At 35.6% G+C, this 144,179-nt stretch overlaps 2 protein-coding genes and 1 non-coding gene across 5 annotated transcripts; 2 read left to right on the top strand and 1 right to left on the bottom strand.

Moving 5' to 3' along the window:
• Positions 1-11,824: 11,824 nt before the first annotated feature.
• LOC131155443 (pentatricopeptide repeat-containing protein At1g06143) lies at positions 11,825-15,131 on the top strand. The gene is made up of 2 exons (XM_058108576.1): positions 11,825-13,934; positions 14,682-15,131. Exon 1 carries the CDS (start codon positions 12,048-12,050, stop codon positions 13,755-13,757), a length of 1,710 nt encoding a protein of 569 aa, XP_057964559.1. The 5' UTR covers positions 11,825-12,047; the 3' UTR covers positions 13,758-13,934; positions 14,682-15,131.
• A 20,101-nt stretch (positions 15,132-35,232) lies between these two features.
• Positions 35,233-74,864, top strand: LOC131156374 (uncharacterized). 3 transcript variants are annotated; one of them, XM_058110007.1, is made up of 8 exons: positions 35,233-35,347; positions 45,710-45,913; positions 46,854-47,053; positions 47,180-47,530; positions 47,645-47,845; positions 47,966-48,036; positions 74,020-74,159; positions 74,394-74,864. In XM_058110007.1, exons 1-8 carry the CDS (start codon positions 35,308-35,310, stop codon positions 74,759-74,761), a joined length of 1,575 nt encoding a protein of 524 aa, XP_057965990.1. In that variant the 5' UTR covers positions 35,233-35,307; the 3' UTR covers positions 74,762-74,864. The 3 variants fall into 3 exon arrangements, with proteins under 3 accessions (XP_057965990.1, XP_057965988.1, XP_057965989.1); XM_058110005.1 differs by having other exon boundaries at positions 35,245-35,347; positions 45,608-45,913; XM_058110006.1 differs by lacking the exon at positions 35,233-35,347 and adding an exon at positions 36,450-36,573 and having other exon boundaries at positions 45,608-45,913.
• An 18,297-nt stretch (positions 74,865-93,161) lies between these two features.
• LOC131156830 (small nucleolar RNA R71) lies at positions 93,162-93,267 on the bottom strand. The gene has a single exon (XR_009137100.1). It is a non-coding gene; the product is annotated as a small nucleolar RNA R71 (small nucleolar RNA).
• Between the last annotated feature and the right edge of the window lie 50,912 nt (positions 93,268-144,179).

Genomic DNA, 144,179 nt, shown 5'->3' on the forward strand with positions numbered 1-144,179 from the left:
CCCTTTTGAAAAACTCCCCCCCCCTTTTTTGTCATTTAAGCTCATACACATTGTAGACTATGCAATTTTTTTAAAAAAAAAATATCTCTCCCCCTTTTTATCTTAAAAAAAAAAATTCTCCCCCCCTTTAGATCTAAATAATTTTGCTCTAGTACATTCTGAAAAGAAATATCAAAAAGAAATATAACTAGAAAGATTAACCATATAGACTTTAATTATATCAATGCATTTTAAAACAAGATCATATGGTTAACTCAAGAAACTTGTGGTAAAGCAATATATTTTTCATTTAAAGTATTCAATAGGATCATCATAATTGAGCACATGCCACAGAAAGTTTAATGCACATCTAAGCATAAATATTGGTGAGCATAATAAGATAGAAAATAATTTTCAAAAAGCTCTCCCTATGAGTTTGAATACTTGTTTAGATGAAATGAAATGCTTATATTTATCAATGATTAATTTCACTTATCATACCAAGCAATATAAGCAATTATTCCTAATCTTTAGAACAACTATACTGGATATAAACTAATTCATTTCTCACAAGCAGTCAATATAGTTATCCCTTTTTTACCAAAAAGTCATAAACAATTCTTCTTCAAGGTCATAAGCCTATATCGCTAATTTTCTTATAGATCTCAATGCGTAGATTTCATAGTCATTTGCATTTTCATATAGATTGAAAACTATTACAAATGACTTAGCCATTCGACAAATTCAAAAAAAACTTCTAATAGATTTGATTTGAGGTTTAAGAGCTTGTGTAGTGAGATTGAATGAATACTCTTAATAATTAAATTATTATTAAGTTTAGAAGAATATTCATTATGTTTGAACAATATTCAAAATATTTCGTGGAAGCGAATATATATAACTACTTAGGTAAAGAGCAATTTGGGAGAATATTAATTTTTGAATACTGCTCTTTGGGTATTTCTAATTATCTTACCATTGGATGGTATCCCACAAGTATGATCTCAATTTTAAGTAAGGGAATGAGCCAAGGATAGATGAATCTTTACCGGATATGATCATGGTATGGTAAAGATTTCTTGTGGAGGAAATGACTTAATTATAAATCAAAATTAGGGAATTTTACATTTTAAGTACAAAGGGAATATTTATTAAAAATGTCTTGATAAATAATTTGATTCCCTTTGAGAATGCCATTGATTTAATTATAACAGAATGTCTTTTAATAAGCACTTGATAGATATGGAATTTATGATTATTAGTGCTTGTGGCTAGAGTGATAACTGATTTAGGCATTTAAGGCTCCAAGGATGAGTTTAGGATTAGATGATGCTTAGTATATGACTTATTTCCTGAGGCTCAATCTTATGGAATGGACATGATCTGTTTAACTTAAGATTTTAATATTTAAGCATGGGTTAAGTAATCAGAATTATTCACTAAACAACGATACTTTAATCCATTTGGAAGTGGATTTATTCTTCAATATTATGATTTATGTTACTCATTGCAAATATATAAGGTTCCTGATATTTTAGCTAGTTAAGCCTTCAACCTTTTACTTTGAACAAATCGAAGTTAGCATGCTTTAACCAATATTTTTTTATCTTACTTGATCATTATGATATATATATATATATATATATATATATATATATATATTCATTAAGTGTAGATTGAATAAATTACTTATAAGAAATCATATTGGCTTGCTTTTCCAAGATTCTTAGTATTTAAAATTTTATATAGTAAGTGCATATACTAATTTTTGACTTTTTAGACACTAACTATTTCTAAGCTTTTAGTCATCACCTACCCTATAACTAGTCCTAAGAACAAAGAAAGAATTAAATGATCATGTAATTCCAATTGGAACCTTTCTTGATTACCCATGTCATTTTCTTGTCTTTCTCTCAGACACCTCTAAATGGACACTTATATCAGGTATGCCCTTTTATTTTACAAAATAAGCAAGTTTTGTATATTCGTGGGAAAGTATGCTTATTTTTTTTATTCTTGCTTAATGGGGCATAGCTATGGAATTTTTGAGATACATCTAAACCCTTTTGGAAATATAATTTCTTTTAATTTCTAAGGGTTTATTTAAACTATCTTCACTTGTAACCGTGGAAATTGTTTCAGGATGTTCATCTATTTTTCTATCTAAACAGGTGATATTCAAAATCTTCATGATTTTCTTCTTTTCTAGAATAATATGATAATCTTTTAATTCCTCTAATTGTTTAACTATTCTTTCATTTTCATTTTTCAAACACATCTTCTTAGATATCCTAGTTAAAAGCTTATGCATTTTAACTAAGGCTTTTTCTAGATCTCCATATGAAGGCATGCTTTCATTATACAATTCAACATGTGATTCAACATAAAATTTATTACAGCAAACATCATGTGAATCATTGCACGTATTATTACGGAATTATCAACAGATGATTCCACACATGATTCATAACAAGAATTGTCATAATATCCATCATTTGAATTATTACATCCATCAATAGTAATATTGTCACAAGGGACACTGCATGAATCATTATTAGAATTATCAACAAATGATTTAACACATGATTCATTACATAATATAATGCAGGATTCATCACATGATTTTTCATAAGATTTATCGCAAGATTTATCACAAAAATCATCACATGAATCAATAAATGAATCATTATATGAAATAGGCTAAGATACATATACCTCCTCCTCGACCAACTCATTTTGTTTACAATTAGCCACCTCTTAATCATTTGAACCTGACATTTCCGAAGTGGTGGTTTCTTTCTCCTGGGTTTCTCCATACTTCCTATCAAGTTCTTCCCAAATATCTCTTGCACATGTACATGCCATAAATTTATGAAAAATATTAGAATCTAAAGCACAATAAAGCATATCTATATCATTTGAATTTGCATGTATTAAACTAATATCATTTTCATTTGTAGACACACAAATTCCTTTAACTATTACCTATCAAGCCTTCCAGTCCATTGATTTTATAAAAAGCACTCATTTTTAGTTTCCAAGTAGAAAAATTTTCACCGTAAAATATTGGAGGACTAAGATAAGATCGTCCCTCACCGAATGGGGTTACACCGATGTAAGCCATTGTGATCTTTTACAAAAATGTTTTAGTCTAGTGCAATGAGACCTTGATACCAATTGTTAATTTAGCTATAATCCCAAGAGAGGGGTGAATTGGGTATTTAAAAATATTTTGGTACTTCAATCCTTATTTGAAAACCTAAACATACAATCACAAACTTGAATATACACTGATTTCAGTATTATACAACTTAATTGATTTAATCAGTGGATATCTCAATTAATTCAGTATTACCCAATTATTCTCACGTATTTTAGATATTCATATATACCAATATTTAAAGTATGCACAGCAGGTATAATATGAATATAAGTGTAGAAATATAAAGAATGAGAGAGAGAGAGAGAGAGAGAGAGAGAGAGAGAGAGAGAGAGAGAGCGCAGACACCAAATTTTTAACGAGGTTCGACCAAACCCGGCCTACGTCCTCGCCTTGAGAAAAACACCCAAGGATTCCACTAATCTGCTCCTTAAACCTGGATGGAGCTTCCTGTTACAAACCGCTGCTTACAAAAGGCGTAGTTTCCTTCAACTCTGCTGCTTAGAAGAGGCACAACTTTCTCCTACTCCGCTTCTTATAAGAAGCATAGCTTCCTCCTCCCCGGTTCACAATCCGGGCCGTTAATACAATAGATTGATAAAATTCCCTAACACTCAGATGCTTTTGAACAGGTTAATAAGTACAATAAAATTCATAAAACACATTCATAGAATATAACTTGAAGTTCAATGAATGTATGTGATGATTTCAATAATAATCAAATATATGATCTTTGTATATAAAAATATGTATAAGTTTTCTCAAAGATCTACACCAAATGCAAATATCTCCAAAAATTTATTTTTAGGGTTTTCTCAAATAAATTTTGACACGAATAAAAGATTATTAAATCTTTGAACAAAAATAATATCAAGTATGCTTCAAATATTTTAAAGTCCTAGAATGAACTTTTCCCACAAGAATTTTCAAACAAAAATATGAAACTTAAGGTTCTTGCTCTCTCAATAAAATATTAAATAAAAATATGAGAGAAGAAAAACTTTTACAATGAAGATTAAATGCCCAAATATAAAACATTGTATACCAAACCTCAATATCAAGCGTGCTCGCAAGATGTATGCATGAATGCCCTTTGTGAAGCTAAGAGAATGCCCAAAAGATGTTTGAACTTGATAGAGTGTAGGCAAAGTATGCAAAAGTTTGGTAATCTGTTCAAAACTTTCAAGAGGTAGGCAAAAAACTCATGATCTAGGGTTTAGAGATCATATTTAAAGGTGTTCTTGGTCTTAGGTTAAGTTCTGGCCATTAGATCAATTTAATCAAGAAAATTTCGCACGTATCCGCGCTAAACCTAACGTTTTGCACAAGCGACCTTCACTGTTTTGGACATAACATTGACTATAGAACTCCAAATTGGACATTCTTAGTGTCAACAGAAAGCTAAGAGAAAACCCCACAACTTTTATGTTGAATACATTTTAAGATAAGAAGTTATGGATTAGAAAAAATGCCCATCAATGTGACGTAAGAAACATGAAGGAAATTTTTCTACTACACACACCTTTCAGTGTTTTAGCCATAATTTTTTCTATTTGATTCCAAATTAGACATTCCTAGTATTAACAAAAATCTAAGAGAAAATCTCACAACTTTCATGTCGAACACTTGTTAGGATAAGAAGTTATGGATTGAGAAAAATGCTGATTTATACTATTTGATCAACTGACCGGTCAACTAACCCCTTTGTAAAAATTAGTTTTTGCCTTCTTTTAACTTAAAAACCCTTTTAAAATATTTGTATAAGTTAGGAATTTTATGAAAAATATTTTTCATGTTATTTGGAGGTCTTATGGTAAATCTAAGGTCATAGTTGAGCTCCTCCCAAATATATCTTATGAAATATGTAAATACAGGTGAGACTAAACACACATTACAACTGAAAATCTGATATATCTTCATCATTTTGCTCTTTTAATTTCATAAAATATGTCAGGTCGTATGCGTTTCAAGTTTCTCATGGCTTCCATAACATTCTTATCATTTGTGCGCGCTAAATAATGATCCTGCTAAAAAGGTTCAATGCACAGATGAGATAATTGTGTTTTGTCATTATCAAAATGGGTTCAAACTCAAAAAGTCAACATATTATATATGTATGTATAATAGAATAATATTCATACCAATAATACTACTACGAATTATAATAATCATCATTTTCACCAGCACACTCATAATAATGGAAAGATTCATTATTGACATGATAATTTAATATTATAATATTCTGATAAGTGAATATAATAATATGAAGAGATATGTGAACGACATACGGTGACGACAGACGTAGGTCTACGAGATTGCAAGTTTGGTTTTTATTTTTATTTATTATTTTTATTTACTTTTTGGTGGTCAATATGGAAAACAGGTAATTTTTAGACATGACTGAGTCATCTTCGATAGCTATTATCGGAGGGTTGAGGGGAGATGCCAATGCTAGTATAAGGGAGACAGGGAGTGGTTCAAGGGATGTTAAGGTCGAAAAGGGGAAGGTTTCACTGGGGGAAAATCGTTTGCGGAAGCCTTGAAGAGGCCAATTCCATCTTCAAAATTCAAAATCCCATTAAGAAAATCGGAACTAATTAATGGGGAACTAGGTTTTGTTTTCTCGGATGTGGAGATGGAAAAGGCTGTGGAAGATCTGAAATTTGCTTTGGTGCTTAAATTTCTTTCTGCAAGGCCGTCTATTGATGTCCTTCAGAGGCATATTATCCAATCCTGGGGCCTCTCTGAAGTTCCCATGATAAGTTTTATGGATAACTACCATGTTCTGTTGCATTTGGTAAACGAAAAGGATTACATTCATGCATGGGCATGAGAAGGAAGATGGGTGGTAGGGTGCCAATTTCGACTTTTTAATTGGTCCGTAAATTTTGATGTCAACAAGGAGCCATCAATCGCATCTCAGTAGATTTTCTTACCAGGTCTGCCTTTACATTTATATAGAATGGACTGTTTACAGAGTTTGGCCACTAGATTTGATAGATTCTTGGGAATAGATAATACCACGTTATATAGAACACGAGCTACGGGTGCGAGATTATGTGTTGAAATGGATTCGCAGAAGGATCCTGTGGAGGGTTTTCCATTGGTGGTAGGACAAAAATAGAATTGGCAAAGGGTAATATATGAGAATAGGGGTTTCTATTGTAACAAATGTTGTAGGCAAGGTCACACTGAAGTTGTATGCTAGTTTGGAGTTAAGCCTAAGGATAAAAGGAAGGTTGGTATGAGGAAGGAGGTAGACGGGATGGTTTGGAAAGAAGTGGGTAGAAAAGAAAATATGATAGTTGAAGAGGAAGGTCCTGTTTTGAAGAGTCGGGAACAATGGGTGAAGGAGAAGATGGATGAAAACATGAATGGTCCGTCAAAGGTGATGGAGAAAAATAAAGAAATTGTGAATGAGGTTAATAATGTGGGGACTAAAAAAGTGGTGGAAGTTAATTTGGTAAAGAAGAATAGTGGAGAGAAAGCCAATTATTGTAAAGGCCAGAAGTCAGGGATGGTAGGGGTGCAGGTAGAACTGAGAAATTGTTCTAGGTCTGTTCAGGAAATTGGAGTTATTTATGAAGGGGGGAAGGGAGAAGTTGAAAAGGATAAGGATGGAGAGTTGATTTTAGTGGAGGAGGTGGATGAGAGAGAGGGGGAAGTGGAGGGTGACTGTGGAGGGGTAATTATGATGTGTTATCTGAGGGAGATTTGGAGGTTTGCATTGATACTTAAAAAGAATATTATTCTGATCTAAGTAATGTGACAATGCATGAATCGGAAGGAAGAAAGAAAGATGATGGACAAGTGAGAAAGTCTAAGAGGTCTAAGGCAGTACCTCAAAAGGAACCTATGATTGACAAAATTATGTTTTGTAATATAAGAGGGTTGGGCACGTCGAAGAGAAGATTAAAACAAAATGTGAAGGATCAGAAAGTTTCGATTTTGGCAGTCTCAGAACCTTTTCAAGATATAGAAAAGATACGAAGGTGGGTGATGTATTTGCAATTTACTAACTTTTGCTCTAATGTTGAGAAAGGTGGGAAGATTTGTTTGTTCTGGAATGATGATGTTCAAGTGGATTGGGTGGGTACCTTAAATCAATGTGTGACAGTTTTGTTAACTGAGGATAGAGGCTCCCTGCTTCTTACTTTTGTTTATGCTAAATGTTATCATATTGAGAGAAGAGATTTATGTGAACAGTTTTAGGGGATGTCGAGTGTGGATGTGGTTTGGGTTGTTATAGGAGATTTTAATGTAATTCGGTCAGATGAGGAAAGGGTGGGAGGTAGACCTCGCTTGGGTTCGTCTATGGCTGAATTCAATGGTTGTATTAATAGTTGTGGGTTATTGGACCTCAAATTCGAAGGAAGTCAATTTTCATGGTGTAATGGCCAACAAGGTTTGAGAAGAAGTTGGGCGAAACTAGACAAGGTGTTGATTAATATGTTTTTCTATAAAATATGGTGAAGTTAAGACTTCTTTGTTGAAAAGAAATACTTCAAATCACTCTCCTATCTTATTACAGTTGTGTGCAAGTAAGGAGAGGTATGGGCCAGCGCCTTTTAGGTTTCAGAACATGTGGACATCTCATGGGTATTTTTTGGAAATGGTTGAATCATCTTGGAGAGAACACATTGTGGCGGATTCAGGATTGTGTAAATTGGCGGGTAAATTAAAAAGACTAAAACAAAGGCTTAGGGTGTGGAATAAACAGACCTCCGGGCGTGTTGGTAGTTTTATTCGAGAGTTGGAGGAAAGGGTGGATAATTATGAGAATTTACTGCAAACAGAATACTCGGAATCAGTTGAGGAAGAGTTCCTTGTTTCTAAGGCTAAATTGGAGGTTTGGTATAAAAGGGAAGAGGCTAGATTGGCGCAACAAGTAAAGATGAAATGGTTGATAGATGAGGATCAGAATTCAAAGTTTTTTCATGCTGTGATTACACAAAAAAGGTGAAATTCTTGTGTAAATTCAATGATGCTTCCTGATGGTTCGGTGTTGGAAAATATGCAAATGGTCCATGATGAGGCTGTAAAGTATTTTGAGCAATTCTGAGGGCAAAATAGTTCAGTGCAAAGGTCAAACCTGGAAGATATCATCTATTCGGTAGTTTCTGAGGAGTCTATAGGTTAGTTGAGGGAAGAACCGACTGAGGAGGAGGTTTATGAAGTTGTTTCGTCTATTTCTGTGAATAGTAGCCCGAGACCGGATGGGTTTGGGTCTTCTTTTTATATTACCTGTTGGAAGATTATTAAAAATGATGTGATGGATGCGGTAAGAGAATTCTTCAGAGGTGATATGTTGCCTCGGTATTTTTGTTCCTCTTACATAGTGCTTATCCCTAAGGTAAAGGATCCTCAGTCTTTTGATAAATTTCGATCGATAAGCCTTTGTAACGTAATCTCTAAAATTTTATCCAAAATCCTTGTTGGTAAGCTTTCATTGGTGATGGGTGATTTAATATCTTTAGAACAAGGTGCTTTTGTGAAAGGGAGGAGTATTTTTGAAAATATAACACTTACTCAAGAAATGACAAAATTATTACATAGGTCGGTGAGAGGAGGTAATATAATGCTAAAGCTTGATATAAGCAAAGCGTATGATCGAGTGGAGTGGCAGGTGGTAGATCAGATTTTTCAGGCTCTTGGTTTTTCAGATTGGTTTTGTAAGTTGATTCAGAATTGTATTTCCACTACATGGTTTTCTGTCATGATGCATGGCACTTATAGAGGTTTCTTCAAGTTTAAAAGGGGCTTAAGGCAAGGGGATCCATTGTCGCCGTATATTTTCATCATCATGGAAGAAATTCTTTCTAAATTAATTCAAAAAAAGTTGTCTGAGAAGCGGATTTTACCTTTTGCATACCTGTGTGGTGCACCTATTATACCACATTTAATGTACGCGGATGATGTTGTTATTTTTGCTAATGCTGCAAAAAAATCTGTTAGTCTGTTAATGGGGGTGATTAAAGAGTATGAAAACTGGACTGGCCAAAGGGTAAATAAAGATAAATCAGCTATTTTTTTCTCAAACAAGTTAGGTGTTCAGAGGAAAGGAGAAATTCTTCAAGAGACTGGTTTTATTGAGGGTAAATTTCATTTTATGCATTTGGGTGTGCCAATAGTGGATGGTAAATTGAAAGGCTGTCATTTTGACCCTTTAGTCCAAAAAATCAGTAAGAGAGTTGAGGGCTAGAAAAGTAAACTGTTGTCTCAAGAAGGTCGTCTTGTTTTGTTGAGACATGTGCTTTCAAGTATGTCATTGCATCTGTTAGCTGTTCTAAATGTACCAAAACTAGTGATTAAAAAGATTCAAGGTATGTTTGCTTCTTTTTTCCAGGGATTTAAGGATGGAAAAGAAAAAATGAAATGGAGGGCTTGGAAGAAATTGTGTGTTCCTGTGGAGGAGGGGGGCATAGGAGTAACGGACATTTCAGAAGTGTAACGGTATTTATTCATGAAGTTTTGTTGGCATTTATTAATGCAAAATTCTTTATGAGCTAGATTTTTTAAAGCTAAATATGTGAAAGGAGGACATATTGCTCTTTGCAGATCGCATGGATCAGATTCTTCCTTTTGGAGGAAAGTTCTGCAGGGTATGCGTGAATTGTTAAGTAAATCTAAGTGGAAGGTTAGAGAAGGAGATGTAAATATGTGGTATGATAAGTTTCTAGATTCGGGACCTTTGTTTGCAGATTGTCCAAATGGTGCACAATCTCATATCAAATTAAAAGATTTAGTTATTAATAATGCGTGGGATGTGGAAAATTTGCAGAGGATTCTGGGGTTTAGTAAAGCGGATGAAGTGATGGAAAAGGTGGGAAATCTTAGAAATTCTTCGGACATTCTGTTATGGCTCCCGGAAAAGAATAGTTGTTTTAATACAAAATCCGCATGGGATGTTATTAGAGTTAGAGTTCCAAAATTTGATTGGGCTAAGTGGGTTTGGAACAAATGGTTACCGAAAAAAATTTCTATCTATATGTGGAAGGCTGCTTTTAAGTGCCTAAGTGTTGATGAAAAGGTGAGAAGGGTGGGGATTTCACTTGTTTCGGCATGTAATTGTTGTGAGATGAGGCAATCAGAAGATTTGGAGCATGTGTTAAATAAGGGAGACCTTGCTTCTGAGGTTTGGAGGAAGGTTTCGGTGGAGGTAGGTTTTCTTTTCCTTAGGCAACAAAGTTGGAAAGAAAGAGTCCAAATGTGGTTTAATATGGCTTCCAAGTTCTCTCAACTAGGTTCTTTGATGGGTTTTATTCTTTGTTTAATAGTTTGGAGGCTGTGGAGAAGGAGATGTGTGGCTAGAATGGGAGGAAAATTAGAGAGTAATAGTGATGTGTGGCTCTCCATTAAGTATTGGGTGGGGGTTTTGAGTAAAAACATGATAGAAATGGTTTAGTTAAAGGATGCGGATTTTCGGATATTGCAGAATCTGGAAGTGCAAATTGTGAATAAAAGAATTAAAACTATGCAAAGTGTGAGATGGTTAAAACCAAGGCAAGGGAAGTTGAAACTAAATTTGGATGGGAGCAGCCTAGGGAACCCAGGGCTAGCGAGTGGTGGTGGCATCCTGAGAGACCATACAAGTTCTCTTGTGATTGGTTTTTCAAAATATTTTTGTATTTGTTCAAAGAATGAAACTGAATTGAGAGCTATGTTGGAGGGAATAAAGATTTGCAAAAATTTGGGACATACTTGTATCGATATTGAATGTGATTCGAATATTGTAGTTAATTGGATAAGAGAAAGGAAATGCTCCTTGTGGTATTTTTGGGATTTTTGGGAGCAGCTTATTGGTTTATTGGAGGGAGTAGATTTTTCGATAAATCATTGGTATAGAGAAGGGAACAAAGTGGCAGATGCCTTAACTCGACAAGGTGCTATGGGGAGGAATAGTTTGTTTACAAATAGTAGTCAACTCCCTAGAGTTAGCAATGGTTTGTATAAATTGGAAAAGATGGATACGACTTATATGAGGTATGTTTAGTTGTTTTCCTTTTGATTTTATCTTATGCTCTATGTTGTTTATCTTTTGTTTTGTTTTGTTGCGTAAGGCTTGTTTTGTAGGTCATGTTTTGTTTTGTTTTGTTTTGTTTTATTTGATCTTGTATCTCGGTTTTTGGCTGGATGTTAATGTTGTTCTTTAGAAGATTTTTAACGTGTTGTCTTTTGTTATCTCCCATTGATTGTCTTGTAACCACAGTATTCCTCCGTCAAAAGTAAGGGGTTATCAATAAATAAATGGAGGTGCCGCCTTTCTTTTAAAAAAAATTAAAAAAAAAAAAAAACTATGTTATTATATTTTTATATAATAATGTGACATAATTAATAATATTTTTATCTATTTTTAATATTATTATAATTTTTAGAATAGCGTGCAATAATATTTTTTATAGCAAAATGCATTAGATATTATTTTATAGAGATAATGGCATATAATAGATTATAACATAATAATATTATATATATATATATATATATATATACATATATATTACAAATGTATTATAACCCATTGTAGAGGTCTAATGTTGGCCTATAATTAATGAATTTTTTTTAAATAAAAAATAAAAATACTTGAGCTATAAATATTTGAATACAAAAGTCAAATAGTATTTATTTAGTATAATTATTTCTTAAAAATAAAAATATATAGATATAAATAAATTGAGTGAAACTATCCGAAAACAATTTTGAAGGCTATCACAGACTATGCATCCTTACCTCTACTTTGAAATTGACTTATTTCTGGGTATTGCATGGGACATGCTTTGCCCTAGACGTGAACAACGGAAAAGAAGAGGAAGAACCAGCACTTGAATGGAGTGAGCGGTGATAATATATCAATGCACATGTTGCTGATGAATCTCTTCTCTGTTATTAGTTCTTGGTTAGTACACCAATGTTTAAAGCTTTAACCAACTTTAGCTGTTCTCCTCTTTCAAAACCCCAAAAGCTTACCGTAGCCGCCCAGTTAAAAAATTGTTCTGGGCTTGAGGAACTGAGGTCTGTGTATGCCACCATCATCAAGAGCAATGAACACAAAGATAGTTTCTTGATAAACCAATTCATTACGGCCTGTTCGGCTTCCCGTCGACTAGATTATGCAATCCTAGCCTTTAGACAGATGGAAAATCCGAATGTTTTTGTGTACAATGCAATGATCAGAAGCTTTGTCCAGTGTTCTTCTCCATTTCAAGCAATAGAATTGTACCTAGATATGTTGAGAGCTCGTGTTCTGCCGTCGAGTTTCACATTTTCATCTGTAGTTAAGGCATGTGCATTAGTTTCTGCTCTGGGGTTTGGAAAATCCATTCATGGTCAGATTTGGAAAATTGGGTTCGCGTCTCATGTATTCGTTCAGACTGCTTTGATTGATTATTACTCGAATTTGGGTAAAATTCTTGAATCACGAAGGGTGTTCGGTGAAATGCCTGAAAGAGATGTTTTTGCCTGGACAACGATGGTTTCTGCTAATGTCCGGGTTGGCGATTTGTGTTCTGCAAGAATACTGTTTGATGAAATGCCGGAAAGGAACACTGCTTCATGGAATACTATGATAGACGGCTATGCAAGGTTGGGGAATGTGGAGTCTGCAGAAGAGTTGTTTAATCAAATGCCTGTGAGGGATATAATTTCATGGACAGCCATGATTTCTTGCTATTCCCAGAACAAGAAATTTATAGAAGCAATAGCATTATTCAATGAAATGAAAAAAAATGGTATCAACCCAGATGAGGTAACCATGACAACTATTATTTCAGCTTGTGCCCACCTTGGCGCACTTGAATTAGGAACTGGTATACATCTGTACATAATGCAAAATTGGTTTGATCTAGATGCTTATATTGGGTCAGCATTGATTGATATGTATGCAAAGTGTGGGTGCTTAGACAGGTCTCTTGTTATGTTCTTCAAATTGCGGGATAAAAATCTGTTTTGTTGGAATGCAGTAATTGAAGGACTTGCAGCTCATGGCTATGCAAATGAAGCATTAGAAATGTTTAGCAAGATGGAGAAAGAGAACATCAAACCAAATGGAGTTACCTTTGTTAGTGTTCTAGGTGCATGCACTCATGCAGGACTTGTTGAAGAAGGTCGCCGGAGGTTTTTAAGTATGAACCACAATTTCTCCATCTCTCCTGGAATTGAACACTACGGATGCATGGTTGATCTACTGGCCAAAGCTGGTTTGCTTGAGGATGCCTTGCAATTGATACGAACAATGAAAACCGAACCGAATTCTGTCATTTGGGGTGCCTTGTTGAGTGGGTGTAAGCTTCACAGGAACTTAGAAATTGCTCAAGTTGCAGTCAATAAATTGATACTTTTGGAGCCACATAATAGTGGATACTACATCCTCTTAGTTAATATGTATGCTGAGGCAAATCGTTGGAGTGAGGTTGCTAAGATCAGAACAATCATGAAACAACTTGGAGCGGAGAAATTATGCCCTGGATCCAGTTGGATTGAATTGGAAAGGAAGATGCATCAGTTTGCTGCTTCTGATAAATCTCATATGGCTTCTGATGAGATTCATCTGTTGCTGGCTGAATTAGATGGTCAGCTTAAGCTTGCTAACTGCATATCCGATCTAGGGGTTCTTGTCTAATGGTTTGTTCTCCTTGATCAGGAAGTGATATCTAATGGTTACTGGGTTTTTGAAGTACTCACAGTTTTGTTTTGTTGGGTGAATATAACATTAAGGTGACGTGCAGTCAAAGAAAGAAACCCCGAATAGAGTGCAACTGCAGCAGGCAGCTTCACTTGTGCATGCTTATACTAATTGGTAATCAAATAACCTGAACACTTGAATGTATCAGTTACTCTCTTTTTTTTAATTTTTTTTTAGCATGTTGATTTGCATCTTATGATTTGAAACTTGTTCAATACTAGTTAAAAAATGTGATGGTATTTGATATACTGATTTGGATACGAGAATGATTGAATGGCAATAGCAGGTCTTGTCGTAATAAGTAACTGAATGATGGAAGAACCTGAACTTCTTCTTCTTCATTTTTTTTTGGTGATACGAGAATGATGGAACAGCAATGGCAGGTCTTATTCATTTATTTGTTTATTGGATAAGAATAATTTATGTCTAGTATAATGGATCCAAGTTGAAACTAAAGATACATTGACAGCGCTATGCTGCAACTGATGCCTTGGCATATGGAAAGATAGGGGCCATATAGGAGCAGGCGACAGGATTATTTAATCTATTTTGGTTATTTTTTATGTTTTTCTCCTGAAGTTGTGGAAGGGTCACACTGCGAATTGATAATCCTCATCTTTATACCCTTCAAAGTTAATGAAAGCAGTATTCAATCCCACATACAGGAGAAAAGTACATTTTAAACTCCCAATGCCTTTATAGGCAGCTGCTTGCCTGTGCTTTTCCTTATTTGACAATTCTGTGTACCTTTCTTAATTAGTATATAATAGCTGCTTTCTCCATCTCTCTTTCTCCTAAAAAAAAAAATCATATTATAACTGGTTTTGGTTTTAACTCCCTCTTCATCTCATTGCTTTGTAGATTGTTGTACAGAGCCAGGGAAGCAGCATAAAGGTGTGTCTCTGTACCAAGCCACGGAAACACCATAAGGTTTTTGCGCATACCATTCTTCCAGAGTCATGCCCCTAGTGATCAAAAGCGAGGCAGAAACAATGTGCTGACAGAGAAGAAAGATTATTTCTGGAGAAACTTTGAGACCCATGATGAATAAAAGGCTGAACTTATGATTCATGGCTCAGCAATAAGGTGTAGATGCTGAATTGGTATTATTGTTGTATACAATGGCTATATAGAAATTGGTGGTGTAGTCTTTAGAATCATGCATTTTACGTGATCTAAACTTTGAGACCCATGATGAATAAAAAGCTGAGCATATGATTCATGGCTCAGTAATAAGATGTAGAATTGGTATTATTGTTGTATACAATGGCTATATAGAAATTGGTGGTGTAGTTTTAGAATCATGCATTTTACGTGATCTTTTAATTCCATTTTGTATGTTTAAGAACTTGTTGATATGATTGGCATGGTTGAATACAAAAAATATATAGAGCTTCTGAAGTAGCTGTAAATAGAAATTTTATAAAATGTAAATATTTTATCATGTATGACTTGATTAACAGGTGCAAGTTTGCATCCTTTCTGCATAACATCAACTTGGAAAGCATTGCACGGTACATATGATTTGCCAATACCTGCTGGTATGAGTTGCTGTATAATTTTAGATGCAAGAATTGTGTTTTAACGTCTAAGGTGATTATAACTAGTGCTCAGTAGTCTTCTGTCACCGAGAATTGCCTTGCAATTGGAGGATGAGGGTGCTGATCTCATAGTATTCAAGAATTGGAATCTCGTCTCTACTACTGAATAATATCAACAAAAAGTAGTCCTAGGCCAAGTGCCAATGTACAAACAATCATGAAAAGAAAGTGCTTAAATTGCTCTATGCTAATGGTACCAACGCAGTAACATTCAAAGGGCGCAATAATGTAGGACAACATTTCCGAGTTGCCAAAAAAAAACCAGCTTTTATTATATGCTAAGATATCAAGTTGACTTTGTGCATTAGGGTAGCATATGTCGCTATAGAATGCAAGGAGAATGGCAATTAAAATGGGAATGAAAATTAGAGAAGACTGTCCAACATTCATCCATTATATTATGCAGACCAGAAATATAGTTGTCATGTGTGTACATTAAGAAAACAATGGATGTAAGATAAATATGAGAATATAGAAAAACCCGAAAGGGCTAAGAAATCAAGAAAAAAAAAAAATCGCAGTTTATTTTGTCCAAAGAAGATGATCATTGGCTCTCCTGTTGTCACCCATCCCAAAAGACGATTGTTAATTACTATGGTGTTTATTTTAGGAATATGAAAACGTGATTTTTTTTTTCTTTAAGATGATTTTAAGTTGTCATAAGAAATTGAAAAGATATTTGACATTTAATTTTGCAATTGATATATCCCTAAGGCTTATGCAGTAACATTTAGGAATATGCATTTTCAAAAACCAATAAGGTACATTTTTAAACAATTTGTTCTACATTTGAGGGAGATATAATACTACTTTGTGTAATAACTAAAAATTAAGAAAAAGAACAAAAGATGTAAGAACATTCTTAATATCTTAATTAACTCAATGGAAGATTCATCAGCACTAAACAATCCAATGTACATGGTATGAAATGTCGCATAGTACTCAAAGAGAGGAAAGTGGATCCTATCTAATTTTTCCATAATCAATTGAATATGATATCAAGACATTGTTTAAGGATAAAAGAAAATAAGAGGAATAGAAAAGTCACACTCCTTTGACATCCTAATTCTTCGTGACAGAAATCGCATCGCACCTCAATATTTAGTGTATAGGTGGTAAACTTTCTCGTCTAACCTAAAGGTAAAGGAAAGGACCCTATCTATGATTCATCTTCTAACCATCCCATCATCAATTAGATTAGGATAACAAAATAAAGTAATGACCATTGTTACAATTATTTTTGGTTGGTTTATTCTTCATGTTTTTATACAAGCTTTTCTCATGCAACAACTTCTCAAAAAAATAGAACGAAGGGTGACTAGAGCTAGAATTCAATCTTTGATGCTTAAGTCAATAAAGAATGCAAGAAGAAGGATTATAGAACTCCAAAAGTATACGCTACATTGCTTACCTCTTTTCTTCTCTCCTACTCCTTATTTTGTATCTCTCGAGTCCCCTTGCGGTTATTCAGAAGTTTTACTATACCTTCACTTCTTATATTAGGGTGTTTGTTTAAATATAAGTTATTGCCTCTACAACTATATTCGTTGTTGTCTTAGTGGGTCCTCTAGTATCTCTAGGGGTTAGCATGCCCCTAAATGTTACCCATTATCAATTTCTTGGCCAAGGCTGCTCTGGACTAACAAGTTCTGATTATGGTCTTTTGACAATGGAAAGGGAATTTCAGTCCCTTAGTTGTCCACCTTGGGTGGTAGCTGATCTTTTGTTCCACACCCTTATTATATTGGTGTTTGTTGGTTTTTTGGGCCCAATCCCTGTTTGGATTCTGACAAACTACAGCATCCCATATTTGTGCTTAGTGAATGAATAGGTTAAACTTTAGATAGCACAAGTGATGATGAAGTGTGGAAGTCAAGACAGAACTTAAAAATCACATTATCTTGAGCATTCCATGGACTTACAGCGAGCAAGGATCAAAGACTTTATTATGTATAAGTTGTAATAGTAAAATAGGTTTATTTGTGCATGCATTACATTTTATTTACATTGAAACTCTACTAAGACCATAGATTGACCATAGGAACCCTAAACTGGATAAAAATATTTTATATTAAAATATAACATTTTTGCGAAAGGTTTAAACTAATTTTGGAATCAAGAACTTAGCCAACAATTCATTTTTGCTAAGGTCAATCGACTGGCCAGACAAGCTCAACCGACCGACGTGTCAAAAAAGACATTTTATATATGGACAATCAATCGACCTCCCCACAGTTAAATTTGGGTCAGTCGACCGACCAAGGATTAAGGCCAAATTGGTAAAATTCCTTTAGCTCAGCAAACCAACCACTTTTAAAGCGTGAATGTCTTAGTCAATTGGCAGTGTTCACTTAGTTGGCTTGCGGTCTTGCACAGCCGACCGTCCATCGCTAATTTTGAAATTGCCTTATGGTCAGTCGACCGAACCTCGCGGAAGTTCAAAATTCTAAAGCAATAACGGTTAGAAAAATTCAAGTTAAAATATTATTTTAATGAGCAACGGTCACCTAACAGCCACTTTTGAAAATTGGCTATAAATACAAGCCCAAATCACTTTGCAAAAGTTAGAGACTCATATTGAAAATTTTATTATTCTTTGATTGTTTGTTTTGATTTATACTCTATTTGCAAAGATCAAACTTATTTTCCCATACTCCTTCTTTTGAAAAATCCTTTTGGGAAATCTTGGGGTTTATACAAGTTAGCTTTGAGCATTTATTCAAATCATATATCTTGCTTTGAAAGCCTCTTGTTCTTAAGATTTTTAAAAAGCAAATCTTTTCTCCAACTATCCTTGTTTTGAAAAATACTTTCTTTTAGAAAATTATTTTGGGTTCTTTAGAGAGACTTGAGCTTGTATTCACCTCTATATATTTAGCTCAAAAGTCTTTATTGATTTTTATGGTTGATCTCAAAGATCTTAATCTCCTATACGCTTCATCAATTGAATATTGTTTGTGGAGAATTTCTTTGAGTACATCAAGAGTGCTTTGAGCAATATAGTCATTTATATATCCTTTACTTGAAAAGCCTCTTGTAATTTGATTTTACCTAAGGCCAGTCCTGAAGAAAAAAGTATTTTTTCCAAAACTCTCAATCTTAATTTGAAAACATTTTTGAGGGAAAATTGTATACTCTACAGAGCTTCATTTGTAAATCATCCAAGAGTGCATTATGCTTATTGTTGTACATCATCTGCTTATTGTAGAAGCATTGTACTTGTACACAAATATTTAATTATTGTTGTATTCCCGGTGTGTGGTCGGAAGAGGATGGCAATGTCCGATAAAGTGCACCGGAGTAGCTCAGGCCCGAATTGGAGAGTTATGAGCACCGTCTTATAAAGTATGGTTGTAGGTTGTGGTTCAGCACCGAAATTTGAGTTGGGGTTTACCTCGCCTCGTAAGGAGAGGTTGTAATGGTGTCGCTCCACCCGGTAAGTGAGCAAAGGTAGTGGAATCCTCTAAGCAGATTTGGCTTGAGGCAAGGACGTAGGCACTATTGGCCGAACCTCAATAACATATCATGTGTCACTTTTTCCCTACACTATTTTCATTTCAATATTTGTATGATTATATTTATCTACTGATATTATTGTTAGTTCATTTTAAATATTAATTTATGATTTATTGGTAAATACTGGAACTGTAGTACTTGTGCAAATTATTTAATTGTGATGTACTGTTGTAGAACATTTGACCTAGAATTTTTAAAATATCCAATTCCCCCCCTCTTGGGATTATACCAAAAATCAACATTTGGTATTAGAGCCCGGTTGCAATCAGCTTAACTGCATTTGCATAAAGATTGCAATAGCTCAGTTTGGTGTATCTCAATTTTGTGAGGGTTGTTCCTTCTCAATACCTCCATTGTTTTGCAATGTTGATTACATTGCCTAGAAATAACGAATGACTATCTATATTCAATCTATAGGTTGGAAGGCTTGGAATGTAATCAAACAAGGGGACTTTGTCCCAATGAAATTTATTCAAAATATTGGGCTTCCCAAATCTTTTGATGAAATGAATGAGCTTGAGTTAAACATAATGCAAATTAACTAAAGTGCTATGAATATGCTATATTGTGATTTAGATGCAAATATTTTTTATGAAATTATGACATGTGAAAATGCAAATGAGATTTGGGAAACACTTGATAGGAGATATGGAGAGACCGAGAAAAAGGAGGAATCTACTACGCTAAAAGCATCAAGCTCAAATGCTCAATGAATAGACAAGTGCTTCATTGCTTTAACCAACGAATAGGTAAATTCCTTTCCCTCTTCTTCATATTGTGCTGATTCATGTAATGATTCATTTGCAAAATCTTGGGATATATCTGATACTGAATCATATGATAGTTCTGATAGTGAAAGCATGCCTACTTATGAGGAACTATAAAAAGAATATGTTAAAACTCATAAGTGTAATAACCCAGGAAATTAATCAGGGCCTCGATGACGAACACATGGGATTCGTCGACGAGAATACATGAGGGTCTCGTCGATGAGGACCCGTCTCGTCAACGAGAAGATACTGAGGGGCAGTTTTACCAGACTGAGAGATTGAGTTTACTGTAAATCTTTTATTGGGGTCAGCATCGGTATCTAAAGCACCATATCGTATAGCTCTAGTGGAATTGAAAGAATTGAAAGATCAGTTATAGGAATTATTGGACAAGGGATTTATCAGGCCCAGCGTGTCACCCTGGGGTGCACCAGTTATATTTTTGAAGAAGAAAGATGGGATCATGAGGTTATGTATCGATTATAAGGAGATAAACAAACTGACAGTCAAGAATAAATACCCTCTTCCTAGGATCGATGATTTTTTTGATTAGCTTAAGGGGACCCACGTTTATTCTAAATTTGACCTGCGATCGGGTTATCATCAGGTAAAAGTTAGAGCAAACGATATTTCAAAAACCGCATTACGAACCAGATATAGGTATTACGAGTTCCTAGTGATGCCATTTGGGTTTACTAACGCACCAACAGTATTTACGGATTTAATGAACCGGGTGTTCCATCAGTATTTGGACTAGTTTGTGGTTGTATTCATTAATGATATACTGGTCTACTCGAGAAGTTTTGAGGAGCACGAGCATCATTTGAGGCTGGTGTTGCAGATAATGAGAGAAAGAAAGTTGTACGCAAAATTCAGGAAATGTGAGTTTTGGTTAAGGCAGGTTTCTTTTCTCGGCCATGTAATCTCTGAGGCAAGTGTATCGGTTGATCCAAGTAAGATAGAGGCAGTGGTAAGTTGGGAAAGACCAAGTAATACCCAAGAGGTTAGGAGTTTTTTAGGATTGGCAGGCTATTATTGACGCTTTGTAGATGGTTTCTCCAGTTTATCAGGTCCATTAAGACGACTTACGAGAAAAAATGTGAAATTTGATTGGACTGATGATTGTGAGCAGAGTTTTCAAGAATTAAAGCAGCGATTGGTTTTAGCTCCAATACTAGCTATTCCATTAGGGGAGGACAGGTTTGTGATATATAATGATGCGTCGTTGAAGGGTCTTGGATGTGTGTTGATGCAACATGGCAGGGTTATTGCATACGCTTCTAGGTAGCTTAAAGAATATGAGAAGAACTATCTGGTGCATGATTTGGAGTTAGCTGCAGTGGTGTATGATCTCAAGATCTTGAGGCATTATTTATATGGTGGGAAGTGCAAAATCTTCACAGATCACAAAAGTTTAAAATATTTCTTTACCCAAAAAGAACTAAATATAAGGCATAGAAGGTGGTTGGAATTCATTAAAACTATGACTGCACTATTAGTTACCACCCAGGGAAAGCAAATATGGTAGCAAATGCGCTGAGCAGGAAATCAGTGGGATCTGCACTAGCAGTTGTGAAGGTTCAGTATCCGATCCTGATGGATCTGGAGAGACTTGGCATAGAGTTGGTAGAGGATAATCCTCAGGCATTGATCACCAGCCTGGTTGTGCAGCCGACGCTATATGAAAAGATTAAGGCCGCTCAGGATGATGACGCAGAATTAGTAGAGGTTATAGCTAGAGTACGGGAAGGTGAGGGAGAGGAGTTCAGTATCTCTAATGATGGAGCTCTGAGATTTCGCACCAGGTTATGTGTGCCTGCTGGTGATGATATTAAAAGAACAATTTTAGAAGAGACTTATAGATCACTATACACTATCCATCCTGGCAGTACTAAAATGTATTTGGATTTGCGAGAGTATTTTTGGTGGAGTGAAATGAAAAAGGAAATTGTTGAATTTATACAACAGTGTTTTGACATGCCAGTAGGTTAAAGCTGAGCACTAGAGACCAGCAAGGCAATTCCAGCCACTGTTCATTCCAGAGTGGAAATGGGATCACGTCTTTATGGATTTCATTACTGGGTTACCACCAGTGCGACAGGGATTGAATGCAATTTGGGTGATTGTTGATCGTTTGACGAAGGCTGCTTATTTCATCCCTATTAAGGTCGGTTATTCCATGGACATATTGGTAGAAATATATGTTCAGGAAATAGTTCACGTCCATGGGGTACCGGTATCCATAGTCTCAGACCGAGATCCCCGATTTATCTCACGATTTTGAAAAAGTTTTCAGGAGGCTATGGGTACATAGTTAGCTTTCAGAATTGCTTTTCACCCCTAGAATGATGGTCAGACTAAGAGGATGATCCAGACATTAGAAGATATGCTTTGCGCGTGCGTGCTAGATTTTGGGGGTAGTTGGACTCAGTTTATGCTATTAGTTGAGTTTGCTTACAATAATAGCTATCAAGCTAGCTTCGGCATGGAACCTTACGAAGCACTGTTTGGTAGAAGATGTCGTTCTCCTCTTTTCTGTAATGAAGTAGGCGAGAGGGGCGAGTTTTGGGTCCAGAGATAGTACAACAGGCGTATGATAAGGTCCGACTAATTAAAGAGAGAATCAAAACCGCACGGAGTCAGCAAAAAAGCTACACAGACACTCGCAGCCGAGAGTTAGAATTTGATGTGGGAGATCAGGTATTCTTGAAGGTAGCTCCTCTGAGAGGGGTTATGAGGTTCGGAAAGAAGGGCAAGTTGAGCCCTAGGTATATTGGCCCTTTTGAGATACTAGATAGATTAGGATCAATTGCCTATAGACTAGCTTTGCCGCTAGCTCTGTCTAGAATTCATGACTTGTTTCATATTGTTATGTTAAGAAAATACGTCCTAGACCCATCCCACATAATTAGTTATGCAGAGATGGAGCTTAAAGATTCACTAGCCTATAAGGAAGCACCAGTATAGATCTTGGACTGAAAGACATAGGAACTGCGCACCAAGGAAATTCAGCTAGTGAAAGTTTTGTGAAGAAAACATGCTATAGAAGAAGTTTCATGGGAGCTTGAAGAAGAAATTAAATAGAATTACCCACATTTGCTTAATGGGATATAGTAGTGATTTGTAAAGTTCAAAAATGATATTTCTATATTGTTTAGTATAGGATAGGTAGTATTTTGGTTTTGGGGGAATTTTATTTTATAGTTGTAATCTCCCAAGACCTTGAATGCAACCATGGTATTCCTCCGCCATAAGTGAGGGTAAGCAATAAAATAAGTAGACCATTTATCTTTATAGGATGATAGATTGTATAAATGGTGTTCAACACAAATAGCAAACTTTGAGAACAAAATTTTATAAGGAGGGGAGAATGTAATAACCCAGGAAATTAATCAGGGCCTCGTCGATGAACACAGGGGATTCATCAACGAGAATACATGAAGGTCTCGTCGACGAGGACCCATCTCGTAGACGAGAAGATACTAAGGGGGTGTTTTAGCAGTCTGAAATTCGTCGACGAGGGGTTTATGTTTGTCGACGAACTTTCTTTAGGGACTCGTTGACAAGATAACGTGTCTCATCAACGAATCTAGGTCTATAAGTACTCTTAAAACTAGATTTTTCACAGAATTCTGGCACAGGAAAAACCCTTCTCTCTCTTTAAAACGCCCCTCTCTTCCGGCCCCGTTTCTCTCCGGATCGACGATCTGAGGTCACCACGACGTTCCTAGGAAAGTTCTCTACAAATCTGCTAGAGTGGATCGTTGGTAGAAGTGATTTGAACTCCATCCCAATTTCAGGGTAAGGCATTTTATTCAGTTTTTGCCTTTCCCATAGTTACATAAAATGTAGTACATGGAGAAATAATGATATTTTATTCTGTGAGATGTTATTTTCTGGGTGTTGAGTGGGGAACCCTACAGGTATAGGACCGGACACAGTAGGGGGCTTTTGTAGAAATCAAGTAAGGGAAATATGCTATGCTAAGAGTTTTAGCAAAGTTATTAGAAATTCTATGCATATATATATATTATAGTGTTATGGTTATTTTGGAAACATAATGAAAATAGTAAGGTAATTATAGTAGTATATATATATAGCATCAGATCCCTGAGAAAATATTACATACAGATAAAGTTATCAGAGCACAGTACCGTTGCTATTTACAGAACAGAGTGCAACCACATATCTCAGATAGTGTATGGGTACCGTCAACCGCGCTGGGAGTGGATGCAGCTCCCTAGTTTCTGGGTTGAGGGGGCCCGATTTGACGAGGTAGCAGTCCAGTTCCATGCTTAGGTAGCACGATGGCAAAGCGGTATTTTCCTTACTGTGAACCACCAGGAAGCTCTTGATTTCCTCTTCTCTTAAGTTATTCATGAAGGGTGGTTAAGGTACCATCACCGGCGTAGACGAAGCTGGGACAGCGAACCTGCGATGGCGACGATGACAACAAAGCTGCGACGGTGATAATGATGTAGCGCGAGTCCAACGGCGGCTCTGTTACTGTGAACTGTCGGGAAGCTCTCCACTTCCTCTTCTCTTAATCGCAAAGGAGGGTTAGGGTACTAGCGTCGGTGACGACGAAGTTGTGACAGCGAACCTGTAACAGTGACGACGATGACAAAGCTGCGACAGCAAACCTACGACATCGACATAGATTCACGGTGATGACAATGATGTAGTCCAACGAAGTCTTTGTTACTGTGAACTACCAAGAGAATCTTGGGGGACGCCACACGCCAAGGAGTTTGCAGTCACCATCGCAACTCTCGTTTCCATTTACTCTCTCCACAAAAGGTTGGTTTTTTATTTTTAGGTTTTCAATATGGAAAATAGGTAACTGCTAGCCATGGTCGCGCCGCCTCCGGTAGTTGTTACCAGAGGATTGAGGGGAGGTTCCAACGGTGGTTCACGGGTTGCAGGAAGTGGTTCGAGGAATGATATGGTTGGAAAGAGGGAAGGTTTTGCTGGTGGAAAATCATTTGCAGAAGCATTGAAGAGGTGAATTCCATCTTCAAAATTTAAAATTCCTTTGAGGAAGCCAGAACTGATTAATGGGGAATTAGGTTTTGTTTTCTCGGATGTGGAGATGGAAAGGGCTGCGAAGGATCTAAAGTTTGCGTTGGTGCTTAAATTTCTTTCTGCAATGCCGTCTATCGATGTCCTTCAGAGGCATATTATCAAATCATAAGGTCTTTCTAAAGTTCCAATGATAAGTTTTATGGACAACTATCATGTTTTGTTACATTTGGTAAATGAAAAAGACTACATGCATGCATGGGCACGAGAAGGAAGATGGGTGGCAGGGAGCCAATTTCGACTATTTAATTGGTCCGTGAATTTTGATGTCAATAAGGAACCATCGATCACACCACAATGGATTTTCTTACCAGGTTTGCCTTTACATTTATATAGATTGGACTGTTTAGAGAATTTTACCACTAGATTTGGTAGATTTTTGGGTACAGATGATGCCACATTATATAGAACATGAGCTGGTATCAGAGAGTCAAAGTAGTTCAAAAAGATTTTCCTCAATGAAATATACACAATACAAGTTTGAAAATGTTTTGCTTGTTTGAAAAATATTTGCACAACAAAAAACCAAGCTATTGGACACTTGCAATAAAGATGCAAATATCCTAAGCTTACTAGGTTATCCCAACACAAGATTTATAGTATGAAAATCTGTGGGATAAACCTAAATTAAACTCCCCAAAAATAATATCTCAATCACACATGCACATTGGGAGTATTAGCAATACGAGCACAACCAATATACTGTCACAATATTAGAATGTGTCAAGGGAATATTAATTTGAGAGTATTTGGGCAAGAATAGGATTTTGAAGTAGAGAGGATTTTGTAAATGATTGTCTGCTAATCTCTCACTAATCCTCACAAATGAATCCATATTTATAGGCAGGGGTAAAATTATAACCGTTAGGGACCTATTAGGTATTATTAGAAATGTTCAAAAATACTTAAGCACATTTAACCCCAATTAACTTAGTTTTACCACAGTTAAATAATTTTTAACCCACCGAGGTTCGGGTGGCTGAACCTTGGTTCGGTTGCCCAAACAGACTCATTTAGAAAAGACTTTAAAAAAAGTTCAGCAGCCCGAATGAAGGTTTAGTAGCTCGAATCAAAGTCAGAAAGTTTGCTTCATAAGTTCGGGTGCCCGGTCCTTTGTTAGATCGCCTGAACTCTTGTGTTCGGTCGCCCGAGGCTCATTTTGAACTATATAGTTCGGTCGCCCGGGTTGGTGAAAAGCATTCTGACATGAGTTCGGTCGCCTAGGGACGATAAGGTCAATACAGGTTCGGTCACCCGAAGCCTGGGCAAACTGCTGACTTCCTAGAAGTTCGGGCGCCTACGGAGTTTTGAACTCTAGGGGTTCGGTTGTCCGACCTCTCACATATTTGCCTATTAAGTCTAATTTTTAATTCAATTCTTTCCCCTAATAATGTAAGTGATTATAGGGACATTGTGCACAATGTGTAAGAACCTAAAGTCTTTTCAAGTACGCCCAAAAACCTGGCATCGGTCGACCTTCCCTAAGGTCATTCGGTCTCTATGGTCAATCTATGGCATTTCTAAGTTTACAGAAACCTACATGCATGACATGCAGAGATTATTACAGACCATATACCTAGTTATTATTACAAACCTATATTACAATCATTGATTTGACAATACAAATTAAAGTATTCAGGGTCTTCACGCTTTACTTTCATATTCCATCAATTTGATCTTCCTAATATGGTCTTGCACACAAACTTTGCAAACATTAAATACCAAGAGTATTTGTCATTATCAAAACTAGGTGTAACCTATAAGGTCAACAATCTCCCCCTTTTTGATGATGACAAATACTTTATGCAAAAGTGGGTACAGCCAAGAAGAGCTCCCTCTGACTTTATGCATAAAGACAATATAAGCTTAAATTAAATGATTTATCAGTGGGTAATTAAATTTAGATTTTAGCGAAGTACCGAATTTTGCCTTTTTTCCCCCTTTTGGCAACAGCAAAAAGGGCTATAAATATAAAACATGTAAGCAAGGCATTTGAGTATGAATCATATAAATACACGATAAGATTGGGAAAATTTTTAGAAATTTCGGCAAAATGTCGTTTGAAAATAGAGCATTTTTCCAAAAATACCTATATAGAAATGACCTGATTGAGTTTTAAATTTACAATATATCCACAACAATCAACTCAAACTATTTAGTATTCTCAAAACATAAATATAACTATCAACATGCAAGAGGTATGATAGTTTTGCATTTCATGGCACAAATGAATTCATGGAGTATAAAGCATTAACATGTTTAGCAATTAAGCACACAAACTCTATAACTGGTCATTTAAATGATTTAAATGACATAACAAACGTAATTGGACCAAAATTATCCACAAATCATAGCAGTTTAAATCATATCATAAGACCCGTGAAAGATTTGAGTTAAAAGCACACGACATATAATACCAAATAGAAGGTCTCTCTCTAAAACTTCTCCCCCTTATTCTCTTTAAGTTTCTGGCTCCGATTTTCGCTGGTTCGACGATCGGAAGTTGCCACGCTACTCTTGGGAAGATTCTCTTCAAATCTGCTAGAGTTGTTCGTTGGTTAGGCCAACTTGGGCACCATCCCAAAATCTGGGTAAGTTAGTTATTTACGCTTTATAAGTTATTTGGAGTATTTTGTGGGCTTCTTAGTAAGCCAGGTAAGGGGATAAATTAAGTCAGTATTTTTCATGAAATTATTATGAATTAAATAGTATTTATTTTCAAGAAAATATGTATGATATAGAATTATGTTTGGGAATACTGTTGCTAAACAGGGAAATGATTTTAACACATTTTATATGGAAACGTGATTTTAGAATTAATTATGAATTTATAAGGCTATATATATTTGTGTAGCATGGGTATAATACTTCCATGACAATTATGCTTTATTGAAATATTATGAGACTTCCCAGATAAGTATGTTATAGCAGTTTTCAGGAAAACCTTAAAAATAGTACAGGAAATATGTTTTAAATATTATGTTAAATAATGCAAGAATGTATGTTTATTATATTATGAAATATGTCCGCATAAATGCCGTGATTTTTATGTTATGAATTATGTTATGAATTATGCCAGCGTAGATGTCGTAATCCTTATGTTATGAATTATGCCTGCGTAAATGTTGTAATTCTTATGTTATGAATTATGTCGGCGTGAATGTTGTGATTTTTACGTTATGAATTATGTCGGTGCTGATGTTGTGATTATGTATGATATGTAAAAAATCATGAAATATGTTTATGCCAAATATTATTCTGAAATACGATACAATTATGTTTTAATATGGAATGTATTATATGTTATCGGAACCTGAATAGCTTAGTTCAGTTTTATAAAGCACACTACCGTAAATATATGTTTACGATTATGAATATGTTAGTGCTACCACACGTCTTATGTAGAGTGTAGGAGATGGCAGTCGATGTGACTTTATGGGAGTGTCATAGTTCCCTTGGTAGTCCAGCACAGGTGGAACAAGCCCATCGTACTTACACACCTATTTTTGATTTAGTATGGTCAGCCAACCATTGCTATGTCCCGCCTTCGAGCCGCACAACCCTGTCATGTGGGGGATGAGAAATGACAATAGCTAACTAATTATCTATCTTGGGTAATAACTCAAGTATGATATGATTATAAGATGATTTTTCAATACAAAAATTTAGTATGTTACGCTATGATATGATAAATCATATTTTCTTCAAATATGACACAACTATTTATACCAGTTATTAATTATGTACTGTTTATATGTATATCACGAAAAATACTCATGTTGCCACACACTGATATTAGTTTATCTCCCTTACTGAGAGTTGTCTCACCCCAACATTACAAAAAATTTAGGAAATCCAAGTAAGAGGGCGAATTGAGCCCCGCGGTAGTAGGAGTGGACTGAGCTACCCTATTTGTAGGGTAAGTGGATGAACTAGGGTCAGATGGATTTTTGGGTTATGACTTTAGGATACTTTTTGGTCATTTGGGATGTATGTATATGTATATGACAAATTTTTTAGAACTCTAGTATGGTTTCTGGTGTTTTATGGCATGTATGTAATTTTATGTTTCCTGCTGCTTAGGTATCAGAGTTGTATGACAGATATATCTCTGGTACCCATGGGTCCAAGTTAATCATGATTATAATAGTTAAGCTAGATGTTAGAATTATTAATATTATTTTTTTATGTAAAAAAAATATACATTAAAAAATAAGCATGTCGTTACAAAGAGAAAAGGGGAAGAGGTGGGCGTGGTATGCAGGGATAATTATGATGTGCAATCTGAGGGAGATATGGAGGTTTGCATTAATACTCAAAAATAATATTGGTCTGATCTAGGTAATGTGTCAGTAGGTGTAATTTTATGTTTCCTGCTGCTTAGGTATCAGAGTTGTATGACAGATATATCTCTGGTACCCATGGGTCCAAGTTGATCATGATTATGACAGTTTAGCTGGATGTTAGAATTATTAATATTATTTTTTTATGTAAAAAAAATATATATTAAAAAATAAGCAGGTCGTTATAGAGAGAAAAGGGGAAGAGGAGGGTGTGGTATGCAGGGATAATTATGATGTGCAGTCTGAGGGAGATATGGAGGTTTGCATTAATACTCAAAAATAATATTGGTCTGATCCAGGTAATGTGTCAGTAGGTGTATCGGAAGGAAGAAATAAAGAAAATATGCAAATAAGAAAGTCTAAGAGGGTTAAGGTAGTGCCTCAAAAATTGAACTTAAGATTGACAAAGTTATGTTTTGGAATATAAGAGGGTTGGGCACATCGAAGAGAAGATTGAAACAAACTGTGAAAGATTATAAAGTTTCGATTTTGGCTATTTCTGAACCTTTTCAAGATGTGGAGAAGATACGAAGGTGGGTGATGTATTTGCAATTTACTAATTTTTGTTCTAAATTAGAGGAAGGTGGGAAGATTTGGCTGTTCTGGAAAGATGATGTTCAAGTTGATTGGGTGGGTGCTTCAAATCAATGTTTGACAGTTTTGTTAACATATGATAGAGGCTCTCTGCTTTTTACCTTTGTATATGCTAAATGTTATCATATTGAGAGAAGAGAATTATGGGAACAACTTTAGGGGATTTCGAGTTTTGATGTGGCTTGGGTTGTTATGGGAGATTTTAATGTAATTCGGTCAAATGAGGAAAGGGTGGGAGGTCGACCTCGCTTGGATTCATCTATGGCTAAATTCAATGATTGTATTAATAGATGTGGTTTATTGGATCTTAGATTTGAAGGAAGTCAATTTTCCTAGTGTAATGACCATCAAGGATTGATGAGAAGTTGGGTGAAACATGACAAGGCACTGATTAATAATGTTTTTTCTGTAAAATACAATGAATCTAAGACATCATTGTTGAAAAGAAATACTTCATATCATTCTCCTATCATATTATAGTTGGGGGTGAGTATGGAGAGGTATGGGCCAATGCCTTTTAAATTTCACAACATGTGGACGCCGCATGGGGATTTTTTGAAAATGATTGAAACATCTTGGAGAGAACATATTGTGGCGGATTCAGGGTTTTGTAAATTGGCGGGTAAATTGAAAAGGCTAAAACAAAGGCTTAGGGTGTGGAATAAACAGACTTTCGGTTGTGTTGGTGGTATCATACAAGATTTGGAGGAAAGGGTGGAAAAATATGAGAATTTACTGCAGACAGAGTACTCATAATCAGTTGAAGAAGAGTTCCTTGTTTCTAAGGCTAAATTAGAGGTATGGTATAGAAGGGAAGAGACAAGGTTGGCGTAGCAAGCAAAGATGAAATGGTTAACTGATGGTGACCAAAATTCAAAGTTTTTCCATGCGGTGATTGCGCAAAGAAGGCGTAACTCTTGTGTGAATTCAATGGCGCTTCCAGATGGTTCGGTGTTGGAAAATATGCAGATGGTTTACGATGAGGTTGTCAATTATTTTGAGCAATTCTTGAGGCAAAATAGTTCAATGCAAAGGCCAAATCTGGACAGTATTATCCAATCGGTGGTTTCTCAGGATTCTAAAATACAGCTGAAGGAAGAACTTACTGAGAAGGAGGTATACACAGCTATTTCTTTTAATTCTGTGGACAGTAGCCCGGGACTGAATGGTTTTGGGTCTTCTTTCTATATTACCTGCTAGAAGATTATTAAAAATGATATGATGCAAACGGTAAGGGCGTTCTTCAAAGGTAATATGTTGTCTTGGTATTTTTTTTTTCCTCTTATATAGTTCTTATTCCAAAAGTAAAGGATCCTTAGTCTTTTGATAAATTTCGGCCGATAAGCCTTTGTAATGTAATTTATAAAATTTTCTCCAAAATCCTTGTTGGCAAGCTATCGTCGGTGATGGGTGTTTTAATATCTCTTGAGCAAGGTGCTTTTGTGAAAGGGAGGAGTATTTTTTAGAATATAACGCTTGCTCAAGAGATGACAAAATTATTACATAGGCAGGTGAGAGGAGGTAATATGACGATGGTCGATCGACCAAGGCTTTTAATTAAGCCCAAAAATCGGCATCTCATTCTTGCCCCAATTTTGACCCTAAATTCTTTTTTAAACCCTTGTGAATAAGTTATAGTATTTTAGATTAAGGGTATTGTGTCCTAGGGTCAGTCTATGGCCTTCGTTCAATTCCCTACGGTCAATCTATGGTCATCTGACTTTATCATTCACATCATGCATGTCATGCATTATTACAGACCAAATATAAAACAAAATACATTGCAAATTAAAAGCATAAGTCTTCTTCTTCATCTTTGCTCTATTGCTTTCTTGGAATAAGCTAGATGATGTAAACTTTTAAGTTCTATTATGGATTCCATTTTCCCTTTCCTTATGTGTGTTGAAATTTAAGCATGTTCACATACTAAAAACACACATAAGATACTGATGTTTCGTCAGTATCAAAATAGAGATCGGACTCAAAAAGGCAACAACCATGTTTCTAAAGAAAGACTTAAAAAGTTAGTAAAAACTAATGTATTACAAAATCATGATTTCACAAATTTTGGTACATGCATAGATTGCATTAAAAGGAAGCAAATTAAAAATACCAAGAGAAGTGCTACAAGAAGTCAAGAATTGCTTGAACTAATACACACAAATATTTGTGGTCCAATAACTCCTTGCATAAGTGGGTTTTCACTTTTATTGATGATTTCTCATGATATGGGTATATATAACTACTTAAAGTAAAATTCAAAGCTTTAAATATTTTAAAGATGTTTAAAGCAAAAGTTGAAATTCAATTGAATCAAAAAATTAAAGTAGTAAGATTTGATAAAGGTGGTGAGTATTAAGGGAAGTAAGATGGATTCAATTGTAATTTAGGTCCTTTTACTAGATTTTTACATGAAAATGGTATAATAGCATAATATACAAATGTCATGAAAGCCTCAGAAAAATGGTGTAGCCGAAAAGTATAATCGTACACTAATAGAAATGACAAGGCGCATGAATTAGTAACTCTATTCTACCTAAAATTTTCGTGGGGTGAGGTTGTCAGAACCACCATAAATGTTTTAAATAGGGTTCGTAAAAAAGCTATACCCACCACTTCTTTTGAATTTTAGGTATGAAGGAAACCAAGTTCAAAACATTTACTTGTGCGGGGTTGTAGGGCTAATGTAAGACTTTGCAACCTAGATGAAAGAAAATTAGATCCCAAGACCATAAGTTGTCGTTACATCATTGATTATCTAGAAAGGTCCAAATGATACAAATTTTATTGTCCTAATCATTACACTAGAATAGTGGAAACAAGTACAACTAAGTTATTGGAAGATGAAATTGATAATGGGAGTCGTAGTAAGTGAAATGTGGTATTACTTCTAAATTCCCTTATAATTGATCAAACTAATCAAATAGGAAGTTAGGATAATGTAAGTATATCATTATATGACACTACCACTATTGATTCCATAAAATAAAGTACACCTAATCAACTAATGGAATCAGAAAATTTAAGAAAAAGTATAAAAAGAAAAAAAATTTGCAATTTCTTATGACTATATTTTGTACTTACAAGAACAAGACATTGATATTGGAAATTATTTTATTAAGTTTTCACAAGCCATAAGAGGTAGCGAGTTTAAAAAGTAGATAGATGCAATGAAAGATATAATGATATCTGTGTATAAAAACCAAGCCTATGATTTATTAGAATTGTCTAATGGATTTACTCTTGTTCAATGCAAATGGATATTTACCAGTAAATATAACTCTCAAGGTGAAATCAACTAATATAAGGCTAGACTTATTACCAAAAGATTCACTATTAAAACAAAAAATTTTCTCATGTTTTAAGAAAGATTCCTTTAAAAGTCTTATGACATTAGTGACTTATTATTATTTAGAGTTGCATCAAATGAATGTGAGAACATCATTTTCAATTGGAAATCTAGAAGAAAAAATTTATATGGAATAACTAAAGGGTTTAAAGAGTAAGGTAGGGAGTAGCTAGTGTGTAGATTGAAGAAATCTATATATGAACTTAAAGAAGCTTCTCACCAATGGTGTCTTAAGTTTCATGATACAGTTACTTCCTTTGACTTCAAAGGAAATGATATTGATGAATGTATATATTTAAAGATCAGTGGGAGCAAGCTTACATTTTTTTATCTTATATGTGGATGATATACTACTCGCTAGTAATAAACTTGGTTTATTATATGAAATCATGAGATTTCTTTCTAAGAACTTTGAAATGAAAGACATGGGAGATGCCTAATTAGTGTTAGGCATTAAAATGTGTCATGTTAGGTCTAAGAGAATACTTGGTTATCTAGAAAAACTTATATTAAAAAAAGTTCTTGATAAGGCTTATCATGTAAGGTTGTTCACCAAGTCTAGTCCCTAGTGTGGAAGGTGACAAATTTAGGGAAAATCAAAGTCTTGGCAATGAAATTGAGCGAAAGCACATGGAAAATGTTCCATGTACTTTTGTTGTTGGAAGCTTGAGTTATGTTTGGACGTGTGTACTCACCTTGATATTTGTTTTGTTGTTGGAATATTGGCTAGATATCAAAGTAATCCAAGAATAGATCATTAGAAAGCTACAAAGAAGGTAATGTGATCTCTTCAAGGAACAAAGAATTATATACTCACCTATAAACATAGTGATAATCATTGGATATTTTGATTTAGGTTTCATGGAAAAGTGTTAACTCATTAAAATCAACATGCAATATATATTCATGTCTGGCCGAGGTGCTGTTTCATGGAAAAGTATGAAGCAAAATCTCATTGCCTTTTCTATAATGGAAGCATAACTCATAGCATGCCAAAATCGACCTCCCAAGCAATTTGGTTTAGGAATTTCATTTTAGGACTTCAAATAGTAGATTCTATTTGAAGGCCCATCAAAGTATTCTATTATAATTCAACTATTGTTTTCTTCTTTAAAAATGACCAGTGTTCAAATAAGTCAAAACATAAAGTTAAGAGTTCTTGTTGTTATTGAAAGGGTATAAGATAAAAAAGGTGTTGATTGAATTTATTAGTATTAAAATAATGATAAAAGACCAATTGACTAAAGTATTAGTGCCTAAAATGCATAATGAACATGCAATTTTATAGGTTTGGTTGATAATCTAAAACTCATGTATGTGACATTATTGAAATGAAGATGACGAGACCAATTTATGCTATGAACATAATTAGTGAATAGTTTATATTCTTCATCATTATGATTTATCAAAGTCAATGCTAATCTTGTAATGTGTGGAAGGAATTATATCAAATAACTGACATAAAACCAACATGTTCCATATTAGTTACTTGTTTAGTGTATAATAAATATTAATCTAAATGAAAGATATATGATTCTTAATGTGATCATTGGATCGAGTGGAAGAATGTTGGAATTCCATGTCACGATCACACAAGTGGCTGGGTGTATGACAAAAATCAGGTATCCTAAGTGATTAACGAAGAGTCTCCAATTAAGATATATTTAAATAATAGAGATGCACTGGTTATAGTCATGGATCTCCTTAACCAATGTATCATTAAGTACGTATCATATTATATTAAGATACATTCACTTTGGAGGAAGAGAAATACCATTAGTATCACCACTAAATTTTATTTGGTGGAATTTTCATCACTAATTTAGTTATAAGAGTGAGTCCCTATTGATCAAGTAATCATGGCAAACCCGATTGACCCTCCCTGCGGTGATGTGAGGTCAGACTGTGGGGTGTGGGATTAGTCTCTGCTGTGTTGCATCCTAGGTTGTGCTCTGGTGGATGCCGGCGAAGGACACCCGGTGATACTTAAAAAAAAAAATAAAAAATTATTGGAATAAAAAATACAAAATTTTTAGTTTATTTTTGATATCCTTACTCAGCTATTTGTTACTTTTCATTAAATTAGTTTGGAACCCTGTTATACTTTACACAATTTCGCCTTGCGGAAATAAATAAAAATAAAAAATACGGAGTTTCAACGCCAGTCTTTCCCAAACGCTCCGTTTCTTCTGTATCTCTTCCCTCTCTCTCTCTCTCTCTCTCGCGTTCGAAATGGCTAATAAATCTGTCGTTCGGTTCTGGCACGGCATCGGTATGTTCATGCTTCAGATATCTTCTGTTTCAATAAAAAAATTAACATCCCTTTTTGTATTACGTCGTAAGATTGGAATTGCAGAGTTCGTCTTAGGTTTGGTGTACAATTGATGCAATATATTGTATTTGGCGAGTGTTCTAACGAGTGAACTTTGTGGTTTGGATCCTTTTTATGATCATGCTGAGCTGCACTTTGATTTTCGTTTCATTATACGTGTATTTTTTTTGGATCCTTCTACGCAACTCATCATGCTCGAACGCATTCTTCATGTGAATCTCTAGTGGGTCCAAACTTGCTAGCTGCAAGGGCAATTAGTACACATGCGCCGCTAATATATTTCACTTGGCTAAATTTCTTGTCATGGTATAGCGACTCTAACCCATATTTCTTAGAGAATTCTCTAGCCTTCAACCAAGGCATATACCATTCTATCCATCAGAGTGAGTCTTCATTTTGTAAACCCATTTGGCAAGCGACGGGTTCCCAATTTTTTGGCTTTGGCACCAAGTCTCATGTTTCATTTTACCTTGGTGCTTGAGTTTCTTCTTCATAACCTTCCTCTATTCTATTCTTTGTGGCGCCTCTTCAATATAGTTTGTTCTTGTACTTCATCTTAGTCAAAGCTGCATTTGTATTTTGGGATTTGGCTTTCATTGTCTGGTTCATCAACAAGGTAGTAGATGAGGAGCTTCTTCTTCTTCTTCTTCTTCTTCTTCAAACTCTTCTGGTTGACTTTGCCTGTTTTTCTTCGTCTGCTGTCCTGTAATGCACTGGCTTGGACTCTTGGCTTTATCTGGTGATTTAATTCTAGTCTTTTCTCTAACTTGACTTTCTAGAGGTTTAGCTACCTGAATTGTATTTTGTCTTGGGAGCTGTGCTTTATCAATTTGAGTCTGCACCCGCCTTTTGTCCTGCAATTCTCCTTAGTTTTCTCTGTATTCGACAAGAATATTGCTTGTAGTGATCACCATAACAATGTCTCATCACACACCATGTTCCTAGAAGTATAGGACTGGCACAACATTGCCATATTTTTCTTTGATTGTCACAACTCATTAATGTGCAGCAAATTCCTTTCTTGTCAAACTTGATGCAAAAATGATCAGGCACAAATACATAGCTTCCACAAAACACATGCTCGGGAACAACTCATTGTGGGTTTGATGTTCTGCAACTTTTCTAAGGGCGAAACAAACCACTGCTTTGCATGAGGAAGCCTTGTGGTAATGCACTGAGTCTTCATGCACTGCGTCCAGAATCATGACTACACATTCTTCACTTATAGCATGCATTTGCATCTTTCTGCAAGATGTTTTTTTTTTCCTTGAAAGAAATCTTTCTGCAAGATGTTTATTTATTTCTTTTTTGCTACTCCGTTTTGTTGCTGAATATTTGGACAAATCAAATGTCAATGTATGATGCATTCCAATTAGCATGAGAACCCATTTGGTGTATACTCTCTCCCCTGTTATTTGTTCATACATGCTTATGGCCTATTTCTCTTTTCTATTAACCCCTTAAACTTGCTTTTGATTTTTCTGCCATAAAACCAAGCTAGTTATAGTTAGAGAAGTCATCAACGGAAGCTATCATGTGAGGGAGAACACCATTAATATGTGTAGCAATTTGAGAATCATGGGGGAGAACACCATTGCCATCAACAAAAAACGATTACATTCTTAGTACATAGGTTGGTCCTTTAAATCATTGGAAGAAATAATAGGTGTGTGTGTTCTCAAGTTATCTCTTGAAGAAAAACAATGGTTATTGTTTTAGTGGCAATCCTTTCTTTTCACAGAAAAAATCAACCAATGGGTTGAGTTGCCACAAGAAGTTAACCACAAGCTATTGTTTCATCTGCAAAAAATGATCTCGGTAATTTATTTCATGGGAAAGCCCTACTTTGGTAACATGCAACAGGTGTATCCTTGATGCAAGGAGGAGATAACTCGGAAGGACTTTTTTGGCTTGGTGAGAGGGGAAATCTTTGGCAGAGATTTAATGCAAGCTTTGGAATGGTGGAGTAGGAGTTGACATGGATTCGAGATGCCTGGACTGCGGGTCAAAAAATGTGCACGTAGGCTCCAAGTTGTCAAGTAGCCACATACAAGTCATTGACTGTTTGCTTTCTCAAGGTTATAGATTCAGCAGCAACGGTCGAGGAGGCTAACAAAAATTATGACCTAAAATTTTGACTTGGATATAAATTTCAATTCCAATTAAGAGAATATTGGTTATAATAAATTATGGAAATTATGAATTAAACTTTGGAAAATATTAAAATAGGTGATTGTAATTTGTATACGGAATGATAAACCCCAAAATTTCACTTAAATTTGGACAAATAAGCCTAACATTTGGCAGAAATTCCAGAAATTTTGGGAATGTTGGCCAAAAATTTTGCAAAAGGGAAATTGAAGCTTGATTTCCTTACGAGGATTCTCCAAATTCAAAATTTTGGGGAATTTTGGAAATTTTTTGGACTATGGTTGGAGTTGGTTCTTTGGCCAATCCATAGATGGCAACAACGAGATCATTATATTTCAGCCTAAGGTTGTGACTAATAGTTATTTTTATTTAGACTCGAAACAAAGTAGAAGAGAGGAGTATAGGAAATGCTCAATGACTGTACAAATGCAAAACAATCAATAGAAAGATAACAATGGAGCCACCTTCCAATCCCATGAAGATCAGACAACGATAAAACCTAGAAGCAACCAAAAGAATGGACCCAAAAGAATACCTTTCTATCCCATAAGAAGTTGGGACCAGATAGCATAGTTGGAGCTTTGAATCATGCATTCTTGCAAAAAAATGCTGCTGGGATTTCCCATGCTTCCTTGGGTGTTTTTTGTGTCCTTTTGTGTTGCTATAACTCATCCTCAATTGTGAGCACCCATGTATATGATGCTCTGCTGGCCTTCACTTTCCATTTCTTCAATTTTGTGGCATTAGGTGGTGTACTGTGGTGTGAATCTCAAGGTCTTAAATTTTGATTTCTACTAAAATTTCGAAGCTCCTCAAGTATGGAAATTTTGATGGAAATTTCAATTTCAATGTCAATTTTGATTTTGAATTGGAAAAAACGATCGAAATTAGTAGTAAAGCATGGAATTCTTTTATGAAACTTAAGAAATACTTAATAGACATAATAATGTAAGTTTTAAGACTAATATATTATAAATTAAATACATCTATGTTATGTATGAGGAACTATAGTTGTAATATAATATGTGTATTAAACATATTAGGCTAATATAAATGAAATTCATAAATAAATTAAATATTATTTGTTTTACAAATAAAGATAATTTTAACATTAATGGTTAAATGAATTCAGTTGCAAGTTTAATTTTTCTTGTAATTTAAATGCCCTTGTAATAATCATTTGTTTCAATAAAAAAAAAGATAAATTAAGAGAGAAATTTTACTTTGTGTCTAAATCTCACTTTTGAATTCTAAAGAAATTTCATTCTATAGTTAAAATATCGACAAGTTTTGCTAAAATTTCGAGATGTTGATAAATTTTGGATGATTTGTTGAAATTTCGATGAAAATTATGCAAGATGGAAATTGATTGCCATTTTGATTTGGAGGGCGACGGAAAGTGGAAGTTTCGATAGAAATTTTGATAATTTCATGGAAATTTAAGACCATTGGTATGATTACTACCAATGATCCCCCCCTAGTTTGGTTCAAGTAGGTAAAATTGTATGTGAATGCTGCAATTATTATAGTTTTTGTTGGTGAGCATCTTAGAGATACCACCCAAAGTTGTAATATTTGTCATCATGACTTGGGGATGATGTGCACTCAACTAAGCCTAGTCCATACCAACCAGGGGCGTTCATGGTTTAGGTAACCAAACTGATTCCGTTGGTTTGATGAATTTTATGGACCAAAACCAAACTGAACTCATTGATTGATTGACACTTTGATTAACTGATGGTTTGTTTTAGTTAATTGATCCAAATTAAAACTCAGTGTTGCACATAAAAAAATATTTAAAACATTGAGACTCTGAAACATGTGCCGTTGGATCATAAGTTGCCATTGAGCTGGGTGTTTTATTGTTTCAATATAGTCTCTATCTTTTGGATTTAAAAATATTTTTTATTTTTTATTATTTATGTATTCAACCATTAATTGAATAGGAAATAGGAATTAGGGCGAAAGACACTAACTTCCCTTGAGGTTTGGTAAAAAGAGATTGACCTCCCTTTGAGGTTTCAAAAATTCCTAGGACCTCCATTGAGGTTTCAAGAATTCCAGGGACCTCCTTTGAGGTATGCCAAAATGGTACAAACTTACTCTTGTATTTTGCAAAAAGACAATTCTTTTGGGGGGAGGTTTGTGTCTTTTTAGCAAACCTCATGGGAGGCCTGTCATTTTTGAAACATTAGGGATGGTCAATAGAGTTTTTGAAACCTCAAGGGAGATCCTTGTCTTTTTGCCAAGCCTCAGGGGAGGTTAGTGTCTTTTGCCCCTAGAAATTAATCAGGCAATCAGAAATTAAGGGTATGATGCTGTTGCCACGAGAAGGTTGCAAGCCTAGCGACATGCAATCCCTATTTTCATATTTTTCTGCTAACTTATGGGATTTTATTTGCCTCTCTCTTTTATATTTTTCTTTTATACTTTGTTTTTATTTTTTAATAATACTGTGTTCCATGCATTTAAAGATCTATATGCTATTTGGATTGGAAAATGCCATTTTTATTACTCCCTGAGCTAGCTAAATTTGGAGATTACTAGAACAAGGCAACAGATTGACAGAGTGAGGCAGTTGTTGGGAAGTGGCTGGAAGATGAAGCAGCACAATAGATTGGCGCAGCAGAAGGAAGTGGCTGGTGCTGCAGAGGGAGAATGTTGGCGATTGATGCTGGAAGTCAGTGAATGATGATGTAAAGGGAGTTGATGGACAGTTGATGCTAGTAGCGCATGCTGCATAGTAGAGGGAGGCATGATGGGGAGGCGGCTGGTGCTGCAGAAGGAGAATAGTTTTAAACATTGGTGCATAACAGCCGTTATGGATATACATTAAGTAATTGTATCGAAGGTATTGGCGGCTTTTGAGACCATTACAGGGCGATATCTTAGAGGTACTCCAATTCACAACTGTAATGGTTGTTACAGTCCGTTATGGGCTGTTACGGATTGTTACAATGCCAGGTTGGCTGTGAAAGACTAAAACAGGTTTTTGAATCCTTTTATTTATTTATTTATTTATTTTATTTTCCTTCTTTCTCTTTATTGAAGCTTAGAAACTCAATTCTAAGTTGGTTTATTTAGATAGTTATTTTTTTATTAAAAAAAATTATTTTTTTGTTCGTTGATATTTAGTAGGCATTTTTTTAATAACTACCATTCAAATAAACCCAACTTTTTCTCTCATTAAATTACATATGTTCATATTCTAAGTTATTTCAATTTTATTTTATTTTATTTTTCTGTTTTTCTTGCACCTAGTTTAGAGACAAATACATTCTATTGTATGCATTTTATTATTGTTTACCATATGAACGTTCTTTATTTTATTTTTTGGATAACTAAAATTCCTTTAAAGACTAAAAGAGTACAAAAGATGGTATTCTATATTTTATGTTTCTTTATGTTTATGATATCTTATTTTGAATTTCATTTATAATCAACAAAGCAGCTCAAAGTAGCACATGCATGCTTCTTCTCGCCAATAGCAACTAATGCAACCAAGATGACATTCAATAATTGTAGTATGTGTTATATTTGAAGTGATTAAAATTTACTAAAAATTATTCAAAGCATTAGTATATAGAATTCTCGGATCAAAACATTTGAAACTATGGGGGCATTTGATAACGGCATAAAAAGTATTCACATTCAATGGCATTCTTGGGAATGAGATTCCCAGGAATAGGATGCCTGCTTCATGGAACTACTTTTGTTTGGTTTGTGTGGTAAGATTACTGGGTTCAAGATTCCCATGTCAATGTTTGGTTGAACTTGGGAATCTTAGTAGGCATTTCAAGAAGATAACCATCATACCTTGGACATATGAAGAATAATTATATTTTGAATACAAAAAATTGCTAAAAATATGTACTTAACTAAATCTATGTCATAAAATTCTCAACAATCATACAACAACAACAAAACCAAACCTTAAGTCCCTCTAGGTGGGGTCGGTTATATGAATCATTTTTCGCCAATTTATGCGATCATGGATCATTTCTTTTGAAAGATTTAGGGATATTAAATCCTTACTCACTATCTCCTCCCAAGTTATTTTAGGTCTACCCCTGCCCCTTCTACTGTCCCCCACAGTAACTAACTCACTTTTCCTCACTGGTGCACTATGTGGCCTATGTTGTAAGTGTCCATACCATTGGAGTCGTCCCTCCCTTATCTTCTATAGGAGCTATACCTAACTTACTGCGAATATGTTCATTCCTTAATTTATCTTTCAATGTTATACTATTCATCCATCTAAGCATTTTCATTTCGGCAACTTTTATTTTTTGGATATTATGTTTCTTCGTCGCCCAACATTCCGATCCATATAGCATAGTTGGTCTTATAGCTGTCCTATAAAACCTTCATTTCAATTTTAAGGGTATTCTACGATCATTGAGCACACTTGATGCACTTCTCCATTTTACTCAAATTGCTTTAACTCTATGCATTACATCATCTTCAATTTCTCGTTCAGCTTGCATAATAGATCCAAGGTATCGAAATCTACAAGTGCTATTTATTTCTTCACCATCAAGTTTAACTTTGTCTCCAATATTCCTCCTATCATTGCTGAAATTACATTTCATATATTCTGTCTTATTTCTACTTATCCTAAAGCTTCTAGATTCCAAAGCTTCTCTCCATAATTCTAACTCAGCCTGCACTCCGCCCCTAGTTTCATCAATTAACACAATATCATTTGCAAACAAGAACCATGGAACCTCCTTTTGAATACTCTTAGTCAATTGGTCCATCACTAAAGCAAAAAGATAAGGACTCAAAGCAAATCTGAAAAGTAGGATTCCCATGAGAATGGGGTTTCCATGAAACTTACTAATGGGGGAGGATGGGAATGAGATGCCCATGTTGTGTGCCAATCTTTCATTCTAGGAATATTAAGATGCCTACCACATAGGATTCACGTGCCCAAACAAATGTGGGAATGAGATTCCATGGGCATCACATTCCTAGGAATGCTGAAAAATGCTGCGAACCAAACACCCGCATATGTTTTTAAGAAGTTTGCTAATGCAAAAAATGAATTCATCGATCGGGTGTTCATTACCCGTTATGTAACGTCCTTTATGGCTGCGATCATTATTTAAAGCCATGAGGGAGTTGGTGATTGATGGTGGAAGTTGGTGAATGGTGATATAGAGGGAAGCAATCGACAGTTGATGCTAGTAGCACATGCTGCACAGTAGAGGGATGCAATGGGCAGTGATGGAGATTTGTGGATTGTGAATTGTAGAGGTAAATTTGCAAAACTGGAGTGTTTTGGCCCTTTAGTTCTTTTTTATTTGAGTTTTGATTTAGCGTGCATGGTCACACTGCATTTCTATAGACTAACCTTAAAAAAAGTGAATTGAAACTGAAGCAGACACCAAATGAGTTGAAACTGAAGCAGACATCAAATGGGGACAAAATGGTTAACCTAAACTGGTTGGGATGCTAGGTTGGGTTTTAGAAGTTCCTATGGGAATTCTTGGAGGTTTATTTCACAGGTTTACCTTTTGTTTCTTCCTCTTACAAAGTTTCAATTTGGTAGAAGTGATTTTATTAGTTTTTGGGAAGATTTTTTGGTGGGGGCAGTTCCATTATCCTGTTCCTTTGCTTGGTTATATCATCTTTCTTCTCATCGCAATGATTTGATTTCCAAATTTCTCATTTTTGAGAGGGATTCCTTTTCGTGGGACTTTTACTTTAGAAGGGATTTGAATGGTAGAGAAGTGGATCAGTTGTCTTCTTTCTTATTGTGCTGGAGGGTTTCCCTATGGTCCATATCCCTAGGAGTGATGGAAGGGTTTGGTCCTTGAATTCTTTGGAAAATTTTCTTTTAAATCCTTCTTTTCTCTCCTTATTAAGAATGATATGGTTTTCCCTCTATCGAGTTATGGGAGGCTAAAATTCCTTTCAAGATTGCTTCTGTTTGTTTGGCTGGTGGTACTTAATAGAGTTAACACCAACAATTTGCTGCAGAGTAGGGGGCTTCTAAAGCATTTTCTCCTGATATGTGTTTATGTGGGGGAAAAGCTATGAAGATGTGTCTCATTTGATTCTTCGCTCTCATTTTGCTTGGGGCTTGTGGAATTTGCTTGTTAGAATTCTTGTGAAGAGTTAGTTTGTCCATAGTTGGTGGGTTAAGGATGTTGAGAGGCTGTGGAGGTATGCTATATGTTCTGTGCTTTGGAAAATTCGGCTGGAGAGGAACGCTAGAATTTTATCATTGGGCTTCTTTGGGATAGGGTGCACTATTTGGCTTCACTTTGGGCTTATAGTTTGAGCTGTTGCTTTCAGGATGCCATCTGAGATTTCGGTGGCTTTAGCATGTTGATATAATTTTGGTTTTCTTTTTCTTGTGTTTTCTTGAGTGTGGACTTTGGTTCTCTGATATTGTACCTGTTTCTTGCTTGGCTTAATAGAGCTTCTTTTTTGATATAGAAAAATTTGGCTCAATTCAGACTGGATTGTTGGTGCAGTTCAATTTTCAAAATTTTAGCTGCTCTAAATTACTAGTTGAAGTCCTAAACTGCACACTAGTGGGATGTCTTCACACCATGATATCTGACAACTGGTTCTTATACTACTTGTGGGAATTGCAAGTGAAATAATTATAAATTTATTATAATTTATCTATAGTATGAACACTCACAATTAACTATAATATGGGTTCTATACACGTAAACACATTGTCACAGACTCAGTTGGTGTCAGTCCCTTAATTACGCCCACACTCACTTCAGAGAGATTTCTGTGACTTGGAATGTGGAAATTGGCATTTGATGGCCACCATTCATTAATATCATTGCTCCATTCATGCATGTTGGAGCTCATGAGAGAGAGAGAGAGAGAGAGAGAGGTGCACTCATTAATATCATTTCTGTAACTTGGAATGTGGAAATTGGCATTTGATGGCCAACATTCATTAATATCATTGCTATATTTACGCATGTTGGAGCTCATGGCTACTTGTTTAAATTTTTTCAGTGGCCAACATTTGTTTTTGCTTCTAGGATTTCTAATTAAGGCTACAAAAGGCAGCTGGAGGGAGGGAGAGAGAGAGAGAGAGAGAGAGAGAGAGAGAGAGAGAGAGAGAGAGAGAGATACTCATTAATATCATTGCTTTAACTTGGGATGTGGAAATTGGCATTTGATAGCCCACTATATAGACCATTTATAAATTCACCTTTGATTGAGAGTGCAGCAGCTCTAGTTGGGAAAAATTCTCTTGTAATTGTGTGTAAGAGTTGGAAAGCCTAGTTGTTGAAATTATACAATTTAATTTAATTTACTAGCCTACTAAGTAAAATCTAGTGCGTGAATCAAAACCACTAAGAACTGGCCATAAATCTTAGGATTCTCAATTTGAATCTTACAATTACCGAATGAGTAAACATTTAACATCTGTCCTAGATCCAATCATCTAACAAATTCAATTAGTTTCCAATCAACCCGACTATTTTAAAAAAAATCAATATTCTTTAGGGCAAAAAGCTTTAAAACCTTTTCAGTGGATTTTAGTATTGAAAATGAACAAAATACTTTTACTTTTTTTTTTCTCTTTTGAATTGTTAAAAATTTTGATTTCTTAAACTTTTTCTAAAGTTTGTGTCAATCCTATAAAGGCTCAATTTGTTCACCATTTGTTTTATTCTTCATAAGAGTAGTTTATTTTGACGCTAGAATTTGTGCCAAATCTTACAATTCAATTTCATTCTTTGATTCTCAATTTATGAAATTAAGATTTTGATCCATGATTCAAATATGATTTGACTACTATGTAAAATGGTTGACGATTTGACATCCCTGCCAAGGATGAAGATACTTAGAATATGAAACAAAATGTCTTTGGCTGTGTGGAAATCGAAGTGAATTGCTTGATTTCAGGAATAGATCCCCTTTAGAGGCTTCTAAAAGACCAGAACTGATGGATGCCAGTTGGCTGATGTTACTTATTCTTAGAAACCATGAAATTGGTGAAAGTTTTTGATAAGTTGATACCATACTGATTGCTGATTCATTGTTGCTTTCCTATTGCTGCAGAGTGTGGTAAAAATTTTCTAAAGGGACAGGAGTTATGTCTAAGATTTGTATATGATGTTCTTAATCCTAGTCAATCACATTGGTCAAATGTAAACAATGTAGAAACAAATGCGCAGAAGGAGCCAAAAGATGCTTCTGAAGTGCCTCTGGGGCCTAAAGCGGTCAGGAAGACAGACTATGATTCTGGGTTCAAGAACGGTTCTGATGATGATGGTATGAGTGGCAACAAGTGGAGGTTAGAACTTGCGTGGCTCACGAAAGCTCTTGAACCAGCATTACAGTTGTGTAGGTGGGCTCTGCCAACTGGTATGTTCATTTCAAGTCACTTTTCTTCTGTTAATGCATTTGTTTATGTGAATAAGCTATTAGAGCTTGGAAGAATGCTAGCTATGGCATAATATATGCAATAGTAATGCATGTTAATATATAATTGAATTGATTTGATTTGGAAGTTGATGAGCAACAATTTCATATGATCTGGTTGATCTACATCAGTTATCTAGTTCAAACACTTGTCATGTCTAGAATCTGTTTTATACAGACTACCCCAGGGCTGGGGAAGAAGGGTTGCTGTAGCTTGAAAGCTTTAAGGAAAGCACCCTAAAGCTGCATTCTCTTGTTATAAACATCATCTAGATTGGTGAAAAATGCTTTATGTGGCTGAAACCCCAAGTGCTTCAGATTAAGGTTTAGTTGAATTTTTTTCTTAATTAAAATTTTTTGTTTTTCAAAAGGGTGTGGGGCTCTATCACATAAAGATTGCTCACTTTGAAGAATTAATGAACAATAGTTAATGCATTGAGACTGTGACTTCCCTTATCAAGTTATCACCCCACCCCATCCCATCCCACCGAAGCCAAAAGAAAACCGTCCTTGCATTATGACAGGAATATAGAAGAACAATTTTTGTAAAACCTATGATTGTAGGTACCAGAAAATGCTCTTGATCGGCTGAATTGCCAGAAGGATTTATGTAGCCGACCCCACCTAGTGGGACTTAAGGCTCGTTGTTGTTGTTGTTCAATGATTGCTGGTACCACTGGAAGTAAGAAACTCAGCGCTTTAACATTTAATGTCGGATTAACAATATGGGAGAAATAGGAAGGGCACAAGACAATTTTGTGGGACTGAGGGCTGGGGTCTTTTTGTATTATTTTCCATTATTCATTAGGATCATCGCTAAGCATTTTCTTGTATTGTTTTTGTTATCTCTCAGCTGGAGGCTGATTCAGTACTAGATTTTCAGGAACTGGAACTGGAAACAGTTCCCCTCCAACCAGTCGATCTGTTTCAGAGATCCTTGCAAGCATTCAGTGCAGTAAGGTTGGAATCCAGGATTGGAGCCTGAGTGATCTTACAATAGGCTTATATCTTATCTATCTTCGTCAAGCATCTGCAAATCCATTCGAAGATGTTAATGGCGTTCAGATCTCCTCTGATTTAATAGTAATTACTGGAATCCTTACTATTTGCAATAATAGTAGCAGAGGCTGAATATTATACATTTATGTTTGCTATTAGAGTCCTGGATTGTGAAACCGAGTTCTTATCAGTTAGTAATTTGTGATTTAGGTTCAAGACCTCATCTACCATAGCGAGTTAGCGAAAGGGGCTTATAAAGATAATGTTGCTGGTCTTGCAAGAAACAGCATGCTTCGAGAAAGAAACATTGTGAAATATGTTAAGAAGTCCAGTGTAATGAGGCCTGGATATTATATAGGGATTGATACTCGGAAAAAGCTTGTAGTTCTAGGTATTCGTGGTACTCATACTATTTATGACCTTATCACGGACATTGTTACTTCAAGTGATGGAGAAGTCACATTTGAAGGCTATTCAACACATTTTGGTACAGCAGAAGCTGCTCGCTGGTTTCTCAGCCATGAGATAGCAACCATAAGGAAGTGCTTGGATAAGCATGAGGTAGTGATATCACTTTATTTGGTTATATTTATATGATTGTTCTGTCTTAAGCATCTTGCCTGCCTGCATCAGAAGTTTCTTATCAGTGTTGTTGTCAGCATAATTCTTCTACAGGGATTTAGGTTAAGGCTTGTTGGTCATTCTCTTGGAGGTGCTACAGCTTCTTTACTAGCAATAATGCTTCGTAAGAAGTCATCCAAGGAGCTGGGTTTTAGCCCTGATATCATTTCTGCAATTGGATATGCAACTCCACCTTGTGTCTCTAGAGAACTTGCGGAAAGCTGTGCCGATTATGTCACAACTGTTGTAATGCAGGTTGGTAGATGAATTAAAAATCCTCCATTAATTAGGCATATTCTTAATTTCTTATAATTAGATCTTGATTTAGTTCTTATGTTTCTTTTTCTCATTGTTTCTCATTCCTCCCTTTTGCAGGATGATATAATTCCTAGGTTAAGTGTAGCTGCTCTAATGAGGTTGAGGAATGAAATTGTTCAAACTGATTGGTAAGTAAACATTATGTGATATTTTTTTAAAGGTAAAGTAGACATTATGTGATTGGCCATGCATCTTCCTGAATGCTAGTACTAAAAATATAATATTTAGTTGTTTAATGAACTAGTATTTTTTAAAGAAATTTTTTGACCTTGTCAACTAATTATTATTTGAAAGCCAATGGTATTGAAACACATATCAATTAGTGCATGAAACTTACATGCCCCATTGGTTGTCCGGGTAGGGCAGTGTTGCCTTTACATTTTGGCGAGTGTTACAGTCATAGTATTAAAAATCGGCGCATAACAGCTGTTATGGACGTTATGTAACGGTATTGGTGGCTTCTAAGACCATTATGGGCAATATCTCGGAGGCACCCCGATTCACAACTCTGGTACCATAACGGAATTCTACAGGCCATTACGGGCCTTTACGGTGCCAGATTGGTTGTGAATGACTAAAACAGGTTTTTACTCCTTTTTTTGCATTTCCCCCCTTTCTTTTCCCTTTGTTAAAGCTTAGAAACTCCATTTTAAGTTGGTTTATTTAGTTGGTGATTTTTTTATTAAAAAAAGTTCATTTTTGGGTTTATTTTCCATGATATTTGTCATGCATTTTTTTTTTTCAATAATTACCATTAAAATAATCTCAGCTTTGTCTATCATTAAATTACATATGTTCATATTCTAAATTTTTTCAAGTTTATTTATTTTCTTTTTTTCTTACTCCTAGTTTGGAGACTAAATATGTTCTATTGTATACAATTTTTTTTTCTTGTTTATCATATGAACATTCTATATTTTATTTTTTGGATAACAAAAATTCCATTAAAGACTAAAAGAGTACAAAAGATGGCATTCTATATTTTATATTTATTTATATTTATGATTTCTTAGTTTGAATTTCACTTATAATAAATAAAGTAGTGAAAAGTAGAACCTGCATGCTTCTTCTTGCCAATAGCAACTAAAACGACCAAGATGACATCCAATACTTGTAGTATATGCTGCTACATTTAAATTGATTAAAATTTACTAAAAATAATTTAAAGCACTAGCATATAGGATTTTAGGATCAAAACATGTGAATCTATATGTTTTTAAGAAGTATGTTGATGCAAAAAATGAATTCATGGATGTGGTGACTGTTACCCATTATGTAATTTGTGTGATGGTTGCGACTGTTACACCGTGACCATTACCGTTACGCGAACCATTTACTGTTATTTAAAACCATGGTTTCAGTGATTTGAACCTGTGAAGGATTTTGAATTTGGTCCCTGTGAAACTGGTACCTTAGAGCAGTGGTGGAAAGAGATGGAGTGTTTGGCTATCTTGTTATGAGCCAAAGACTGTTTGGGTGGTCAGTTGAAGAGAGCTTCAGAAGTTTTGTGTAAGTGGCTAGGGTGTTGTTGACTTCTGAAAGGGGGAGATCCTTCTGTGAAGCAGCATGTAACCCCTCTCATCTGAGTAATTATTTGATGGTGATTTTGGTGGAGAAGCCTTTTTTATTGGAGTTCCCTTCCAAGTAAGGTAAAAAAGGGCTGGAATAAGTGACCGGTGAAGAGGGGCGAATCTGTTGATTGGTGGTACTCTGCTGCAGGATACTACAAGATAGGGGCTTAATAAACAAATATCTGGATTCTAGTGGCGGGCTTACCAGCATGCATTGGTGGTAAAGCTGTTTACAGGAAGATCAAGTACCCATTTGGCAGATATATCAGAGTTGATGAAGACACCAAAAAACACCCAATCTGAAATGGGCCAGAATGTTGGACAGAGCAAATACTTCTAATATTGGCATAGGGGAAATCTGCTGTGTGCATGAGTGGAAGAAGAGATAGTGTGTGATTTTCATGCGCAGATAAGGGGAATGACATGTTGCAGGTGAAGAAGCAATGTAGTGGTGAGAGAAATCAATATTAAACTAATTGATTTTGAGGGGCACACACGAGATAGGGGTTTGAAGGCCTTGGAAGCATGTGATTGTGAGGGGCAATGGGCTGTTTGGGCTGATTAGATATTGTCCAGGAAAAGAGCCAATCCTTATATTTCAAATTCAGGTTGTCATTACATTGAAAGCCCAAATTGCTTTGAGATCTTAGGCAAATTTATCTTTGAGGATGCTCATTTTGTTGGAGTTGAGCCCAACTCAATTGATTTATCATTTAGAAGAACAGAAGACTAAATTATTATTTTTTTATAGAAGTCTAGGGTTGCGAAGGGGAGAAATTGATGGGAGTAGGAAGGACAAATGAGTGGGTTGTGGAAAACCTTCGTTAAGAGTTGTGGAATGTGGATATGAAACAAGGGGTCTGCCACAGGGAATCATCTAGACATTCATGGAAGGATGATGACTAGAGGTCTGAGAGGAATGAAGTTTGTTGTAGAAAACCTTCGTTAAGAGTTGTGGAATGTGGATATGAAACAAAGGGTCTCCCACAGGGAATCATCTAGACCTTCATGGAAGGATGATGACTGGAGGTCTGAGAGGAATGAAGTTTGTTGAATAATTGGGTAAAATGGAAGGCCTAACCTCAATGATAGGTCTTTCCCTCGATTTATAATATATGTCAAGTACAATGCCAATGATTATAATACCCATACTAACTTACATTTATTAACATAACTCTTAGCACATAATAATAATAATGCTAAATGACTAAATAACCACTAACGCTCCCCCTCAAGCTAGAGCATATATATCATATGCTTCTGGCTTGTTACAAATGGATTTCACATGAATACCTCCTAAGGATTTAGTGAATAAATCAACAAGTTGGAACTCAGACTTCACATAAGTTGTCGTAATGAGCTTCTGGTCAAGTTTCTCCCGAATAATGTGGCAATCAACTTCATCTGTCCTCTCATGGAATACTAGGTTGGAGGCAATATGAATAGTAGCTCAATTATCACACATTAACTCCATAGGTTGAGAATGTGGAAAACTTAGTTCTTTCATCATGTTCTTTAACCAAACAAGTTCACAAGTAGTGTGCGCCATAGCGCTATACTCTGACTCAGCACTTGGCATGGTCACCCAATTTGTTTTCTACTTTTCCAAAGCACCAAATTACTATTGACAAAAATATAGTAGCTGGTTGTGGATCTTTGCTCTGAAGGTGACATAGCCCAATCTGCATCTGTATATTCCTAAACATGAGTGTGGCCTCGATCTTGATATAAGAGACCTCTCCCTTGTGCACTTTTGAGATATCTCAAAATGTGAATTACTGCATCGCAATGACTTGTTCTTGGGGAATCGAGAAATTGACTCACAACACTTGTTGGGAAGGATATATCTGGTCGAGCGACTATAAGATAGTTCAACTTTCGAACAAACCTTTGATACCATCCTAGGTTAGGCAACAAATCTCCCATATTTGGCAGTAACTGACTATTGGGATCCATGGGTGTATCAATAGGTTTGGACCCCAATAGTCTAGTCTTATCTAAAAGATCAAGAACATACTTCCTCTGTGAAAAGACAGTTCTCGTATGAGGTCTCGATACTTTTATACCCAAGAAGTACTTCAATGGTCCCAAATCCTTTGTCTGAAACATAGTCTGTAGGAAATGCTTTAGGCTCTAAATACCTTGATCATCATCACTAGTCATCACAATCTCATCCACGTACACAATAAGCAGAATCCTGCTGGATGGAGTATGACGATAAAATATAGAATGATCTATTGCACACTGTTAAAGGCCAAACTCAAGTTCTACAACACTGAAGCGACCAAATCATGCCCTCAGAGACTATTTTAAACCATATAGTGACTTCTTGAGCTGGCACACTAAGCTTGATTCCCCTTGAGCAACAAACCTAGGTGATTGCTCCATATAGACCTCCTCCTAAAGATCACCATGTAGGAAAGCATTCTTCACGTCTAATTGGTGTAGTGGACATTGATAGGTTGTGGCTAAGGAGATGAACAAACGTATTGAGGCGAGTTTGGCTACAGAGGAGAACATGTTTGAATAGTCCAAGCCATACACCTTAGTATATTTCTTAGCAACAAGGCAGGCCTTCAATCGAGCCAAGGAACCATTTGGATTAACCTTTACAGTGTACACCCAACAACAACCAACCATAGAATTATCAGGAGGAAGACGTACTAAGTCCCAAGTATCATTATCCTATGGAGCATGCATCTCTTCTATCATTGCATTGTTCCACCAAGAATGGGACAAGACTTCAGAAATATATTTTGGTAGAGCAATAGAAGACAAAATACTGACAAAATAGTAATATGAGGGTGACAAGAAATCATAACAAACAAAATTAGAGATTGGATGGTGGGGAAAACTACATTTACCTTTTCGAACAACAATGGTTGGATCAACATCTTGGGAAATAGGATCATCTGATGAACTAAAGGTGTAGAAGTGGAAGCTAGAGGAGGCTCTCCTCTTCTCACTTGAGTCGCTATGTGTATACCTGCAAATTAGGATGATCCAAGTGACGAGGACTCAAAATGGATGAAGAAGGGGGAGGATTAGGCTCAGATATTAGGTTAGGATTTGGAAGACAAGGTAGAGGAAGGGACTCATTAAGGTCAATAGAGCTCAAGGAATCAGAGTAGTATGGTATGAACTCGAAAAAGATGACATCAACAGAGACAAAGAATCAATATAAAGTAGGGCTATGACATTGATATCCCCTTTGAGTTTAGGAATACCCTAGAAAAATGCATTTGATAGCATGAGGATCCAACTTTCCTGCTCCTAGAGTTAAGTAATGGACAAAAGGCAACCAAATATACAAGGAGGAAGGGAGAACAAAAGAACCGTAGGGAAGATAACTGAATATAGGATTAATGAGAGAAGAAGTGGTGAGCACGACATCACTCCAAAAAAATTTAGGGACATTCATTTGATACAATAGGGTACGAGTGACTTAGAGAATATGTTTGTTTTCCCATTCTGCAACTTCATTTTGTTGTGGAGTGTGTGTTCAAGAAGACTGATGGATCATAACAAAATTAGTCATATATGTACTGAATTGGGTACTGAAGTACTCCTTAGCATTATCACTGTGAAGTATCTTGATTGACATATCAAACTGAGTCTTTATTTGAGAACAAAAGACACAAAAGATATTAAACAGCTCGGAACGATCTTTCATTAAATACAACCAAATCATCTTAGAGTAGTCATCAACAAATGTAACAAAGTACGAAACCCCAATTTTGACGTGACATGACTCAGACCCAAACATCATAATGGACGGCATGAAAGGACTATCTGCCTGTTTGTTGACAAGTTGACTCGGGAAGCAAAGGGAAGACAATGATGTTTTGCCAACTGAAAAGGCTCGCACTCAAGACTAGATAGAGAACTCAAGGTAGGAACTAGCTGTTTTAATTTGTACTAGGATGGATGGCCAAGGGGACAATGGATTTGAAGCCGTGTAGCAGCGGCTGTGCAGGCAATGGGAGAAGAGAGCGACTTAAAGTAGTAGAGTCCACGAGCCTCATGTCCTGTACCAATTGTATTCCTTGTTTTCAGATCCTGAATAATCACAGAATGAGGAAAGAAGGTTAAGAACAATATAGTGCCTTTGTAAGCTTACTAACTGACATAAGATTGAATAGGGACTTAGTAATGTATAAAACAGAAGAAAGAGAGTGGAGGGAGTAGGATTCACTGTTCCTATCCCTTTAACTGTAGTTGTGGACCCATTAGCAGGGGTAGCTTGAGGTAGATTTTTAGAATATTGTAACAGTACCAACCAGCCTCTATACAGTAGGACATCTGAAGTACACAGCGAACAACATCCTCTTGGAATTCATGGGCACCATCCCAACACACAATGTTTGACAACCGGAGCAAACCACAACCACACAATGAACAAGAAAGATAAAAAACGAATCAGGAACACAACAATATCACTGTTTCAGGCCTCAATGAACTCTATAATTACTGACCAACAGCTTCAGGCATTAGCAAGCAAACATTCTCAGAATGCCGCACATGAACAACTAAAAAAGGTGATACCTTTGGACAAAAAAGATGACAAACAACTTGGTATTATGGTGTATGTGGAAGGATTCAAGACATTGGGGAGGAAATCGGAGCAAAATGGCTGTTCAAAAATGTCTCATGTGCTGGAGCATAGGGTTGGCACTGCCGGCTTTCTGCCAGTCAAGGTTGTCAAAATCAGGATTCTAAGTGGGATTGTTGGAGGGGTCTGCAGGATTGAATTGTAGAATCGGATTGAGAATCATAATATTCTACTTTCAATGTAAAATAAATATTAAAAATTTTTATATGTGGAACTTTATGACAAGTCTTAAGACTAAAAACTTGGTTAGTGACTTAGTAAGTATAAGAAATTAAAAATATAATAAAAATTCAAATAATAAAAAGAAGAAAATGAAGAAGGGCAAGAAAAGGAGAAGAAGAAGGAGAAAAACAATGCTCACTATTGAGTCTTTGCAAGAAACAAAAAATATGTTTCAAAGCATACCTCTGCAGCTCTGCTGGGCCTGCTTGCTTGGCTCTTTTCTTGGCTGCTGTTGATCAAACAAGAACTCTGTGTTGAAGAGGATTGACGTGCTCTTCTCGAAGACCAAAGAAGGAAGACTACTGAGGATTGAGGGCTGATTTTTTGTCGAACCCCAGGAACTATGGTTGTTGAACACCAAAGAACTATTGATCAAACAGCAAGACTGCTAGCCGCTGGTCACTAGATGGAAGGCTCTCTGGTTGTCGAACAGGAGAGAAATTCAGGTGCTGGGTTGCTGAATTTCAATGAGTAGAGGACTGAGGTGTCAAACTCCAGGGAAGTCGGGTACAGATTCTGCTGAATTTGTTCATTGATGGGAGGCTGGGAGCCATTTTGCCCTAGTTCTAGAAGAGTTTGGACCCAACATAAACCTTTTGAGGCCTCTGGGCAAATAAAAACATGTATTGGGCCACATTATTGAAGCCCTAAAAGGGAAAAAAAAAAAAAAAATCCTAATCCAGGTAAAAGAGAGGGATCTGTATGATTCTACTTACGATTCTACAATTCCGATCCTATGATTCTACCGATTCTTTTACGATTCTACTTGATTTTGATTTTTGTTGCGACTTGGATTTTTTGGGTGAATTTGGATCATAGAATCGTACGATCCTATGATCCAGATTGTGATTTTAACAACCATGCTGCCAGCATGTGGGGGCACATGGAGGATCCTCTGGCTATGAAATTTTGAGGGCGGGCAGATCGACAGGTTCTGTGGCTTGCTATGTTGTTAGTTTTGCGAAATATGAGGTAGTTCTTGAGGTGTTGAAAAGGACAGCAGCATCCAGGATTTTTCCGTTAACTGCAGTATTTTCTGGCAACTGCTGAAGCTACTCCTGTACTTTGGTGATGCTGATGACCCTTCTACTGCAGCAGGTTGTGTGGTATTATGATATTTAGGGTTTGATTTAGTGGAGGTTATGCAATTAGGGTTTAGGTCAGATCTTGCTTTGATACCATGTTGAATAATTGGGTAAAATGGAAGACCGAACCTCAATGATAGGTCTCTCCCTCTATTTATAATATATGTCAAGTACAATGCCAATGACCATAATACCCTTACTAACTCACATTACCATAATAACACATAATAATAATGCTAAATGACTAAATAACCACTAAAAAGTTTCTAGCAAAGCTTTCGGTGGTGAACCAGTGAAAGGAAGAGCTTTGCATGGACAGCTGGGGAAATATCCTGGGGGAATGTTGCAGCATCAGTGGAGAGTTTTTATGATCCGGATGCTTGAAGAATGTGGTTATCGGAAGGTAAGCTTGATCATTTGTTTGCAAGCCTCTAGCCATAGTGGGTCCTGGGTTAGGGCTGCTGTTAGTAAGCTCAGAATAGACGGAGAGCACTAGCATGTGGACGCATTGAGATGGGTCAAAAATAGACTTAAGGAGTTTGAGAAAATTTTAAGGATTCCCGTTACATGAGTCAAGATTGATACAATGGAGCTGTTACAGATATGGAAAGGAAGTGTTCATGAGAATCAAAACTTCATTTTCATTTGTTTAATTCACAAATGGTCAAAACAATGAATTGTCCACTTAGTTTTTTTAAAATGACGAAGCAACTAAGTGTCCTTTTCGGTGCGATTGAGCACTAGAGTATGGCGGCCCCTTCCCTTGTTTGTCTTGCTGGCCCTCTGTTAAGCCTCCCTCATTGTGGATCGTCCATGCTGTTGACAAACCCTAGCTTTGCTCCAACTATCTTTGTCAACCAGCTTCCTTTGACAACCTTGCTGGTATCGAACCAAGTACCACCGAGAATCGTATTCCTTTATCTAATGATCGACAACACCGGTTTCCCTCAACAACCTTACTATTATTGAACCAAGTACCAGCAATGTTTTAAAAGGTGAAGGTGTAAGGCGAGGCATTTTAACCCGTAAGAGGTGAGACATAAGTAGTAAGCCTTAAGGCATTAGGGTGTAAGCCTTTTTGTGAAATTTGTTTTTAGATAAAAATATGTAAATAAATTATATATTTGAAAAATAAAGAAAAAATTAAGAAAATGACAAATATAATTTTAAAAGAATTTGATATACATAACAAACTACTTGTTGGCCATAAAAAATTTCTAATGTGAATTCATGACATAAATTATGGCAAAATATAGCTATACTATTACAAAGTTCAAATTATTTTTATGATTTAGGATACAACTCTCAATTATTTTGGAAAGGTTGAGGTTCAAGGGTTTTAGAATCAAATCATATTATGACATCCTTTTATATAAACACATAGTTAAAATTTTCTAGCCGATTCTAACTTGAGAATCACACGCCCAAAATGCACAATTCTTAACTAAAAAGGTGCAAAAGATGTGTCTTTTTGTACTAATGCATAGGTCTTTGTGTGTAATGCATTAACCTTTTTTTGGAATTTGGTATTTTAGGTTGAGCCTCGAGGCATTTTAGGCACGTGTAGCCTTGAGGCGAGCCTCGATTGAGCCTTTTAAAACATTGAATACTAGCGACGATTGTGCTCCTCTATCTAACGATTGGCAACAAACCTAGACCAGTTGTCATGATTCAAACTCCCTCCCTAACTACGTTTTCCTTTCATGGACAAGCAAATCACTTCCTCGACCCTTTGTAGTGGCCTTAAGGCACCAAACAGGTCGCGAGTTGAACCCTAGCATTGCAATTTTTTTTTTTCCTATCATTCTACTTTCTCATTCTCTACCCCACGAGCCAGAGTACCTTTGGTCCTCTCTTTTCCATCCCCCTCGATTTTTTTTTTCTCGGATTGCCTAAGGCCCTTGCAGGTGTTGGAATCAGGGATGGGAGAGTTTGCTTAACTAAGAAATAAGAGGAGAGTGTTCTTTATGGTTTAGTTGGACTGTGATCTACCGATTTACAAAATATGCCTAGAATTTTGTCTCTTTCATTGTGCTGGCAAAGGAGGAACTCGTTTGGATCTTGAAAATGCTAGGAGTGATTTGGAGGCTTATGCAGGGAATGTAGAAAGCCAACTAGGAGTAAGATTCGGCAAGGTTGGGACTAGTGTGGGTTTGAATTTTTGTGAAAATGGTAAGGGGCAGATATGCATGTCTAGTAGGTGAATGCTTTAAATATTCTAGGAACCTTGCTTTTCACCTTGGCCATGGGCTTAGTGCCCACCTTGTCTCTGAGTTGGTTGTACTTTTTGTGATGTCGGGGGGGATCTTATAGGGAAAATGGATATTCTTTCAGGGGACCTTGGTACATCTAAGAGTAGCAAAGGCATCTTGCCCATCCCTATTAAACCTGCGCCTTCTTTAGTAACTCTTTGTCATGGGGATGATTTTTCTAGGGTGGAGGGTCTTGATCTTAGCTGTAAGGGAGGTGAGAGAGATTGCCTTGACCTGCAACAACTCCTTAAAGACATGGGCTTGGAGTTGGTTGACCTGATTGGTAAAGCGGTTAGATTGGGTTTGAGTCCTAGGATGTATAAGAGAAGAAAGAAGAAAGTGTAGGACTTAAAAAACTTGGTATCGTCAATCAATTATGGGGGTGGGAAAGGAGTTGGGAAGGATGGTAAGTGCATCAGATTTTGAAGATATTTAGTTGGAATGTGAGACGTTTAGGTAGTTTGAGGAAGAGGAATTTGATTTAAGGAGGTTTTGGATAAGAACTCCGATATTGTACTTATCCAAGAAACTTAATTAAAATCAATGGATGGGGGCTTAGTGAGGACTATTTGTGGTGGAGGTTGTAGGGATTGGGAATTTTTGCCTTTAAAAGGTGCTTTAGGGGGCATTCTTGTCTTATGGGATTTGTGCTCTATTTCGAAAGTGGATACTTTGACTAGGTTTTTTTCTATGTCAATTTCACTCAAAATTAGAGGGATGGGTTAGTGGTGGGTATTATCAGTTTATGGTCCTTCTAGGCTTACATTGAGGAGCTCCTTTTGGGAAAAGCTCAACTCTATCTTTGGCTTTTGTTCCCTTAGGTGGGAGGAGATTTTCAATGTGATTAGATTTTTTAGAGAGAAGAAAGGGAGGCAGGGGGAAAAACTACTGTGAGTATGCTCTAATTTGATTCTTTAATTAGGGATTGCAGGTTGAGAGATCTTCCTTTGGTGAATGTTTCGTTCACTTGGCTAGTTAGGGGGGCTAGGGCGGTAGGTAGTAGATTGGATAGATTTTTGTTTTGTAGTGAGTTGGGGGATGAGTTTCCTAATCTATCTCATACAACTCTTCATGGGACAACTTTTGATCATTTCCCCATTTTGTTGGATTCTATTAAGGTGTTGTGGAGTCCTACACCTTTTAGGTTTGTGAACATGTGGCTAAACCATGTGACTTTTAAGCCTTTGGATAGGAATTTGTGGGGAGAGGAAGTGGAGAGGGGTTGGGATGGTTTAAATTAATGAGGAAGTTAAAAGGATGAAGGAAAGACTAAAAGTATGGAATAAGGGGGAGTTTGGCAATGTTAGGCTAAGAAATTCTAGTCTTTTCAGCAAGTTGGTGAGTCTAGATAAAAAGGAAGAGGAGGTAATGTTGTCGGACGGTGAGGATGCTAGAAGTCTATTTAAAATGAGTTGGAAGAGGTGATCTTTCGGGAAATGAGGAGTTGGAGACAAAAGACGAAATTAAAGTGGGTGAAAGATTGTGATTGTAACTCATTTTTTTTCCGTATATTAGCCAATGGAAGCAAGAGGAAGAATCTGATTAGGGAGCTGGATTTGGGGGATGGGAGGAGTACTAATGATCAACATTTGATATCTTTTATGATTATTGACTTCATCACAATTTGTATTTGGAGGATAGTCTTAGTAGACCTATGATTGAGGATTTAGATTGCGATCCTATCTTTGTTGATCAATTACATTGGCTAGAGAGACCTTTTGAGGAGTGATGGGGATTAGCATGCCCTACCTATGTCATTTTCAGATGTTGTGACACGTGGACGGCCTCCTGAAGTCCACATTTCCTTTGCTAACATGATGACACGTGAACGACCTCCCGATGTCCACATCAGTTCATAATTGTTTGTAGATTTTGAATGGATTATTTGAAGACTTGTTTTGAAAACTTTTCAGTATGAAAAAGAGTAGAGATGCCGCAGCAAGTCCAAGTTCAAGACCCATGTGGGCCCCACACAGCTCCTTTGGGCCCACACAAATTGGGCCTCCCTTTGAATTTTGTTTGTATTTAATTTGTAAACATGCAAGACAAGTTGCTTGCATGTGTATGTTAGGAAATTGTGTGAGTATGTCTAGTGAGTTGGAGTGTTAGTAAGTTGTGCTTAGTATTTATTGTGTCTAGAAAGTTGGAGCATTTATTTTGTTAGTAACTTGTAAGAGTAATTAATGTGTCTAGTAAGTTGGTGTCTTTATTATTTGTGTCTCCCATGCTTGTGTGGAAATTGTTAGTTGTTTAATGTCTTTGTTCCGCCGTGTAAGCTAAAGCTTATTAATGCTTTGTCCCCCCATGCTAGCTATATATACACCCCTTCATTGTAAGAACTATGTAGAGGGAAAAGTATTGATATTGATAGGAAATTCCTTTGTTGAAGTTTGTTAAGATTTGTCCAATCCTTGTGATTGTGTAGTGAGAGGCAACGTCGTTCTCCTCGGAGATCAGGTGGTGAGAGACCACTATTCTATCTAGCGACTCCATCCCTATCCCACTTTCACGACTTCCCTCCATCACCCACACAGTCACCACCAAGTTACACCCAAGGCCAACAATCCACCATTCCATTGCAGCATATATATTACATTTCAAAGTTTGCACGAAGGACTTCAGGAGAGTTCTATCTTGTGTAGAATATAGTCAAGTCAACCATCGTTTTGATTGGTAAATTCAGCATTCATTTGGATCATTACATACTTATAGCAGTTCCACTTCCCCTCCATTACATTGCTGCGTTTGTCTCGATGTTTTAAAGCTTGTTCCTAGGAATTTTCTGGCATGGTCTAAGACTTGTGTTGAGCAACGTCAAGTCATCCAAACAATTCTCTTAGTAATTTTAGTACTTGTGTTTGAATTTTTGCTATATATTGTAAATCCTTGCTTATATTGAAGCCTTTGCTGGAAATCTGAAATTCCATATTTGATAAGCCCTTTGAATCCATAGATTGTAATATTGATACTTGCTAGTTTAAAATCAATTGTTGGAATATTGCTTGCTAACAATAGAACTTAAATTCTTGAAATTTTGAATAACATATTTGTTGCGTATAACTTGATTCCTTTGTGAAAGAACTCTTGGGACTTATTTCTGAACAGTATCATACACCGTTTAAAAATTCAGCATGTGAAATGAAACTTGATTTATTGTGTTTATGTTTAGTTAATTGAGTTCTTAAATCAAAATTTCTTGAGTGTATGTGCTTGTGTGAGGGTTGAAACTGTAGGGCTAGACCACCCTTATCTGTCCTACATCATCTTGGTATCAGAGCCTAGGTTAGAGCCGGTTAGTATAGGCTAAACCCTCAAAGTCCCATTTCCTTAGCTCGTAGGATTTTAGTTTTAGATGGAAACAGATGCAAGATTTTGCCCAGAACAGCCCACCCATATTCTGAATTTTGGATATTTGGAACTTAGTTTGGTTAGGTTTACACTTGACCCTACTTTGTGTGACCAAAAACTATTCCAAGGGCTTCCCAAGTGTGTCCAAATCCTTCCCCAACCCCTAGGATGTCTAATCAAGTCAAGAATCCTTACCGAGGTCGTAGGATGCATGATGAAAGAGAACCACCTATGCCTCCTAGAGAAAGACCTCCCCTCCTTCCACAAAGGCAAGTGAATCGTCAAGATGACTTTGCTAAGAGACCCCCACATCATGAGCCCTATGCCCAACCTTGGAATGATGAGGACTATGACGTTGATGACTTTCACATTAGGAGACCATAGAGACCATTGTGATCCTTATAAGGATGTAATGAGGATAGAAGCCCCCACGTATGATGGGCAGATGAACCCTAAAGTCTTCCAAGATTGGTTGACTGTGATGAATTCCTATTTTGATTGGTGTAAGATGACCGACCCTCATCGGGTTAAGTTTGCAAAAATGAAGTTAACGGGGCAAGCCAAGCTCCCTTGTATGAATGTCGAGAGGTAGGAAGCAAGGTTAGATCATAGACCCATCGAGCATTGGGATCTAATGAAGGATAGGTTAAGGGAGAAGTATGTACCCCTTAGTTATAGAGAGCACCTTATAGATCAACTTTACAACTTGCGTCAAGGTAGCATGACTATTTCAGAATACATGAGTCAATTCGATGAGTTGTCTATAAGATGTGGTGTCTATGAGACTGTTAGTCAGTAGATCTCCTAATTCCGCCTAGGATTAAAGCCTGAATTGAGGAGAAAACTGTTTCCCCATCATATTGAGTCCTTTGAACAGACCTATACTTTAGCCCATGACTTTGAGCAAATGACTAAAGGGCTCATGGGAAAACGGTTTGATACCTCTTCAAATGAGTCATACTCTCGAGAGATACAAAGTTATGACAAGTCCCGACCAACGTAATCAGGTCAAGATGTCTCCCGAAGGAGCAAGTCTACAGTCGAACAACCTATGGACAAAGGAAAAGCACTCATGACTGGATCCTCTCACCAGAGTTCTAGTAGTGCAGTGTACTTTAGGTGCCATAAACAAGGACACTTTTCCAAACAATGTCCCACGAAGAACTTGGCGCTTGATAGGGAAGATAGAGAGAAAAAGAAGGACAAGAAAGAAACTAGTAGAGGATCCTTGACCATCATAAGTGAAAATCAATTTGAACAGGAGAGTTAAGATACTCAGGTAGTGAATGCGGTTGTTACTAAGGAGACTAGAACATCCTTTCTTGAGCATGACACAACACTGGAGGTATCAACTATACTTTCCAAGTTTGAGAATGTCATTCTTGAACCACTTAGTGAGTTACCTCCTGTGAGAAAGATTCCACATGTCACGGATCTTGTAAGTTCATCTTTGCCTCACTTATCACATCATAGAGTAAACCCGATAGAACATGAGATGTTGATGAAACAAGTGAATGAAATGAGTGAACATGACTCTATTCAGGATACCATTAGTCTAAATGAGGGAACATGACTCTATTCAGGATACCATAAGTCTATGTGTCTGCCCCTACTCTCCTTACTCCCAAGAAAGATGACACTTAGGGGATGTGCATCAATGATAGAGCAACCAACAAGATTGTCATCGAGAATAGGTTTCTCAAAACCATTGTTTCCAAGGAAGATGTACAGCTCATAGGTTACTTCTTGAAAGCCTTGAGGACCATGTTAGGCACCAAACTTAAATGTCCTAGTGCTTATCACCCACAAACCAATTAGCAAGTTGAAGTAGTGAATAAGACCACATGCCTTAGCCCATTTCAGGTTATCACATGATATGGTCCTAGGAAGCCTGTATATCTTATTCCACTACCACTTAAGTCTAGAGTGAGTGAGTCGACTGATGTTTTTGCAAAGCATATACACAATCTACACTTTGAAATAAGAATGAAGGTTAATTTGAATTTTGAACATTATAAATCTCGTGTTGATATACATTGCATGTTGAAAGAATTTTCAAAGGGTGATATGGTTGTAGTCTGTATTCGTCTTGAGCGGATTCCTGTAGGAAAGGTGAGGAAGTTACATGCTAACAAGATGGATTATTTCAAAATTTTAAAGAAAACTAGTTCTAATGCTTATGTGCTTAGTATTCCTTTTGATTTTAGCATAAGCAATGTTTTTAATGTTGAAAATCTAACCCCATTTCTTGTAGTATCTTCTTTTGTAGAACCTTCAAATTCTAAGCTTGCAGGTGACCCCACTCCATTCCCCACTTCTCTTGAACCCGAAAACCCGAAATTGCCTTTGCCTCTACCCTTACCCATGCCTAAGACCCTTGAAGAAATCTTGGATGACAAGCCAAAGTTCACATAACCAGGATCATACCGGAAGTTCATGGTCAAGTGGAGAGGGCCACTTCCTGAGAGGAGCTGGAATTTTAAAGAAGACCTCCTTCGTCTTAACTCGACGTTATATTCCTAGTACACCACTTTTAATTCTTTGGAGAAGAATTCTTTTGGGTTTGGGAGAGATGATGGGGATCAGCATGCCCTACTTATGTCATTTTTAGATGTTGTGACACGTGGACGGCCTCCTGATGTCCACATTTCCTTTGCCGACATGATGATACGTGGATGACCTCCTGATGTCCACATCAGTTCATAATTGTTTGTAGATTTTGAATGAACTATTTGAAGACTTGTTTTAAAGACTTTTCAGTGTGAGAAAGACTCGAGTAGAGATGCTGAAGTAAGTCCGAGTTCAAGACCCATGTGGGCCCCACATGGCTCCATTGGGCTCACACGAATTGGGTCTCCCTTTGACTTTTGTTTGTATTTAATTTGTAAACATGCAAGACAAGTTGCTTGCATGTGTATGTTAGGAAATTGTGTGAGTATGTCTAGTGAGTTGGAGTGTTAGTAAGTTGTGCTTATTATTTATTGTGTCTAGAAAGTTGGAGCATATTTTGTTAGTAAGAGTATCTAATGTGTCTAGTAAGTTGGTGTCCTTGTTATTTGTGTCTCCCATGCTTGTGTGGGAATTGTTAGTTGTTTAATGTCTTTGCCCCCCTATGCTAGCTAAGCTTATTAATGCTTTGTCCCCCCATGCTAGCTATATATATACCCCTTCATTGTAAGAACTATGTAGAGGGAAAAGTATTGATATTGAAAGGAAATTCCTTTGTTGAAGCTTTGTCCAATCCTTGTGATTGTGTAGTGAGAGGCTACGTCGTTCTCCTCGGAGATCAGGTGGTGAGAGACCACTATTCTATCCAGTAACTCCATCCCTATCCCACTTTCACGACTTCCCTCCATCACCCACACGACCAACACCAAGTTACACCCAAGGCCAGCAATCCACCATTCCACTGCAGCATACATATTACATTTCAAAGTTTGCACGAAGGGCTTCAGGAGAGTTCTATCTTGTGTAGAATATCGTCAAGTCAACCATCATTTTGATTGGTAAATTCAGCATTCCTTTGGATCATTACATACTTATAGCAGTTCCACTTCCCCTCCATTACATTGCTGTGTTTGTCTCCGTGTTTTAAAGCTTGTTCCTAGGAATTTTATGGCATGGTCTAAGACTTGTGTTGAGCAACGTCAAGTCATTCAAACAATTCTTTTGGTAATTTTAGTACTTGTGTTTGAATCCTTGCTATATATTGTAAACCCTTGCTTATATTGAAGCCTTTGCTGGAAATCTGAAATTCCATATTTGATAAGCCCTTTGAATCCATAGATTGCGATATTGATACTTGCTAGTTTAAAATCAATTGTGGGAATATTGCCTTCTAACAATAGAACTTAAATTCTTGAAATATTGAATAACATATTTTTTGCATATAACTTGATTCCTTTGTGAAAAAACTCTTAGGACTTATTTCTGAACAACATCATACACCGTTTTAAAATTCAACATGTGAAATGAAGCTTGATTTATTGTGTTTATGTTTAGTTAATTGAGTTCTTAAATCAAAGTTTTTTGAGTGTATGTGCTTGTGTGAGGGTTGAAACTGTAGGACTAGGCCACCCTTACCCGTCCTACATTAACGAGGAGGAAGTGAGGGAGGTGATTTTTGGGATGGATAATAAAGATAAGATTCTGGTCCGGATGGGTTTAACATGGCATTCTTCCAAGATTGTTGGGAGATAGTTTAGGCTGTTTTGATGAAAGTTTTCATTGAGTTTAATGGGAATGGTATTTCGAGTAACAATATCAATTCTAACTTTATAGCTTTGGTGCATAAGAAAGCTACATCTTCTTAGGTTGAGGACTATAGACCTATTAGCCTTGTCTCTAGCGTGTATAAGATTATCACTAAAGTTTTAGCTAATAGGTTGAGTGTGGTGCTCAGTGATTCTATTTCTACCCAGAGTGCTCTTTCTTGTTTTTTTTTGGGGACCGGGGGGTGGGGAGACAAATATGGGATGCCATCCTGGTGGCTAACGAAGTCGTGGAGGACATCCGTAGGAACAAGAAGAGGGGGTTTGTTTTTAAATTACATTTTGAGAAAGCTTATGACAAAGTGAGTTGGAGCTTCTTGGATAAGGTCTTCATGAAAAAGAATTCTGGGGAGCGATGGCATATGTGGATTAGGGGCTGTTTGTCTAATGTGTGGTTTTTAGTTATTGTTAATGGTGAGCCTAAAACTTGGTTTACTACTTCAAGAGGCATTTGACAAGGAGATCCATTATCCCCCCTTTTATTTGTACTTGTAACTAATGTTTTAAGTAGGATGGTGGATATGGCGGTTGATAGAGGGTTGGTTAAAGGATTAGGTGTGGGGAATGAGGGGGTGGTTGTTTCTCATCTTCAATTTTTTGACAATACCATTTTCTTTTGTGACGATCATAACCTTTCATTTAGAAGAATTTTGGGTATTCTTAAAGTTTTTGAGAGAATTTTCGTGCTTAAGATTAATATGGGAAAAAGTGGCTTAGCAGCCCTAAATGTACCCGATGAGAGGACAAGAGTTTGGGCAGCAGGCACTGGGTTTGGTTTATTGGAATGGCCAACTTCTTCGGGGGTTCCATTGGGTGGGAATCCTAAAGGGGCAGATTTTTGGAATCCAATAGTGGAGAGTATTACAAAGAGATTAGATGGTTGGAAGGGTATCCTTTTCTCTCTTGGCGGTACAATTACACTTATCCGGGCTTGTCTCTCTAGCATCCCATTGTATTTTTTGTATCTGTTTTTAGAATTCCAGTGGGATTCGCTAGCAAGATTGAGAGAATTGTGAGGGATTTTTTGTGGTTTGGTCTGGAGGTTGTAGGGCCCAGCTAGTTAACTGGGTGGAGCTTAGCAAGTCTAAAAAGGAGGGGGGTTTGGGTCTTGGTAATTTGGTTTCTATAAAACACAGCACTTTTAGTTAAATGGTTATGGCACTTCCCTTTGGAAGATAATTCCCTATGAAATGAAGTTATTCGAAGTAAGTTTGGGTTGGATGAGAATGGGTGGGATGTCAATGCTCGTTTGGGGTGTTCTTTGGGAGTCCGTGGAGGTCTATTTCCCAGATTTACTCTATTTTCAATCCTCACATTAAATTTGTAGTGGGCAGGGGATCCCAGATTTGTTTTTGGAAAGACCCATGGTTTGAGAACAATTCTTTTCCCATTTCTTCTCCTTGCTTTTTTAGCTTGTGATTTGAACAAAGTTATTTCTTTCTTTGTCGATAATGGGAGTGGCTTCCTAGTATCTTGGAATCTTCATTTCAGGGGACGGATGGTAGGGTTTTCTTCCTTGCTGTCCGTATTGAACAATTGCAAATGATCCTTGGGTAGGGATGTTCATTCTTGGTGTCTGGGTCATTCAGGGGGTGTTTTCTTGTAAATCGTTCTTTTAAGTTTTTGACCTATTCACATATTCCTTTCCTCTTTATTCAGTTATTTGGAAGGTTAAAGTTTCCTCAAAAATTAAAGTGCTTTCTTGGTTGGTTGTGCTTAACAAAATTAATTCCAATAAGTTGTTTCAGATTAGAAGACCTTTGAATGCTCTCTCTCTAGATGTCTGCGTGCTTTGTTTGTAGGAATTCCAAAGCAGCCTCTTTCCTCTTTTTACATTGTGATTTTGCATGGACGATTTGGAATAAATTGCTCGGTTTTATGGAAGAGAGTTGGGTCTGCCCCACTTCAGTGGAAGAATTATTAATCACTTCTTTTGTGGGCTTTGGTAGAAGGAAGGATAGGGCAGCTCTATGGAAGAGTAGCAAGTACATAGTTTTATGTGGTATTTGGTTGGAACGTAATATGCGGATTTTTTTTTTTCCGGAAGAAATTGAACTTGTATTTGGTGTGGGAAAAGATTTAGTTCTTGACATCTTTATGGTGTATTTGGTTTGGAGTTTTCAGAGAAGCTAGCTTGCAGGATTTAAATAGGGTTTGGAAGAACTGGTTGGATTGATTCCTGTTTTTTGGTGTTTTAGTTTTTCTAGTTTGTTCCAGATTTTTTGGAAGATGCCTTTTTACCCCCTTGTAAATTTTTTTCCTATTAATGAGTTTCTTTTGTTATTAAAAAATAAGCAAATATGGAAAGGAGATGGCAAGACATCTATAATGAAGGACTAAAAAAAATAGAAGCCCATGGAGTAGAACGAATAAGGAGATCAAAAGACAGGAATTTTATGTGAAAATAATGTGGGGAGATCTGGTGGGACTGTGGGAGGAGTTTAACTGAAAGCTTGAAAACTAATAAGTGCAGAATTATCTCTTGGAATACAAGGGATTACAGAGAGAAAAGAAAGGTGGTGATGGCTTTATGAAGAAATGGAAGCAAGAGATGATGTGCCTGCTAGAAGCAAAGGTTAGGAAGCCCCTAGAATTGGCTGGATGGTGGAGTGTGCCTCTTCAGGTGTGAAAATGGGTTTTAAGAGTCCTTTTTCTTTTGGACTATGGGTACATCAACAAAGCTGAAGAGCCAGTTAAACATTCAATTTCCTGCATTTTTGAATTTGTAGAGTCTAGATTTTTTTTTTTTTTTTGGTGCAGTGGTTTTATGGGTCTGCGGAAGAACTGCTTGGGTAAGTTCTGGGAAGTGAGGTCTAGGCGAAGCTAGTCTTGGTGTATTGGAGGAGACTCTTAAACACAATCAAATTCCAGTATGAGAGATTTGGGGGCACAAAGACATAAGCAGCTATGAAGGCTTTCTCCAACTTCATTATCTATCTCATTGATTTGCCATCATACAGGGATAACTTAACCTGTCTGATGATAGGAAATGCCTACTTTATCCAGGATTGATAGTTTCTTGGTCTCAACAGATTTTTGGGCGCCGGGGGGGGGGGAGGGGGGGTGGGGGGTGGGTAATGTTTTCTGACCTTCTGCTAGAGCGCCTGCCCAAAGTCATGTCAGATCATTCTCCAATCATGTTGGATAGTTTAAAGAATGGCAGAGGGAAAAAGTCAAAAAGTGCCATTTGAAGTGGAAGGTTTGGTTGATTTGATTGAAACTTGGTGGGATTGTTTTTAAGTTGATGGTTCTCCAGCTGCTGTCTTGCCAAAAATCTGAAACATCTGTAGGAGTGACCTATAAATGTGGATCAGAGACATTTGGCAGGGTTGAAGTTAAAATCGCTCAATCTTAGAATCATATAAAGGATATCAACAGAAGGAAGGTGAATATCTCTATGGAGGAGGGGGCTTTTGGGGAAAAAGTCCCAAAGGAGAGGTAGGTTGTCTGCCTATTAAAGAAGAGATGCCTAGGAGAGAAGAGCCCTGTGATTGGCGGAGGGAGACAATGACACCTACTTCCTTCTACTGGGTGGCTAATCCTTACAGAATATCAAATTTCAATAAATCTTTTGAGTTAGAGGGTTAGCCTTGTTGGGAATAAAGAACAAATTCCCGAAACCTGTGAGAAACAAAATAGAAGAAAAATAACGCCAAAGAAAAAATCAATCACACGCACAAGACAATATTTACGTGGTTCGGCAATTTTGCCTACGTCCACGGAGTTGCAGGAATTTCAATATTATCAGGAAGAAATCACAGAGAGTGTGGCGATACAATGCTCTCCCTCTCGCTCTCTCGCAGGTACAACCACACAAACCCTAATCACCCGAAAGCAATCCTTTTTACGTCCCAAGCCTTCGCTCCATGGACTAAGCCTTAGGATAGAAATCTCTAATTAAATAGAGGTCGGGTCGTTATCCAAAATTAAAACACAACTAGGCTCCACAAAAGCCCAACAAGCCTCAGTGAAGCAGAGGAAGTTGCTGGAGGTATCAATAATTTCTACAGAAGTGTGTGTATGTAAAGACTTTGGCTAGAAGACCCTTCTTGATGATATGGAGTTTGCCACTGTCGGCGAGAAGACATAATTCCTTTTGATAGACCTTTTTCATAGAAGTGTGTATGCTCTCAACTGCCAACGGAAAATAGTCACTGGACCTGATGGGACATCTTTGTAAGTTTTCCAGGCAATGTTGGGATGTTATCAAAGACGTTATGAAAACGTTTAAGCAATTTTTCGATCTGGGGAGATTTGAAAAAGCCTCAATTCCACCTTCATTGTCTTGATCTCCAAAAAGATGGAGGAGTGGATATCAAAGATTTTAATTAATTAGTCTCATTGGGGGTGTTTTACAAGTTGATAGATAAGGTGCTTGTTCTAAGGTTAAAATTGATTGTTGGGAAGATTATATCTCAAACTCAAAATGCTTTTGTTCTAGGTTGTTGAATCTTGAATGGGTCCTTTTGGTTAATGAATGCATCAATTCTAGGTTACAAGGGTATGGGCAGGTTTAGTTTGTAAAATGGATATTGCAAAGGCGTATGACCTTGTTTATTGGGAGTTTCACCCTTGCATTTTGAGGAGAATGGGTTTAAAGTGGCAGCAGTGAATTAATTCTGCATTTTTTGTTTTGTTCTTATCTTGTACTTCTCGAGGTTTTTTTAATTGCAATAGTGGACTTGAGACGAAGGGACCCAATATCCTATTTTTTTTAGCTGGTGATAAGAGGTTTTATCATAATTTCTACAGATGTCAGTTGTAGGTGGCTTCCTCAAACGTATCTCAGTGGGCATTAATACAACTCTAGTTTGGAGATCTTCTAATTTCTTTTTGTTGATGATACACTTAGTCTTAGAAATTGTTTTCCTTCCACCAAGTTTTAATCTACTCCCTGAAGAGTGCATCAACCACATATTCTCATAACAGAAGGGGGGAGGGCCCTAGTGAATGGGATTAGCATCCAAAAGAATTGGATAGTGATATGAAACTGGTCTAGCCAGAACCTCTCGAGTAACATTTGGGAAGATGTCGTCCCATTCATTCAATCGGTCAATAAAGGAAGAAGCAATACTATCTCTTGAAGCTATCCAGGTGAAGTGGCCATTAGCTAGTGTTAAATCCTTAAGCCTAAAGTCTCAGATGATGGAATAAAAAATCCTTATACTACCGGTCATCCTAGAAACCCCCAACCTCCCCTTGGTGAGCCTGATGGTATTGAAATCCCCACTCACCACTCAATGTTGATTACAAAGGCCAAAAAGAGTAGCTAGCTCCTCAAAAAAGGTCCACAAATGATAAAGCGTGGGTCCGTAAGCAGACTAACACCACCAATTCCCAAACCTCTTGACCTCCAACAACACTGAGAGAGAGGTCTCCAACAACACATTCCTTGATAGACGGCACCCTAGTATCCCAAATAATGATTTGCCCCCCCTAAAGCTCCCGAAGAGGGAAAGAACACCCAATCTGTAAGCTTGGAATCCTAGATGCTTCTCGCTAGGGGTGAGCAAACGGTCGGTTCGGCCATATTCGGTTAATTAACCGAATTAACCAAAAATTTCGGTTAAAGAATATTGTTAATCGAACCGACTGAACCCGACCAAATTTTTTTTTCGAGTAATTCGGTTAACCGAATTTAATCGAGAAGTGAGGGAAGGAGGGAAGCCAGGAAGGTGTATCCACTATCCAGATTCTAGACTGATGCGGAGGAGAGGTGGTTAGGGAGACGATTGGGCTCGGGCGAGCTTGACGCCGATGAGGAGGATTCGGGGGTGGTTCTCACTTCTCAGTGAACTGGTATGTGCGCAAGAGAAGAGAAATGAGAATGAGAGGGAGCTTGTGTGCTGGTGACGATGGACAGCGACGGCGATGGCGATGGTGGTGCGGAGCAGTGAGCTCGGATGAGCGAGAGAGAGGCAGTGACTCAGTGATGGCCTTTCGACTTTGGAGAGCAGTGATTGTGTAGTCTGTGTTGGTGACGATGGCCAGCGATGGCAACGGCGATGGAAACAGACGATGGCATCGCGTGAAGATAGAGTCTAGTGGTGTGGACTACGGAGGACCGAGCTCAGGTGAGCGAGAGAGAGGCAGTGACTCACTGCCAGTGAGGGCCTTTTGCGTTCTAGCTTCTGAGAGCAGTGAGAGTGTTAGACTGAGTCTGAGAGTGAGAGGGAATAATGAATAACCAGATTTTAATTTACTAATTTATATTTAAAATTTAATTAATTATTAATTCGGTTAATCGGTTAAGCGAATTAATATTCTCCATTCACCGAACCGAAACCCAATTCACCGAAATGTTGGAAAGCATAATTGAACCGATCGAACGGAATTTTATAACCGAACCGAACCGACCAATTTCGGTCGGTTAATTCGGTTTTCCCTGAATTATGGTCACCCCTACTTCTCGCTAAGAAGGAATTACTAATTAAGTCTTTGATTCTTGGATGAGCAATATATTAAAACAGACCCAATTAATTAACTCCCTCACTACTCCTCACTTCTTGTTATTTCCTAATCCCTTGGACAGTGCAAGAAAGGATCTTATTGATTACTTCTACCACCATCACCTGTATGCCTTTCCCTTTTATCATAATTGATGGAGGTGGCAAGCCTACCAAGCACTTTGCTGAACGTAGAGGATCTTTTCCTCTACCTTGATACCCTGCTACCAATCCTAGCTAATAGCTATTGACCACTTTTGAGTCACAAGACTAAGGCCTAATTTTCAGATTAGGGGCTCTTTTGGAACAGCCCCTTCCTTAGAAATGTGGAAGTTTGGGAACTCAACCAGCTCAGAGACTTCTACTGCTTTCTCTCCAGATTCTCGCACCATAGTAGTACTAATATTCCAGTTTGGGCCTTAGATGGGAAAGGGGTCTTCACTGTTAGATCCTTCTGCAGGAAGCTCTTTCCTTTGGAGTCAAACAGCTTTGGTCTGTTAGTTGCCAGCAAATGTCCCCTTTGCATGCCGATGCAGAATCTGTATAGCACATCCTCCTCCATTGCACTTGAAGCAGGAATCTATGAAATATGGCATCGACTCTGATTGGACAATGGTGGGTTATTGCTAACACTGTGGGAAGGGTTTGGGCAACAAAAGAGAAGAGAAAGGCTATGTCCCTCATTCCCCTTTCAATTTTCTGGTGCATTTGGAAAGAGAGGAATAAGAGAGTGTAAAAATTGAACCTCAGCACTTCAGATCAGCAAAGAGCACTGGTTTGCTGCGGTCAATACAAAGTGGGACTGCTCTTAATGACTATAATGTAATCTTTGATTTTTGTGACACCCTTCAGGGTGCTTGACTTGCTGTACAAGAGGCTGGCATCCCCTTGATGCCTTTCCAATAAATTTTCTTTATAAAAAAAATTTGTTGATGGAGAAGGCTGGTTTAGATGAGTGGGGTTTTTCAAGCATGATTGCAAGGTGCTTGACTTGCTGTACAAGAGGCTGGCATCCCCTTGATGCCTTTCCAATAAATTTTCCTTATTAAAAAAATTAGTTGATGGAGAAGGCTGGTTTAGATGAGTGGGGTTTTACAAGCATGATTGCAAGGTAGAAGAATATGGGTGAGAGGGTGGGTTACAGGCTCCGATGGGGAGAAGGGGAAGGGTTTATTATGTTATTCCACTCCATTGAAGTACATTTAATCTTCTCTTTGGACAGATGATCGATGGTTGCAGTTGTGCCTGTAGTGCTGCACATCATACATACAGACAGCTCCATTCGAGGTTCCAGCCCAAGTAGAGAAGAGCAGTGCCCTACTGAGCTAGTTTGTGTGCTTACTCTAATTAAATTTTGGGCACTGAAGCAAAAGTGGAATGTAGAACTTATAATGTTTGTTATGCTGAAACACTTTTGGTTTGTGTTAGTTGTGGAAGACATTGAGATGATTGTGTATTTTGTGTTCTCTTCATTGTAGAAATGTGTTTACGCTTGTTGGGGCTTATAGGTTTTGCTGGTGTTGCTGGCATGTAAAAAATGTGAATAAGACTATTTTGTGAACTTCATGTCTTGGTAATTGGTTTGTTTTTGAATCCTGAAGCATGAATTGAAAAGATGGAAGGCATGAACTTTCTTTGAGGATTTTTTAAAGCAAATAAACAATTATTGGGATTTTTGTAGCTTGGAAAAGTGGTCAAATATTTTGTTTTCCTTTATACTCTTTGTTTTACTTCCTTAAATTTCAAGTTCTGTTGAATCTGGGGCTATTGCCGCATTGGCCCATCTGTTCTGTACCTTTATTGGGCCATATGCTTGAGTCAGATATGGCTTGTCATGTCCAAAAATTAGGATTTGATAGGTACCTTGTTAGAGCATCAATTTTTCCCAGAAGATTAAATTGTTAGGCGTTGGGCCCAACAATATATATCGAGCTACTTGACAGTCACAAGCTCTCATATGCAACCTCCTTTTGATGTGGATAGGTAAACAAATTGAACTTAAATCGGGTGGAAAAAAACAAACAGGTCAAGGTGCGCTATAATAAGTATAATAGGAGACCAAATGCAGATCACGAAACTTTTCAATCCAGGACATCTGGAACCAGAGCTCTCATATGACTGTTAAGTCATCACTTGATTTAAGAAATTAAACCATCTGGGTTAGCCCAATAATGCATATCAGTTAATTATCTTCAATTTTATTTTTTAGGATTTGGTATGGGGAACGTATCCTTCTCTCTCTCTCTCTCAATAATCATAGTAATGGGAAAGATTTTAAGGACTTCATCCTTTGTTCGTTTGCAGGGTGAGTGTCATAGATAAGGAAGACTGGAAAAATGTGCTAGGTTTGGTTACAAATGCAAAGCAGGTGGTGTCTTCTGTACAAGATGTAGCCCGTAAGCTTGCTGATTATGCCAAGTTCAGGAGCAAGACAAATTCTTGTGGTAAGAGCTGGTGTTATTATTAGTTTTTCTTCAAGGTTGGTGATTTGATGATTCTGTTATCCTTTATGGGCAAGTGCCTGACTCTCTGCAACATGCTACTGTCCTTGACGAAGGATTTTTAATATTTCTATAAAAAGAATTAGAAAGTTATTTATTTTTATAAATGAGGACCATATTTTTCTGATTTCCAATCAGTCCTATGCCCTCCTTATGCTATTTTGTTGCTTCTTACAGACCTTTCGATGAGAAAGGAATTATCTGCTGCTTCCACACCTGGTTCAACATTCAACCCAGAAGTAGCAAGTTCTATTCTCCCAGATAAGGATGGAAGTGTCTGGAAAAAGCCTGAGGAATTGTTTGTACCAGGGACCCTGTATTATCTAAAGAGAAATATTGACACTCAAAACGGCGAATGCAGGAAAGATAATAGTGAAGGTGGGGAATTTTTCACATTATGGAAGAGGCATCCGGGCGAGCATTTCCAGCGGATAGTGCTCTCGAGCAACTTGTTTTCAGACCATAAATGCGATAATCATTATTATGCTCTCAGAGATGTACTCAAAGGTTTGCCAAGATCAGCTGATGATTTTTTTCCCAGATGAAAGAATGCCTATTATTTTTACTTTTTTCATTTAATTATTGTAAATTATTAATAATTTTGATATTTAAACTTTTTCAATCATTTTTATAAATTTTAGAGAAAAATGAGCAATTGTCAAGGAGATTTTTTATTTTTTATTTTTCATTTTTGGGTTCAGAACGCTTTCCAGGAGAGTCCACACGTAGGTTTCTTGTTGATTAGAGAAGTGGGATTACTTCATGTTCAGTTGATTGAGCTTGAAGTGGAAAGATGGTGATTTTAGTTTTATCACCTTGTTTACGGTGGTTAAAACTGAAGGCTTTTATTCTCACCTTTTCTGCTCTTCCTACTTCCTTTCAGCTTGTGCGAATTATTGTTTTGATTTTGAGCTTGAGCTTTTGAGTAAAAATGGTGGTTACTGATATCTGGTAACATTTTTTATGGAGCCCTGAAAATTGGAGTTGGAACTCCATTAAGCTTGAATTGGTTATACAATATTATTGAATATATGTAAAATATATGAATAATATTAAATATTCAGCAACATGTAGAAAATATACAATATGTTACTTACAAAATATTTGAAGTAATGAAGTAACAAAAGTTTGGGTTATCTTCAACTCAAATTTGACTTGTCCAATTGATGTTGGACTTGAAAGTTTTAATAGAGTCTAGCAAAGTTGAGTTTGAATAGCTTGTAGAAAGATCCAATGATTCAGCAGAAGCCAAGGGCGATGATTTAATTTTGGGAAGAAATGCTTTTGGGTACTAAATTTTCGGCTTAGCACCCAAGTATGGTAACCCAATTTGGTGTGTATACACATGCATAGGTGTACATTGGTTAAATTGGAAATTAATAATTGAATCGAAAAATTAGAAATGTAGCTGGCCTAATTCAAATTCAACTAATCTAACCGAATTTGTTGATAATGGTTAGGTCGAACAGTTAGAATTTGTTGAAGGCATTTATGAAGCAAAAAATATGATTAGGTCGAATTGTTTCGGTTAAAATTGAATAATGGTATAATAGCTCATTGTAAACCAATTGAAAGACACTTTGAAACAAAAAAGAGCATGATGTAAATAATATTTATGTAAAATTAAGGAGCTGGTGTTTTTCTCACAACAATCTTTCGCCATCCTTTTAAGTGCCTTTGATTCGACAACAACGTATGTGGACTACTTAAGTTGACCTTAGGGTTGTAAAGAAATCGAGGCATTCATAAGTTGTTCGAAAAGTTGATTTGGTAAGAGCACATTTAGACTTGTTAATCACATTAATTAGCAATTCTCAAGCTCGATTTTGAGGCTCGTTGAATGAATGGGTGAGATGGAGGCATGAGTAATTTTGGAAAAGTTTGATATAACCAATACTCATGAATTGAAATTACCCACAATCCAAAAGTATAACAAAATGTGACACCGGCACGTAACTTAACTTAGTAATTCTTAGCAATAAACACTTCTTTCAAATTATTAATCAAACTAGTACCATAAAATTCTCTAATTGACATAAGCATTAGTGAAGTGTTGTAGAAATATCTTTTGGTTGATTTTATTTTTCCCGACACTCATACAAGCTTTGTGCACTCTAAATAAGAAGACTAGCCAAAATTTTGCATCAACGAAAATATGTTAAGCATGTCCCAAATTATCAAAATTGATAGCTATGAGAAATCAGACGTAGCTGCACAAAGTTAAATATCTATTTTGAAAGACCCCAATAACTTTTTTTGCTGAGTAGCAGTTTGTAAGTAGCCAGTGGGTGATAGGTAAGTTTGGCAACTGTAATTCATGATTGAAGCTGTATTTGGCAGGGAGGCAGCGCAGAAACCCATCCAAGCCGCTGTTCATCCAAGCAAACCAGTATGTTAATGAAGTGGAGGCCCAGCCCAAACTTCCACTGACTGGCTTCATACCAACCCTAATGCAACTCCAAGTTTTCTTTTCTTTCCCCTTTCTTTGTCTGAACTCCAAAAATCGCAACACAAGTTTGTAAATAATCAAGTCGCATATGTCACAAATTTACTTCAAATTCTGCGCAAAAGGTTTTTATATTTTGTTTTGATAATTATTGATGTAACGTTTTGATGCAAATTGTTAATTTTTTTCAAACTGAAAAAAATTTATAAAAAATGCTACATATATACATAATATGTCAAGCAATACTTTAGGATTGTGGACATGAATTTGATAAAAAAAAAGAAGAAAAACAAAAGAGATTTGACAAAATTATTAGGCATGACTTGCTTTCCATAACTCAAGATGCTCAATGAAATGATATATTTCAAGAAACATATTTTAAAAAATGAAAGACCTATTCTATGAAAATGTTTAGTCAGTTTGCATCTTAGAATTCTCAAGTAATGTGATAATGCCACCATGTTACTTTTCAATGTCAAAATAAATGAGAATGAAATGTTCATAGAGCTATAAATTATGAAAGATATCATACAAATTAAATAATTAGGTTACTCTTGGCTTGTGAAATATGTATTCCTATAAATAAAGATAAAAAAAAAAAAAAAAAAAAATCAGTCATATAATAAAGGTTTGTATTATTCCATTACGATAAGGTTAGATATTCTTGTATTGATTTAGGGATAGATATTCTTTGCATATTTTATGTCATGAATTAACAAAAAGTTTTGAATCATCAGCAGCTTTATACCTCTTTTGTAAACTATTGAATGCTTATATTATGATAGCTTTGTGTATTCCTAGAAGTAGGTATTCCCAACCCACAAGTGGAGTATGGATGTACATTTTCCATTTGTTACTTTAATAATAAAATGGGTCAAAGACAGATTGAACTTTTAAAAGCATGCTAGCCCATTATGGCGTAAAGAAGCTGTCTACTCTCCTCTTTAATGGCAGCTTTCTTTTGTTTACAGAAGGCCATGTACTTCAAAATGTATATGTTCCACAGAGAGAGAGAGAGAGAGAGAGAGTTCTACTTCTACAAAAAGGGTTTTGGTGGGGTTTACACTGCTGGGCTAAAAGGACTTCTGAAGAAAACTTGTCTGGGTTTGGAGCCCAATCTGAGTCAGGGCATGTGCATTGAGACAAAATTTCATGACCCTACAATGACACGGAGCGTCTAAATGATGTTACGCCCTGGGCCTCTTGGTCAAGATGGAATTCTTGCAAATATTGAAGTTAACTTGAGCCCTCAGACTACGTTGCTCCCTCAGCTTCTCCAAGGTTGTCTCCTCCTGTGATCAGATTTCTTGGTTTTCAAGCATATAAATTAATTCACAGTATGATGTCATTGATAACCCTCTTCACCAGCTTCTTCATAAACAAAAACAAAACCATTCATATGCTGATCTCGATCTATAGCTTTTGGCATCTGCCACCTCTTCCTCTTAGCCTTCTTGAAATGACAATCTCATTGTCATTGGCGCTCCTCCATAGCGAAAAAGATTATATCAGTCCCTATATCATGGTTTGGACTTTGAAAATTTGCCCCCTCTTCAAACTACACTTAATATATATATATATATATATACATACAAACACACACAAAAATATTTATATACATTAATTATATGCAATTATTATGTTATATAATATAGATTTATAAACAACACCATATTCATTTGATTTGTAAGCAAGTTTTATAATTCTATTCTTGAAAATGAAGCATTGTACTCATGTCTCTCAATAATGAAGCAACAACATTTTTGTCACCATTTGGGATTGAAACTACTCATCTATCAACAAGGCTCTAGTGTAAAACCTAGACTTTGGTCAACAACTGGTGTAGAATCTGACTTTGGTTTGTTGGTTAATTTATCTCCTACTTGTGAATAGGTTGGGAAGTGAGAGAGGTTTCAAGGCTAGTTTTGAACCTTTTGACATCCTTTGCATCTTGGTCAATATTAATTGGGTTGCATGTGATTTGCGAAGTAGTATTCTTTGGATAAGATGTAATATAATAAAAGATTTGGAAATAGAGCAATAGCTATCTCTCGTCTCGTATATATTTTTTTCATTTCATCCAACAAAAACATTCCTATAGTGAAATTTAGGAATAGCTATTACTTATCTATCCCTTATAATGAATTCATAAAAAGTTTAGTTTCTTTATGATACCGATAATTTCTTTTAATATATCTAATTATAACTAATTTATTTCTAAAAATAAGTATTTCATGAACAAAACTTAACTTAGGATTTTGAGCAACATCTTGTACACGTTGATCAAGATTAATTACTTATATATTGCGTTTTTCCCTGTGATATGAGAGGGAATTGGTAGCATATTTTGGGTGGTATCAATGACTTCATTCTTTCAGCACATTGGACAATGAAAGGAAAAAAGAGAGTAAAAAGGCAATACACAGACCCCAGTCTGAGTGAGGGATCACATGCATGTTGCATCAAGTTGGCATATTAAGCAGTTGAGTTTGATGGACAGGGACTTTCCCAAATATGGTCTTCTGTTTGAATGAATATATGCACTTATTAGACTATTAAAATCTCATTTATATGTATATAATTTGAAGTTTGAAACTATAATAATTGCATCATCATCGATTTTGGAGATGCATGTGTCGATGATCACATCAAGACATTAATAATATGCATATATAATATAATTTTTCTGGGAATTGAAGTAGTGAAGAAGCCAGGTTAAGTGTTTCCTTCTAGACTCAGAACAAAGATGGAATAAACAACCACGCAGAACATATAAAAGTAATCTGCAATCATCCATGCACGTGCAAAAGGACCCATGTGCAACCTCTCTGTCGGCTTGACTGCTCATTTGAATGACACACATCGGCATCATCCTCCAACACCATCTCCATCTTGATTTGTCCTCGCACCTAAATTTATTGACAGGCCCTTCTTCTTATTCATCCTCATCATCTTCTGATCTTCTTCTTACTTTTTGGTTTTCCTCCTAAATTCACAAACATACATTAGGTATAGGTTAATTCACATGTAAAAATGAAATAGAATCAAATTTATCTCTTAATTTTACATACTTTTTCTTTCATTTTATTTTCAAGAAATTAATAGGTGAATTTGCAGAGTTATTAACTAGCCAGTATGTACCTCCTTGCTTTGTTCAGAGCTTTGATGATCAGGGACTCATGTATATTAAATTATTATATATAAGACCCACATTTGAATTTGATTATGAGGAATGAATGGAAATAAATATGCCTCAAGAAGAATAGCATACATTATTGTTGTCCAAAATGAAAGCTGTGCGGAATATATATATATATATAATAGGTGAATTTGCAGAGTTATTAACTAGCCAGTATATACCTCCTTGCTTTGTTCAGAGCTTTGATGATCAGGGACTCATGTATATTAAATTATTATATATAAGACCCACATTTGAAATTTTAGTGTGTGAACCGATTTTCATTTCAGCATGAACATAAGATTCCAAAAAATGGAAGCCAATAGGGATATAAAGCTCACACACTCCTGTCATATTCCATGAAGAGTAGAGCAAAGAAGAAAGAATACATTTGTTTATTTCAATTGTAGTTACATTTGGTTTTCATACTTTGGTCTGTTATAATGCATGCATCTGCATGATATGACTTAATGCTCAGATAGGCCATAGACAAACCTTAGGACAGACTTCGGTCGACCAACGTTGGATTTTTGGGTTACTTTAATAGCCCCGGTCGACCGACCCATTTCAGTTATAAACACCTTGATTGACCGAACACTTTGTTGGCCAAAAAGTCAAAATGTTGACTAAGCCTTGAGTGACCGAACAAAAATGAACGTATCTTCCATGGTCGACCAAACCCTGGTCATTGACTGTTCCACTGTCCTCGGCCGCCTGAACTTATAGTTCAAAAAGGCTCCGAGCAATCGAACCTTATGTACTGGTAGACCGAACCATGCACTGGGTGCCCGAACCTACGAAGGTTTGAAAATCGCCTTGACTTCAGCCAACAAAACTCACCCATAGTCACCTGAACCCAATACATGCTTTGTGTTTGTTCAGGCGATCGACTTTAAGGACCGGACGACTGAACCTCTCGGGTTGCGGTATTTTTAAATGCTAAAATAGGTTTAAAAATTTAATTAAACTTTTCTAATAATACCTAGCGTATCCCCAACGGTCATATTTTCCTGAAACTCTATATATACCCCTTCATTTGCTTAGATTAATAACTTTGATTAGTCCAAATTTTCTTTTTAATTCATTGTTAATCAAAGTTCCCCCAAAACGTTTCTTATTGTTAAAATCATTCTTTTGGGGCAAAATCTTTTATACAAATCTCTCCAACTCTCTTTCATACTTTTATTTCAAAATCAATTTTGAGGAGAGTATTTTATATAGGACATTTTATTTGCATATACTCTCACTTAACACTTAATCTTTAAAAATCATTTTTGAGAGTATTGCTTTAGTTTCTCCCAATTATTTTCATGATAAATATTTTTGGGAGAAATTATCTATAGCACAAATATTTTCTTAAACTTAAACTACAAATTCTCCAAACGTTTTTATCTACAAAAATCTTTGATTGGAGAATATATCTTTTATACACACACATATATATTATTTGTGCAAAAATTATTGGAAGAACAAAACCCTAGGTTCTCCTATATTTTTATTGAAATGTATTTTTGGAGAAATTTCTTATTAAGGTTTAAATATATTTAAACACACTTTCTCTACTGAGTAAAATTTTATATCATTAGAGAGTGCATGTATTGATTTTAAATGTGTACATTTCTGCTTGTATTTTTCAGAAGCATTTTTATGTACAAAAATGACTTTATTGTACTGGTTGAGTTTAGCCCGAAAATTGAACTGGGGAGTTTCAGCCTTGCAAGTGAGATTGGTTGGGTTCAGCCTGTTAATTGAACTGGGGAGTCTCAGCCCCATAAATGAGAGCGGTTCAGTTCAGCCTGGAAATTGAACTGGGGAATCTTTGTCCTGACAGGGAGACAAGTTGGGGTCAGTCTTGTAATTGAGTTAAGATTTACCTCACCCCGTAAGAAGAGATTGTAATGACTTTTGCTCTGCCTATTTAAGTGAACAGAGTTAGTGGAATCCTTGGGGGGTATGCCCAAGGTGGGGATGTAGGTTGGTTTGACCGAACCTTGAAAACAAATATGATGTGTCGCTCTCTTTCTATCTTATTTAAATTCCTGCACTCTAATTTCAACATGTATATGAATATTTATTTAATATTATAATTATTTGCATGCACACATTTGATTTAAATATGATATACTGCACACATGTATGTTTGTTTTCATTGTTAAAATTATTTTACATACATGCGTGTATATTGAATGAGATATAAACTGTAGTGAATCAACATATATATTTAAATTTAGCCAAAATGTTTTAAAACCCAATTTACCTCCGTCTTGGGATCACAAAACTATATATATATATATATATATATATATATATTTATATTATTGGAACCATATATAAATTTCATAATTAATAATTTGGTCTTACCGACCCTTCTATCCAAATTCCAATAGTATTAGATTCCAAAATAGACCCTTATTTTATCGTTTTATGGTGGCCTCTTGGAACTATGGCAAATGGCTTATTGTCAAGGTACAGTCCGAATTTTGTAAATACTGGTGTCTCAAATCATGATAAACATTTGAAACACGATTTCCTATTATAATTTTAAGTAAAGGGAAGTGCTATTGGCACTTAAGAAAAAATTACTGTATATTCGAACTTCATTATTATTATTATTATTATTATTATTTTTGTGTGTGTTCTTTTTCAGTTGTAAATAAAAATTAAGCAATAAAATTGTCATTTAATATGTCAAAAAAATATATTTGAATTCTCTATAAAACTTTTTTTTTTTTTAAATGTTAATAGCCCTTTTCTTTAGATAATTATGCATGTTGATGCATCTATGCAAATATGGTATATAGGGCAAGGATAATTATGATGGCTCATGCATGTGGGAGTGAGAAATATTAACGTCTCAAAAATTTTAAAGTAACTAGAGGATTGCATAAGGAATCAAGGCATTGTAACTCCTCTCAAAGTGTAATTCTATCCTGTGTACAACAAATCTTTACCTTCCTTAGTCAATGTAATGTCCAACAATGCAGTGTTAGTATTCTAAAACTCTTAACAAAGAGGATCCAGAGCTTGGTATGATGCTGAAAAGATATCTATTAGCACTAGTTTAATTCTAAAAGGGCAAATATTAGAGCTTGACAAGTTCATAGAAAATCATTTCTCAAGGTTTGGTTGATCTCAAAAGTTAAAAATCTTCAATGCTAAGAAGTGACTCTTTAATGTGTGCTTTTTCACTAAGTTAATTTTAGGAAAAAGGAAAATTTTTAAGAGTGCCAACTGCAATAGTAGGTAACAAATGTTTTGAGAGAGAAAAAACTAATTCATTGAGCAGGTGTGAGCCAAAGGGCAAGACTCCAAAAGTTCTTAAGAAGAGAGAACATATTATATTGGAGTTTGTAGCAGTTGGGAAACATAAAATTTTTCTCATAGGAGAATGGAGAGTCTTGTGCAAGTTGAAGTGGGTAATATCATTTAAAATAGTCTCCCAGTAGTAATTTAATAAATTGAACATATTGTAGGCAATATATTTATGCAAGACAATTGAACCAAATCATTGTTCATTTTGTAAGATTGCAGAGCATTGTTTGAGGTAGTGTTAGTCTTACACATCATGATTTCAGAGCGTAAACTAATGATCTTTAATTTAAATTTTTTATGAATAGACAAAATGATATAGAGAGTTGTTTTATCGTTTGCATAAGAGATCGACAATAGTACACTCATAGCCCACATAATTCATTGTTCTGTGGTAGATCCTTAAGTTCTCTTTAGTGAGATCAACATATATACCCTTGCAAAAAAGAGAAGAAAATATAAACCATATGCAAAAGATAATTTTTCAAACTTCATTTTCCTAAAGTTTCAATTTAAGATGTATAAATGTCTCGTATTTATTTTACTAGTAGAGTACCTTTAAAAGATTTTGTTCAAATTAACAAATAATCTTTATTTTGGAACAATATTTCTATTATAATCTTACTAGCTTATATTTTAGTTGTGGCCATCATAATATTTTTAACTTGCATTTTTTCTAATAATCTAACACACATTATATTCTAGTAGCTACATTTACTCCCACTAATTTGAACATGAATTCGACCTTGATGGATCTAATGTGTTGGAGATGTGGCTCATATTGAGTGGAATGCATGCACCAAGAAAGCATGGTGAAGCAAAGAATAAGGTAACTGAGCTGCAGGAAGAAACTGTCGATGGTTGGGTTGATGATTTCAATCTGTAGAAGGAATGGCTCTCGTTAGATAATAGTTGACGGTTTTAGTCCATGCCGCTGACAATTTTTTGAAACCGTCGACAGTTTTGTTCGGTACAAATCACAAACTTTTGAGTCGAAAAGATCAGTAGATTGGGGTTTTCGAGGATTTTCCTCTAGGGATTGCTACGGGAGATTTTTAGATGTAGTCTAAGTCTTCTGTACACATAGGGTTGATATATGAACTATATTTGTAACCCTTGATGTAAGCTTGACGAATCTAATAGTGAAAATCACCCGTTTGCTCCCTTGGACATAGGCAAATTATCGAACCACGTAAATTCTTGTGTCGTGTGTTCTTCTTGCTTGATTTTATTCTCTTTGTGGTTGATTGTTAATTTTCGTATATTCATCGTTGAGTGCTTGTGATGTAGGATGGGGTGGGGTGACCTAGCCTTATTTGTTTTAACCCTCAATCACATACATAAGAAACATTTTAAAATGAGAATTCAATCAACCAAACATAAACAAAATGAATCATGCTTTATCATGCGATCCAAGGATTTTAAAAAGAAATATAATCATATTCAAATTCAGTCGCTGGTGGTTCTTTCACAAGATATTCAAGTTACATGCCATGAAAATAGCATTCAATCACTCAAGAAAATAAATCAATGTTATCACAATCATATCCCACAGTTGACAAGCAAGTATGTGTATAAATAGTGAGAAATTTCAAGTTTGTAGGTATTTAGTCAACTGGGGTGGGAAGATTAGGTGATTGACTGAGATTCTGGGTCAGAAACCGAGAGGGAGCAAGAGTTAGTCGACTGGGCCAAGAGGGTCAGGCGGCTGATTGAATTTTTGCGTAAGAAACCGAGAGTTGCTAATGGATTTTCAGCCACGGACACCCTTCGGTATTTAAGGCATAACTTTTGCTACAGAACTCCAAATAAGGCAATATTGGCGTTAAAAGAAAGATAAGAATATTACCTAAAAATTTTGTGTTTAAGGATTTTGAATATGGGAAGGTTAGAGAGTAAAAATCGCACATCAACTCGGAAGATGGACAAAGAAGAGGTTGGAACTTAGAAGGTTCGGGACAAAATGGGATTTTTAGGGGTTTTTGCTAAACAGGGGCTTATGGGATCTTAAACAAAGATGGCAAACAAAGTTATGGATGGGTTGGTATGAGTTTTACCATGTGGATCCTCTGAATAACTTACCAATGATCATAAACGTGAATCAAACCAAGAAATCTGTCAATATCGCGATGAACTGGTGCAGATGCTACTGTTGTTGACAAATACGAACGGTCTGGGGATATGAGATGGTTAGGATATGATGGATAGATGTGTTGGTCTCACACCAACTGATCTCTGAGGAGAATGTCGTAGCCTCTCGCCACTCAATCGCAAGGATTGGAACAAAACTTTGAGCTTTCAAAGGAAGAACCTTTATTCAATCAATAATAATACTTGGTTGCTTTCCAGCGTTTACAATATCAATATATATAGGAGAAAATAAAGACCTAAATGATAAATGACCTAAAAGTCCCCATACAGGCATGGAGGATGACTTACTTTAATGTTCACAATTAAAACTTATTAATCATTCAATCCTCTCATAAATTAAATACCTAACAACCCATAATGCAATTAATTAAATAAAATAAAGTCAAAAGGGGGGCCCAAGCTATGTGGGGCCCAGAGTAGCCATGTGGGACCCAGTAGATTTGTGTGGGGCTCACAAGGGTCTTGAATCTCGGAATTGTAAAATTACAACTCGGCTTCTTTATTCTGAAAAGTCTTCAAGTGTCTCCATAGGGTCTTCAAGTGTCTCCATAAGTTTTTGAAATGGTTAGTAAGCATTGTGGACATCCGGGGGTTGTCCACGTGTCACCATGTTAGCGAACGAAAGGTAATCACCATGTCGACGAAAAATGTAGACATCTAGAGGTCGTCCACGGTAGTCACCATGTCAGCGAAGAATGTATGGAGGTCATCCACGGTAGTCACCATGTCGGAAAAGAACGTAGACATCTGGAGGTCATCCATGTGTCAGAACATCTATGAAAGGAGGGGGTAAAGCATGCCGATCCCCATTAGCTTGCATTACTTGTTCTAGATTTGAGTTGTGTGTGTTTTCGCTGTGTATTCAAATCAAAAATTGGTATTAGAGCTATTGGTTGCAATGATTGGGATTTCTTCTACAAATTTTGAGATTGGAAAGTTCGATAGAACAGGAAATTTTGGACTTTGGCAGAGGAGGGTTAAGGACGTGTTGGTACAACAAGGTATGGTGAAGGCATTATATGGAAAACAACCGGAGGACATGGACGACATGAGTTGGAAAGGGTTTGAAGTGAAAGTTGTTGCTACTATCAGACTTTTTCTGGCCGATGACGTGATGTATCATATCATGGATGAGGAATCGCTGGCAGTAGTTTGGTTGAAACTGGAGAGCCGATACATGTTCAAGTCTTTATCGAACAAGTTGTATCTAAAGCAAAGACTCTATGTACTTGAGATGGTAGAGGTTTCGGACTTGAATAAACACATCAACATATTTAATCAGATCATTAGCGATCTGAAGGGGGTTGATGTGAAGTTCGAGAATGAAGACAAGATATTGAAGCTGCTGAATTCCCTACCAATGTCTCCTACATATGAGAATTTGGTTACAGCTCTGATATGGGGAAAGAAACCCTAGAGTTGGAGGATATCATGAGTGCATTGTTGGGGTTCCATTAGAGGAAAGAGACCAGCAATGAGAGTTCACAAGGTGAAGAGCTTGTAGCGAAGGGTAATCTGGATTATGGGAGAGGCAAATTCTGGAGCGGATTGAGTAATAATAAAACTCAGTTGTAGCCCAGGAGGAGGAAAGAAGTTTGGTGTTTTAAGTGCGAGAAAATAGGGCACATAAAATCGGAGTGTCTAGAGTGGAAGAAGGGGAATGGGAAAACTCAAGAGGGTTTGTCAAAATCTGCGAATGTCATGAAAGAAGGAGACTTAGGGGAGCAGTGATGGTGATTTGCATCCTATTTTATTGATTTCAGAATGCCTCACAAATTCTTGGACCCAAGATTTGGGATGTTTTTATACATGACGCCCAACAAAGACTAGTTCACCAAATATAGATTGGTGAGATCTGGTTCTGTTCTAATGGAAAATGATGCTGCCTGCAAAGTTGTCGGAATGAGGGATTTCAGAATCAAGATGTATGATAGTGTGGTAAGGATATTATGTGATGTAAGGCATCTACATGATCATCTACGGAAAAATTTGATTTCATGGGGCACTTGAGATTGTAACATGTATAGTTTCAAATCTGAAAGTGGGATAATGAAGGTGTGCAAAAGAGTCTTGATGGTGATGAAGGGACAAAAGTTAGTGGGGAATATCTATGCACTGTTGGGTAACACAGTTGTAGGTGGAGTTGCAACTGCAAATTTTGAGTTAGGTAATACTGTTTTGTGTAAAACAACCACACAAAAAATAGAGGGTGATAGGCTCGCCAAGGCTTGGGTCCTTAACTACAAAAAATAATATTTATAACCTAACTAAGCCCAAGTTCAATAAAACAAGGAGTGAGTCAGGTGTCAAACTTCAGGGACTTAGTGCAGTTGTTTACCATTCCAGCCTAATTTGCTATGCTTTGTATAAAATGGAAAATGTGAGATTTTTGAGTTGTTTTCTAATCTACACAAGCAATGAAAGTAAAGTGTAATTTAAAACTACTCCTAGAAAGCAAGTTTCAAATCATGAATCCAACTTAGGCTTTTGCTCACGACAGCTATGTTCGGCCAGCTATTCATACTAGGTTAGATGGTCAAGTGAGCCATTCGAGTGGCATATGGTAGCAAAGGTGCACCAATCATCTGGAGCATTATTGGGAACCAAGGTATACCCTATTCAGGAGCACGAGAACACCTTATAGGAACCGTAACCTATTATGTATAAGTGACTGAATCCTTAGCTATGCTATCTTATCCCCTAGGATTTCATCACAATCAGAGAAGTAAATATGCATAGAAATTAAATACATGGTATTTAAATTGCAGATTTGAAATCAAAGCAGAGTAAAGAACATGTATTGAAAACGGTATTAATTACAACTTGAAGGTCTATCACTAGCAATCAAGATTACAATCGAAGACCATCTATCTAGGCGGTAGCACCCATAACTCAAAGGTTGTCATAGGCCTTCGAAGAATCTAAATACAAACTAGACATGGAATTGTAAAGAAAGCTGGAAATCTAATCTAAGTGGCACCCAAAGACACTCTAGGTTTGTCACTAACCAAAGAGGGGCCAAAGGGGAACCCTAATCACATATTCAAAGCTAGGTTTTATACCCAAAAGGGTATATAAGAATTTGAATTCAAATTACAAAAGTTTTGGCAAAAATCTCGTGAAGAAGATTGCTGGGCTCATATGCTGTCGACCAGGTCACACTTTAGTCTTCCCCTGGTCGCACCCTAGTTCAGACTCGTGGGAATTCTAGAGTTCAAACTTCAGGTTTCCTCGACTTGGTCGCGCCGAAGGTCAAACCTCTTAGGATCTCTGCCTCAATTAGTCTTTGTTCAGTCGACATCGCACCTTAGGTTCTTTTGGTTATGCTGTTGGTCGAACCTCTCAGCATTTCCACTTCAGTCTGAACTTTAGAGTCTTCATTTGTTTGACTTGGTTGCCCCTTGTGCTTGTTGGTCGCACCGCATGGTCAAGCAAGGTCTTGTTTGCTTTGATTTGGGGGCTTGGTTGAGCACCTGGTTGAGCCTTGTGCTTCCCAATTTCTCCCTTGGCTTCTTGCATTGCTTAATTCCTTAGTTTTAACTTCAATTTCCTGAAACATGAACAAACCATGCATAACTCCAAACTATGATAAGAAAGGGTAAATACAAGATAAATGAGGACAAAACATAAGTAAATGGTGGCCTAAAATAGTACATTTTAGGGACACATCACCACCCCCAACTTACACTTTGCTAGTCCTCGAGCAAAGCAAAACTAAGAAAACTATAAAAGATAACCAAAATCCTATGTACCTCCTCTTTCGTGGGAAACATGGTAGCATTTACTATATGCAACAAGACTTTAAACCCTTAGGTGACCCTAGTGAACGAGTTATAGTCTCGTGAGGGTTTCTAGGGCAATACCCACAAACACCAACTCAGTGGACATTTAAATAGGATCAATACATAACACAATCATGCCATTTCATATACAAGAATATAACCATATTATAATCAGGCTCTTCCATACATAGTCTTCATTATACAAACAACTCTGAAGCAAGTCACTCATACATGCCTCAACAGTGTATAGCCATCAAGAAAATCATAACTTATAGAGAATCAACCAGAAATTACAATTTAGAGTTAATATCATTATATAAATTCGAGTATAAACAAACAAACTTGCAAGGAATGTGTAAAGTGAATGATTTATCACACTTAGGTCACCCTTAGACACCTACAGAACGGTTATCTTGACTCAGCCTCACTGGTATACTCTAAAAAAAACTCAAGAAGATGAGATCACTCTCGTATGTGAGGAAAAACATGCATGATCAAACGTCTCACATAATTCAAAGAACTAACGATGAAAGTGGAGTAAACTAGTCTCATAAGAATGGAATCCAAGGCGTTGGGTATTTCACCCTAACATCTTCTCACCTACTCGCCACATCCTACCAAGACCACCCTAGATTGAACATTCACAAACAAGGCGTGAATACATCATATGCACCGGAGCACCCGAAGAAGTTTCATACATGTAGGGATATGGTGTGTTGTGTCCCCAGTTTAACCATTTTATATTTGGAGCAAGTATTCTACGTATTTTTTTCATTTCTATTTTTCTCTCTTTTCTGCTCATTCTTTTCTTCAAGTATTTTTCTTCCATGGTCAACTAAGACAATCATCACAACTTCTGTCATCTTCATGCTACCGATAGGAAACTAAGCTAAAAAAGGGAGTTCATGAATTATGTTAATCTCTAGGGGTGGCTTAATTCTCACATCTTGAGCAGGCTACAATGCCTAGGTTTATATCTCCCCACTAGACATCACCTCTAGGCTAGAAAATGCAAATAAGGAGTCTAGTGATTACGCGTCAAAGTTGCGTAATTAGACATTTAAATTCATGAATTAGAGATTATAATTTTAATTAAATGCCTAATTATGTTCAATATTTTAACATTGCGCTCAATTTATAATATTTGGATTTTTATTTTCGATAATTTACGGATTTTGTATATTTTACTATTGTAGGAATTTTTTTGGACATTAAAAGTTGAAATAAAAATGTACGCGGATCATGCGTATTCCCAAGAGGGGGGGTGAATTGGGTATTTAAAAATTACCTCCTAGGTTAAACTAGATTAGCGCTATTACACAATCCTAGGGTCTTTCTATTTAATTATAAACCCAATCAACACATGTACTACATATAATGAATCAAGCATACAACATACATGTGCTAAAAATAAATTTTCGGAAATATAAAGAACACGCACGATATGTTATCGGGGTTCGGTCAACTGTGCCTATGTCCCCGCCTCTAGCTCGCAAGCCTGAGGATTCCATTAATGACTTACTTAACGGGTGGAATGACACCTAATACAACCAGGTCAATTAACACAGGGCTGACCTCAACCTTTACGAACTCTCCTTGCTGGGCGGAGAAGGCCCTAGGTCAAATTTACAGGGCTGATCCCAACTTTTACACAATCCTTACCGGGCTGGATTATCGCCTCCTCAGGCCACGCTTGGAAATATAACAATATGTTCACTCAAATGGTACAGTGATTATGCTTTCATGTAAAGCAGATATGTACCCAAATACGCGCAATATAATCCATGCACCTCAATGATGTATGGACTATAAGCTCGATGCTCTACGTGTGCAACCAACACTCTGAATATTGACTTTATCTAATCAAGCACAAGAGTGTATATCAAACAAGCTATTCTTTGATAACCAAATAAACTATATCTCAATCTAAGATTAGGGTTTCAAAGATATTAGCAATAATATTCAAACAAACTCAAAAATATTTTCTTCAATGTATCTAGCACAAGAGTTGTTTGAAATCTAACTTTGAAAAATATTTTTGCACATAAAGGAATAAGCCCAAATGAGTATTGCAATGATAATGCAAACTCACTTAGCTATATGATTTTTCCCAACCAAAGATTTATCAAATGAATTCGGGGGAAAAATCAAGCTAAACCCTTAATATGAAAATCACAAGCACAAGAGCAAGTGAGGGTTTTTAGCAAAATGGAATAATCAATAAAACACTCACACAACTATATTTCTTAAAAGAATGGATGTATTATGAGTGTATGGGCTTGGAATGAACAAATAGGGTTTTGGAAATTTGAGAGATTTTTTGTCTAATCTTATTTGCTAAAAACTTTCTAATCTAAGCAAATGAACCCCTATATATATATAGAGAAAGGGTAAATTATGACCGTTGGGGGACACACAGGGTATTCTTAAATTTGTTTAAAAAGGTTTAGCAAAATTAACCCTGTTTACTTAATTTTAACCCCGGTAGAAAATAATTTTATCTGCGAGATTCGGGTGGCTGAACTGAGGTTCGGTCACTCGAATAGACTCATATTGAGAAGCCCATTTAAACGGTTCGGTGGTCCATGTGTAGGTTCGGTAACCCGAACAAAAGTCAGTAGCATTTTCAATGTGGTTCGGGTGCCCGGTGCAAAGTTTGGTTAACCGAACTTACCAATTTGGTCGCCCGAACCTAATTTGAATGTGTCGTTCGGCCGCCCGAGTAGTTGAAAAGTGTAATTTGAAGGGTGTTTGCTAAGGTCTCTACGGTCTTTGAGTTTTAGTTCCTACATGCATGCCATGCATTAATTATTATATACCGTTCCTATATTACTATTACATACCCATATAATATAAATTACAACAAGAAATAATCTTTTGGGTCTTCATGCTTTGCTTTCATGTGCCATTACTTGATTTGCTACAATGAACCTGTACATACACTTGAAAGCCATTAAATACCTGAGTATTTATCATTATCAAAACTGGGTGTGACCTATAAAGTCAACACATGTACGTGATCGTATGCACGCAATTATTTGAATTCTTGTGTGTGTGCAAAAATTAAAGAGCACTCGAGTCATGCATGTGTGAACACAAGAAGACCACATGAATGGGGGCTTTTGGAAAACTTTAAATGGTTTGAGGTGACCACGAGAGGGGCTTTGAAGCCCATGCATGCATGCTAAAGAAGCAATCGTGCATGAAGATCTTGCCATGCATGCAGCTGGGTAGCCATGCGAGAAGACATGGGCTGTCCACGTGAAGGAACTGTGCATGCTTTGAAGGGTCTGTGCTGGGCTTTCGGCCACGTGCGTGAGCGGGCTGCTCATTTTTTGAGTGAGTCAAGTTTTTGGTGCTATTGTCGAGGAATTGTTAGATTTAATTTCAAAATTTGTGTTTTTCCAATTATTTTTGATTTTTAGTTAAAAAAAGAAAAAATAAAAAAAATAAAAAAATAAAAATAAAAAAATGAAAAGCTTGAAAAATTTGATTATGATTGTTTGCTGCTGTGTTGTGAATTTCCTGCCATTTGAATTGATGTTTGATGCCTTGGGTCAGAGATCTTTTGAATAGACTATCTAAAAGTTCACTTAGCACTAGTAGTGACATATAAAGCACAAAATCTGATTGTTTTCCTGTTACTTTTACGAGTGATTTTGAAATTGATTTGAGTGATCTTTTTGAAGAAATTTTTGAGAGAGTTATGGTAGCACTTGCACCATATACACTTCAGAATTTTCTACAGCCTACACATACTTCTACATGTTCTTGCATTGTTTTACCATAAGATGCATCGAACTTCACAATTAAGCATGGTATGTTGTCTATGATACCCCAGTTTCACGGGGTGGATTCTGAGAGTCCATATCAGCATTTGACAAATTTTGAGTTGGTTTGTACCACTTTCATTAATAGGCCTGGAACTAATGAGTATGACAAGCTTCGCTTATTTCCTTTTTCTTTGAAAGATAAGGCAAAAATATGGTTTAACTCTTTAAGACCTAACTCTATTACTAGTTGGGCTGAAATGTAGCGTGAGTTCTTACAAAAATTCTTTTCTTTTCAAGAAACCTAGTACCTGTAGGAGCAGATCGGTCAGTTTATGCAGAAAGGTGATGAGACCTTCTAGGTTTTTTGGGAGAGGTTCAAGGATCTGATGAATATATGTCCCTATCACGAATTCGAATCTTGGAGGTTAGTCGATTATTTCTATACTACTCTTACCCCTGAATGTAAACAATTTGTCAAGATTATGTGCAATGGAAATTTCTTCAGTAAGGAACCAGATCAGGCTTTATCATTTTTTGATTACTTAGCTGAAAGTGCTCAACAATGGAACACACGATATGATCAGACACCAATGGCAGCATAGCCTCTCAGAGCAATTGGTGGTGGACATAAATACGAGGTCAAAGATGAGACTAATCTAGAAGCTCTTGTTGCTGCTTTGTATAAGAAACTAGAGGTTATGAAATTAGAGAAAGTGAAAGCTACAAAATCAATGGAGGTTTGTTCTATTTGTGAAGAACTACAAAGTGAACTATTCAAGGTTCATAAGATTTTAGTTAAAGTAACTAAAACAATACTCTTCGTTAAAAAATAAGAATGAGGAAATAATGAAAGAATTGGAATCTAAAAATCTTGCTGAAAGAGAAAAGGATTTAAAAATCAAGAAATTAGAAAGTAAGAATAATAAAGTGATGAAAGAACTAGAAGGTTTAAGATCTCAAACATTGATTGAAAAGGGTTTAGTCATTGATGAACTTAAAAGCAAAATAAATCAGATGACTAAAGAACTTGTAAGGATTCAAGCTAATTGCAAAGGATTAAAAGATTCAGATTTACTTTGCCTTGAAAAGAAAATTGAGGATCAAAACAAAATAATTTACAATTTTACTAGAGGAAAAGAAAACCTTGATAAAATGGTTGGAATACAAAGAATGTCTTTGGATAAAGAAGACATAGGATTCAATGGAGTTGATTATACAAAGAAAAAGAACTCTACATGGGGTACTTTGCAAAAGCCTCCAAAGACTATGCTAGCACCTCCTTAAATGCTGACACACAACCACATGTTTTCTATGTAAGGAGAAAAGACACATTAAGTTTGAATGTCCATTAAAAAGAAAGGGTGTAAAAATTGGACAAGTTTGGAGAGTAAAAGAAACATCACTTGTTAAACCATTAAGACCCAAGAAAGTATGGGTACCAAGATGAAAGTCAAGTTTCCAAACTAAGGACTTCATAGATCTTAGGAATAATCATTTTTATTTTAAGAAAGCTAAATTTGTACTAAAATAAAAAAGGATGGTAATGCCTCCATAGCCTACAGGGTTTGAGGTAGTCGACTCAAATATAAGAAGAGATTTAGTAAAAGACTATAATGTGCTCTGATAGTAGATAAATGCTTAAAATGTAAGTTACAAATAGAGATGTCTACTATAGTAGAGACCCTAAGAAGATGATTAAAAATAAGAAATCTATTGCATACACTGAAAGTCTATCTTGACTGAGCATATCATGGTAAATGGATTATAGTATTAGCTATAGCTCAAGAGATGAGATAGCATAACCTTAGTTGAATTGTTAAAGAAAGGTTATAAATACTTAAGGATAAAATTCTAAGAGCACAACATATGTTGTTCTTGGCACAAACAAAAGATTTAGAAGAAAAAAAATAAAAGGAGACCTAGTTGATTGATTAAACACTGAAAGAAGCTCAAAAGTAAAGAATCCGAAATTCAACAGGTTAAAGTATTGCAGGTACAATGAAATTATCTTTGAAATATTCACAGTATATGGTTGATTCAAGAAGTACAATGTATCTAAGTAGTTTTCCTAAATTTATATAAGTTAGTAAAATAGCCTAAAAGATTTCAGAAGCTGCTACTCAGAAAAATCAGAAGAGCTCACAAATACCAAATAGAAATTTGCCTTGTTCAATCTATGAAAATCACTTAATCACAATTAATACAAGGATATTAAACAAATTGAAATGGATTATGAAAATCTTAAGGATAAGTTTCTGAGCCTGTTAATGACTATTATATTGAAACAAATGAACATAAGAAAAACATTGTTGTCCACCATCAGAGGATGAATTGTACAAGGCTTAAAAAGTTTTAAATTCAAAGAGTAATATGCAAAAAAAATGCTAATTTGGGAAGAAATATGAAATTTGAATGTTCATATGCAAAAGAATCAAAGGAGAAAATATTTGAAGAAAATTAGGCTTGTTGCATAGTAGAGAAGTAGTTTGAATAGAAATTTGGAAAATTGCAGGACATGCGACTGACTTATGTGGCATAGTTGACTTCCTAGCCACTGTTTGAAAATTTTTTCTAGGATTTCATTAGTCAGGATACTGATCTATGAAGCACAGTCAACTGACTCAGTACTGTCTATTCAAATTCTAAAGACTACTAAACGTCAGGCGGCTGACCACTCTATTGATGATGGGCGGGTTATTTTCCCATGAACGAATAACTCTTATTTTTCATACCCTCAGTCTCCTGATCCGATTTCTTATCTTCTCTAAACTCTTTTCTCCTCCATTTACCAGCCTTTCTTCACTCAAAATCTTCCAATTACTCTTTGCTTCTTACCTTCCTACTTCATTATCACTCACTTTTCTAAGGTATTATGTTTGAATCATCATACCACGAATGAAAACCATTGGACACAAAGAATCCTCTTCTAGGAAAGATGACAGTGAGAACATCAAGCAATGGCTTATAAGTCCTCATGCAAAGAAACCCTACAAAGATCATTTCGAGCAGCAGATCCTATCTTTGGTAAAGTTCTAGACACTACCTTCTTTGACACCGATTTTTGGATCTTCTACCCATGTTCAAAAATTTAGGTTGAAAAAAAATTCATTACCTATCAAGCCAAGGGAGTGTATTTGAACTTAGTCAAAAGTTTTTATGCAAATATGGTTAAAGGTGACATAGTACCCTCAACGGAAGTAATGGGGAAATCACTTGCTCTCACTCTGCAAACATTGGCAAAAATTTTTAATATCACTTAAGGGGAGTTTGAGTGCCCATCTTTTGGATCATCTTGGATCATGGCTCAGGACTTCTCTCTTGAAGAATTTCTCCCATTAGTCATGTTTGAAGGCCCTGTTATTTTGGAAATCCTCCACTTTATAACCAACTGAATTTGCAAGCTCAAATCCTCCAGAAGCTCATTACAAACAATATTTTTCCTTGAGCCGAATCACACGACCACATTTAATACTTAGATTTTTTTTTTTGTCATGTTGTGCTTGCTCAAAGGTAAGAAGCTTAATTTAATGAGTTTAATTCTCAAATGGATGATCTTGAGAGAGGAAGCTCGATGAGTGATCATTCCATATGGTGGCATTTTAAATCTTATCTTTGCACACCTGAGTGTAGTCACCCCTTCCACCTTGTTCATTAAGCGAACCCACTATAACCTTTTCTCTTTGACCACTCTCAAACAAATGGGTTAAGTGATGATATTTCAGGATTCAAGTGTTTTGATAAAAGGTTAAAGATCACAAGTGTTAGATGAAGTACATTAATAGCTTGGACTTAAAGTTAGAAGATCTGATAAAGCTAAAGTGTATTAAAGAAAGAAGTCAAAATAAACTCAAAGAATGGAAGCAAAAGCATGAAGACTTAGTGTTTAGAATGTATAAGTCTTAAGAAGTCTCATGTAAGTACTTCATATATTTCAATATAAATTATTGAAACTCTTAGTGTAACGCCCCGACCCCCTAAGTGGGCCTGGAGTGCTACTAATCCATTTATTTACCTAGTAATCCACATTATAATATCATGTACGCAGTAGAAAACATAAATATAATCTCCAAAAATATAATACTAGAGTTTACTATTTCTATCTATAATCCAAAATAATTATTCATCACCGGTATTCTTATATATACACATCTCCAAAACATAACCTACACTTCCAGTATTCACAAACACCAGTATACTTCACAACCATCCATATCTCAGAAGACTTAAAATATAAAACATAAATTTATACATTCCCAAAAGTATCATAAAAACTTATACCCTTTCTATTACTATATTCCAAAATGATATAACAACCTCGAGCCTTCTAAGCTCAATCTTGTGGAGGTCCTGAAAAAGATAAGTTCATATTCGAGTAAGAAACATCTCAGTAAGGGAAGAAACAATATATTAAAATAGTGTGTGGTCAACATGAAGTTTGCATATAACATATTATTTATCATTTGCAAATCATTAACATAATTTCTAAAATCATTTTCTGATCCTATTCAAACACATGCAAGACATTTTACCTACGAGATTACCTAAGGGTAGGGGTGATTACCCGCCTATACAAGTAGCACCTCTATGCTCTGATACATTAGGCAACCCAAGGGTCACGACTGAAACATACCAGGGCACTCACCTTACTCAATAAGCCCTCAAGTGATAGATTAATCTCGTACTCACACAGTTTATACAAAATTTTACCAATGAAGGCTCCCAAGAATAGGGAAATCTACCCACCCATACAAGTAATTTCCCTCTACCCTAACATGTTATGTAGCCTATTGTTACACCTGATACAACTAGGGCACTCGCCTTTCTCAGCAAGCCCTCGGGTGAAGAGTTTACCTTACCCAAACGTAACATGTTCTACTAGCATAAATACTGATAATACCATAATACATTATTTTGTTTATCATTATTCTGTATTTCTTAACTGTTCATGTTTCCATCTTTTACTTTTCATTTCATTTCACTTTATGTGGCTCTTTCTCATTTTACATTGTTCATATTTCATATTTCATTTCCGTTTCATTCATTTTCATTTTCATTTCATACCCAACATTTTTCAGCTATTTTACCCAACATCTTTCAGTTATTTTACCCAACATCTTTCAGCTGTTTTACCCAATATCTTTCAGCTGTTTGACCTATCATCTTTCAACTGTTTTACATGGTTGCATTAACACTCACATGCAGCATATTTCATATAACATTTTTATACTTAGTTCATTTCCTGTATACCTTGCATCTTAAACATATAACATATTTTCACACAACATTCCTATTTACTCATGCCACACTATTTAGCTGTAAAATTTATATTTATTTCCTATAAAATAAGCCAACCCACATTTAACATTCACATACTAGAAAAATACCTTTAATTTCTTACATAATTATTCTGAAAAATATTTCACTTTTATCAGTTCAATTTCACATATAAGTATCTAATAAAACAGTCCTAAGCTCAGAAAGCATAATTTAAAGGGTTGGTATATTAAACCCAAACTGAAACATATACACGTATATATAACACAATTTATTTTCCATTAAATTCATAAAACTTATGGTTTAATATATATTTTTTCCCTTACCTGATTTCTTGAACTACGCCAATAGGGATCTCGAAAAGATATCTGCGGCGCTCACCCTAGCCCTGAAATAAAAATTATAGTTCCATTAAATTAACCCTAAATAAAATACTATTTTAATATTTCCTAGGCCCATAAATTCCAAATCAATAATTATAACCTTAGATATAATCAATTTACTTATTTTCCTAAATCTCACTCTCGCTTTGGAGTGGGGCATAGGAAACCCAAATTGAAAATTTATTCCAGCCAAAATGACGACGATCGTGACTAGGACCCCGTGGTGGTGCCCGATCATTGATTTAACAGTAGATTTAAGGAGAAATTGAGAAAATAGGAAAAAATTGCCTTACCCCAGGAATGGTACCTATGACACTGTTGGAAAAGGTGTATTCCCAAGAGAAGGGGGGGGGGGGTGAATTGGAAATTTTAATTTTTCTCCTAGGTTAAGTTAGAAGTCAATATGTTTTGGTAACCTAGGGTCATTCTACACGGTTCCAAATGTGTTGATAAATAAAATACGTGGAATTTAAATCATGCACATCATTCATACAATAACATATATGTGCGGTAAACATTAAGTGCTGAAATGTAAATAGACACATGATATGTTATTGAGGTTCAGCCAACTGTGCTTACGTCCTCGCCTCTAGCTCGCAAGCCGGAGGATTCCACTAATAGCTCACTTAAGGGTGGAGCGGCACCGTTTACAACTAGGTTAAATTAACACAGGGCTGACCTCAACCTTAACCAGGTCAATTAGCGGGGATGACCTCAACCTACACGCCTTAACAGGACGACGCACCTAACTTTCCTAACTGGGTCTAAGCCAATCCGGGACTATTCCAGGGCTAGTCTCCCTCTTCAGGCCCGTGCCTGGAAATACAACAAATGTGTATATAATCAGATGGTACAGTGATTGTGCTTTCGTGTAAAGAAGATATATACCCAAATGCGCGCAATAACATACACCACAATATGATTCAATATGTAAGCTCAATGTGGTCTAAATGGTTCAACTCTCAAAAGTATTTTCTATATGTGTAATGCGTACGTGAGAGTGGCAAACAAGCAATCTTTGTATCACGCGATATTTAACAAATAAGTTCACACAAAGATGTCAAGCCTCCAGTATTTCAATTAGCAAGATAACTTAAGCATGTAAGTATTAAATGATGTATATGCTTGGTTTGCAAAAGATATGTAATCTTTGTATTTAACAAATAATATATGAGTGAAAGAATATTGCAACAAAGACCACTATCACACAAACAAATATTTCTTCAAATATTTTACAAGATTAAAGTGCAATAGATATTTGTAAGTGTTTGAAAAGTTTTTGCAATAAAAAACAAATACAATCTTCTCAAGATCTTGCAATGAAGGTGCAAGCTTAGAAGATCTAACAAAGTCTTCTTAGGATAGACTTATCAACAAAGTCCCCTAAGAATCCTTAGGTTTTGCTCTCAAGTAAAATCATGTCAAGCAACTAAAATAAGGAGAGAAAACCTTTTCCAACACACACTCAATCCACTTACTGATGATGTAGGCACTAATAAACAATAAGCATGAGTGAATGGGGCTAAAAAATGAGTAGTATAAGGTTTTTGATTTTCAAAGATTTTTCCCTTAATTAAAGTGGCTAATCATCCTTAATTTTCTCAAATGAACTCATATATATAGGCATAGGAGAAAATATGACCGTTGGGGACCTATTGGGTATTATTAGTAAAGTTTAATGATGTTTAAAAATATTAACTGCGGTAAAAAAATCAGGGCAACTCGAGAGGTTTGGTCGACCAAGTCTCATATGGTTCGGTCGACCAAGGGACTTTTGAACTGAGGTCTTGGTCGACCAGGAGAAGAAGATTTCTCAATTTTCCGAGGTTCGGTCGACCAGACCATTTTGAACTGGTTGGTTCGGTCGACCAGACCGCTAGGAGCTCTCCTGAGGACCCTCCGGTCGACCAGGTAATTGGAGTACAAAAGTGGTCGGTTGACCAGATGGTCAAAATATTGACTAGGGAGGTTTTCGGTCGATCAGGGCCTTTTGAACTACCTGGTTCGGTCGACCAGATGGTCAAACTTTGACCCAGGGAGGTTTCGGTCGACCAGACCAAAATGAACTGGTTGTGCTGGTCAACCAAAAGTGCACCATGTGTGCATTTTGGTCCAATTTTGAAGCATACAAACTCTAATGAAGTGCCTAACAGATATATGTGTAAATGTGTGTGTCCTAAGGTCACTTAGGGTCCAATTTGAAGACACCGAAAAAGTCCGGTGTCGGTTGACCTGTCGACCGAAGGGTGTTCCCTAAGTTCTGTCTAAGGTAATTTTCCTTTTGAGCTTACGTATTAAGCCGTGCAGGTGATGCATGTAATTATTACAATCAAAGCCCTATTTACTATTACAGACCTTTCCTACTTAATTATTACAAACCCGAATATAACATACAACAAATAAATTATATCTAGGGTCTTCGTCTTCATTTTCCTTCGGGTCTCCGAGTGCCATCATAGGATACTACCAAGATAAACCTGCACATCAACTCGGCAGTCATTAAATACCTGAGTATTTGTCATAATCAAAACAAGATATGACCCATAGGGTCAACAGACACTCCCATGACAAATCCGCTCCAGTAGAAATGTCGGTAGCGGAGTTAGGAATCCAACGACACCTTCTGTTTCACAATCAACCAAATATCTGTTGAGAAATTGAAGTGAGAGAGAGAAGGGATGACTGGAGAGACGTGATAGAGAGACGCTAGACAGAAAGAGATTGAGAGACGATGCACTGAGGATTTGGAAAGCTTCTATAGGAAGCTTTACTAATAGATATGTATATATATTATAGTTTAGGTTATATAAATATCTCATAACAAACTTACATATATATATATATATATATATATATATCCTTGTACCAATTTTTTTTTCTTTCGTACTATTTTTTTATTAAATTAATTAATTTAATAATATTTAATTAATAAATTGATTAATAATAATAACTTTTTTTAATTTTAATTTAATTTATTTTTTTTCTGATTTACTACACTTAGGAACCATTGACTTAGAGACCAATTTTTGAAAACCTTGGAAAATGTTGTATTTAGGTCTTTTCCAAGATCAAAGGGATAAAGTGTTAAAAATCAAAAAAAAAATTGAAAGTTGTAAGTTCAAGCGACTGACCTTGTTAGATTAGTTGATTGACACTTTTATATGTTTTTAAGTATGGAAATAGAACTGCATCAGGCGACTAACCATTAAGGCTCAAGCGACTGACCCAATACTGACTTTCAGAATGCGCTGTAATTTCAAGGCACAAGCAACTGACCCTTTGGGATCAGGCGACTATCCTTCGTGTTTTTTAAATTTAAAAACAGCGAGGGAAGTTTCCAAATTTGATTACTTGCCCCTCAACCTTTTTGAAAACTTGGGAAACACTCTAAGAAACTTGGGGAATACGAAAATTAACTTTTTCTATTTATAAATACACGGTAAACCTGAAGATCAAAGATACCTACAAGTAGCAATCAATCTAAATTCTTTCTACTCTTCAAAGCTTTCTTGCTCAAATATTTTTTGAAGTCTTGCTGTGTTTGTGCTGATATAACTCATGGTTTCTGATCGTTCTCTACTGAGATTTTCAAATCAAATTAGATCCCTAGTGATAATAATCTGAGCTATACTCTTTTATATTGATTATTGATTTAAGTATTTTGATTTTAAAATGTACTAATCTGCACTTGTTGAAAGAGTTCTTCTTGTACACAAAATTGTTTCTTGTTTTGTTGTTGTTTGATGATTCAGGGTTGTTGAATTGTTGGCTAACGAAAAGGGGTATTTTTGCTAGAGAGGGATCTCCACCTAATACAGAGAGGTTGTAACTTGGCCTATAAAGAAGTTGGAAAGGAAAATCCTCATAGCGGTTGCTTATGGTAAGGAAGTAGGCCGCTGATCGAACCTTGTAAAAAATACGGTCTTTAGCTCTTTTCCCTACTCTCTTTAATTTTTTGCAAACTTATAACCTGCGTGTATGATTATTTAACATTTTCTAAATATTGAAAGTTGCTGAAGTTTCTTACTTTGATCCATATTTGAAATCGGCATACTATATTGATTGATTGATTGAAAAATGAGATTATCAAATTTTGAAGCTCACTGAATAACTGAATTTGTTTCATATTTAAAACCATGAAACATATTGGTTATCAAAATTTTGAAGCTCACTGAATAACTGAATTTGTTTCATATTTAAAACCATGAAACATATTGGTTATCATTATTTGGTTGTTAAGTGGTTTGACAAATTCAGAAGTAATCTTGAATATTGATTTTACTACAATGCTGAAATTAATCTTACTCTATAAATTAAAGGAAAGTTTCAAGTCTTGAAAAATCAAATCTCTGAAAATTATTTATTCTAACTGTTCATCGATTAAAAATTCAGATTTTGAATAGTTTAAGATTTTATTCAAATTGATATTTATCATCATTCATTCATTAAAGGATAGAACTTGAATTAGTTGTTGACTTAACTTAAAAGGATTGTTGGTTGTGCTTGTAGGGTTGCAAATCAGTATCATTGTGATTGTGTGATTGCTGAATATTAATTCGTTGGGTTAATTCTTAAATCAAAGAATTTGTAGAACAAAAATTTTAAAGAAATTTTAATAAACCCAATTCACCACTCTCTTAGAATTACACCTTTCTTCTCAAATTTAAATTTCAAATTTTACTTTAAACTAGTCTGAAACATGGACACCCTGCTTTTCCATGTTATATAACTATTGAACTAAATAAAGAGTATTCAAGGGAGGGATGGGATTGGACTCTCAAAAAATAATGAAAAAAAAGCAAAAGAAAAATAAAGCCAGTCCGTTTAAGTTAAGAAAAAATGTCTCTTAACATTGTCCCACCTGGGCTTGGACACACCCATCCCCAAACTTGTCAGTAGTCTAATTAATTCATGAACCCTAAATCATTCTGTCCCCCTTTTGAGCCATCATTTTTCTTTATTTTTCTGAAACACTATATTCAGTGTGTATAAATTAATAACAATTAGCTTTAATTCATATCCAAAATTTTATATATATATATATATAAAATATTAAGCTGATAAGTTAAAGCAGTGTAATTATATAACCAGAAACACGTTGGGTTGTCCACAAATATGCAAAGGAGATGGTGCTTTAAATCTGTACGGCGCATTCAACATGCGAAGCACATAACAGTAATCATGGAGATGTGGTTTGGCGACAGTGGGGCTTCCCTGTTCCACTTCACGACGCCCACTCGTGCTGCGACTCTTTATTATTAACTAATAACAGCAGCACAGAGACTTTGGATAATTGGGTTTGCTGCTTGCTTCGCCCATTCCCACCCGTACGTTTGCTACTTAATTGCCCAAAGGAATATATTCCAATACATGCGTTTTCTATAAAGTTGCTTATATGATTGAGTTGGAAAACATTCATTTGGGTTTTGATTTGGATTCGTGCAATTTAATGTAGTTTTGTATTATGTTTGGTTCAAATTTTCATGAATCAAAATTTGAGATTCAAACTTACAACCTCCATATATGGTTTTGACTATTAATCCTCTAGTTGATTGAATAATTGTCCACCACTTCATTAGCTCTTTCTAAAGGTGAATTGTGAAACTCTATTGTCACTCTTGATATATCTTCTTGGGAGGTCTCTACGACTTTAGCAATCTGTTTGATGCTTAAGTTAGAGAGTTTATTTAGATGACTAAAATTGGAGAGAGGAAAAGATAGAGAATATCTTCACATAATATGCTCCCCTTTTTCTTATACTTGTAGTCGCCTCATGATTAAACTTGATTAAGGCCTATAACCAAGCCCCTTGTGTGGTTCTTGCACGGCTCGTATGGGTGGTTATGACATGTTCTTGGTTGTACATCGCAGCTAGCCATCCCTTGTGGTGCTATATAAATGAGCGGATCTAGCTTGGTCATTCAACTTGGATGGAATTGCCATAATTGTGCTATGTGGGTCAATTGTTTTTTCCTAGTTTGGTACGATTGCATGGTCTATACTTGGCAAGCATGACCTGCTGCCCCGCCTAAGGAGCTCCTCTTGGTAATGTGGTTTGCATGTGATAAACCTAACATATTCTCCGCTTGAGAGCTAGATTTTCTAAACATGTGTTTTACACATGGTAGACTTTACTTACTCTTCATACGCATTTGTATGTGTGTGTGTGTGTGTGTGTGTGTGTGTGTCTATATATGTATGTATGTATGTATGTATGTATGTATGTATGTATGGAGGGATTTGATCGTAAATTGAAAGGATCTGATCGTAAATTGATCGACAACACTTGGGACACTAATCAATACAACAATCCCTCACTAAGAAAGTCTACTCATATACACGCAGCGGATGAGAGCGGGATTTTGAGAGCTTGTTGTGCCCCTTTTCCTAAGCTATATCACCTAGTAATTGAGTAGTTATTATTCTTGCAAGAAATCATGGTTAAACCTTTCTCCAAATAATTGCTATCTAGTTTCCCCTCATCAATTGTCACCCTACCTCTAGTTATTCAACATTAGGAAAAAAAATCCCATTATCATTGCATTTTTTGGATCAATTCGGCACTGGATCCCTTTAAAATTGCATGTTGGGACACTATACACAAAATACATAAAAGGGAAATTACAAAAATAAAGGCAAAACAGAATATAACTCAATCAAAATAAAAGCATAGTATAAATGGTTCTAGCATGGTAGCTAACAAGTGAAAAGCGATATGCATGCTAGCTAGCTAGCCATGGAGATGGAAGTAGAAGTGCTTAAAAATAAGAGTCCAAAGAAAAAAAAAACAAAAACAAAAGGTGTCTTCGAAATGCTAAAAGGTTTGTCCGCTGGTGTGTTTCTTTTATATATATTTTTGAAAGGAAGAAAAAAACCTTCAGGTGAATTTAAAGTGTGATATATACATTGTTAATATAATAGAGGTGAGGCTATTGGTTTGCTCCTTTTTAGGATTAGTTGAATCCCCCTAGCATACATTATAGCCTAAAGGAGATACTTATTTTAATCACATGCATATACTATTTATTAGCATGCTTTCCTGTCCCCATGAGCTCTCTTACCTTTCCTGCTCAAGTGGCCAACAAGTACAAATGACTGAAAGCTACCTATTCTCTTGTTATGATAATGGCTGCCAGATTGATTGGGTCTGCGCCATGCATGAACGCCTCCTGTTTATACGTCCAACTGTGTCATCCTGTTTGGTGCGCTGAAAAACTTTAATTGGAATGAATTGAATGTGAAATCAAATGGAATAAAATGGAAGGTTGTACGGTAGATTTGTACTTACATTGTACTTATACTACTTAGGTGTAGCAAAAATTAGGCGAGAATAGACTAGGTTATCGTTCCAAAGCGACAAGGGATGTCGACACCCAAGTATAGTATCAATTATGTTAGGGTTCTTGCATCACTCTGGACATGGCTAGGTAAAGTAGTTAGTTCATCAAGAGATTAGGGTTACATTAGCAACATGGAATATAGGTATACTTATAGGTAAAAGGATGGAGATAGTTGAAACAATGATGAGAAGAAAACTTAATGTATCTTTCGAGAAACTGGGTAAGAGAGTAAGTTGGAGAAACTAAAAATTAGGATTTAAACTTTGGTATACTGGAAAGGAATAGACCTAAAAGGTTGTGTTGTTGATGTTAAAAAATAGGAAATTAAATAATAAAAGTCAAGATGATCTTAGGTGAAGAGATAATATATATCATTAGCGTCTATGCTCCTTAAATAAACTTAGTAGAAAACCTTAAAGGAAATTTTGTGAAGATTTGGTTATTATGATACAAGGGATATAGGGACTCAGAAAAAATTGATAGAATCTAAGTGAACAAGTTGGAAAGAACAATAAAACTTATGAGAGGACATATGGACGTCATGTATATGAAGATAAAAATGAGTTCGAAGATATGATCTTAGGCTTCATCTTGTCATAGGATCTTATTAAAATGAATACATGCTTTAAAAAAAATGAAGAACGCTTAATAATATTTAAGAGTGGACAAAATAAAAGTACATAATTTTTTTCTTAATTAGAAAGATAGATCATTTAGTATGTAAGGATTGTAAAGTTCTTTGATTATTAAAGTCTAACCACACAACATACAGCTCTATTGTTATATTTATGTATTGAAGAATGGAAAAGAAAGGGTAACATAAATCAATGTAAGAGAACTACGAGGTGAACATAATAGAAAAAAAATATAATAAAAATTTTAAAAAAAATGATTAAATAGGGTAGTTGGACAATAGGGTGACAATGTAGATGCAAATACTTTTTGTTGTGTGATAGCTAGTTTTATTAAAAAGATAGGGAAAAAGATTTTAGGTTAATATAGAAGAAGAGTCTCGGCTAATAAAGAAATTTTGTGTTAAGATCAAGATATCCAAAAAGTTGGGAAAAAAAAAATGGTATAAAACATGGAAATCTTTGGAAAGTATAAAGAGACAAGAAAAGATGCAAAGAAAAGGCCGCTAGTGAATGTGAGGAATGGTGTATTCCCAAGAGGAGGAGAGGGGGGGGGGGGGAATTGGCTTCTAAAAATATTTGGCTAATTTAAACTATTTTGAACTGCGCCCTATTTTGCTTCCCAATAACACAAAACTTGCAGAAATTCAGCTTGCATGTTTTCATACCCTTCAAAAGTTTCCTTTTTTGAAGTTCCTTCATCCCATGTTCACTCATATGCCCTAACTGCATATGTCATAAAATGGTGTTATCAAATTTAGAATCTACGCCTACAGCTCCATCTACAATTGTAGTGCCCAACAGTGCATAGATGTTGTTGGCTTTTTGAGTCCAATCCCTATTTTGATTTTGACAAACTACAACATCTCATGAATGTGCTTAGTGAATGAACAGGTAAAAACTTAGATAGCACAAGTGATGATGAAGTGTGTAAGCCAAGACAGAACTTAAAGATCACATTAACTTGGGTATTCTTTGGACATACAACGAGCAAGGAACGAAGACTTTACCGTGTTTTAATTGAAATAGTAACGAGTTTTTGGTTTGGAATAATTGCATATCATGTGTTGAATTTTTGAGTCCGATCCCTGTTTTGATGCTGACAAAGCACTTAGAACTAATATGTGTGCCTAGTACTTGAACATGTTATAATTTAGAATACACACATGGAAGAGGGTCATTGAAACCAGAAGGAACTCAAAGATCACATACACCTGGCATATTCCATGAAGTGAAGAGCAAAAGACAAGAAGACATTTGAATTGATTGTAATTGCATTTCATTTTTATTATTTGGTCTGTAATAATGGCAGACATGCATGGTATAAATGATAAGCTTAGTAATGACCATAAACTGACCATAGGGGATGGACATATTTTCAGGCAAATTATTTAGGGTCAAAATTAATTTTACAAAGACTTCGATTGTCTGACGTTGCACTTTTAGGCTTAATTTAAAAAAAAAGCCTCGGTCGACCAACCCCTCATGTACTAAATGACTCGGTCGACCAAACCTGACACATGAGGCATGTGCTGTGAAGCCTTGATCAACTGAACCATTTACTACTGAAAATTCTCAGCCACCTGACCTTGACTTTGGCTTGGCTCTTAAGCCTCGGCCAACTGGCCTCCACGTTTTAAAATGGGTCAGCCAATTAAAAATGTTAGCTTAGCTAACTGACCCTTATCCATGGTCACCCAAACCTATGAAGGTCCAGAAATTGCCTTGGCTTAGCCTGCCGGTCACCTTCCTCGGTTAACCAAACCCACTTTAATTTTCAAATTCGTTGCGAGTGCTCAGTCGACCGTCCCTAACACCGATTGATCGAACCTCTCGGGTTTTGATTATTTTTCAGTGCTAATCACGATTAAATTTTAATTAAACAACTTGAAAAATACCGAGCATGTCCCCAACGGTTAAATTTTTGGGAAAGTCTATAAATACCCCTTTCATTAGAAAAATTAGTAATTTTGATTAACTTCAAAATCCTTTCAAATCCTTTCTTAATCAAAGCTCCCCCATATCCTTTTCACTTAAAAAAAATCATTTTTGGGGCAAAATTTTATACTCCATCTCTCTTTTATTCTTATTTAACAAATCTTTTGAAAGAGAGAAATTTCTCTTAGGACATTCATTTTATTTCGGGCATATCTTTTTCAAGCACCCACTCTCACTTACTCTTTAAGTTTTAAAATCATTTTGAGAGTGTTTCCTAAGGTTTTCCCATACATTTCTTGATAAATATTTTCTTGGGAAAATATGTGTTTGCTTATGAATCTTGCACAGCCATTGCAAGATTGAAAGGCTCATGTGTGTTTGCTTGCAAAATCTTTTTGAGCCAAAAACCTTAATTTCCCCTGAACACTATTTGAAAAATATTTTAGGGAAGGATTTTTATCGGGGTCAAAATCTTTGAGTCATCATCATATACATTAATTTCAAAGGTTGAAAAATCATTTTGAGTAAAACACCCTTACTTACCTGAGCTTTAAAATCATATCATATGTGAGTGCATTAGTGCTTAATTGTGTACACATTTGCTTATTGGAGAAGCATTGTATTTGTACAAAAATATTGATATTCTTGTTGTATTCTTGACATGTGGTAGAAAGAGGATTGCATGGCCTGTAACGTGCACCAGATTGCTTAGACTTGGTTAAGAAAGCACAGGCTAGTTTAGACCCAATTAGGAGGACCTGTTGCCCTGTAAGGTGCAGTTGTAAAGGTTGAGGTTAGCCTTGTGAATGTGACCAGGGGTATTTTCTCACCCACTAAGGAGAGGTGATTGTAATGGGTGTTGCTCCACCCGCAAGTGAGCAATTTTGTGAGTCCTCTTGCTTGTGAGCTTGAGGTGGGGATGTAGGCAAGTTTGGTCGAACCTCGATAACATTTCTTGTGCCTGATTTTAATTTTCACAATTTAATTCCTGCACTTGAATGTTTATGTTTTATCATTGTGTATAATTGTGAATTACTCAGCCTGTTGTATATGCTTTGAATATTTGCTCAGTTAATTGATTGGGGAATTGAGACTGTTTTAGAAAGACCCTAGGTTGTGTATTACTGACTGCGATTTGAACCTAACCTAGGAAGGATAATTTTTAAATACCCAATTCACCCCCCTCTTCGGAATACACCAATTCCAACAATTGGTATTTGAGCATCGTTGTAAAAAACTGAACCACTTGTATTAAAGATCGCAATGACTCTCATTGGTGTATCCTCATTCGGTGTGGGACAGTCATGTGGTAGGCCTTTATTGTTTTGTGGTGTAAACTACATCGCCTGGAAAATCAGAATGAGCATATTTATAAAATTAATGAATTGGATGGCTTGGCAGGTGGCTGATAGTGGAATTCTTATGCGTGTAGATAAAAAGAAAAATGACATTAATTTAATGCATGCAAATTTATATGCCATAAATATGTTGTACTCTGCTTTAGAGACTAACTTTTTCAGGAGGTCGTGGTTTATGGTCGTGCACATGATATATGTGAAAAGCTAGAGAAGAGGTATATGATTCTAACTCTACCTCTTTTGATGATTCTTGTACTAAATGCTGATATACATTATTTGTTGAATCATCTGTGGAATTTTATGATAATGCTATAATTGATGCATGCAATGATTCATGTGATTATTGTGATATATCTTGAAATGAATCATGCATTGAATTTAATGTTAAAAGCATGCCTTCTCGTGAAAAGCTAGAAAATGCTTTATTGAAAATCCGTAAGTTTCTAGTTAGGATATTGAAGAAGAAAAAGTTTTTGAAAAATAAGAATAAAAAGGTGGCAAAACAATTAAAAGAATTGAAAGAATATCATGCCACTCTTGAGAATAAAAAGATTAAGAAAATATTGTAAATTGTCTACTTAGAGAAAGAAATAGGTGATTATTCTAAAGTTACACTTAAGTTAAATATGAAAAGAATAATCATAATAAACACTTAGGAATTAAAAAGAAAAATCTGTTCATTAAGGGTTTGAACTCTTCGCATATATCCCATTGTCATTTTTATGTATTATCTATGGAACATGGGATCGATAAGCAAAACCTTTCACATGCATTTAAAGTTTACCTATATCGTGAAATAAAATGGCACATTCAATATTACTGTCCATTTAAAGGTCCCAGAGGCAGTGACAAAAAAATGAAATAAGTAATCATGATGGCAAACCCCTTTGGACCAAAGAAAGAATGGATTCGAATAGAAATGAAATAATTAATCTTCCTTAAAGCATAGGATTTGCTATAGGGGGTAATGATGACTGTAGGCTTGAGAAGAAGTATGTGCTTAAAATTTTAAAATCTTAGTATATATATTCACTATACACTATTTCCATTCTAAGAATCTTAAAGTGGCAAGCCAATATAAAAACTCAAGTTATATATATCCAATTTGAACTTAATACATAAATATCGTATTGATTGGTTAAAATGTTAAAATATACTGGCTTAAGCGTGTTCAAATAAATCCACTCCCAAATGGACAAAGGCATCCTTGCCTAGCATATAATTCTAAATGCTTAACTCATGCTTAAACAAATAAAAATCTTAACTTAAACATCTTATGCCCATTGTACTGAATTGAGCTTTAGGGAATTCGTTCTGTTACATATCATTTAACCCTAAGCTTATTCTTGAACATAAAAGCATGATCAAAGATAAGTCATCACTCTAGGTATAAGCACGGATGATCTTAAATTCCAAATATTTCTAGTGCTTATCGTAGGACATCATTTTACAATTAAATTAGGGAGCATTCACTAAGGGATTCAAGTTTTATTGTTTAATCAAAATATTCCCTTTGAATATTAAATGTTAAAACTCTTTAGTCTTAATTCACCTATCACCTCCATAGGAAATCTTTATCATGTCATGATCACATATGGTAAAGATTCATCCTTTCGCTATTTTGTATCTTGCTTAAAATTGTGATCATATTTTGTTGGCCAAATTAGGCTTTTCAATCTTGTTTTGATGATAACAATGAAGCTGGTATAACTTGTCTGTTGAGTGATCTTGTTTCAGGAATACATTTCTCAACACAAGAGAAAGAAGCTATGAGTTAAAGCATCATCAAGAGACCAAGCTATGCAATAAAGTTATATCAAGAGAACAAGCTATGAATATCAAGAGAAAGCTTCAACAAATTTTTCAAGCAATAAAGAAAAAGACTTGAAGCCTTAGTACTTAAAAGCTTAAAGATAAAAAGGGGACTTGAAGTCAAAAGGATTATCAAAGTCTTGAAGTATTGTGCTTAAGAAAAGCTTGTTGTAAGTACTTCGTATCAAATGACAATTTTAGAGAATATGAAGCTCTTTAAGACTTAAAAACTTATTTTTAATCTCTGGAAATATTTTATGAAAAATCACATCATGAGTGTAAAACTGAAATTGAAAAAAGAAAAAGAAAAACCAGTTTTTTGTTTGTCTAGCCGACTAAATTAACCAAGTCAAAATCACTCAGCCGACTAACCCAAAATACACTGTGTTTTTCTAGTCGACTAAAAATATTTTGAAATAATTTTTGGGAGATAGAATGGTGTCAGCCGCCTGTCCAGCCGACTAACCTTGTGATTTTTGAACTACCCAGTCGCCTATCCAGCCGAATGACTCCATGAGTTTTATTTTTTAAACCCCAATGGGAAAATTTCAAAAATTGGTTTTTCAATATATGAACGTTGTAAAAACTTGGAAACTACTCAAAGAAACTTAGGGAACAAGGAAACTAAGCCAAGAATGCCTATAAATACTCCATTAAACTCAAGAATTATGAATCCAAGTAATTACTCAGCTATTGTGAAAGTAAAGCATTTAATCTCTCAAAGCTCTCTATTGCTCACAATCCATTTAGGAGAAAAGTTCTAAAACTCTGCTGAAATATCAAAGCCACGATTCATACTTTGAATTTTATCATTCAAAACAAACTCTTGGTGATCTCTAAACACTTGAACTTCATAGTTTCTTTATTTTTTATTTGATTGAAGTATTGATTATGCTCTAACTTGTACAATTCTACTCTGTTTTGAGAGTCTCTTTTGTACACAGATCATTATAGCAATCTTGTTATTTTGTTGACGGTTTAAGGCTTGTTTGGATCCTTGTACTGAGTGAGGATTGTTCACTTGGAGAGGTTTCTCTACCTAAAAAGAGGGATTTTTGTAAAGGCTTGCTCTGCCCGGTAAAGAGCATACTTAGTGGAATCCTTTGGTGGAATTGACCAAAGGCGAGGACGTAGGTTGGGGATAAGCCGAACCTCGTAAATCTTGGTGTTCTTCTTCTCCTTACTCTCTTTACTTTCCGCATTATATACTGTGTATATCAAGCACAGGTTGCAGGGCTTAAACATCATATTCAAGGAAATCTCTTGATTTAAGAAAGTACGTTTTTAATTAACCGTTTGCGGAAACCCACAAGGGAGTATGTTGGTTAATTTGTGGAAATCTTGGTTAAGAGATAAAGTAATAAAAATTCATTCAAAACATGTTTTGCAAAACAGCTGCAGGACTTCTATCAAAGGGAAATATTATTCTTGAATGATTGGTTGAGCTTTGATTGGATTGTATTTTGTTTTTGGTGTGATTTGGTTTAGATTGTAAATTGATTAATTTACTTTATAGTGACTGAATCAAAACGAGTAAGAATTTTAAAAGGGGTAAGTTTAATCTAAATATTCCAATTCACCCCCCTCTTGGTAGCTATTCTAAATTTAATATTCAAAGGATACTTTTCATTCTCCAAAGAGCATTATTCATAATGCTCACATACGCATAAATGCTCTTTGCCTGTAGTGAGTTAGGACATATTCTCCTATTTACTTAATCCTGTAAAATGTCCTTCTTCTTCAATATACTCTTTTGAACTTCATAGGGATTTAAATCTTTAAGAGTATTTATCCTTACTCCCTTCACAAGCTCTCAAACTTAAAGTTAAATCCTTTAGAGCTTTGTGTCGTTAAAATGTGTTAAATGGTTAAAATGATTGCACTAGGTTTTAATTTAGATGATAGTTCAAACTTCAAAGAAACCTATGCATATGCAGTTAAAATCCAAAATCATTCGAATTTATGCCTATCACTCATTAGGATTCATAAAGAAAAGAGGTAATGTAGGCTTAGTTCATTTAAAGAAATACTTATTGTAACTTTTTGGTCCTCTAAGCCTAAGCATGATAAGTCAAGATTAAATCACGAAAATCTAAAACACTTGGCTAAAGCAAAATTAAAAAAATAAAATAAAAAGAAGAAAAAGGCATATAATTGTTAAGCACTTACTTGAGGGGGAGCATTCCTCATTAGCTATATAATTCAAATGCTCTCATGATCATACTTTATATTTATATGCTTTAATGAAAACACCACTGCATTGAACTCATAACTATCCACTGTTATTCATTGTTGATATTTGATGGATGATTTATTTTTATATGAACTATTGATTGTACTACTGAAATGTATGCTTGTATTGAACGCCTCCTACATGGTTGATGCAGTGATGAGAATCGCATGCTATTAGTGGTTTTTGGTTGTTGCATGATTGAAATGAACTATCTGTTAAAAACAACTAGGTTTCAGGCACATGTTTTTTTTTTTTTGGGAAAATGTCCAATTTATAGACGGCATGCTGCTGAAATTTTGCTAAAATTTTTCCAAAATAAAACATTATACAAGGATGATTATGATAAAATGAATGTTAAAATATTTTTAAAAGGATGAGTGAAAATTAAATGAATATTTAAATTTCATCCTTGCATAATCATCAAATATTTAGGAGACCTGCGCCGTGGAGAAAAAAATTGGACTATTCGGAGGGGCTGGAGTAGGTAAAACTGTACTCATTATGGAATTGATCAACAATATTGCTGAAGCTCATGGGGGTGTATCTGTCTTTGGGGACTCATGTGCATCATGCTTTACTTTTTGGATATTGAGGCTCTTCTTAAAACCTTGAACATCATATCTGGCTCTTAAAGCTTTACATATATATATATATATATATATATATATATATATATATATATATATGGATTGTTCTCTGGTTTTTGAGTATCATATCATGCCTTAATATCATTTTTCTAATGTATCTGTAGTCTTTAGGGAGACTATACTGGTTGGAATGTTTAAAATGAATTAATCTTTATCTAGTATAGTTGCTGTAAAGTGTTTGCTTATACTGCTTGGCATACTTAGTGAAACCATCTTGGATTAGTATAAGCAGCTCATAGCATCTAAGCTTGTACTTAAACCTATAGAGGGAGTCTTTGAAATTAAATTTCCATCTTGTTAAACTCACCAAATTTTTTTTTTGGGCTTAGATCTGCTTTGAATGTATTGTGACATGTGCTAAAATGTATTGATTTTATTGAAAATCTTAAGTTGAAATATGTCATTTTAAGCACAGTCATTTATGTTGCCATATGATCTTGATTTAGATTGCCATATCCTTAGGATCTATATGGTTGTATTTTTCTAGTCATATTTTGTGTTGTTCTTAAATGATAAACTAGAAAAATAATGCTTGCATGATCTTAGTTTATTTTTTAGCAAGCACACCCCAATATCTATTGCAAACATCAATTAAAGGGGGAATATTTTTTTTGTTTTACTTAAATGCTTTATGGCAAGACACATTTTTAAAACTAAAGCTCTTTACTTCTTGCCATATTGTTTATGTATATGTGCTTAAATTGCTATATTTTTTTTTTCAATTATAAAATTTTATATGCCCATATGCTTTTTATATTCTTTTATGCCCAAATGCTATACCAAAAGGGGAGCAATTTTTTTTAGCTTAAATGCTAACCAGGGGGGAAAGTTTTCAAAAAGAAAGGGGGAGTGCTACCTTAAGTTAAGACATTTTTTAAAACAACCAAATATTTGCTCTTAACTTAACCCTTTTGTTGATGCCAAAAGGGGGAGAGGAAGAGCAAAATGATAAATTTCTGAGCTATAGTGTTCACTTTTTGAATTCGATCCCTGTTTTGATGCTGACAAAACACTTAGAACTAACATATGTGCCTAGTACTTGAACAGGCTATAATTCAGAACACACACATGGAAAAGGGTCATGGAAGCCAGAAGGAACTCAAAGATCACATACACTTGGCGTATTCCATGAAGTGAAGAGCAAAAGACAAGAAGTCATTTGAATTGATTGTAATTGCATTGTTATTTTTTATTTTTTTGGTCTGTAATAATGCATGACATTCATGGTATGAATGATAAACTCAGTAATGACCTTAGATTGACCATAGGGGACCAACATATTTCTAGGAAAATTATTTAGGGTCAAAATTAATTTTACAAAGACTTCGGTCGACTGACATTGCACTTTTAGGCTTAATTGAAAAAAAAAAAAGCCTCGACCAACTGACCCCTCATGTACTAAATGACTCGGTCGATTGAACCTACCATGTGAGGCATGTGCTGTGAAGCCTCGATCAATGAAACCATTTACTATTGAAAAGCCTCAGCCGCCTGACCTTGACTTTGGCTTGGCTCTTAAGCCTCGGTCGACCGGCCTCCACTTTTTAAAATGGGTTAGCTGACCGAAAATGTTAGCTCGGCTAACTGGCTTTTATCCAGGGTCACTCGAACATACGAAGGTTCAAAAATTGCCCTGGTTCAGCTGACCAGTCACCTTTCTCAGTCATCCAAACCCACTTTAATTTTCATATTCTTTGTGAGTGCTTAGCCAACCATCCCTAGCACCGATTGACCGAACCTCTCGTGTTATGGTTATTTTTTAGCGCTAATCACGATTAAATTTTAATTAAACAAATTAGAAAATACGGAGCGTGTCCCCAATGGTTAGATTTTTGGAAAACTCAATAAATACCCCCTTCATTAGCAAACTAAGTAGCTTTGATTAACTTCAAAATCCTTTCAAATACTTTCTTAATCAAAGTTCCCCCATATCCTTTTTCACTTCAAAAAGTCATTCTTGGAAAAAAATTTTACACTCCATCTCTCTTTTATTCTTGTTTAACAAATCTTTTGAACGAGTGAAATTTCTCTTAGGGCATTTATTTTATTTCGGGCACATCTTTTTCAAGCACCCACTCTCACTTACTCTTTAATTTTTAAAATCATTTTTGAGAGCTTTTCCTAAGGTTTTCCCATACATTTCTGGATAAATATTTTCTTGGGAAAATATGTGTTTGCTTATGAATCTTGCACATCGATTGCATGATTCAAAGGCTCATGTGTGTTTGTGTAACGACCCTAAAATCTATACCATTTTTTTTCAATTAAACTTTACTATATACTGAAACTTAATTTACTTTGATACCCTTGGATTATCTACTATAACATCTCAGGCCCCAAATGAGTACTGAGAAAACCCTGTTCATTTTGCAAACCTACATAGTGGGAAACATAAAATTGTACATCCATATTTATAATACCAGAATTCAATAATTTCCCAAAATATACATACACAATAACATGTCTCCAAGTAACATCCACCAAAAACCCTGGAAAACTACCCAAAAATACATCTCCCTGAAAACACTTACCCCACAACCAGGGCAGGGCAATAACCCCTTTATCGGCTAGCCTAATCTGCTTGTCTAGCTGGACCACCTAAAAAATGTTAAATCACTAGGATGAGATAACGCTCAGTAAGAGAAAATATGCTATTACTAGTGTGTGGCGACCGAGTTCCATAAATACTATACTAATAAATATCTGAAACTGTAAAAGCTGGAAAAACAATATATACTGTACAACTTGCATCTAGTATAGTTTAATATACAAATGTAATGTTTGAGTTTTTTACTTTTTCATATTTCTAGTATCATAATATATTTTATGATATTCTATAAATCTGTATACATATACATAACTGTGATATTTATCCTGGAAAACTATACGTCATGATTTAACCCCTCATGACAAGGTTTTGCGGCCTGTAGGAGGGACTTAACTCTGGTTGGCTTACCAGGTTAAGTCAACTGTAACTCTACCAATCCTCAGCCCGACCATCAACAATCCCTCCAAGGCATGATATTGGTATTTACTGCGTCAAACTGGCCACCTCAACCCAGTTTTCTGGGAAGCCTACAATCTCTCCAGGCACGGTTCACGGAAACCTCCACACACTATCTGAGATGTGTGGTTGCACCATGATCTGTAATAGCAATGGTACCATGCTCTACTGGTATCTAAAATGATTCATCAAGGTCTGATATTGTATAATACTATTTTCTATATATACATCTTATTGTTTCATCATGATTCCAAAATAATCATGACACTGAAAACTATTCTGAAAATACTGTAATATCTAAACTGTAATAGTTGTAACAACTGATATGTAATATTTGAACTGTATCAATTGTAATATCATAGTGTTATGGCTTTAAAATTCTAGGAATCATGGTAATCTGTAAATGCTATAAAATATCTGTCTATATAACACTATAATTCATAATTTTGTAAAATCTGATAAAACGTATTTTTGCATAAATATTGTAAATCATATTAATATGAAAACTTTAAGATTTTCGTATTGATCTGATAATGTCTCATGTCACACAACTAAATAAAGAAATATTCCATATTCTAAAAACTGTATCTTCTAATATGCAAATAATTTGTGTATTAGATAATAATCTGGAAAAACATATAATTTACTGATAAACATTTCAAAATTCCTAGTATAGCATATTTCCCTTACCTATCTGACTGGGATACTTACCTCCAATTCAACCCTCACAACCTCGGTGTACCAACCTCAAAATCCTATAATTACACACATACAAATTCCATAGTGAAACATTGAATTTCTCAAAAATCATCATACTCACATTTCCTAAATCTACCTATTCGTAATTTCCTAAACTATAATTTACTTGGGTTCTTGGAAAAATAACCACTGAGGTCCTCAACCAATGCCTGTAGGGTCCCAAAAACACCCTAAACCTGAAATCATAACGCCCTAATTTTACTCCACAAAACACTAGTATATTCTCATACAACACAAAATCTGGCTCAGATAAACCTCGTAATATTGGAAATACCAAATTAATCTACTTACCCTAAAATTGGGATGGTGCCCAAACTTCTCAAATCAACATTTTGCTCTGGCAAGGTTGTAGAGAATCTCCCCAGGATCATCGTGGTAGCTTCAGATCATCGAAACGGGGAGAAACGGAGCTGAAAATCTAGAGAGAAGGAGAGAGCATTGAATTTTAGAGAGAGAAAATAGGGGAGATAGAGATTTTTCACGCTGAATTCCTGATTTTGCGTATTTATAGGTGTCTTGAAACTTGGCTTCGTCAACGAGACACGTGGTTTCGTCGATGAAGTGAAGAAGGTGGTTTGTCGACGAAGGAAAAGAATTCGTCGACAAACCTTGAACTTTGTCCCTGAATCTTAGAAGAAGTTCGTCGACGAAGTCAGGACATTCTTCAACGAGCCCTATTTTACCTCCTTTAAATTTATCCTTCTTCTCTATTATTTAATTATTAAAATTTCCAGGTTTTTACAATTTGCTTACAAAATCATTTTGAGCCAAAAATCCTAATTTTTCTTGAACCTATTCGAAAAATATTTTAGGGAAAGATTTTTATTGGGGTCAAAACCTTTTAGTGGTCATCATATATATTAATTTCAAAGGTTGAAAAATCATTTTGAGTAAAACACCCTTACTCACTTGAGCTTTAAATTCATATCATATGTGAGTGCATTAGTGCTTAATTGTACACATTTGCTTATTGGAGATGTATTGTATTTGTACAAAAATATTGATATTCTTGTTGTATTCCCGATGTGTGGTTGGAAGAGGATTGCACTAGCCTGTAACGTGTACCGAATTACTTAGACCTGATTAAGAAAGCACCGGATAGTTCAGACCTAGTTAGGAGGACCTGTTGCACTGTAAGATGCAGTTGTAAAGATTGAGATCAGCCCTATGAATGTGACATGGTGTATTCCCTCGTTCAGTAAGGAAAGGTGATTGTAATCAGTGTCGTTCCACCCATAAGTGAGCAATTTAGTAAATCCTCTTGCTTGTGAGCTTGAGGCGGGGATGTAGGCAAGTTTGGTCAAACCCCGATAACATTTCTTTTGCCTGATTTTAAATTTGGCAATTTAATTCCTGCACTTGAATGTTTATGTTTTATCATTATGTATGATTGTGAATTACTCAACATGCTATATATGCTTTGAATATTTGCTCAGTCAATTACTTGGGGAATTGAGATTGTTTTAGAAAGACCCTAGGTTGCGTATTACTAAATTTGATTTGAACCTAACCTAGGAAGGATAATTTTTAAACACCCAATTCACCTCCCCTTATGGGAATACACCAATTTAACCATCATGCATGGTGTGGGTTGACTCACTCAAAAAATGAGCAGTTCGGAAGCTATCCCAAGTATAGGAGTTCTGTTGTGTAATATTTAGTCCAAAAGTTAGTTCATCTCCTTAGGAAATGTATTTTAATTCCAAAATTTAGTGTAATTCCGAAAAAAAAAAAAAGAAACAAAAGGTTTACTGAACACAATTCAGATTCGGGTTTTCTAGGATGTTTAAGATTTTTGTGATGAAATTAAAACATAAAAAAAGAACCTAATACACGTAGAATAACAAGAAACAAATGGTGGTAATTAAGTCCTATTTAGACAATAAATAAATCCTATGTATGAAGTTCTGGACAAAAGCCTAAAGATAAAAACTTTATTAATTAATTAAAGCATTCAACCTTTAAATTAAACATCAACTAAACAATTGAACTTAACCCACGCAAACAAAAATTAAACTCAACCTAACAATAGTTTCATTGAAATCAAAATTGACTCTTTAACAACTTAAGTAATAAGCTAGAACACAATAATAACTAAGACAATTGGAACCCAACAATTATTTAAATTCTCTAGAAAAATTAAAAAATAATAATAATAAACCACACTTGAACAACCAAATTTAAATAAAACAAGTATTTAAATTTCAATAATGAAACCTTAAATAAAAATTAAACTCAAATCTAAGTAAAGTTCCAACAAGGTATATTAAAATAAATTAAAAAAACTAAATAAAAATGAGAGAGAGAGAGAGGAGAGAGAGAGAGAGAGAGAGAGAGAGAGAGAGAGAGAGAGAGAGAGAGAGAGAGAGAGAGAGAGAGAGAGAGAGAGAGAGAGATGGGAGAGATGGGAGAAGAGCAAGAGTAAAGCTGGGCGTGGGGGTTTGATGCAGCAGCAGGTAGGGGAGAGCAGCAGTAGCTGAGGGCTTCGACTGGGTGTTCATGGGTTGGCAACAGTAGGAAGAAGAAGGGCCAGCAATAGGGGCTTCAAAGCAAAGAGGAGATATCAGAGTACAACAAGAGGAAGAGGAAGAGAAAGGGGAGACTGAGAAAAGTAAAGAGAAATTAAAGGAGAAAAGGGAAGAGAGGGATAGTGGAGAGAAGAGAAAAACATAAAAAGAGAAAGGAGAAAAGAGAGGAGAGTTGAGTGGGGAGGGTGTTGTGCGTGAGGGAGAAATATATATGTAAAGAGAGTTCCCCCCCAAAACCTATATGCCCAGCGCCAAGTTGAAGGATCTGGCCGCATGGCTGGGTCAAATTAAGGTAATTAAAATTTTCTTTCTGTTTCCCAGTGAACAAGCCAAAATTTGGCCTTCCAAAACCCATATCTCTTGAAGCTTGAAACATGAAAGTCATAGAGCTCTTCCTTAGCTTTCCCCAAAATTTTGAATCGTATCGATCGGAACTCGGAAGAGAAGGTTACGCCCAAAATACAAAATAGTGTCGCTTTTAGCTTCCAATAATTGCCCTGTGATAAAAAAAATACCAAAAATTCATAAATTACTGAATAAAACCTAAATGTTATAAATAAAACACATTAGTTAAATATTGAGAGTAATTAGGTATTTAATTAAAAATATATTCCTCAATGTATAAATTAAAACACCTAATCACATAATTTAGGCGCGTGATCACACCCCCCAACTAACGTTTTGCTAGTCTCTAACAAATAACATGAATGAATTATGGGGTGGTCCCTACAAATACTAATTCCAACAAACATGAAATGAATGCACATGCGACCCAACCATACCATATCATAAACAAGAATATAACCAAATTTCACTCAAGCTCATCATATACAATACACGCACTCCGAAGTAAGTCATTCATGCAAGTCTCATCATTATATAGCCATTAAGAATAGTGTACACACATGAAGATAACCAACAATACAATTTAGAGTTAATGTAATCATATATATTTGAGTATAAACAAGCGAAATCTCGAGGTATGTATAATGTGTATGACTCATTACACCCAGGATACTAGTGGACACCTACAGAATGATTGTTTGGACTCGACCTAACTGGCATATCCAAAAAAAAAACACAAAAAGAATGGGTTTGCTCGTCATATGTGAGGAGGAGTGTCGCGATCAAACATCCCACATATTACAAGGAACAAACGCTAAATGTATGGAGTGAACTAGTTTGAAAAAGATTCGTGAGGTGTCTAGTCCTTCACCTTAGCATCATCTCACCTACATGCCATATCAAACCAAGACCACCCTAGATCAACTTATTCACAAACCAGGCATGAATATATCTGAGGCATTAAGCGGTTGAAGAGTCTTCATATGTGGAGGACATGTGTCATGTCCTTGACTTTTTGTGGTATCTGTGTGGAGTAGGGTATTAACCTTTCATTTCAAGTGCATTTCTATTTTTCTTATTCTTTCTTCTACTCAGTCTTGAATTTCTATATTTTCATTGTCAATTAGGTCAATCATTACACTTCTTTTATTGTCTTTATACCACTAATGGGAATTATGCTCGAACAGTAGCCCATGAACTAAGTCTATTTCTAGGGGTGGCTTTGCCTTCACATCTTGAGTAGGCTATGTTGACTTTGGTGCGATCCCAAGAGAAGGGGGGGGGGGTGAATTGGACATTTAAAATTTTTTGGCTAATTTAAAACATTTCACCGATTCACCCCGGTTCATATCTCATTCAATATTAAAGGCGTGTATGTAAAACAATTAAGTTATCAGTGCAGACATACACGCGTATCTCATTTAAAATAAATGTGCATTCAAATGATTATAACTGTATATGAAAAGACATACACATATGGAAATTAAAGGGCGGAAATCAAATGAGATAGAGAGAGAGAGAGAGCAACACACAATATTTTTTATCGAGGTTTCGGCCAAACCATCTTACGTCCCCGCCTTGGGCATACCCCCCCAAAGATTCCAATATACCTACTCACTTAACTGGGTGGAGTAAAAGTCGTTTACATCCTCTTCTTTTGGGGTAAGGAAACCCCCAACTCAATTGCTAGGCTGAACCGAACTAGTCTCACTTATGGGGCTAAGACTCCCCAATTCAATTTCTGGGCTGAACCGAACCGGTCTCACTTACGGGGCTGAGACTCCCTAGTTCAATTAACGGGTTGAACCCAATCAGTACAATAAAAATCATTTTTGTACAAGGTAATGCTTCTAAAAATACAAGCTAAGATGTACACATTTAAGCTCAAATAAACGCACTCTCTGAAGATATGAAATAATGCTTAGTAGAGTAAAGAGTGTTTTTCTAAAAATGATTTTGCACAAAACAAAAATATGAACATTCGATATTTAATGTGCAAATCAAAGCAAGAATGTATTTCTCCAATTAACATATTTTCCATGGAAATATGTGGAGAAATTTTAAGGCTTAACTCTTAAAAAGTTTTTCAAATATGCAAGCAAGAGAGAGGAAAACACTTGAAAATAAATGCCCAAATAAATGTTCTCTTTAAAGAGATTTTCAAAATAATTAATGGAAGAGAATGGAGAGTATAAAATGTAGCCCCAAAGGGATTTTGTAATATAAATATGTTTTGGGGGAACTTTGATTACGATAAAAATTAGAGAGAAAATGGGCTAATCAAAGTTTCTAATTTGAGTTATGAAAGGGGTATATATAGACTTAGGGGAATTTTTTTACTGTTGGGGATACACTGGGTATTATTAAAAAAGTTTAATTAATTTTTAACTCTAATTACCCTAGTTAAAAAATTGTAACCCAAGAGTTTCAGTTAACTGAGCCATAGGTTCTGTTGTAAGAACAAACACAATAGAAAAGGTCAACTTTGAAGTTCGGGTGCCTGAAAAATGGTTCGGGTGGCTGAACTAGGTGATTCTCAAAATGTTCGAGATTCGGTCGCTCGGTCTCAAGTTCGGTCTACCGAACTTCTCAGTTCGGTTGCCTGAGGGTATTTTGAACGTGGAGTTCGGGCACCTGGAGAAGGTGAAAAGTCACCGCTCTAAGGCTCGGTTGCCCGAGGACACTCAATTCAATTTGGTTTAGTCGCCCGAACCAAGTCAAACTGTTGACCAATCAACCATTCGGCCGGTTGAGGCAATTTGACTTCCTTGGGTTTGGTCGCTCGAAATCTCACAAACTAAAGCTTAAGTCCTGTTTTAGTTAAAACTTAAGTGCAGGGACCTAGGGTCTATCTAAGGTCTAGGCATACTAATTTATCCTTAAAAAAAACTGGCATCGATCGATTGAAGTTAGGCCTAAGGTCATTTGATTAACCTACGGTCTGTCTACTGCATTACTGAGCATCCAAACATATCATGTATGCATATGCAATATATTACAGACCATATAGAAAAATAAACGCATATACAACTGAAATATGTCTTCTTCTTCTTTCTTTGCTCTTTGACTCCATGGAATATGATATATTTGAGCTTTAAGACCTCCCTTGGCATCCATGTTCTCTTGATCTTATGTGTGACCTGAATTATACCTGTTCATGCACTTAAAAGCACACATAAGAACCAATTGTGTTTGTCAGCATCAAAATGGAGATCAGATACAAAAAGCCAACATGCTACAAGACCTAAGTTTCTATCTCCCCATTAGATGCCACCTCTATGTTAGCAAATCAAAAATAGATACTAGTGTACAAAGAATAATCTAGAAGAAAAGAGAACTGACTTTCATGAACTCTGATTTGATGTTAACACTCAAAAGGATGATAAATAGCTCAAGGATACCTCACAACGTGTCATAGTCGCCACAGATGTTCTCTCAGTGCTCATAAGGAACCCTAAGTGTAATGAATCACATGAATGTGTTTATTCAGTCTCATGAGATACCATGTAAATACAAGAGTTTATATAGCCATATTAACATGAATGAACTACCAATCAACCTTCATGGAGTTGCAAAGTTATATAAAGAGAAACTATCCATAAATGACTCGAGTGTGTAATTCTTAGGTTATATGCCAGTATGTGAAGGGTATATATCAGTGTTAATCATGACATAATCATTTATCCTCAATATTCTTTCTTTCTTTCTTTCTTTTTATTTATTTATTATTATTATTATTATTATTATTATTATTATTATTTATTTTTTTTTAATTTTTTTACGAAACTCAACAAGTGGACATGCACAGTGTCACATGCAAGTTAACACCCTCCCAACTAAAGTGGAACATTATCCTCAATGTGAAAACGTAGGGAAAATAGAAAACTGTGCACGGATGAACAAACTACTAGAAAAAATATAGAAAATCACTACCAACTAATGCAACAGAAAAAGAAAAGAGAAATGCAAATAAAGAAAACAAATAAAATAAAAAGAAAAAGAAAAAGAAATAAAAGTAATGAGAGAGAGAGGTCAGAAAACTCCCCTAGGGTTTTGCAGAAGCAAGACCTCTTCATTTGAGTCGAAGGGAGTCATGAAAGGTTTGAGCTGCTATCCTTTGACCATAAAGCTGTTATCATTCGTTGGATCCACAAGTTCTACTGCGCTATGGGATTGAGCGTGTTCAATGATGTATGAGCCACCCCATCGGGACCTCAGTTTCATGGTAAGTAGATGTAATCTAGAGTCGCATATAAGATCTGGATGATTTGGGAAAAGTTGTTTATCCTTGATTTTATGTAGCAACTTCATCCGCTTCTTCACTAAGTGATCCTTGTCATAAACTTTCCTCTTGGATTCTTTATGCTCACACACCTGCAACTTTCTCAAGCCTATGGCATTATCAAGTGAAAAGTTAATTTGTTTTATAACCCGTAATGCAGAATGCTGAATCTCAATAGATACTTGACATGCCTTACCGTAAACCAACTTGTAGGGAGACGCCCCTAAGTTCTTATTGAATGTAGTTTGGTAGGCCCAGAGTGCATCAACCAGTTTCTCGAACCAAGCCTTTCGATTAGGGCAACCCGTTTACTCAAGTATGATCTTGATCTCTGCAAAGAATTGATGCTTATCCTGCGTTATCCTATGTTTTAGCGTTTATCAGTGGGAAGGTAGTTCACTATATCATCAAACCAAGGGCTGCATGACATGTCGCTGATAGGATAGATGATGTTAGCATCTAACATCTTTAGCACTTCTTCCTTTACCACCTCCGTCATGGTTGGGTTCAGTTTCCATTGCGCATCATGGACTGGTATTGCATCTATCTCTGTGGACTACCCCTTTGATTCAAGTAACTCTTTAATGAAGGGAAATTTTTCATCAAATACCTCAGTTTGCTCGGGAGCTTCACTCTCAAGTGCACCATCAGATCCAAATTCCGACAACAGTTCTAACATATCCAAGTCATCTACCACATCTACTGCGTGTATCTCTGAATTATCACATCCAGTCGACGTCTTATTAAACACGTTCATCTCCAATGTCATATTTTCGAACATGAGCTAAAGTACTCTGCTTCGACAATTAATCAAGGCATTAGAAGTATCAAGGAATGGTCACCCAAGAATAATAGGTACCTGGTAGATGTTGGAGACAGGCTGCTGCATATCCAAAATCACAAAGTCCATTGGGTGATAAAATTTGTCAACTTGTACTAACACATCTTCAATAACACCTCGTGGAGCTTTTAGTGATCTATCTGCCAAATGTAGCATCATGGGTGTTTTCTTCAGCTCACCTAAACCCAACTGCTCGTATATTGAAAATGGGAGCAAGTTTACACTACTCCCCAAATCATGTAAGGCTCTCCCAATATGAGATTGACCAATTATGATTGAAATAGTGGGGGAACTAGGATCTCTAAGCTTTTGAGGAGTCTAACTCAATATCAATGCACTAACTTGCTCGATCAAGAAAACTTTCTTCTTCACGTTCAATTTCCTTTTTACTGTGCACATATCCTTCAGAAATTTTGTGTATGCGGGAACTTGCTGTATGACATCCAAAAGTAGAATGTTGATCTTCACCTGTTTGAAGATTTCTTGAATCTTAGTGTGATACTTATTCTTATGACCAGATGTCAACCTCAGAGGATAGGGTACCATAGTTTGATACTCCTTAACAGTCTCATCCTCCTTATTATCTAACTTCATTGAATCTAAGCTTGCTTCATTTGATTTTTCTTTTCCCTCAGCTGTCTCAGTTACCTCTTCAAGTGTTAGAGCAACTGTTTGTTGATCAATAGGCATTTCAGGATGGGAAACTTCTTTTCCACTTCTCAAGGTAATAATCGCCTTCTCTGTTTCAATGAATCCCCTAAAACAGTATGCACTGGTTTCTGTTGTTGTCGATATACTTAGGGATTATGTTGAGGTTGTGTAGGAAATTTTCCTTTTTTTAAGGTATTCAGCTGTGTAGTTATCCTATTCATGGCGTCTTTCAGTTCATTGATGGCTTGAGTATTCTGAATATTGGTCGTGACGTGAATTTGCATAAATTGCCGAAACATCAAAAGATTTCTTTGATGGAATATGAGCTAAATTTTGTTGAAATCCTGGAGGTGCATAGTTCTGAGAGACCTATTGTGCTGATGCTGTTGTTGAGGAGCGGCTGTAGCTGGATGATATAGCGGTTGTGGAGGTGGTGCATAAGATTGAGGAACTTGATGATACTGTGAGGATGATGGACCAAACTGATCATTCCTCCATGAGAGGTTCAGGTGATTTCTCTATCTAGGATTATGAGTGTTCGAGAATGGTTGATTTTAAGATTTGTTGACCCAATTTGCTGATTGCACCCAATCAGATCTACTCTTTTGCCATACTGGTAGCAATGGACAATCTTGAATTCTATGGTTTGAGGTCTCACAGATAGAGCATTCCTCCCATGATTTCACAGCTTTCACTTTCTCTAATTCCATAACCTCTAGTTTCTTAGACAACGCAGCAACAAGAGCCTGCAGACTAGTTTCCTCTTTGACTTCGTATTTACCTCCACCACTGATTGCTCTGAGAGTTTATGCTACCATTGGTGCCTGGTCATATCATGTGTTCCATTATTGGGCACTTTCAGCTAAATAATCAAAGAATGATAGAGCCTCATCTGGTTCCTTGCTCAAGAAATCCTCGTTGCATAGAGTCTGAACAAATTGTTTACATTTAGGGGTAAGTGAAGTATAAAAATAATTCACTAACCTCCAAGATTCGAATTCGTGATGTGGACATATATTCATCAGGTCCTTGAATCTCTCCCAGCAAGCTTGGAACATCTCATCACCTCTCTTCATGAACTGACTGATATGCTTCTGCAGGTACTTAGTTCTATAAAAAGAAAAGAACTTTTGTAAGAAATCATGCCACATTTCATCCTAGCTAGTAATAGAGTTAGGTCACAGAGAATTAAACCAGATTTTTGACTTATCTTTCAAAGAAAAAGGAAATAGATGATGTTTGATATACTCATCGGTTCCGACCCTATTAATGAAAGTGGTATCGAACAACTCAAAATCCATCAAGTGCTGGTATGGACTCTTAGAATCCATCCCATGAAATTTGGGTATCATAGATAACATGCCATGCTTAGTTGTGAAGTTTGGTGCATCTTGTGGTAACACAATCCAAGGAGGTGTATATATGCGTGTAGGCTATAGAAAATCCTGAAGTGTACGTGGTGTAGGTGCAGCCATAACTTCCTCAAAGAATTCTTCAAACAGATTACTCAAATCAATTTCAAAATCACTCGTAAAAGTAATAGGAGAACAATTAGATTCTGTGCTCTGTGTGTCACTACTGGTGTTAAGTGAAATTTTGGACAGTCTATTGGAAATATGTCAGACTCAAGGCATCAAACATCAATTCAAGCAACAGGAATTCACCAACATAATAGCAAAAAAGCGTGATCAATTTTTTTTTTTTTCAAAATTTCCAATTATATATATATAAAATTTTATTTTTATTTTATTTTTTAAATTAAAAATAAAAAATAATTGGAAAAACACAAATTTTGAAATTAAAGTTGGCACTCCCCGGCAACGGCGCCAAAAACTTGACTCACTCGAAAAATGAGTAGCTCGGAAGCTATTCCAAGTATAGGAGTTATCTCATATAATATTTAGCCCAAAGGTCAGATTGTTTCCTCAAGGAATGCATTTTAATTCCAAAATTTAGTGTAATTCCAAAAGAAAATAAGAAACAAAAGGTTTACTGAACATAGTTCATATTTGGGTTTTCTGGGATGTTTGAGATTTTTTTGATGAAATTAAAACATAAAATAAGAACCTAATACATGTAGAATAACAAGAAACGAATGATGATAATTAAGTCCTATTTAGACAATAAATAAATCCTATGTATGAAATTCTGGACAAAAGCCTAAAGATAAAAACTTTATTAATTAATTAAAGCATTCAATCTTCAAATTAAACATCAAATAAATGATTGAACTTAACCCACATAAACAAAAATTAAAATCAACCTAATAATAGTTTCACTAAAATCAAAATTGACTCTTTAACAACTTAAATAAAAAACTAGAACACAATAATAACTAAGAAAATTGGAACTCAACAATTATTTAAATTCTCTAGAAAGATTAAAAAAAATAATGATAAACCGCACTTGAACAACAAAACTTAAATAAAACAAGTATTTAAATTTCAACAATGAAACCTTAAATAAAAAAGAAATTAAAATCAACAATATAAATAACTTAAACAAAATCTTAAATTAAAAATAACTAAACTCAAATCCAAGTAAAGTTCCAACAAAGTATGTTAAAATAAATTAAAACAACTAAATAAGAATGCGAGAGAGAGAGAGAAAGAGAGAGAGAGAGATGGGAAAGATGGGAGAAGAGCAAGAGTAAAGCTGGCCGTGGGGGTTTGATGCAGTAGCAAGTAGGGGAGAGCAGTAGCAGTAGAGGGCTTCGGCTGGGTGTTCATGGGTTGGCAGTAGTAGGAAGAAAAAGGGCTAGCAATAGGGGCTTTGGATTAGAGAGGAGATCGCAGAGTACAAGGAGAGAAGAGGGAGACCGAGAAAAGTAAAGAGAAATTGAAGGAGAAAAGGGAAGAGAGGGATAATGGAGAGAAGAGAAAAACAGAAAAAGAGAAAGGAGAAGAGAGAGGAGAGTTGAGTGGGGAGGGAGTTGTGCGCGAGGGAGAAAATATATATATAAAGAGAGTTCCCCCCCCGCCCCCCACAAAACCTATATGCCCAGCGCCAAGTTGAAGGACCCGACTGCATGGCCGAGTAAAATCAAGGTAATTAATTTTTTTTATTTTTTCTTTCTTTTTGTTTCCTAGCGAACAAGCCCAATTTTGGCCTTCCTAAAGACCGTATCTTTTAAAGCTCAAAACACAAAAGTAAAGTCTAGAGCTCTTCCTCAGCTTTCTCCAGAATTTTGAATCGTTTCGAGTGGAGCTTGGACGTGAAAGTTACGCCTAGAATACGAAATAGTGTCGCTTTTAGCTTCCAATAATTTTCATGTGATAAAAAAATACCAAAAATTCATAAATTACTCAATAGAACCCAAAACGTTATAAATAGAACACAATGTTGAAACATTGAGAGTGATTAGGTATTTAATTAAAAATATATGTTTCAATGCATGAATTAAAACACCTAATTACGCAATTTAGGCGCATGATAATGGAAAATCTTTTTGACAAATCACAAAGACAAAACAGGCCAAAATCATGTTTTAACTGGTCTCGGTCAACCGATCCTTGAGTGTTTAAAACACCTGAGTTGACTGACCCATTATTTTGGGATTTTATATTGCTCAGCCAACCGACACCAAAATGAACTAAAATGGCCAGCTAACCAACCTATCACATTTGGCCTATTCTTCAATGCTCGGTCAATCGACCAACTAAGCACAAAAGCCCCTCAGCCAACCGATCACTAGGATCGGTAGACCAAACTTTAGCCCTGACTGATTTGGCTCGGCTGACCGGCATCTAACACAGTTGATCGAATCCCTAAAGAAAGTCAAATTTTCTGTGTGTGGTCAGTTGATCGACACAGACACCAATCGATTGAATCCCTTGGGTTTGGTAATACTTCAGTGTTTAAAAGGGGTTAATTTTTAATTAAAAAAATTATAAAATTCCCATTGTGTCCTAACGATCATAATTTTGGGGAATTCTATATATACCTCATCATAACTCTTAATTAGTACCTTGATTTGCAAGAAAAGTTCTCTCAAAACATTTTGTGCTATTCTTGGTATACACTCACATACAAGCTTATATTTCACTCTTTTTCACACATTTGGTTGTTTACATATTTTTGTTTAAAGAGAGCGTAATATTCATCTTCTTTATTCGCATATTGATTGCAACTTGAATTTAGGTTGAGTATTCATTATTGTGAGCATTACATTTTTAATTTCAAAGCTTATACTCTCCTCATTCTTTAGAGAGTAAGCTTGAGTTCTTCCCATTGTGTTTCATTCATAAATATTTTTAGGAAGACTCTCTGTAGCATGTGTCATGACCCCAAATCTCTGCTATATATATATATTCAATTTCTACATAATAATAATAATTCTGAAAATTAAGGTGTAGTTCCAAGAGGGGGGGGGGGGTGAATTGGATTTTAAAACTTTCTTTTAATTCCTTTTGAGAAATCTTAAACTTCTTTTATTTCTTTTAAACAATTCTTGATTTGTTTGTTTAACTCTTTAATCATATAAGAACTTAGATTCTTTTATCCAATCAACAATACTATTGCTTAGCCAAACAAGTAATCAATCATTCAACCAAATAGCCAAGCCAATCAATCAATCACAAATTAAAAGTAAACAACCAAACCAAAATTAACAAATACACCACTTTGGCAATGTAAGCACTTAAAATAGTTTGTTTGTTTATATAAGCCCAGTATATATGGTTTTACTTCTTCAATATGATGTGCAATATAATATCCAATCAACACAATATCTACTTTCTTCTCAATATTCAGAACTCAACTAAACTCTCTGTTAATTTATCCTTCGGCTGTTAACCAAGTAACGTATTCCCATATGGTTTCCGCAAGGTATGGTTTAACCAACGTACTCCCTTTCGGTTTCCGCAACCCAAATCAAAATTAGACTTCAAGTTTACTTAATTTCTATATTATGTAGTATATATGGTTATCAACTAAACCATCCACGCAATTTAAATATGCTGAAAATAAAGAGTAAGGGAAAGAGAGAGTGAGACGGAGATTTTTACGAGGTTCGGCTTATGCCCAGCCCATGTCCTCACCTTTGAAAAACCACCAAAGGATTCACTAAACTTGTTCCTTTAATGGGCGGAACAATACCTTTACAACACTCCTTGGTTAAGGCTAGAGCCCGCCTTCTCCAAATGATGTCCCCTCGTTCGGTCACTCCTTCACTAGGCTAGAGCCCGCTTCTCTAAGAAATATCCCCTTGCTTAGCCAATGATCCAAACAATCGTTAGAATCATCAATTTATAAGAAATAAATCAAATAGATGTGTATAAGAACTTGCTCACACAAAGAGCTGATTATTACAACAATTTAGAAACTAATATACTTCAAAGTAAATAACAATATGGAAATTAACTTGAAGCTCAAGGAAGTATATCACCAATTAATTCTTTCAATGATTGAAAGATTTAGAATTTGTAGCACCAGATTGGTCATTGAATCAGCAAGACCTCAGCAAATTTCATAGACAAGATGAGAGTGAAAGAGCCTTTGAGTGTTGAGAGCAATTGAGAGAATTTGATAGTTGAATTTGATTCTTAGCTCTTCGTTCTTTCAATCAATGATCTTTGAGTCTTATTTATAGACTTTAAAAGGTATATAACTTGATCCCTAAGTGACTTGGAGTATTCCCTAAGTTTTCACAAAGTTTGAGCCCTAAGCAAACCATTTAAAAAATGTTTCCGTTGAGGGAATTTTTTTTTTTTATAAAATTCTGCTCATGGTAGTCGCTTGCCAATTTCTGGTAGTCGTCTGCCATGTTATTTTTAAAGGGGAAGTAGGGGCAGTAGGGTGGCAGTTGCCTACCAGGAAATAGCCAATCGCCTGGCTTGACCACCCAGGCGCCTATCGTGGTTTAGGCAGTTTACTGCCGGGACACTATGCTGCTATCAACTACAAGTACCCTTTAGTCTTTCGGTCATAACTTTTTGTGTAACTCAAAATTTGATGATCTTGGTGTCAAATGAAAGCTAAGAGAAACTAATACAACATTTATGTTGAGCACGTTTTAAAATAAATATTTTTGGATAGATAAAAATGCACCTTAATGCGGATGTAGAAAAATTGGCAGCATTTGGAAAATCCTGTTTTTGGTGCTTTTCATTCCAAAAAGGATTCTAACCTTTTTGAAACAATTTTTGACCTTATAAAAATATTTTCCAAGTATTTTCAAAGGTATCTAGGTCCAATAAATTAACTTAAAAGTTTCATGTATCCTTATTGAAATTATTTGAAGTATCTACATGAAATTTCCTATAGACTCTTTCAAATTTTCAATTCTTGAATTCCTTGAGGTCTTTATGCTTGCTTCATCTTTCTTTGAGCTTTCATCAAGTTCTATTTAATACTCATACTCTCATAATCTTCAAACTTTATCTTTAAATCCATTTTTAAATCCATGCTTTAAGCTTCATATTGATTATCTTTCTTTGAAATATAAGCTTTCATGAATTCTTTAACCTTGCATTCATTATTGAGTCCTGAAAATACATCACTTAAACAAAGCATGTTAAGTTCTACTTGTTTGTTAGCATTGAAACAAGATGTTAAGCCTTGTAAGGCTAACAATCTCCCCCTTTTTGAAGATGACAAATGAGAAGCAAAAATTGGAGTGAACCTTAAAAAGACTTCCCCTTTCAATAAGCATCATCTTAACAATATTTGCAAGATCAATATCAATTTCAAAACCTATTTTACAATCATGGTCATCACTATCATATACTTCTCCTTTTGATATATATTATATTCATGCTCAGTTTTCACAATTTGCAATACTATGCTCAATTTTTGATTTAAAACTTCTCCCCCTTTTGACATCCATCAAAAAGGAAAAAAAAATGATTAAGTTCAAGTAAAATCACATGTTGAGCATATCATCAAACATGTGTATCAAACATATGTACAGACTCAATTTATTATTTTTCAATATAGCATGTGTAGTGTGTTATAACATTCAAGTATATGAGTTGCAACTTCATTACTAATAGCTTTTTCCTTTAGACAATATTCAAGATTTCAATTGTTGATTTTATGATACTGATTTAAAATTGAATTCATGATATTTATTTAAAATTCATGATACCAATTGAGAATTGATACCAATTGAAAATTTAATTCATGATACCAATTGAAAATTCTCTAAATTGATTAATAGGGAAATAATCATAATATAAGCAATATGACATAACACTCCCCCTGAATTCAATACATTCAGTTTTGTTATCAATTTTGCTTTGATCATCCTATATTTCAAAATATTGATTCACATTATGTATCAAATATCAATATTGTGCTCATATCATCAATGTCATACCATGATCATGGATATAATTATTCTTGTCATGCTTAAAAAACCAATTGATCTTTTAGATTGTAATACAAAATGAGCTTTTAAAAAAAAAATAAATTATGATACCAATTAAAATTTTTAAAATGTGATATAAAAAATATTCATGGATACCAAAGACTTTATAGATACCAAAGTCATTATCACATTATACACAGTTGATGGATGCCAATATAACCATTATATCTCTCATAGTTCATGGATATCAATATAAAAAACAGTAAGTCTATCCATGTAATTCATCAATAGCATGCAAGATCAAGAATTAATCTCATATCAAAATTCATGCTTATACTCAATAATCTCATGGTCAAATTTTCGACATAGTGAGCCATAAATTTTCAATAGTCAAGCAAATCATGTAGCATATCATATAGGCATGTAAGCATATAGCATCTCGTATAGTCATTCATTCTCAAACTTATCTTAAACTCTTCTTTAAGTTTTTCTATTTTAACTAGTTTGTTTGTTGATCATGAATTAAGTTACTTTCTCAATTTTTAAAGGGAATGACTTAATCCATGGAGTTTTTCATTTATGAACTAGTCTCTCATCTCGGTACCCATACTTTCTTGGGTCCAGTTGGTTTCATAAAGGATGTTTCTTTAACTCTCCATATTTATTTAGTTTTCACACCTTTTCTCTTAAATGGTCATTCAAACTTTATACGCCCATTTTTCTTACATTGATAGCATATGGTGTTAGTGTAAGCATTAAGGGATGTGCTTGCATTATCTTTGGAGGCTTTTGAGAAATAACCCATGTAAAGATTCCTTTTCTTTTTATTTTCAATTCCATTAAATCCAATGCCTTCTTTGTTTAGAGACATTCTTTGCGAGTCTACCATTTTGTCAAAGTTTGTTTTTCCTTTTGTAAAGTTATAAGTGATCTTTTCTTTATCTTATCTGATTTTTGAGATCATTTAACTATATCTCTTTGTTGTTGTCAACCTTCTTTAGTGATTTTTCTAATTCTAGAGATAGTTTTCTTATCTTATCCTCTAATTCAGAAATATATATATATATATATATATATATATATATATATATATATTTCTTATATTCTATAGAGGATAGGGATCAAAGGTCTTCTATCATCTTTTCATTCTTACTTTCTAATTCTTTAATTTTTAAATCTTTTTCATTTGCAGCAAGATTCTTAGCTTCTAACTACTTTGTCATAGCTTCATTCTTACTTTCTTTTTTTTTTTTTGATTCTAGAATCCTTTTCTCTTTTTGCAGCCTTAAGGAATTCTAACTCTTTCACTATTCCTTCATTCATATTTTTCAATGAAGTATTTTGTTTAGTTACTTTAATTAGCATCTTATGAACTTTAAATAAATCATTTTGAAGTTCTTCATAGGATGACATGCTCTCATCATTGGATTCATCACTACAATAATTATTTAAAGATTTAGATGAGGAGCTTTCCTCATTGTCCCAAGCCATAAAGCAAGTATAAGCAACATTTTGGTCACTGGATTCATTTTCCGAACTACTTGAACTATTCCAAGGAGTGGCTTTCATGGCCTTTTGGTTTTTCTTCTTAGACTCTTTCTTAAGCAGTGGATATTCCAATTTTATGTGTCTAGCTTTGTTGCGATTATAACATGTAGGAGTTTTATATTTGGATTTATTTTTGCTAATATCTTCTTCTTCTGATTCGGAGTCTTGGTTTCTTCTTTTAAGTTTGTTTCTCCTTCTTAGTATCCTTGCTAACTTTTTAGATATGAAGACTTCTTAATCTTCATCCATTTCACTACTTGAGTTTTCTTGAAGGCTTTAAAGGTTATTGAATCTTGGGCTTTGGTTTTTCCATTTTTTTCATTCATTTCCATTTCATATGTGAGTAAAGAACCTATAAGCTCATCTAAGGAAGTGTTTTTTAGATTTCTACCTTCCGTTATGGCAGTGGATTTTGGTTCCCATACGGTTGGTAGCCCTTTAAGAATCTTCCTTATCATTTCATAAGTAGTGTAGGTTTTTCCTAGTGCATTTAGTGAATTTATTATGTGAGTGAACCTAGTAAACATATTAGTTATGGATTCATTCGGGTTCATCTTAAAAGCTTCATATTCACTTGTAAGCATATCGATCCTATTATCCCTAACATCTATAGTTCCTTCAATGTTACTTTTAATTTGTCCCATATATCCTTAGCTGATTTGCAAACCATTATTCTATTAAATTCATTTGCATCTAAAGCACAATATAGAGCATTCATGGCACTAGAATTTACTTGCAGCATCTTATAGTTAGAGTCTGTCATATCAATTTTCTCCTTAGGGACTTGTTTTCTATCAACTATTTTAGTGGGAATTTGGTCACCTTCTATGACAACCTTCCAAGCTTTCTAATTCATAGTTTGAAGATATATTTGCATTCTCTTTTTCCAGAAAGTATAGTTCAAACCAAAAAAGATTGGTGGCCTAGTTGAAGATTGTCACTCTCCAAAGGGAGTTATGCCTAATTGAACCATTTAGATCTTTTTATAACTACTAATTAAGATTCTCTATAACACTTCTCTGATACCAATTGAAAATCAAGGTGTAGTCCCAAAAGGGGGGGGGGGGTGAATTGGATTTTAAAACTTTCTTTTAATTCCTTTTAAGAATTCTTAAACTTCTTTTATTTCTTTTAAAGAATTCTTTATTTGTTTGTTTAACTCTTTAATCACAAAATAACTTAGATTCTTTTATCAAATCAACAATATTATTGCTTAGCCAAACAAGTAATCAATCATTCAACCAAATAGACAAGCCAATCAATTAATCACAAATTAAAAGTAAACAACCAAACCAAAATTAACACATACACCACTTTGGAAATGTAAGCACTTAAAATAGTTTGTTTGTTTATATAAGCCCAGTATATATGGTTTTACTTCTTCAATATGATGTGCAATATAACATCCAATCAACACAATATCTACACTTTTCTCAATATTCAGAACTCAACTAAACTCTCAGTTAATTTATCCTTCGGTTGTTAACCAAGTAACGTACTCCCATAAGGTTTCCGCAAGGTATGGTATAACCAATGTACTTCCTTTCGGTTTCCGCAACCCAAATCAAAATAAGACTTCAAGTTTACTTGATTTCTATATTACGTAGTATATATGATTATCAATTAAACTATCCACGCAATTTAAATATACTGAAAATAAATAGTAAGGGAAAGAGAGAGTGAGACGAAGATTTTACGAGGTTTGGCTTATACCCAGCCAATGTCCTCGCCTTTGGAAAACCACCAAAGGATTCACTAAACTTGTTCCTTTAACGGGTGGAACAATACCTTTACAACACTCCTTGGTTAAGGCTAGAGCCCGCCTTCTACAAACGATGTCCCCTCTTTTGGTCACTCCTTAACTGAGCTAGAGCCCGCCTCTCTAAGCTATATCTCCTTGCTTAGCCAATGATCCAAACAATCCTTAGAATCATCAATCTACAAGAAATAAATCAAATAGATGTGTATAAGAACTTGCTCACACAAAGAGCTGATTAGTATAACAATTTAGAAACTAATATACTTTAAAGTAAATAACAATATGGAAATTAACTTAAAGCTCAAGGAAGTATACCACCGATTAATTCTTTCAATGATTGAAAGATTTAGAATTTGTAGCACAATATTGGTGATTGAATCAGCAAGACCTCAGCAAATTTTGTAGATAAGATGAGAGTGAAAGAGCCTTTGAGTGTTGAGAGCAATTGAGAGAATTTGATAGTTGAATTTGATTCTTGGCTCTTGGTTCTTTCAATCAATGATCTTTGAGTCTTATTTATAGACTTTAAAAGGTATGTAACTTGATCCCCAAGTGACTTGGAGTATTCCCCAAGTTTTCACAAAGTTTGAGCCCCAAGCAAACCATTTAAAAAATGTTTCCGTTGAGGTTTTTTTTTTTTTTTTTAAAATTTTGTTCGTGGTAGTCGCTTGCCAATTTCTGGCAGTCGTCTGCCATGTTATTTTTCAAGGGGCAGTAGGGGTAGTAGGGTGGTAGTTGCCTACCATGACACAGCCAGTTGCCTGGCTTGACCACCCAGGCGCCTGTCGTGGTTCAGGAAGTCTATTGGCGAAACACTATGCTGCTGTCAGTTTCCAGAACTCTTCAGTCTTTCGGTCATAAATTTTTTTTGTGTAACTCTAAATTTGATGATCTTGGTGTCAAATGAAATCTAAGAGAAAATACTACAACTTTAATGTTGAACACTTTTTAAAATAAATATTTTTGGATAGAGAAAAATACAACTAAATGCGGATGTAGAAAAATTGATAGCATTTGGAAAATCCTCTTTTTGGTGCTGTTCATTCCAAAAAAGTTTCTAACCTTTTTGAAACAATTTTTGACCTTATAAAAATATTTTCCAAGTATGTTCAAAGGTATATAGGTCCAATAAATTAACCTAAGAATTTCATGTATCCATATTGAAATTATTTGAAGTACTTACATGAAATTTCCTATAGACTCTTTTAAATTTTTCAATTTTTGAATTCCTTGAGGTCTTTATGCTTGCTTCATCTTTCTTTGAGCTTTCATCAAGTTCTCTTTAATCCTCATGCTCTCATGATCTTCAAGCTTTATCTTTAAATCCATTTTTGAATCCATGATTTAATCTTCATATTAATCATCCTTCTTTGAAATATAATCTTTCATGAATTCTTTAACCTTGCATTCATCATTGAGTCCTGAAAATATATCACTTAAACAAAGCATGTTAAGTTCTACTTGTTTGTTAGCATCAAAACAAGATGTTAAGCCTTGTAAGGCCTATAAATTATAATACCGTAAAACATATACAAAATTAACCAGGACCCTAAGGGAACTGGGGATACACCTGTTTATACATACATGACAACTATGCAGTGGAAACCAAAATATCTTTAACCTTATATAAAATACTAGAGTTTTACTGTAACAAAAAATACACATATACATCGCAAAAAGGACCATAAATATCCTAGGGTCAAACCCCAAAAAATCTATCATGATCTTAAACGAACTACTTACCCTTCAGCCAGGGCAGCACTAACAGCCGGCTCTATCTCAAAGCTCGCTCTGCTTGTCTATCTGGGTTTCTTAAAATATTTGTATTACTGTGGTGAGACACCTCACAGTAAGGGAGATAGACTAATATCATTGTGTGGCAACATGAGTATTATTGTATTATAACATATACAGTACATGTTAAATTGTAACTGATAAGTATGGAAAACCTACACATAATTTAATTTTATTTAATAAATTAGGTAAAGCTATTTTGTGTAAATCTGAATAAATCATATTTTCATATAACATACTATGTCATACTAGATTTCTGTATACATATAAATCATCAGCTATATCTATATAATATTGAAATTATACCTTGGATGGATAGTTAGCTGATGTCATGTACTAACCCCACATGACTGGGTTATGTGGCCCGTAGGCGGGACCTAGCAATGGTTGGCCTACCACTCTAAGCCAAAATTGATAAGCCTATAAGTACGATTGGCCTACGAAGCCTAGTCCAGACTGCCAGGGTGGCACATTACTCTTCCCTGATGCATAATCGACTATCCAACTCCCTCACTCTATGTGAGATGTGTGGTAGCACTGCCTGAACTGATAGCTACAGTTCCATGCTCTGAATCTAAACTAAGCCATTCGAGTTCTGCTATCATATAGTATATTTCATAATACTGTTATATAACTATTTCATAATTCTGTATAATATTTGTAATGATAATATTTCTTGAATAAGTGTTATAAAATATCTTGTCACAGCATCTGGGTTGGCTGAAATATCAAGGCATCTGTGACGGCTGAATATCAGGGCATCTATGCTGGCTGAATATCACAATATACTGAAAATATAATTTCTGTTTTGTTTATAGTTTTTTTTTTTTTTTTTTTTTCTAAAAACTATTGTTGAATCATGTTTGATTTGTGAAATCATAAATATTTTGACATATCATTACATACAGTAAAATTTATACTCATGCCACACATAAGTGAGTACTACACTATGATATACTATCTGGTAGGGAAAACATATTTTATTGACAAAATAATATTAAATCTGTTTTCAATGTTTCATCCTTAGTTTAACATCAGTATTCTCAAAAACTATACTAAACCATATATAAATTTCTGAATCAAATATTGTATAATCAATAATGAATTTTCTGAAAATACCTGACTTAGTCTATCCCCTTACCTATTTCTTAAGAAGCCTATGGAAAAACCCTAAACCACGCTCGCGCTGTTTAGAACTCCAAATCATGAAATCGCATTATCCTCAGTTCAATCAACTTAACCCCAATTTATTTATCATCTAACATATTTCCTGGGCCTACATATCCCAAATAATCATTTAAACCCTAAAATAACTCACTTACCCTGATTTTGGAGTGGTGCCCAAGGACTAGAATCAACAATCTGCTCTAGTCAACTTGTAGAGAATCATCCTTAGATCATCGTGGTAACTTTTGATCTTCGATTCGGGCAAGAATCGGGCCAAAATTGAAGAGATAAGGGAGGAAACCAAAATTTAGAGAGAGTGAGAGTGTGAAGAGAAATGACACCCTTGCTAAAAATATGATTTGAACTTTTATATAGACGGATGTCCACTTGACCTTATCATAAAGACACGTGTGCTCGTTGACGAGTTGAAGAAGGGCGTTTGCTGACAAAGAATGGGTTCATAGATGAGTCACAAAAGGTCATTCCTTGACAAAGATAATGTGTTCGTCGATGAACCCTTACTGGCCTGAAATTCTTTGCTCTCGGTATCTTCTTGTCAACGAGACACGTGTACTCGTTGACGAAACCAAGAAGGAAGTTCGTTGACGAATACAATGGGTTCATCGACGAGTCCCTACTGATGCCCCTTTTAAATTATTTTCTCTTTCCTTTCCTTTTACCTTTTCTTTTATCATTATCATTTATTATATTTTCGGGTCTCTACATCCTCCCCTCCTTATAAAAATTTCATCCTCGAAATTTTCTATCTCTCACATGTATCACTTTCTGAGGAAAAACCCACTATAATTTTATTAATTACCCTCCCTTATGGCAGAAGAATACCGTGGTTACAATTATGGTCCTGGGAGATTACAATAACCAAACAAAACTCTCCTAAAACCAATAAAAATAGAAAACTATTACATACACTTGATTAACCTGCACAAAAACCTACCTATTTACATGATTTCTTACCTAAACCATTACCTTTCCTTTCTGATTACAGCTAAACCCCATTGAATAGGTGTGGGTACCTCTGACATATCTCCTCTTCCAGTTCCCATGATACTTGGTTCCTCCAGAGTACTTTCACTAGTGGGATTTTCTTAGTACATAATTCCTATTCTTTATAATCTAAGCCCTGAATTGGTATTTCCTCATAAGATAAGGTCTCACCAATTTCCGGTGTTTCATAACTAATTATGTGAGATGGATCCGGGATGTATTTCTTCAACATGGACATATGAAATACATCATGGATTTTGGATAGCATTGGGGGTAACGCTAACTTGTAGGCAACTAGGCTAACTCTTTCCAATATCTCAAACGACCCAATATACCTAGGGCTAAGCTTACCCTTCTTCTCGAATCTCATTATCCCCTTCATCAGTGCAATTTTTAAGAGCACTTTATCCCCCTCATCAAATTCCAGCACTTGTTGACGAGTATTTGCATAATTTTTTTCGATTCGCTTTAAGCTGTCTTAATTCTCTCATGGATAAGCTTGATTTTCTCAGAAGTACGTTGTACCATCTTTAGCCCCAATATCTGCTTCTTTCCAATTTCATCCCAATATAACAGAGATCGACGCCTCTGTCCATACAATGCCTCATATGGGGCCATTCTAATATTGGCATGGTAGTTGTTGTTGTAGGCAAACTTTACTAATGGAAGATATTGAATCCAGCTGCCTCCAGAATCTAGCACACAGGCACGCAACATATCCTCCAATATCTGAATAGTCCTCTCAGTCTATCCATCGGTCTAAGGATGAAAAGCCCTGCTAAAAGTCAACTGCTATCCCAAAGCTCTCTGTAAGCTTTTCCAAAATAGAGATGTGAAATGTGGATCCCAGTAAAAAACAATAGACATAGGCACTCCATACAGTCTGACTATTTCCTGTACACAGAGCTCTGCCAATCTACCTATGGAGTAATTTACTCTTATGGGAAGAAAATAGGCAGTCTTCATCATTCTATCAACAACCACTTATATGGCATACTGTCCATGTTGTGCCGGTGGTAACCCCAATATGAAGTCCATAGAAATATGTTCTCACTTCCATTTGCAAATGTGAAGTGGTTGTAATGTCCTTATCGGTCTCTCATGCTCTGCCTTCACCTACTGGCATGTCAAACACTGTCTTGCATATTCAACAATCTCTCTTTTCATATTGCTCCACCAAAAGGATAACCTCAAATCATTGCACATTTTCGTACTCCCTGGATGTACTGAATATGGGGAACGGTGTGTCTCTTCCAGAATGATTCATTTAATCTCAGAATCTGTAGGCACACAAAGTTTGGTATGGAACCTCAAAGCTCCGTCATCTAAAATACTGAACTCTGCTCCTTGATCGCTCTGTACCCTATCCATAATCTTCATTAACTCCACATCTTTCACTTGAGTAGCTTTAATCATTTCCAGCAATGTGGGCTACACCACCAGATTAGCAATGAATGCCTAATGATTAACCTCTACAAGCTCCACCCTAAGTCTGTCCAAATCCATTCTAATCTGATGTGCAAATTACAATCGCTGATATGGATGCACTCCCTTATTTACGACTCAACGCATCGGCTACCATATTAGCCTTGCCTGGGTGGTAACTGATGGTACAATTGTAGTCTTTAATAAGCTCAATCCACCTCCTATGTCTTATATACAATGTCTTATATACAACTCCTTCTATGTGAAGAAGTGCTTTAAACTTTTATGTTCTGAAAATATTTCACACCTCCCACCATACAAATAATGCCTCCAGATCTTCAATGCGTACACCACAGCAGCCAACTCTAAATCGTGTGTACGATAATTCTTTTCATATTCTTTCAACTGTTGGAAGGCATATGCTACAACTCTCCACTGTTGTATCAGAACACATTCGACCCCCTTTAGAGATGCATCACTGTAGATTACATATTAATCATTTCCCGATGGGATAGTCAATATTGGCGCAATGACGAGTCACTCCTTCAATTGCTGGAAACTCTGCTCATAATCATCATTCTATTCAAACTTAGCATTTTTCCTAGTTAGTTGTGTTAGAGGCCCTGATAGCCTAGAAAATCCCTCTAAGAACCAGCGATAATATCCTGTCAATCCCAAAAAGCTTATGATCTCCTGAACATTTCTTGGTTTTGCTCAATTCACCACTGCCTCTATCTTGTTGGGATTTACTGAGATTCCATCCCCGGATACTACATGCCCAAGGAATGCAACTTTCTCTAACCAAAATTCGTACTTCTTGAATTTGGCGTACAACTTTCTTTCTCTGGGTATCTATAGTACTAGCCTTAAATATGTCTCATGCTCCTCAAAACTCCTTGAATAGACCAGTATATCATCAATGAAAAACACTACAAAATGGTCCAAGTATTGAGGGAAAATTCTATTTATTAGATCCATAAATATAACGAGAGCATTTGTCAATCCAAATGACATGACCATAAACTCATAATGGCCATACCGAGCTCAAAATGCTATCTTAGAGATATCCTCTGCCTTGACCTTCACTTGATGATACCCAGATTGTAGATCAATCTTAGAATAAACCTATGTAACCTGAGCTGATCGAACAAGTCATCTATGCGGGGAAGAGGATACTTATTCTTAACTGTTACTTTATTTATTTCACTGTAATCTATACAAATCCTTATCGTCCCGTCTTTCTTCTTTACGAATAGAACCGACGCTCCCAAGGGTGATACACTAGGTATG

This window comes from Malania oleifera, chromosome 5 (genome assembly GCF_029873635.1).
Source record: "Malania oleifera isolate guangnan ecotype guangnan chromosome 5, ASM2987363v1, whole genome shotgun sequence".
Taxonomy (NCBI): domain Eukaryota; kingdom Viridiplantae; phylum Streptophyta; class Magnoliopsida; order Santalales; family Ximeniaceae; genus Malania; species Malania oleifera.

Coding starts and splice junctions, on each gene's coding strand:
- LOC131156374 (XM_058110005.1), top strand. CDS start 35,308: ATGGCTAATAAATCTGTCGTTCGGTTCTGGCACGGCATCG. Junction 47,054..47,179: donor AGATCTCCTCTGATTTAATA/GTAATTACTGGA, acceptor TTTGTGATTTAG/GTTCAAGACCTCATCTACCA. Junction 74,160..74,393: donor GAGCAAGACAAATTCTTGTG/GTAAGAGCTGGT, acceptor TGCTTCTTACAG/ACCTTTCGATGAGAAAGGAA.
- LOC131155443 (XM_058108576.1), top strand. CDS start 12,048: ATGTTTAAAGCTTTAACCAACTTTAGCTGTTCTCCTCTTTCAAAACCC.